Raw genomic sequence first — 144,179 nt, 5'->3', positions numbered from 1 at the left:
ATAAATGCGATATTGTGCACAAGACGGGAAAATATTTGGCGGTTAAATAACTTAATAAGTGTTGCTTGATTACTTCTAGAAAAATACGCAATTGGCCCGTGGGGAAGTTAGGACGTTCGAGCTGGATTCCAACGACGATGCTAGAGTAGCATTTATTTTCAAAATGACATTGAGAAACTTGTTTTTTGTGTAAACATTAAAAAGTGAGGGGGTTATGAACTTAAATGGACGATGATCTTTCAGGGGGACATCTGTGAATGGCGAGGCTGAAATCTAAAATAAGATACTAACACAAAAAGAAACCTATTATCGACTTATGTACGATACAAAATGTACTTACCAGCGAAAATAATGTCCGAAAAACATGAAGAAAGTCAGTGTTTCCTTTTTGTTGACGAAGACAACATTTGTGGAGATTCCAGGGAGAGAGGGGAATTGAGAAAGGAGGGGAAGAGAAGGGCCTGGGAAAGAAGCGTATAGCAAAACATAACTCGAAGCGAAAAATGTAGGTTAAATACGTTCAGCCTACACGTTAAGTGAATAGGTCTCCAGTGATCAGAGCTTTTGACCATTGGTCAGAGGGCATGGGTTCAATTCCCGGGCATGCCCCTCTGGACACCCTCATGTTCCCCCAAGCTAGGCGTTTTTTCGGGCACCAGATCCTCCTGGGAAACCATATCCGGCACAGGGAAAGGAACTGGCCTCCTTACCATGTTGAAGTGTGAATTTCGCAAGGCGTACAGGGCTTAAAGTTGCGTCAACTCTAACATTACCAATAAAACCGAACTTAAGATTGCTCACTGTGGATATATGCCACACAATTATATACCATAAACACAGTAATCAACCCGAAGGTCGGTTTAGTAGGTGATGGTAGAGTTCACCCAGTACTAAGCCCTATACGGCGTGTGACATTCACAATCTTTTTAGAGTCACAACCAATAATGATTCAAATTTTTTCCTTTTGCATCCGGACAAAGCACACCTGTACACTCAGCCAAAGAAGTTCGAGATGGCATCCTGCGTTGCCGTCCTCCCTCTGGGCGCCACGGTGGGTTTTTTTAAAGCTGATCGACCGATTATGCGAGATTACATTTATGTGAAATATAGTGCGGTTTATTTAGCACGGAGAACGAAGTATGGATTGAAAAAAACAGTCTCTGAGCCTCGATGCTCAAAACTTCGATCATTTACCATAATTTCTGACCATTGGAAATGTGGTTTACAGCCACCTACTGCTTCGGGGATTGATGTGAAACTGCGAGAGATTGTATTCTCACGCGTATGTAGTGGATTGCAATAACCTTACAATCAATAGCCAATAACTGCTGCAGCGACTCGATCCTTGGACCATTCGTTGGACCGAGTCACGGCCGGCAAACAGTACTGGGAAGATCATTTGCCCGATTTGGCTACATCGGGGAAAAACCGCCAACAGCTTGTTCGCAGGAGGTCCCGTTGTCCCCGTTTCATCCAATTTTAGCTCGCCGCCTCCGACGACGTCGAACCCAAAACCTCAGCCCGCCCACGGCTACCTCTGAGCTAGATTAGGCACATATCGTATTGGCGCGTTGTGTGGAATTCATTTCCCCATGCTCTGAAGAACCTGTCGCTTCAATCTGCAGCGGGTTCAATGCAGACAGAGCCACAGGCGAATGTCGGTAGAAGGTCCAACATCAATTGTTGCCCTCCACTCTAGAATTTGTGGAGACGGGGTCAAATTGGCTCGACTTCTCTTTGCCTCGATTGACGAATGAGAATTTTGCGTGAGAGGGTGGAGGACATCTTCCACCAGCCGGACCATTTCGGCCTCCCCAAGCATTTTCGTCCTCAGCGCGGATGTTCTCCTCACCGCTGGTCCTCAGAAATTACCGTTTACGGTGACCGAGATTCCAACATTAAAAGGGAGAAAATATTGCCGATGGGAGTTCATCGTTGGCTTTCTGTGATCTATTTGCTGGCCGAGTGTCTCGCGGAATGGCATCAGGGGAATGACGAAGGTTCAAGCAATGATGAAAGAAGAAGCTACTGGTCAGAGTAAAAAATCCCCCAGACAGACCAGCCAGTCTTTTTGATCATATTTCCATGCAAGTACGACTGAGATATACGTGAGATCCTACTCCTAATTGAATTGTTCCCAATTATTACCACCAACAATATGATCACCGTGCCTCTCTGGCTCAGAAATAATCGTCTCCCTGCTTTTGTTTCCACCTTGAGCGGGTAGGTCACTCGGGCTTCGCTGTATATCATCTCGATGTCATGTAATGAAATACACGCCACTGGCAATTGGCGGTACCTACTAATATTTCGCATTTCCTTCCGTGGAGCCACATGCGCATCGTGGGACATTGGTTCGCACATTTTAGGCGTTGTCTTGCGAATTCCGACCGACTGGAGTTGGAGGGGGTAGCAATCAATAAAAACTTTTTCAGGATAATTTTTTGTAATTCATTAATATGTAAACCATTATAAAGAAAGCCCCTTTATTTCTATTCACATGTTCTCAATATGAGCATCCATAACAATATTCGTACAAAGGCGTCATTCTCAACAAGACCACTGTTGGTATCTGGTACTGGTATACATACTATGAATAATATTTTAAATTATATCTTAAATACAAATATTATCATCTTCATAAGGCACGATCTTTGCTGAATGTGAAAATAAAATGGATAAGTTACAAAAGTTTTTAACATATTATGAAGAGCAGTATAGCATTTGTTCTTTGACCCTTCGGTGGGGGCGTGAGTGACAATTTTGAGTTGATTTGTACGTTTCGGGAGAGACCACAGCGGCAGCCCTTTCGAAGCTGCTTCACCCCTGGCGAAGGCGGATGATTGTTCCCCAGGGTCCCGCCACCCCTCACTCCTCTCCCCCGTCGCCTCCAGATGGTCCATGGCAGCCGCTGGTGTTGCTGGATGTAGCCGGTGAGGGGCGGGACGGAGCTCAGGCTGTTTAGAAGCACTTGCGGTGGACGATTCCAGGGCCGGACTCGTCGTATTCCTGCTTGGAGATCCACATCTGCTGGAAGGTGGAGAGGGAGGCCAAGATGGATCCACCGATCCATACGGAGTACTTCCTCTCAGGGGGAGCAATGATCTTGATCTTGATGGTTGATGGAGCAAGGGCGGTGATTTCCTTCTGCATCCTGTCAGCAATACCAGGGTACATGGTGGTGCCACCAGAGAGGACGGTGTTGGCGTACAGGTCCTTCCTGATGTCAACATCGCACTTCATGATGGAGTTGTAGACGGTCTCGTGGATACCGCAGGATTCCATACCCAAGAAGGATGGCTGGAAGAGAGCCTCTGGGCAACGGAAACGCTCGTTGCCAATGGTGATGACCTGTCCGTCAGGCAACTCGTAGGACTTCTCGAGGGAGGTGGAGGCGGCGGCGGTGGCCATTTCCTGCTCGAAGTCCAGGGCGACATAGCACAACTTCTCCTTGATGTCACGGACGATTTCACGCTCGGCTGTAGTGGTGGAAAGAATGAAAATTTGAAGGGAGAGAGTCAGAGCGGGAGGAGACGAGAGGGACGCGACGCGACGCAATCGGGTCGAGGACGTGAAAGGGTGAGCGAGACTCGGTCGCGGAAATGGGCACTTTGAATGAAAAAAGTCCTGAAAAGGACCCGTCGACGTTTAATGGCGCCGAGACCTTTTCCTCTAGCAGCGTTCACCAACGTGCTTTGGAGAGGCACCGGAACAACAGGAGGAGCGGATCTCTTAAGCGATCCGTCCTTTGAGATCGATTTAAACTGGGGAATCTTATCGGGAGCATCGAGTTGTTTTTAACCGTTACAGTCACCGAGGTCTGTATGGCGTCTTTTTTCTTTCGGGTCAGGATTTTCTTACCAGTGGTGGTGAAGCTGTAGCCACGCTCGGTGAGGATCTTCATCAGGTAATCGGTGAGATCGCGACCAGCCAAGTCCAGACGGAGGATGGCGTGGGGAAGGGCATAACCTGTAAGAGGAGGGAATGGTGATCATGGATCGATCTGCTGGAATGCGAATGGCAATGGCTAGTGCAATTTCATATCTATTCCTTTAGAGGTTGTCAAAAAGGAACGAACCTTCATAGATGGGGACGGTGTGAGAGACACCATCTCCGGAGTCGAGGACGATACCGGTGGTACGACCGGAGGCATAGAGGGAAAGCACGGCCTGAATAGCCACATACATGGCTGGGGTGTTGAAGGTCTCAAACATGATCTGGGTCATCTTCTCGCGGTTAGCCTTTGGGTTGAGGGGAGCCTCCGTGAGCAGGATTGGGTGCTCCTCGGGGGCGACTCGCAGCTCATTGTAGAAGGTGTGATGCCAGATCTTCTCCATGTCATCCCAGTTGGTGATGATTCCGTGCTCGATGGGGTACTTGAGGGTGAGGATACCTCTCTTGGACTGGGCTTCATCTCCTACGTAGCTGTCCTTCTGACCCATACCCACCATGACTCCCTATGGTTCGGAAAAGGGAAGAGAGAGAGGCCCAACGGGTCAGAGACGTCGACGAGGTCCATGGCGGAGTTAGTAGACGTGAGGGGGCTGGGGAAAGGGCCGGGCCTTCCGGCCGAGCAGTCAGAATGGGACGGTTTTTTGGTGACGGAGAAAGGCATCGATGTGATCGGACGGAAGAGAGGGCGCGGGGACATGGCTTTTCGGAACGGACCGATGAATGGCTAACCGGATGCATTGTCAACGGCCATGACTACAATCGAATGAGTTAGAGAAAATGAAAGGAGGATTTCCAATGATCCGAACGGCCTGTATTTACGTTGGTTCGTTTCCATCATTGGGGGAGGAATGAGAAATAATGAAAACGCTTGCGAATGGTGCTTGATGGAGGCCGAGACTCCACCAGCGGAAGCAGGGCGGCCGCGGGCCAGCCCGGGACGGCTAAAGGATCGAGTGAGAGATGCCTGGTAAGCGAAGTCATCCCGACTAGGAGGAGTAGAGGAGGAGGATTGCTTAAATGAGAGCGGAGCTTCAATAAAACAATTATGAAAGATCAGTTGAATATAGTTCTCGTAAGATTTTACTATTTTCATCTGATCTGTTGGTTAGCGGGGGTGGGGGTCATGGAATTGTCGAAAGAGAAAAGAGAATGTATGTGTAAGGGTAAATAAGACGTAAGTTTAATAATCAAGGTTGCCCAACTCTGAAAATATTCTCGAGGTCGGCGAAATGCTCGGAAGGGGGCTCGGGGGGAGGGGCCTCTGGGGGAAGGGGGCTAGGGGGGAGGGGCCTGTGGGGGAAGGGGGCTAGGGGGATCGGGCCATGCGGGCTCCTTCGCGTGTTTCTTGGAGAGGGGTGCGGGGGAAGGGGGGAGGATGGAAATAGGGGGACGCGGCTGAGCGCCATGGTCCTCCCCGAGGAAGGCGGAAATAACCGCGGAGAGAGAAGGATGGGAGGTAAGTCTCTGGGGGAGGGAAGTGTGGGGCGGGAGAGGGGGTTGGGGCGAGGAAGGAGCCTTTTGGGGTGCTTTTACGCGGAATGGCTGGCGGGCGCTGTGGAACCACATGCCCGGATTGAATTTTATCCCGTCTGCATCGGGGATATGTAGGAATCTGGGCTCGTTTCATGTTGAATTTGAATTGGGTGCGATGAAACATGGAGAGAGATGGGGTTAAATGAATGAGGAAATCTGATTGAATTGGCTGGGAGATCCTCTCACTGGCAGAGGTTGAGCAGGACGTTAAAGCTTAGAAGAAGCGTCCGATTCAAAGTTTCCTTTGCACCATTAGTGGGTTGGGAGGTTTTGGTAGGCTGTGGAGTAAGGAAGCGGAATCTCACCTGGTGACGGGGTCGGCCGACGATGGATGGGAACACGGCTCGTGGGGCGTCATCTCCGGCGAAACCGGCCTTGCACATGCCGGAGCCATTGTCCACCACCAATGCGGCAACATCGTCGTCACACATGTTGGAAGTTTTGTTGTTGTCTTGTCAAGCTGCGAATGAAAGAGAGCAAAAGGGCTGGAGGTTAGACAACGGGAAAAAAACCTATTACCGTAAATATTAAATAAAGAATGAAATGTGTAAAAGTATCGTGCGAAAACTAAAACGCAGAAAAAAATTAGAAACGGAAATCTAAAGTTGATGCTTTATGAAATTGGCTCAGCTAAAACATGAACTCAATTCTTTTCCACGTTGATGATATTAGAAATGAAACGGAGCGTTACTCCCTATCTCCTTGTTAAGTAACGGCGGAGAATTGCGGTCCGAGTGAAGGAATAACAACGTACCTAAAATTACTTCCCATATTTTCGAATTCTCCAAGTTAAATTTAAACCCGTCCTCGACTCAGGGACTCATCCTACAACTAAGCCTTGTTGGAGTATAATAATTTTAATCGACCCTCCCATTTTACCACGGGAAGTTGAGGTAGATTCCCAAGTGCCTGCGAAGTATAAATAGAGTCCGCCCCTTTGAGAATGATCTAAGCCGGATCGCTGAGAAACCAAGCCATAATGAAATATCCTCCCATGCTTCGTTTCAACTTCATAGAAAGTACATCGCTGTTATATGATGCAATCGGTTCGAAAGTTTAACCAATGAAAATGATTAAATGAATCCTCCAGCCCTTCTCGAAAAGTTCAAAAAATGAAAAGTGCGGCTTCACACACTCAAGCCCCCATTTATTTTTGAAGGGAGGCAACCGAGTGAGTTAATCTCCCCTCCCCCGACTCTCCCCCGTAACCGCTCCCTGGACAAGGTCGATCCGCATAAACTCCAGGATCCCCAACAAAACTTCACCGAAATACTAACGATCCCCCGCAGTAAACCATCACTAGTGCAATCACAGGAGGCCAAAGAGTACGGAAAGCGTTTCGCGAGCGAGAGTCGCGTTCTAATCCAGCGAACCGGCTTCAACTCTCACTTATTCCGAGGGTGAAACAAAACAATCCAAGCGGGCGCAATGGCGATGAGAAGGGGCTCGCTCCGGCAGGAGTCGCGCCTTCGACCCCTCGCCAACTCGAAGGCGTCGAGCAGTGAGATCGCGACTGCGAGTATCCAATAGGGAGAGGCCTTCCTTCCAAAGCACCTTCACTCCGATCGCTCACTTACGAGGCACCCCACTTGGTCGGGAAACCAAAGATTTCCCCGGTCGCACTCCCTCCAACCGCCGCACTTCCCCAGCAAACCCTCTAAAATCGTGCTCGATCCCCGTGCTCCGGATAAAACGGAAAATCGTCCGCCTCTACGTACCCTGGTAGATCCTTGAGCTCCGGCGTGCTCGCTTGCCTTGCTTCGAGTGATCCGCTGAGGGCGGGAGCAATCTATATGTATGCGCGGCCGCCCGTTCCCAAAATACCCCGCGCGCCAAAGATGGGAATCCCACGGGACGAGGGACGGATTCGTCTCGGGGAGCGAGCGCGGCGGCGGCCGCCTTCCCCCCCTCTCCATTGGGGGGCGCCGGGGGGTAAGGGGATGGCGGGGGAGGGAGGCGGGTGGTGGGGAGGGCGCTTATGCCCTTTAATGGGCATTGGTGCCGCCTCGCCTCGCCCCTCGAACGCGCTGTTCCCGCGCGCTAGGTGGGGACCCCGGCCGCGAGCCGCTCGAGTCGCCGATGCCGCCGCCGTGTCAGCGGCTGGTTCAGCGATTGTTCGTTCGGCGTGGAGTAACAACCCCCCCCTTTTGGGGCAATATCGGAGGAATCCCAGCGCTTGCGGGCAGTTATCGATCCGATCGGAAAGAGTCGCTTTCCAACGAGTTAATTTGAAGTTTTTCCATCCTACCTGAGTCAATTTCAAAATTTAATTAATCGGTGATAAACATACCACCCTGAAAGCTGAAAAGGTTAAAATATAATGAATAACATTAATTCAGGGAGCTAAAGTGACAGGTAAAGTTGACATAACGGCTCATTTAATCTATGAAATCAGAGAGAGAAATTTCAGGCTGGGAAACAAGTCAGAAAGGGGTCTCAGTTGATAGTGACACTTATTGAGTTCCAGATTAACAAAAATACGTTTTTCAGGATATAATTTTTGTATGTGTGCATATTTAAATTATCGAGGGATTGGAAAATTAACCTGAAAAAAATTCCTAAAAATTATGTCTTTTTTTAATTTGTGATATTAGAGCTGTTTGTCCATTTATGAATCCTTTCTTCAGTTGTTATAATTGCTCCCTGTGTCGTTGAGTGAAACGAAGGAATATGATGAAGGAAAAATGTTCTCAGTTCTATATATGGCAATAATATCAGCAAATAATAACTCGAAATGATTAAGAAGGCAAATTTCAGGGTCGTCATTCTCTATAAACGGGGAGTGGCGATGCGCCCGTCAATGCACATAGTTTTGCTGATGACGGCAAACAGAAATTTTACTGAATTCTTAATGTGACGTTATTTAGATATATTAAGATTCCACCTCTTTATATTTTTCTCTTTAACCCTGAGACTTTAAATCATAGATTTAAAAATGTATGGCGAGCTGTTGCGGGAGGTTTACCGGTAAACTGTGGACGAACTTCACGAAGATTTGAGTTGTTCTTTTTACCACTCAAAACAAGTGATTGTGTGAAAACGAAAGTGTGTGAAGACGCATTTCTAAAGTTTTAAGCATTAAAATAGTTCTTTTCACTTAAAAAATAGTCCAAAGAATTATTTTAATGGATAAAATTAACACTTGTTTTGAACTAAGTCTTCCGTCAGCATATATATAAATTTAAACGTTATTTGAGGTGTCATAATAAATTTTCTTTCTCTTTCCCTTCTCTCTGACCCACCACACCTGGTACTTGCAACCCCTACCACACCCCTTTTTGGTGGGTCGTTGGGTATTTAGGTAGATATGAACAAATTAAGCTTATAAACTAATCCGATTGATGAGGATTGGGTAAAGATGAGGAAGTGTTCTTTATGAATAAATGAGACAGTTTTACGTGAAAATTCCCTTCATCTAAGGAAGGGAATTGCTTTTGCTACGATTTTGAGTCTTAGGACTTTGTTACATAAAATAATATAATTTCTTTTATGAAGGAGATAAAAGCTATCCTGGGAATTTCAAACTTCCATTCAAAGCTCAGAAGTTTGGAAAACTGCGATCACATAAAATTAATACGACGTATTAAAAATATTAATATATTCAGGCATTTTTTAAGGAAATAAAGCAAATATTCCTTGCCACCTCTTGGTTATAGATAGTCCAAAAGTTTTGTTGGCATCATGAATTGATTAAGGAGACGAAGAATGTTGACTAAATCGACTGATACTATTGTTTTCCCCGCAGCCACATGTACTAAATAGTATTTTATACCAAAGTATTTCCAATGTTCATGTATTACGAAGGTTTCCAGTTCCATATCTCCCGTGCATTGTTCAATCCACGGTCTTGCATGATTTGAATTAGCTACCATTTCCAAGTGACTCTGGGCTTTTAAGTTTATGATGCTGCCGAGGGGAGGCCCCGAGATTCTCGGTGCTACAGTAAATTTCAAAGTACCTGCGATTGATCTGATTTTGTGACTCGCGCCATAAAAGCGTATCAAGCATACGAGCTCGTATGTCGTGGAAGGAAATATCATCCCTGCAATTGTGTTTGGAGATTTCTGTTGTCTTATTCCCACCTGCCCCATCGTGGACATCAACCAACCAGCGCTCATGACAGTATTTTACTAAGCAGATGCCTCAAGTAACTGAAATACTTGGATGTTGCCGGGTAAGCAGCTATAGGCTAGCTAGCAACGTATACTAGCTAGCTAGCATCTGTTTCAAGCAGGCCGTTTTCCGTGTTGTCTTACCTTATTTACGGTTATAAAAACGGTTTTGCCGAATTTATATTTTATACCGGCCACGTAAAATGCACTGGCATGACCGGTAACCTGTTTGAAAAAGGGATAAAGATCGAAAAATGGGAGAAAAGTGCGTCGGGATGGCAATATTATGCCATAAAATCAATTACCAACACAAAAAAGAGTGTATTTTCATGCTATATGTGGAGGTATAACAATTGAACTATAATAATGACGTTTTTTAATATTACGATAACAGCAGTCTGTTTTCTTGAACTTTCCTTTCCTCTGGAAAATGTTCTATCCTGGTCGCCAGCTTCCATATTTTTATCCCTTCTTGTATTTTTACCTGATTGACCTATATTCTCATTTACCACGCATTACGGCCAAAATGCTCACTTAAAGGTGACCTAATTTTAGGCATTTGAGGCATGCTTAATCTCTTTAAAATGCTTTGAACACGAGACTGACAGAAAAAAAGACACTTGTGGCTAAAAGTGAAAACTTCTGTTTGTTAGAGTCGAGCCCGATAAAGTGGGAAAGGTTGAAATCTCAAGTCAATTATGAGACCTAAAACTTGCATTGAAGAGAGGATGTTTAAAATTCATTCACTGAGTCTGCTTTAGTAACTGTTGATGAAAATATTCGATGAAAAAATGGGTATGAAAAATGAATAAAATAGAAAATATTGGACTTTTTTATTTACCTACATAGCATTTGAATAAAATTCCTTGAATCATCCCACATTCTTTGATTGTTCGCGAAAAATTCTATAGCTGTTTAATATTTTTATCGTTTCCGCAAAAATTAGGGGGAACAGTTGCAAACAGTTGAAAATTTTAAGATCTTCATACAGATGTATTCAAACTACAGCAATGACTGTTGGACTATTTAGTAATCCATTATGGCAATTAATAGACAATTCATTTAGAGCAGGTATGAGGGATACTTTAATCACATTTTGATTCAAAGTTTACATTTAAGTATTCAATTTTTTATCAATGCAATTAATAATGACATTTTAAAAAGTGAAGCAATAGCAATACTATATTCATCGCATAATCGATGAATAGGTGCGTTATAAAAATGTTTTGTAGCCACAAAATGAATTAAAGGTAATATATTACTAAAATTAGGCACATTAAAATTAACATTTTCCAGAAGTAACGTGTCCTTACCATGGTGAAGAACATAAAAAAATAATAATTCATGTATTTTTCCTATTACTTACAGCTTAATCATATCGTATGCATCCATTAAGTTGTCATATGCAATATAAATATTTCTTAAATATTTTTTTCTCGATAATAAAGTAGTCTTCCAATCTTTTCTTGATTCTTTCGATGAAATCTTTCAAGAGTTTAAACATTTTTGCGCGCTCATCAAACTTTAAATCAAACTTGAGTGAGAGATAAACTACTGTTTTACACACAAGTGTATTGAAAAGTTGTACGTAGTTCTAAAAATAAATCCTATAATTATACGTATGTACCATTAATTATTAATTTAATATGGTTTTATATTAATTGTGCCTTTTGTATAACTGTGCCTCAAGATCGAGAGCCTCTTTTTTACTAATGCCGCATTCCGTAAGTAACAAAAGTAAAATACTCTTTTTACGGCTAAATGTTCCGATCGCAGTAGTCCGCAAAGGTTTTATTAGCATTCACAATTGTGTTCTTATGCCTTCAATAAGGTACATCATCTATATTGTTTTGCGTGGTAATCTTGGTGGGAGCAGAATTTTTTAACTAGTTTAATATCATATGCATAACGCACTTGATCCAATGTCTTGTTCCCATGTCGAAAATTAGATTCCTTCAGGCTTGCAAAATGCCCGTATACTTCGGCTGTTATTTTTTTGTTTGAAGAAAATCTCCGTTCACAGAGGAAAATTTTGAGCATGGGGAAGAGATGGAAATTTGATGGAGCTAAATCAGGCGAATAAGGCAGGTGTGGCAGCAATTCGTATCTTAGTTCACGTAATTTTTCCATGGCAATGGCACTTATTTGTGGGCCTGCATTGTTTTGATGAAATATGACTTTCTTCCTTGATAAATCTGGACTTATTTCGTGTATCTTCAGCTGAAGTTAGCGTAGAGGTTAGCGTAGTATTGTCCAGTAATTGTTTGACCTGTGGAAAGATAATTTATCAGCAAAATCCCTTTCGCATCCTACGAGGGTCATCCGGAAAGTAGTACCCGTTCGTGCCGCATGAAGTGCTGACGACGCGAGTAGCCGCTGGACGAGGTCAGATAGCTTCAGTGGCTTGTCTGCCTTCTCTGAGCCAAGTTGCGTGACGCTAGCATTGCCTGTGTTGTTTCTGTGATTGTTTACAATGTTTAAAAAAATTGAGAACGCCGCCAGTTGTGAAGTGAGGGCAGTGATTAAATTCCTCAATGCAAGAAACGTTCGCCCATGTGATATTCATCGCCAATTAAAGGAGGTGTATGGAGACAATGTAATGGACGAGTCGTCTGTTCGGCGGTGGTGTCGCAACTTCAACATGGGGAGGGGGAACACACACGACGATGAGCGTTCGGGGAGACCGTCTGTCATTACAGACCAACTGGTGAGCTCAGTTGACGAATTCGTGAGGAACGATCGGCGCGTCACAATTGATGACATCTGTGAGCATTTTCCCAATGTTTCTCGAACAATTGTTCATGAAATTGTTAAACACCATCTGCATTATGCAAACATTTGTGCAAGATGGGTCCCTCGCGTATCTCAATGAGCTGGCGGCGAAGGACTATGCAGCAGGAATACAGAAACTTGTCACACGTTATGACAAATGCCTTAATTTGCTTGGAGATTATGTTGAGAAGTAGTTTAAAGTATCCTCTTTCAAATAAAATTTTTTATGTTTGTTAATATTTACTTTTGTGTCTTTATTTCACGAACGGGTACTACTTTCCGGATGACCCTCGTAGAAAACTGAAGCCATCACCTTTCTGGTCAACCGTATTGCCTTTGCTTTCTTTGGAGTTGGTGAATCGACATGTTTCCATTGAATTGAATACTGTTTTGTCTTTGGGGTATAATAGTGGACCCAAGTTTCATCTGTGGTCACAAACCGGCGCAGAAAATGTTGTTGGTTGCTCTGAAAACGAGTCCAGCACTGTTCAGAAATTACCATTTTAATGTGTTTGTAATCCTACGTCAAGAGTTGCGGCACCCATTTGGCAAATAATTTTCCCCATCCATTTTCACTTTAAAATGTGATATGCCCTTTCAGATGACATCACTAAAGCTTCAATGATTTCTCGCAATTTCATTTCACGATCCCCCATGACCATTTTATACACTTTTGCAATAATTTCTGGGGCAGTGGCACATTTTTGCCACCTACTACGCGGGTCATCATCTAAGCTGTCCCGATCAAACTTAAACTCGTTTGTTCACTTGGTAACAGTTGAATATGAAGAAACGAATGCAAAGAAAAAGAAAAGAATTTGAGGAGCCCCCCAGAGTGTTCTGAAAGTCGGCATGAATTTTCTGTGCTTTCATATCTTCCTTTATGAAATATCATTGCTCGAATTTTTTGGTGAGTCCGAAAACCTTTCTAACTACCCTCGTGTGTGTATTGTATATATGAAATGTATTGATATGAATGTATATATATATTGAAATGTATATATATGATTGTATGCACACATATGTATGTAAACACACACACTATATATATATATATATATATATATATATATATATGTATGTTTGTGTGTGTGTGTGTGTGTGTCTGTGTATGTATGGTCGCGTGTGTGTATGTATGTGTCCGTATGTGTATACACACACACGAGTGCAGCCATATGGGGTAGCATCATTAATATATGCATATAAACTTAAGTGGCATTCCATTTCCTAGGGCATGTGCTTTTTTAATGAAGAGAGTCATAACGTCACTCAAAAGATCCAACAAAATATCTCTATATGCTTTAACAGTATCAGGCCGAGTAATATCAGGGCAAACAATGCTTTTTGGTTTTTCTTCTCTGATTGCTATTAGAATACAAGACACTTACAATATCTCTTAGCTCTCGATTTTGGTAATGTTATAATAATATGATGAAATGTTATTGAAAACCTGATGCAATATTTTGAAGGGTACTCAAAATTATATCCTGAAATTCAATTTTTCTATATATACTCGTATTTTAAAATTTTAATATTTTAAATATTTTATTATTAATATATTTATTATTTTAATATTTTAAAATATGTGAAAAATTAATTTGTATCACCCATTTAATTATGCCGGATATTTACTCTATAAAAATAACATGATAGGATGAGAGCAAATAGGTAGCTATATTACACCCGTGCACATCTTTGCTTGAACGGTACCTTAGGATGATCAGAGCATAGGATAATTGTCAAAAGTTGGCACACAAGCCCAGATGCATCTTAGCTCAGGAAAAGCTAATTTGTTTTTCAACTTAGCCTCTTATAGTTCATGACCATCAACTAATTTAAACTAAATTGACTTCATGCAATTTTGTCGAGGCTGCCTGAATGTACTTAGGATATCATTTCAAATGGTACGTGGGATTTCTTGTCACATTGTAGGTACGCAAATGCATTATAGTTATTAAGAGAATTATTTTTCTCAGTATTTTGGACTTATGTTTTAAGTGCATGTCTAGTTTGGTCGTTGAAAGGGTAGAGATACTTGCATTAGACATTTAATCATAGGACATTGAATGTTTTGGAATTTTGAAATTTTTAATAAATACAATTACTTCGTGCAAAACTCTTGATGAGAAAGTGTAAGCTTTGAATTGAGAAGTTGAGATAAATCATTTTTTTAAGTGTGTAAAAATATTAATTCATTTCATAAATCGCACGGAATATTATGATCCTTTTAAATTTTAGCTTTAGTGAATTAAATACATGTTAAATCATAAGAAATCGAGCGAGAATTGAATATTTTTTCATAACTATGTATTTTACAGCGGATATTGTTATTAAATATTGCAATGGATAGAAACCCAAATAACTAAGCGACTAAATAAAGTGCTGTACCAATTTAGAAAATCCATCCACGTTCTGCATTGCAAAAATTTTGTCACAAGTGGTTTGTAAAATCATGCAACGACTTATTCAAACAGCAAATAAAATAGTACATGGATATTTAGAAAAGCAAACTCTACAACTTCGTTTAAATTCTAATATGCAGATTCCCGATAATCTTGGAATTGACTCGTAAAGTTGGCAACTTAGAAAACAGAAACATAGAAGACTTTGTCGTAGCTCAAAAATTGAGTTCTGGGTAAAATAGCCATCCGGGTAATTATTATTGATCAGGTGATTTATGTTCCAAAGATTCTTCAAGATAAAGTTGGACTATGGTAATCGCATCTTTAAGAAGATACTTATAGGCTATAGGTTATAAAACAAATAAAGCATTGGTACTACAAGTGAGTACTACGGAGGCAAGGAATGGCTTTTGTGCCGAGGTACGGCTTGTGTGCCGTTGATATAGAAGCCACTTCAAAATTCCAGGTTAACACTAAGGATAAATGAATGGACTCCACGATCTTATGCAGAATTGTGCCATTTTTTCCATAGCCAGATAATTGATAAAAATATCTCTTTAATGCATTAAAGACGTAGTTAAAACTATTGTTTCCTCCTGGCAGCTCCGAGTCCAAGAGACTCAATTTTTATCGTTGGTCATCCTCCTTCATCCTGGGTCTAAATTCTGCCCTCGCCCTGACGTCATCAGACGTCAAGAGAGTGATCCTAAGCTGGCTGGCTGGCAGAGAAGCGGCCCACGGTTGGGGAGACGGGGGCCTGCTTGACGGCTAGGCAATTCTCTCACGACCCTCAAGGAGTAGAATAAGTCGCGGAGCACAAGAATGCACCGACGCCAGCACTGTAAGGGGGTCAATAGGCTTCTAACGTGCGGCAATGCTTTCGATGAGCAGTGGCGGGGCGGCCGCGGAAGGTATGACAGCGGTTTAATAATAGGCGACCACTTCACGTAGAGAGAGAGAGAGAGAGCAAAGGATGACGTGGCGTGGCGTGCGGCGAGAGATGAGCCGAATGCTATGAGTCGATTCCCTTTCTTATGCACGACCTAAGCCGTGGCAATCCCTTCAGCATTCCCACAATTCACCGAGTTTCGAAGTGGCCAGATCCACCCCGCTCTTGCGCAAGCGCATTCGAGGGCGTGGGCTTCATAACGGTTGAGGAGCGGAGCGGCGGATCTCAGAGTTCATTGAAGGAAATACCCGCCTCCGTTCTCTTAACCGAATCTCGTTAATTTATCGAGTCAAATTTTGGAAGAAGCGCCTTGGAGGATGCCTGCACATAATCATTAATTATTTTCGTGCCCTCACTCTTAGGTAAAAGTTAGTCGTGTTTTAACTAGAGATGGGTGGAAATATTCTGCTCCCTCGGTTAAAATCACGATTCGAGGCAGACAAATTTCTCGAAACAAAGACGCTGTCATAATAAATCATTAGTTGTCTGTGTAGTTACGAGTAGATGTCCTGCGCTATATACTACTTCAGTTGTTACCTCGCATGCTAAGGAATAGGGTATAATACTTAAATGGGCTGATTCATGTCTTAACGGGAAGTTTTCGTCACAGTCACGTTTTTAATATTAAATGTTATTTTTGAAATTGGAAGTGAAACAATCATTTGAAACCATCAGTGGATTATATTTCAATGGGTATTGAAAATTAAACGCCCAAAAGGAATTTAACCATAAAATATTTAACTGAGAGACTTCAGCAATAATGTTTACGCATAAAACTAATTCAGTTTGTGCATACATGTAAACAAAGTGAAAAAATACAATCCATATATTACTTGAGCGCAAGTCTTTCTTTTTAAATAATCATCGGCCAATTCAGCAGACAACGACAACTGGCAACAATGGGGAAATAAAACAAGGGAATATTAAGAAAAATGCGTAGAAAAATATTTTTAGCGAAGGGGTATGGCTATATGAAATACAATTGCACTCTGGATCCCCTGATTTACTTGACGAGGTAAATTTAAATTCACATTCTCTTTGAGCGAAGAAAATCTTTCCCTTCGATTTGAAAGATTTCAGTCAATTGAAATATCACTCATGCAAGCCGCTGAGATAGTTAAATATAGTTATTTTTGTGAATCGTGACACTAGAAAGACGAACGCTTTAAAAACTGATTGATAAATAAATGCCGAATTTTTTATGCGTATCAATAATATTTTTTTAATTTTCAACAAATTAAAATCAGATAACTGCAACTATAAATTTATTGCAACGTTCTTCCACGCAACACGCGTTGTGGCAAGTGTATTTTCGAGATGATCTCGAAAGTATTCTCTCTCTACATCTTAAAAGGGTCATTTCATCTTCATCGCTCAAGCAAATTGTGTGTCACGCATACGCGGAAAGACCTTTTGAAACGATGTTCGTGACAGTAACTCGTGATATGTGGTGGAACATTTAACGAATACAAGAGACCCATTTGTAGTTAAATAATATTTTATGAAAACTAGTATCCATTTATATCACCGTGTTCATGCATTCAATTTAAAATAGTGTAATACGCACATCGAAACTAATTCTACTGAAATTATTTAAGTGCATATAATGTTATTACTCGACATTGAAAATATGAATAGATTCTTATGAAACGAGAAAATGCGGATTAGGATTTCTGAAAAATGACCGATTGGACTCGACCTTTCGAGGAAAGAAGAATGAATGGAGAGGCGCGCTCTTGGCGGATCGCGAGACGACGAGCTCACCAAATCGGTGTGGAGGTCACCAAATCGATGCTTGGCAGAGATGCGGACATGTGGCAGGCAGCCTTCACGTTTCTTTCGTCCACTTTCCCTTCCGTCGATCAAACATCCACGCATCGCATTCATCACCGCGTGCATTTCCTTGGCCCCAAAGAAGCGTGCACCTTGTTAGCGTGTGAACAGGTCTACGATATGTGATGGCGACAATTGGAAATTTTCTTCTCTTAAATGATTCCATGAAATAAGATGGGGGACAAACTTTTCCAAAGAAATTATTTGGGTTGTTACGGCGCGTTTTATCGTGATACGGCATCATCGTGTGCTCATTTGTAATAAAACAAATGCAGTGTATACACATTGTGGTGGGTGGGAGTTGGTTGGAGCTCAGATAGAATTGGTTATTTCGTGTGAAGCAGTGAGCAATAGGAATTGATATTGTGGTTATTCTGAGGGAGGGGTGGGCGAGGGGGGGAACTAAAATAAATCGTGGCGGGGTGGTAAAATGCGGGAAAGGGGGCTGTGGTCAATGAGAGGTGATGTGAGGGTAGGGGTCGAGCGAGGGGTTCTTTATCGGATCCAAATGTGCAGGGAGTAATGGGGTGGGTGGGAAAAAATTTGTCTCTTGCAGAGTGTTACACTGGTTTGATTTTCCACTCCCTCCCTTTTGTCACCTTTGCCTGATTCTCAATCAACAAATCGTTGGAGTTTAAAATGATTCCCGACGCGTCCAACTATCGCAATTTAAAAAAGCTGTAATGTGAAACCTTGAATGTGAAACCTTGCTTTCTTCCTTTTTTTATTCTAGTTTCCAAGTTATCTGAATGTATATGAATGAAATCACGCAGACCTTTTTTAAGTAACATATTATTTTTATATGACGGTAATGGCAATTGTTCTTTTATATTATCCCAAATTTTTGGTTTATTTTTGCTTGGTTTCATTGTTGCATGTGAGCTCTCACATGTTTTGGCAAAGAAATGAATTGCATTTTTCTCTGGTGTAGTAGGGTATCAATGGTGTATGCACTAGTATTATTGGGCATTCTCAATGCAGTGCGATTGCAGAGTCTGACCATTTTATTTAGCCAGCTTGATATACATTTTGTAGCTAAGCCTGGCTAGGAAGGGGAGGCGTAGCATACGAGTGGCTGTGGGATAATAACTACCGTTATCAAATGGATTTTGGTGCATGTGTGACGCTCGTGGTTTTTCGGTGACGGCATCAGATTCGCACGTGTTTCTTGGGCATTATTTTAACTGCGTGGTTACGTCCTTGGTAAAAGTAAGTTTCTGATCAAGAGTCACTCTCAGGAATATCACTTATTTCCTCCAAGCAACACTTTTGCAATGGATTCAGGTGAATATACTTTTAATTTTCCGCAGGTTCAGTCCAAGTTCCCAACCAACCACAAGCTGGAAACATCGAAATAGAGTAACATACGCACATATAAAGGCAATTATACGAGCTAGAGTACACATATATCATCATACATATATATATATATATATATATATGCATACAGAGTGCGGCAACATAACTTCCTTTTTTCAAACGCAAAACGCTATCAAAAAATGGAGTTATGTTGCCGTACCCTGTATATACCCAGTCATTACTTCTCTATCTTCCGATGAAGACGACGAAATCATCTACATATATATATATATATATATATATATATATATATATATATAACACACTTGGCAGTTAGTTTTTCTCTGTCCAACTTATCTCTTTGTCTTCCTTTTACCAACATATAAATCTCCATATATGTACTGTGTCCATCCTCTCGCCTCAAATACCTTGATGAAAGTTAACAACGATTTTATTTTAGTATGCACTTAACAAAAATTGAAATTCTTTGGCTGTCTGTGTGAGTCATTCTTGATCATCTGTAAGCCTATCTCGTTTAACCAGCGCCCTTACATTCTCGGCCCTCCCATGCCTGCCTTGATATTTCCTCAGCATATAAGTTAAAATAAGATGGAGGTAACGGAAAATCCTGATCCATTCCCCTTACTACGTTCGCCCACCCCAAATTCCCTTCCAATCTTCCTTCTTGTACCACTTGGTTACCTTACCTATATTTAAGGCTGCAGTGGTTTCTACAAGGCTAAATGTCCCTCAAGTCTAATGAAATATTCTGTCCATTTAGTATTTTGTCTGTTCCTATAAAGAATTCAACAACGGGAAAGCAAAAGAAATGGGTTGTTTGAAATTCTTTGCAGTGGCAGGTAGTCATGTTAGGCTAGGCATGAATGAAAAACTGAAGAAAAATTAACAATAACTTGTATAATTTTTTCAACAAAATCTACCAGCTGTTACTTGAAAAACAAAACTATTTGTGCCAATGAATTAGAAATGTTATTTTTCAAGAGGTTTTTAAAAGTTAAATTTAGTTCGAAGAATAATGATGGGTTTCTTTTATGTAATCAAAAAATGGCTGGAAATTTATCCAGTCAAAGCAAGTATGAATAACTTTCACCTCGAAGATCTAAATCGCCAAAGGGCTTTAAAATGATGAGCCCTCACTATGCATGACTAGAAATACGACGGAAAGCGTCCATCACAGTGCATGGGATTTTTAAAGCAAGATGAGTGGGGCAGAAGCAGGGACTATTCCACTGCGAGCCGTCATTTTGGGCTAAGATCCGCATTCCCTCCACTCATAAGCGCAAGCTTCAATTGAGTTGCCCGCACTATCCTTTTGAGCAACGCTTTTTCACATTAAAAACGATGTTAGCAATCAAATTTGAGTGCAATATGATTGTTCTGCCCCTTTATGTTATGAAAGAAATTTGGAAGTAAAACATGTTTGATAACCTATTTGTCAACTTGGGAGTATGTATTACGTACAGAAAGGACTATACAAGTGCAAAGACTACTGTGAAAGGACTAAACTCGTATGTATACCACCGATTGTATGCTTTGAAAATTTTTTAATTAAGCAAGTTTTGGCACGCCTCTGTTTTAAAGTAAGTTAGAAACAATGAAATAAAATATTTTAATATTTTAAGAGCTTAAATATTATGGATCCTTTTAATGTGCCTAAATATGTCCTCCATCAGAAGATTCGCTTCGGTGAAAAATTAAACTGACATCCATTTGAAAATTTGTTTAGCATTTTCATGACATCAAAGTACCTTTCTTTTATTTCCATATAACAATCAACCCTTCATAACCAAGGTTTTGACCAACATCTAACTTTTTTAAGGCCTACAGGCAGTCCAAAATATTCTGTAAGACGAATTACTTTCGAAAGTCGACACCAGAATCGTGTAGTAAAGAATTTGAGGTGGAATTATTATATGGAAGTATTCTTAAATTAGGATGCTACCCCTAGGTCCTAGGCAGGCCCATACATACTCGTATGTCCTTGAGTATGAATAAGGTAAATAGATCTATAAACGTCTTCATTCTGGCAAACATATGGAAAGATGATGATGTTATCACAGCATTTTCCGAATTTTTTGAGCACTTATATAATGCCTCCATTCTCGCGCTTCTGGGAAGACGATTTGAATGACAGAGAGAAATGTAGTAGTAGTTTTCATGGGAGGCGACCGACAGCTAAGGTGATTTGCGCCATTAGGGATGGATGGGAAAGGAAGGGTGGAGAGAAACCCGGCGTCGGTATTAGCCTACTCTTGTCGAAAGGCGCCAAGGGGTCCGAAGTTAAACGTTCCATCCGACTCACTCACTCAAAGTGCTCTTTACAAAGCATCTCAAGTAGAGATCGGGATACTTCTGAAAAATATTTACTGTCTCCAGGATTTCAACCCGGTTCCTCTCGGTGGGAGGCCTGTACTTTAGTCACCGCAATAATCCCCATCCCCTAGAAGAAATGGTACGATATAAAGTGAATAATTGTATACATATAGGCCGTTAAACAGTTTGATTTGTATTTGAAAATGATCAAGTTTTCTAAAATGCATGGAAATTTCATCCTTCAAAAAAGTACCCCCTGACAGTTTTTAAATAGTCAGAAACATAAGCTGATGATACTATAGTTTTCACGTACGTACATGGCTTGATATGAGTCAACTTCAACTTTTGAATAAATCTGAAAAATACGCTCTTGAAAATAAATATTAGCAGTGCAAATGAAAAGTCATATTAAAATAAAGTTGGATTTTCATCAGTCTTGGAAAAATTTATAAACTTCCATCATATTCCTTCGTCTGAAAGAGAGAATATTCACGCTCCCCCGATTGAATGGCATTTGAGAAACATACTTGCGTGACATGTGCAGTGAGATTACAATGACAACGGATATTAGTACAATATTGCGCCCCCTGAGCTTGAATAGGTGGATGAACGCTAATGTTCCCCTGTATCTCATCTTTGATATCCTTTATTATTGAATGCAGGGGATTACAAATTGGGGAAAGGACAGCTCAGAGAGAATTTTACCTAGCATTTCAATTATTTAAATATAATATATCCGCAACATACCTACCGCCGCGGATTCACACTTAGGAGTTCGGTTCCATTCTTCTTTCTATCCGGGAAAATGTCAAAGGGACTGCTTTTGAATTATCTTGTGTAATTCATGTTTATTCGTTCATTGCTGAGTAAATCTTTCCAAAATAACCAAGGGCTTGGGGTACATATTTCCTGGGCTTAGTTACTTTCAAATACCTATTATCTCTCTGGTATAGAGAGAGATTATCTCAAGGAATATTTTGGGTTTTTGTGACGTGTTTAAATTATATAGCGATTCTATTGCAGAATACATGCGTAATCCAACGGTTTATTCCTTTATATAGCTTTCATTACGTTCAAACGTGTATCAAATTAATATTTCAGAAACTTTGGCCCTTAGTACTCGCTGAAGTGAAGCAATGGCCACCTTACGTGACAGAAGAGGGAGGCGGCACTCCTGGGAGTCCTCCGCCATATACGCGTGCTGCTCGAGTCCACCCGCACAGGGGGGGGGGGTTTCCATGCATCCCTCATTCCTCATGCGCCCCTCGGTTCCATACATTGTTCGGACGGGTGGGGGAAATCTTTGCGTGCTGATGAGGAGTGCGTCAACTTCGACGGGAGCGGGAAGCATGCCTTCCTTGGAAAGGGACGCAGTCGGCGGATGTGGAGTGAATGCTGAGGGACAGGGGGAGAGGGGGAGGGGAGGGGATGCGACGTTGCGAAGGGGGCGAGGGTGCCCACTAAAAATAAGGACCTCGAGGCGGCGGCCATGTGGAGCGCGGGGGGGGGGGGGGTGGCGGCGGGAGAGCCTCCGGAGGGACCCCCGAGTCGTCTCCGAGCCTTCTCTCCCTACACACAAGAGTCGCCATCCATGCTTCTTTCTGCCTCGCGTGAGTGCAAACCAGAAGGACGTTAATTCAAACTCAAGCATCGGAGGGGAAATGTTTTCTCTCACTTAACGGTTGTATGAAGATTAAATTTCAGGACAGGGGGGAGGATTTTGTCTTGGAAGTGAGCGGATGAAAAACAGGACAACACTCTTTTTAAGTGGCTGCTATATCGCGGCGGCTGAATTATTGTATATTTCATGAGTTCCGGTGTCAAATAATTTTCCTTCCTCTGAGAAATCAGTTCACTTATCTTACGGTGGATAAACGTTCTCTCTTGCATTCAGTACGCAAGGGAAAATCACGACATAGCGAGTTCATGATTCAAATTTTGAATACTCACCCGTTCCACCGCATTAAAATATACCGGAGGTCGTTCACAATGACGTTATTATGATAGGAAATGATTTTTTAGCAATTCATTTCCAAGATAATGGACCACAAAAATGATGAAATCGATGATACAAAGAATATAACACTCGCGTTGATTATGAGAATCTGAGATCACATACAAATTCATATTCCGAGAAGTTGAAATTGAGAGATAACACCTGGAGGCTGTTCTGATTACTCTGGTTCCTGTGCCAGGGGCATCCAAGTGAGGGTTTCGCCATTGGTTTCCAAATGTTTTTCAGCCAGTGTCATAAATTATTTTTAGTGGAATATTCAATTTAGCATATCTATAAAATTTTATAGAACGAATTCCTCACCCAATGGATTAATAGATGGAACTTCGGATTACCACGTCCTTCATGTTCATTGTTTTTCCATTTGGAATAGCAATTGAAATAAAACCCATAATGCGTCACTTCCGTTGTCTGAATTCATTCCATAATTTTGAGAGACAAAAGAGCAAAACAATAAATGGTTCAAGTGAGCATGCATTTAAGAGTCAATCGCAAGTTAATTTCAATCTTCAAATTTTTTTTCTCCGTACTTCTTCAAACTTACATGTTAACGCATAACGCCCAATGCCTGAAAAATGCTATGAAATATTTTCATAGCTTGAAAATCCTTGCTAAAAGTATTTTGAAATGTTGTAAAATTATTCAAACCATAGAGTAAATGAAGGATATATCACCTCTTCCTCGCATTTTTTAAACACCGTTCTCACATGAAATCTGATTCAAAATGAAAATTTTAAACGTCCTCCAAAGAAGCTGGATTACACACATTTCTTAATTTTAGACGGGTTACGCTCATGGTATGTTGATTAACTACGAACTCAATGCGTGAGTCATCGTCCTCTTAGAGTGCATGTGAACGTGATCACCACGAGTGTGTGGTGTGAGTTCTCTTAAAATTTTCATCTCCCTGACCTTAACCCTCAATACCAATGTGACCCTTGGAAACCGTGGTCATAAAAAGGCACAACATTGATCATATTAATGATTTTAAGTTTAGAGTTTTTTGAAAATTATATGATTTATTTAAGAAAGGATATTGTATTCTCAGGTACACTTATATCTTATGAATAATAATATAGGTATTCAATTGTTCCCGGCTCAACTTTTTTGAAATTCATGATAATTAAATGAAGAATACAATGTATCTTTCCTCTGTCCTTTATTGAGTTGTAAGTGCATAAAGGAGCGTGGAAAGATACATTGTACCTGTATTCTTCATTTAATTAATAATTTAGGTATTAGAAAAGTAATGATGAGTTGTTAATATCTAGCAGTAGGAGGAAATGAAGAAGACATTAATCTGCCACAAGGAGCCATCAGGGTAGAAAGACAGTACGAGTATTAAGGTACCATTTTTTACGAAGCTGGTAGGCGTGAATATGATGGTGTTGAATACAGAGTTCTGAAGGCTCGAGGAGCAATTGAAATGTTATATGGAGTTATATGGAGTTCTATAGAGCAGAGAGAGGTATATCTTAGGAAATAAAGTAACGACTATAGAAAACAATAGTAGAGAGCACACAGATTATGGGGAAGAGAGCTGGGTTTTAATTGAACCTTTGAATAGTAATCTACAAGCTGTAGAGACGTATAGTTGAAAGGGAGAGAAGCGAGAATATCCAAGCAAGAAAGGAAAAAATTAATATGTTAGACAAGTAACGGACATGAAAGAATGAATTGTGCAAGGAATCCGGAGACGAACTCGCCGATGCTTTGGCCATGTTCAAATAGTTAGACGAGGAAAGATGGCCAAGCACTCTGTTGGAATGGTCACCACCAGGAAGGAGGGAACGTGGACGACCGGAAGGAAAACATGGAGAGGGGGAGAGAGCAGAAATAGCCTAAAAGTTGAGGGATAGAGGCTTGGAAGAGGAGGATTATAGCGGCTGAGAAGACTGGGGGATGGGAATGTATGGTAACTACTAAAGAGTGGAAAGGCTCTTAAAAGTAAAAAAATGTGTAACGTCCGAAAATTGAGTCCTAAAGTGGAAAAAATCGATTTTAATGTAATGGTACTTGAATGAAGATCCATAATTTCTGAGTTTATTCTATTGTATGCATCCTAATAACAGAAAAGGCTTTTAAATTGAATCCGATTGAATTGCCAGTATGAAGGCCAAAAACTAAGAGTCTTTGTCTTTTTGAAGTTGCAACAAATGAAATAAGATATTAACAATGGCATTTAATTGAACTATGCGTAAGCCATGGCTGAAAACCATTCTTCAAAATTGCTTTGAAATTCAAGAGTGACGCCGGTGAAAACGATTTTACACGTTTCTAATTTGGTTGCATTACCAAGACAATATCACATCAATATAAATCACTCCTGCGAAAAAAACACCCTTCAAGGACCAAATCACCTTATAGGCAAGTCACTTGTGTGAAAAAAAGTACGGAAAACTGTTTGAGGTCACTCTGATGACCTCAGGCATGACCCCAGGCACAACGTAAATGGCCTCTCGGGGCGAGAGGGCAGGAGCTTCGTCGGAGTGGAGCGAAGGAGAGGAAAGTTGATTAGGAATGCAACGAATATTGGAATGTCAAAATAGTTGTCCACAATTCGCACATTATTCAGTATTTTTATGGCTCAATCGAAACGAAAATCTACTCGGAAAAAACCAGTATTTTCGAATTCCTGCTCAAAGAAAAATAGTATTCTTATTCATTCATAATAGTCTATTTGATTTTTATGGAGCGTCAATATTTTGTAATCTTGCTGAATGTCACTACTTCACCATAGATATGGCGTTTTTCGCATGCCCACTTTTATGCATAAAATAAATTACCAGGTGCAGAGATATGAGCTCTTAGTTTTCTTCAACATGTTCAGACAATTGATTCAAAATAAAATTTATAATTTCAAAAATTGCGTGTACTTCATCTAAGTATAACTTTACACAAACGTAGGTTTCCATAATTTCTGATAATACCTTCAATTTACTCTTAGTCTCAAATAAACCTTATTCATAACATCTGCATTTATGGAAAATAGGCGGGAAGCATGGTGCGGTACATTGAAATAATGGCACGAAATATTATTTGTCAAGCAAAAACATTACAAATTTGCACCGATCGTAGACTTGTCGTGGCACATAAATAAAAATGTGCGCATAGCAATCGTTTCCTTTATCCTTCACCCGTCATTTAGCATGAAAATTATATTTAAAAACATAATCGAAAGTATTTGCTCGCTAATACAAAAGGCGTCGGGAGTAGGCATTGAAATTAAAACGAAAGGGCTCAATATACGGTAATTTGTGACAATTTCACATAAAAATCCGAGTACTGGTTTCATTATCGTCGAAACAATCGATATACTAGCTCAAAGTTTTTTTATTTATTTCACAAAATCTAAAACCACACCTCGGATATGAATATACACTCTGGTCAATGTACCGCTATTGTAGGTAACTGATGCCACTGTACCTTAAAAAATGAAGGACCACTTATTTAACGATATAAACTACTCGGTGTCAAAAAGTGGTAATCTTAATGGAAATTCAATACCATGCAATGCCGTGCATAATTAATGTAATCTTGGGTGTGAAATGAATAAGACAGGCGTAAGTTGCTCAAATGCATTTTCAGCAATCAGGATGAAAAGGTAACGCACATTTTATGGTGTTAGACGTAAATATGGTCCGATTAATAGTGGACGAAAGCCAAATTCTGCTCGTATAAAATTTTTAAATTATTGAAAAACGAATTTAATAGCAAAGTAGTGATACTCATATTAATGTTGGGCGCTGCAATTACTTTAAAACTCAATGGTTTCATATTCTGGTTATCATAAAAACCTTTCGCCAACGCTATTTGAAATACATAGCATTAATTGTGTCCAAAGGAAGAGCCCACCCGACAAACCGAGAGCGTCCTCCCACCTTCATGAAAAAAGCCAGCGTGCCTCACGGAATCGGTTCGGCTGTGATCGAACGTTCAAATTTCATTTGCGGAGGTGAAGAAGCCATGGAAGGTTACAACAAATCTATTCTCCACTTCTAAAAATCCATGTTTTAACTACCACCCTTCATTAAAAATAACGGCCCCATGGCGGTATCGAACGAATCCTATTATGGTATTTACCTCTTCTCATTGCACTAGACGGAACGGACCAACGGTTTCCAACAAAAAAAACGAAGGAGATGTAAACAACTGTTAGATGCCTGGGATGCAAACGATTTTCCCCTGGAGCCTGTTGTAAGTCACGCGATGCATCGCTCTATTCGGCGTTGAAAATGAAGAACACATACCTAACTGCTTTGTCAGCGTCGCTGAACTCCTTAGGCAAAGCTTTCCCTGTGATTATAGGACCCTCGGAACAGATAAGTTATTCCGGTTGTCTGCATTGCAGGATAATGCACATTATATTCTTCGCTTGATGTCCTCCGTGGCTCCGTTGAACAAGGTTTCTGGTGCGTTAGGTTTTTCATATTTTTTTATATTGCATTGAAATTATGAATGTGAAATAGAAATGACATGTCACAGAGTTATTAACAGAGTCGCGCAAAGGTAGTTGCTGTTAGGGAGGCACCCGTGTGCTACTGACAACACCTTTCCAAGCTGTGGTTTCTACCGTACGATATATGCCCCAGGAAAAATAACCGTATGGAACGTTTATTTACCGAAGGGTGCACCAGTCGCCCTGTTCAATCTGGAGGCTCTTGTCCGCCAGCTACCTCGGCCCTTTCTTTTACGGGGCGATTTCAATGCGCATGACCCCTATATGGAAGCTCTACGGCCCAGAGCAACAGAAGGGGACGCATTTTATCAAGTTTTATCGGAGATTTTAGCCTGCTATTGTTCAATAATGGCGAACAACCTCATTTTAATAGCTGTAATGGCGAGTTCTCAGTTATAGATCTTGCAAAGTGTTCGAGCATGGGCCAAAAAAATGGGAATGTCTGCCCTTGGCGATCTTTGTGGGAGTGATCATTTCCCCTTATTTAGCCCAAGGAGAAGTCCTTCTCTTTTTAACCACCAAGAAAACTGGCTTATCCGCCGAGCAAACTAGACATTTTATAAGAGAGCGTTCTATTTTAATTACGATAACAGCTTTGACCCTTAACACTACATCAAAATGATAAAGCGTCATCAATAATCGCAGCAGCTACGGCAAGTGTACCTCGGTCATCCGGAAAATTTACTTTTGCACCCGTCCCATGATAAAACGAGCAATGCAGCTAAGCCATTCGGATGAGAGGTCAGTGCGTATTTTTACAAAAATCTCGAAGGCAACTAAGCCGGCTTCTTTTGGATGGCTGCGCGTGCGAGCCCGGAAAGTTGTAAAGCAGGCCAAGAGGGCTTTCTTGGTTGACTTTCTCTCCAACGTCAATCATAGCATCCCCAATTGCACAATTTTGGAACACAGTGAAGAAAATCTCCGGGTCAAAACACTCGTATGGAATCCCACTTCAACTCGTGGGTGGCAGGGTTGTGATTTCACAAGTAGAAATCAGCGAGATAATTGTCCAGCTATTTGCTGACACCAGTGGAAATGACAGCACATTTTTAAATGCGAAGGAATGAAGCGAGAGGATCTGTCCAAACTTCAAGGAGAATCGACGAATACAGGCTTAGTAAAACGTGCACTTCCTCCTTTGGGAATTCAAGTCAGTAATTTCAGACGCCCACGACAACTCTCCAGGCATAGACCAAATGCACAATACTTTCCTCAGGAATATTCCTGGGACTGTATTGTTGGAGGTCTTGTACACCCTTAATCAATTGTGGCTGGAGAATGACTTCCCCGATTCCTGGAGAGAATCTCTAGTCATTCCAATTCCTAACCTAGGCAAGGTGAACGAGAGAATGGTGTATCGCCGTCTTTTTTGGGGTTTGAAGAGGCAACACCTTTTTTCTGACAATCAGTGTGGTTTCAGACACAGCAGATCCACTACCGAACATTTGGTGCGAACGAACAACTTCCAACTTCAAAGAAATCCAGGAATCTTTCCCATGACTCCAGCACGTCGTTGCCATTTTCTTCGATCTGGAGAAGGCTTTCGATAAAGTGTGGCGACACAAAATATAAAATGCTTTCCACAAATGAGGTTTTAGGGGAAATAAGACCTTTTTTTATTAAAAAAATTTAACGAACCGCGTTTTCAGTGCCAGAATAGGAAAACATCTCAACCATATGTTCATGGGTACCCGAGGGCTCCGCAATGAGTGTAACCCTATTTGTCAATGCAATCAACGACGTGATGGAGTGTAACAAGTAGCCAGTAATGTGGTCGCTCTACGTCAACGATTTCGCTATTTTCTGCGGGACTTCCAGTCTTTCCAGTGCCTTCAGGCATGTCTAGGTGACTCTGAATAAATTGAAATACTGGGCACGTAGTAATGGGTTACGCTTCTCTACTGAGAAAAGCGTAACCCATGGAGGAGGTATTCACCTCCATCGACTTCGCGGACACTATGTCCCACCGACACTACGTGACAATGGTACAAGCATCCTCTTTGAGCAGTCCATCCGTTTCTTAGGAATGATCCTGGGTCACAGACTAAAATAGAGAGGGCATATCCGGGTATTACGGAAAAGTGCCGTCGAACGCAAAATATTGTAAGGTTTTTTTAGCCAAACTGCGTGGGAGTATATCGTTCTACCATGCTTTTACCATACCATGCTTTGGTGCGCTCTAAATTGGATTATGGCTCTATCGTATACGCTTCGGGGAGAGAGTCGTATTAAAGATCTATGATGGGAGTTCACGATGTCGAGCTTCGTATGGCCAGCAGCACTTTCAAGACGAGCCCAGTAAAACGTATACATTCTTCACGGGAACCACTTTTGGCAACGCGCAGAAACTCTCTGATGAGTGCTTGAAATGATGATTCTTGCAAAGTTTTATCCGTAACCGACTATTCATGTTTTAGTATTCTTTTTAATCCGCAGTTCTTATACTTGTTTAACAGACGGAGAAGGGATACTAGGCCCATCGCCGTTCGTTCCTATGCTCTTATTGGCGAAGTGAATTTTACCCTGCCCGAAGTATATTCCGTTTGCTATCCGAAATCTCCAACTTGGGTAATACCACATCCTGAGCTAATGACCTTATCATATCCACTATCACGATCGTGCACCATTGATGCGGAATACCAAAAAATGTTCAGAGTCTTCCCCGGATCCCACACTGACTTCATCCCCGCATTCACGGATGGATCGAAGTCAGAATCAGCGTGTGGTTGCGCAGTTTTCTCATCTCATCAATAGCCTGTGCAGTGTTTACACAGCGAAACTCTTTGCCATCAATATAGCCTTCGAGAATGAAAAGACAATGACTGCTCCTTCTTAATCTGCCCCGACTCTTGGAGGTCACTTAATCCATTTATTTCTTCTCAAAAACAAAGAAACAAAGGTAACAAAGTATGCTTTCTATGAATTCCTGGATAAGTGGGAATTCCTGGAAATTAAAAATCCGATGCAGCGACGAAAGGAGCCCTCAACATGCATGAGACTGATTCTATGTTGGAGCCAAGGGAGCTAAGGCTGCACCGCGCAACTTGGTTCCAAAGCAATGATAGGATTAGTGGCTGAATGTCACGAGTAATAAGCTACGTGGGATAAAGTCAGTGTCATTGGCGTAGCCCTCACCCGTTAGGGAGAGCCGGAGGGAAGATGTGTCGATAGCACGCCTGAGGATAGGCCTGGGCATTGAGGCCTGACACACTCGTACCTATTCACGGAGGAAAAACCTCGCTACAAAGAGTGTGATCAGCCCCTAAAGGTGAACCATATCATGACACATTGTGATAAAACTCCAGAGGGTATGAGATACTTTTAAATTAAGAAGTGATGCAAGTAATATTTTAGGGCATGACCCTAACTCCTTAACGAGAGTTTTAAACTTTTTAAGGGAAAGTGGCCTAATAGGGAAACTATAGTTATGGTAACATTTTTTAAGCTTTTGGTTTTCAATATTTATGCATGTATTTATTAATATATTTAATAATTGGGTATTGAGGTTAAACACCTTTTGGCAGTGATGGAAAATGACCATAGCTATCGATGTACGCTAAAAATAAAACTACTACTACTACAACTAATAGGCATTTTGCTATGACACCGGGAATTCATATTTTCGTGTTCCGAAACTGAGTAATAGGTGAGAAGTCGAATCGAATAGAGTATTAGTGTCCACAAACCGAAACGGAACCCGGCGACTTCTCAGCAAGGTTTATAAGGCTTCAATCACTCCCGTCTTTGTTGATTATACCCATATGGATCGAATGAGATTTCAACCGCTGGAGCCGCTAAAAACGCGTGCAACTTCACCGGCGGTATACACATACTGCACACTCTTCGCCTTCTATCGCCGAGTTCGGCCACCGATGACGAAGACGTTATTTCCGTGGAGCGGAGTTTGGGAGAGGGGCCTGGTTGTCATTTGCCAACGTGAAAGAATGGGCCGGCAGTGTGCGCCCACAAATATCAGGATTCTTTTTACAAGAAAATGATGAAGTGTATGTAAAAAAATAACCCTTTCATTCGGAAAATTTAATGAAATCTTTAAATAGCGGTAAAATGTATGCACACAATTGACTATCCACAATATTTCATCATTAATTTGGGGCGTAATAATGTCATACTGATATATTTTCAAAAAATGTTACTCACTATTTTATGAAAAATTTCATGACTAAATTTGATTCGCTTGCTACGTATTCTCCTTGATACACTATTCACAATTCATCGATCGGTGCCAACCGAAAAAAAATTTAATGTTCATCATTTTTTTAAATGGATTTTTGCAAGATACTTTTATAGTATCAAGAAAAATTAAATGGTTGTGTTTCCTGGTATACTAATATTTTTCCATGCTCGCATTATTCGTAAGTAAGTTACTACAACAGCAATCTTGAAACAAAATCAGTTTTAAAGTCATTTAACTTGTCAAGAATATGTTTCAAAGAAGTACTCCGTACCAAAAATCGTAAACAGTTTCAGTGTTAGATAAGCCGAAATTAGATAATAATATCTTAAGCTAAAAATTAATGAGGTACCTGCACAAATGTTATGGTTTCAACGACCAAGGAGACAATTTATTTTAAAAATAGAATTTAATTGTGTAAAAGTATAATATATGCTGTGGAGCTACTTGGATCAACTCTAAAGTAGTTTATCCTTTCCCTCCTCTTTACTCCATGCTGGGTTTCTTGCCCAGCGAGACGAAGCCTCGGATTCTGCGGGAGCAGTCTGCGCCCGCGGAAACACTCACTATGAATATATATAGTGAGGGGTAGACCAGTAACCTATCGCTCTACTCGACTAATTCAATGGGATAGACCTCTTATACTCTTGAGACTCTTCTACTTTCCACGAAAGTGAGCTATCAAAAAGTTAGTACGTGAATCAAAGAAAAAATCTTAGCTCTGATTGCAAATTTTAAGAGCCATCTAGAGTTATGGACCTGCAAGGTAAAAAAGACTACCACGGCGAGGGTAAAGGTGACAGAGTACATTGCGGAGGATTTAGAAGTGGGAGTAAATCAAGTGACCAAGCAGAAAACGAAAAAAATGCAGGTGCCAAATTAGCACTCAAACATGAAAGTCATGAAAGGGAAAAAAATGGCGATGGAGCAAAGGTGGCGTATCAAGATCCATATGGAAGTTTTGTGATAGCCTTCTTTTCACAGTAGGCCATAGTGAAACAATTTTTGAAACAGCAACATAGTGAAATAATTTTTACAAATTTTTTGAAAGGACATGACGATTTCACGTCAGTTACTCAATTCAGAGATTAAGATTTACCAATGTAACTGAATGAATTGACATCACCACCGATATTTACCCTCCTTAGATACGAAATGTTGCTTGGACAGCTCGGGAACAAGATTTAATACATAGAGTCATTACCATTTTGTGTTGGTGGCAGTGGGAGAAATATTTTTTAGGCATTCCTCCTCGTTAAGCTCGCGCCAAGTTACATGATTTTAATAACCTCCTTGCTCCCAGTAGAATTTCCCAGGTGGTGGATACGAATAAGTTGATTTTTTTAAACACGGTAAAGTATTACGCAACGAATAAAAATTATTAGTTACTTTTTTCTGGATTATCCATCCCAGAGTTCTATTGGCCTCCTTAAAATGAGATAGTTGGCAGATATATCTGACTTGATTTACATAGATGTTATCATGTGTGTCATTTTATAGTTGGCATTAAGAATACCATGGGAATCAAACTAGGATGTTTTTCCTATAAATTAAAAGAATCACTTCCAGACTTACCCTCGATTGGAATGCGCAAAACGTTCTGATGGGATGCGACCCTCATCTTCATTTAGTGGCTTTTCGATGATTCCTCATAGGCACCTCATTCTTTTCTCCCTTCCCCATCCACTTTCTAACCCGGGTGCGTTATTTTTATTCCACATTTCTCTTGGATCAACAATGCAGATGTCGCCGCTTCGTAGTCTGCTGGTAGTGAGCGCGGCTTGAGAGCAATCCGCTACTCATAAGAGACAATCGTACGTTCTTTATGATTGAGACTTTCTCGGATCTTTAAAAACGCGGAGTACGACCAGCATGTACCGCGAGAGATAACGCTCGTGTAATTCCCTCGACAGCGGTTTGAATTATTCATTTACTTGAGTCTCACTGACACATGCTTCACCTGAGACGTACAAGGGTACGATTTACCCTCCTACCTGGAGGGTAAATTTTCGCCCCAGGGTTTAAGCCAGCTACTGACCAAGTCCAGGAGTGACCGTGGACCATAAGAATCTTTTTCATTTCAGTTCAGCAATGAAATTTGCTATGATTATGCAAAACTATCAGTAGATTTGGTAATCATTCATTTTTCTTTGCTAATTAATTGAGTATTTATTCAATCTGGATATGTTAAAACATTACAGCCTGATTAGGAGATCGTTGGCATGACCACATTGCTATTGAAATCTAGCCAAAAATGTGGAAATAATCACGTTTTTAAGTTTAGCTCCTAGATAATTATGTTCGCGTAATGTTTAGTCTTATATCATTGGATATATTTACGAATTATTTATTTACTTGGAAACATATTACTAGTTGCGTCATCTTTCTCATTCAGCTTAGCCAGAAAATCTAGCACCTCAGCATTACGAATCTCAAGGAGAGATGATAGTTACGCCATTCCGTGTAATGCTATATACCAAATTGTGGTATTGTAAAAAAGGGAAATGACGAGTGACGATGGAGAACGTAATCGTCCCCATTTCGGAAAATAAAACGGCTGAAAATTTGAAAACTTCAGAACAATCAGTTTAACAGCTCATGCATGAAAGATTCCGTCAAGAACAATAAGGCGAAGAACGAAGGAGAATGCGCTAGGGACTTTAACTGAGGACTTTGCATTTAAAAGAAGGAGAGGGACAAGAGAAGCTTTAGAATTTCCAGTCAATTCGGGGTCTAGAGTTTAGATGCAAACCACCAACTGAGGAACGCTTTGAGGAAATTGCATGTCTTTGTAAAGCTGGTACGGAGTGACTTCAAGCAAGAATATTTAGAAGCAAGTTATCGATTGGCTATTTGACCATGGCGTTTCGTGCAGCTTTTATTGAAATAAGTTGTGATGAAACTTTACCGATAAAGATATTTATAACATAAAAATCAGGAATTGATGGTCAATTATCGGTTTTAAGGGACTTATGGCATAAGACAACTTGAATTTCGGAATCCAATTATTGGAAATGTATCCAACTCTTGGATGGCTGATTCATTTAAAAAATGAGAGTAATGTTTTTGTTGAAATGTCAACTCAGGGAATCCCCAGGCCAAAAATAGAAAGGTTTATTACCCATTGATCCTCTCCTAATGATAACGTAGGTAAGAAGAAACGCAGAAAGCTTGACGAAGAAAGCGTGATGCTATTTAAAATCCAAGTCATCAATAACTTTCTCTTTTCAGAAGTCGGTAAATACTTGCGAATTTAATTCAGGGGAATTAAAATGCTTTCCCTCAGGATAAATATCACATAGGGGCATGCCTGAACACGCATAATGGAAGAAGAGACTTGATCCTAAAGAAGTTTGGCTATTAAAAACTGGCTCCAGGAAAACTCGATATGCGTACGCATATATCGGAAGGGAAAATCCCGGCCGTGCGGTTGTGAGCGAAGAGCCAGGCAAGGCCGCGGCTGGGCGGGATTTGACGGTCGAACGGTGGCTGTCGACGCTTTCCGATTGCGGAGGGAGAATTCCTCGTTGGTGCATGATAGGCGGGAGACTGAATCACATTGCGTGATTAAGTTAAAAGTTATCTTAAATGACTTGGGTCCACGACCATCCACTCTCTCTGTTTGATGCAAGTGTGATGGCTTAAAGACCCCATTTAAGATTCAGATTCAAATACCCTTTACACCGATTCTTGAACTTTTGCTCTACTTTGTTTAATTTAAAGTACAATGTTCTGTGCGGTGTTCATAAAAACTTAAGTCTTACGGCAAGGTGGATACTCGACCTTAGCTTAATTGTAAATACAGCTCAATGTAGGAAAATGCCCCGCTGAAATCGATCAGTGAGGGATATTACCCGTAACTCCTATTCCAGCCAGATCATCTACACGCTTATGATTATTATTTATTACATGTTGCCAGAATTCATGCTTCACTTAATAAAATACCCAGTTTAATATTAGTAATTTAATCCACTATTCCACTCATTATAATCACGAAAGACCTTTCCAGCAATATCTTCGCTACGCAAGCCGTAAGCATGGTGGGAAGGTTTAAAAATCCGCTCCCCTAGCTACTTTAAAGATGTGCCTCTGTTAAAAGATAATGTAAGGCCAAGCGTATGTTATTATTTCTTTGCTTTCTCATCGAAGGAATCGGGCGAATGAAGCATAAACATTGCGTCGGAGGGGCGGCTTCAGGGTTGGAGGGCAGACGCGCAGTGTCGGTTGACACAAGGGGCGCACGCAAAGGGCCACGCACGCACGGGAGGGAGGTATGGGAGGGAGGGACGGGAGGGAGGGCCGGCCGGCGAGCGCGAGGGAAGCTGCATTTGGAGCGAGAGAGACCCCACAACTGAGCGAACGCGCCGCGGGGCTATTTTCCGCCGCCCGGACAGAAATAAGGTCTCCCGCCCTCGCCATCACCCTTTTCCCGCGCGCCGCCAAATCACGTGACCGAGAGGCCGGAGCGTGGCGCGTGGGATCAGAGCGGGTGCGCTTCCCTCCAAATAAGGAGTGCGCCGCCACCAGGGAGGGGCGCAGTCCGGACCCCGGCCCACCCACCTGTGGGCCGGGGTCGGCGGTGAGGCCGCGTTGGGGGGCATCACTGGGGGGGGCGCGAAGCCCACCACTACACACACGATACTTCAGCTTTGAATCTGAGATAAATTAATCCACGACGGTATGGAAATGATGGACGAGGAGCTAACACAACGCAAACCGAAATACCAAATACGCGGCGATAGACTAATTATGAGCAGTGATCTAACGCCGTTGGGTAGGTTCTCTATGGCGTGGCTGCACTCTCCTTTTCCATGGGTGCGAGACGAGGGCGATGCGGTGCGGCCGAGGGGGCGATTGGATTTTATGGAAGTGTGGTGCCGCAGAAGAGTATGGAATTAAATGGACAGATGTGAGTCGTAAATGAACTAGTACTTCGAAGAATGGGTGAAGGGAGAAGCCAGTGGAGGACACTCACTCGAAGAAGAGAGGAAGTGATTGAGGCATGACATCCCGAGGCTTCCTGTCGAACAAAGTTGGAGGGAGCGGAGAGGGGAGGTATCCGGGAGGAAGACCTACGAGAAGTAGGCAATGGAGCATGTTAGTGCAATGAGCTCTGAAAGGATTGAAGAGGTTACTGAATAAGATCAGAATGTCATTTGGCGAGAGCTGCATGGATGGAAGAATTAACCAAAACCTGTCGAATATTTTCAGAGAGTAATTTATAAAAATGTGGACCGCCACTAATAACGTTGCCTCAGAAATACCTGCATTGACCATAAAAGGCGGCACGTAACGGCAAAAGTAAAGTAGCATCGTTTTGAGGGTCATAGGATGGTGGTAGGGCAAGACCTATGAAATTTTGGAAATTTTACGTAAAATATCGCAGCAATTCGCTAATATTTTGCAATAAAATCAAAGAAAGCGAAATGATATTTCATTGCTGTGGCTTCCGTTGCTTGGAAAGTGTTTTGTCAAGGTTGAGATTCTAATTTCAAACGTCCCCGTGCTTGTCTTGATCCATTGAGACGGCCTTCAATACATATTTAAACTTAAATAGTAACTTAAGCTGGGGAACTACCTTCAAAAATGACATTCAGGCGGGGTTCAGATTATTTCAAAAGTAAAATAAAATGAAAAGCGTGATTGTTGCCTTGCAAAGTTAGGCGATTATGACGCTTTTTTCGCAGTTACTCTGTGGATAATATTTTGCAAATTTCATGAAGAAACATTTTTATCAGAAAAAAATGACAATTTCCCGTTCCCAATCGCTTTCGATACTTTAGAAAGTCCATAATTACAATTGTTTATCATGTTTCCATTTTAATTCAAATCAATTTCATATTCATCTGAAAAAATATCTCCAATAATTTTCATCAGTTAATGCACACCCAATTTTTTATGCGTGATTGCCCCGTAAAGACTCTCTTGCACAATACTTTTCAGTAAAGACACAATGCTGTAGCGATCCATTTTATGACGGAATCCATATTCCTAAAAGCAGACAGCACGGTAATTACGTTACAAAATAACATTGTGAAATAGGTATTTTATAATAATGCCAGGTGGAAACTTGCTTTATATGGAATATATGCCCAATTCTCCAAATACGGGAAATTTATTCCCAAGATATTTTCTAATAGTATCCGATTTGACACTAATATAGGATTACACTTAAAAATTATGTTTTTAAATATTTTATATCATTGTTAACTTAAACACAATTTACAGTTTTTACTAGATGTAAGTCTCAGTTACTTAATGCATGGCAAATGATATCACCCGAACAATTTTCAAAGAAAATTTCGCATTACCTTGTGATGGTGGTGACGCCCGAATAGAGGATTCTTCATCTTATAGGAGGGATATTTACTGAGCGTGTAAAATAATATGTTAAGTTCAGTCAAGCAATAGATGTCAAAGTGAAATGAAATTCTGAAATGGCATTTGTAATTACCATTATCAGGGAAGTCATGTCTTTAAGTAACATAGACCGCTTGACGTATCAAGTTATACATCTCCACATTACGAATTAGAAATGGTGAAAATTAGAACTTTCTTAACAGGAAATTTCATCCTATTCTCAAAAGTTACTTCATTTTTCCTGCTTAAGAAAAACGTTATTCTTCAGACAACCTATTTATAGCCTACTTTTATATTTATCGGATAATTTTTTAGATAAAAAGATGAAGCTCAAGTTTTCTTTTGCACAATTACAAAGTATAATCTTCACAAATAAGGTTATTTAAAAATAATAATGAATAAAGGAGATTCACTAGAATTTTTCTGTGGTGATTAGATAACTTGAATTCAATTAACTGAATAGAGCAATTAACATTAGCTGAAATGTGTTAGCTCAAATAAATAGAATGTAGGGTTTTCGTTCGAATTACAAGGAATTAGGAAGTAAAATGGCTAAAATGGCTGATTGTGACTGTTTTATTTTTTGAAGACGACCGGATATTAATGATGGAACGTTTTACCCAAAGGAGAAATTGAAAAAGCTGTTTACAAAAAGATCCCAGGAGAAATATTACTCCCATTACAGGTAATAATAGCGCACAAAACCGCAAGAAACAGATACAAGATCAGTATATTTTGTAAATAAATTGAATATATATATATATATATATATATATATATATATATATATATAATTTTATTAGAAATATGTCAATATCTATACCTACATAAGTCAATATGTATGCGTGCATAAGTCAATTAATCCATAGCATCCATAAGTCAAGGAAATATAGGGATAAATGGATGCAGAACTAAAGATTCTCAGGAATTAGACTCGGAAATATCGAAGCAACTTATGCATGAAGAGTCACTTGAAAGAAGAATATCTCCTATTCAATTCCATGCCGATAAGGAAACTTCTCATACGTAGGTTAGGAAGAAAATGACGAATATATGAAAGAATCTAAGGAGCGTTTTTAATGGGAGAGAACTAAAGAAAATACCGGGCATGGGAGGCACTGCAGAGGGAAACAAAGAAAAGGGACCACTCATTGGGATAAGAATCTAATGCTATAGGGAATGCTTTTGATGAGGGATCCTGTTTTCCTTCTCCATACACCGTCATTTAAGTCTCATTTCCACTGGTGTTAAAGTCTTATTTCATCATATTTTCACGGAGCTGCCTGTGTAGCGTTGAATGTCGGGAAATTTAAATAAATATTCGGAAAGGATTGAAATTGAATTAATACTTGAAGTGTAAACTAAGTGCACAATAATACTTTAGTAAATGAGGATTGCTGCCGTGTGTATAAATATATGTTATGGTTTCGTAGACGATGTATTAGCATAACCTTAGCGTCCATTAGAGCTGCAGTGTTTCTATATGTTTCCATGAGAAAAACTTGTCCTTTGGGCGAAGAGAAGTTTCAAGTGTAATGGTGGAAGCAATTCTCGAATATTTTCACGCTTTGAATGGGCAGTTTTCAGAGCGCTTCCGGACAATATGATACTGCAGCGGTCCTGAGGTTTCTTACGTGGGCCAAACGGTGCTGCTCCGGTGGATTATGTCGAGAAGGAGAATAGACGAGGAGGTTTTGATTTGTAGGACGAAGGCTAGACGAGAGATTTTGTAGGTTCTGCGGTGGCTCTGGCCGGCTTGCTCGAAGAGCGGTGAGAGGAACAGCGCCGGAAGGGCTTTTGGCGGCAAGCCCTTCGCGTTGGGAAGGGCTTAGATGGCACGTGGCCCGAAGAAAATTACGGCATTTCAGGCAATGTGAACCGAAATATTAAGCGGGCGCTTTGCGATGAATAGAGTCGAGAAGTGCTACTTTTGAAACCGTCGATAAAATCGGTGAAAGAGAGAAAACACGCGCGGAGCATCTGAAAATAAGATGCCTTAAAAGGAGTGGACTTATGTCAAAGCAAGTAAAATTTTCTTTTCCGCTGCAACAATGAAATTTAAAGAAAAGGATGAACTCTGCCTCTGTATAGGTCTATTTTGAATGTCAACCGGTATAAAATAGAAATGCCATTGAAAATTTAACCGCGACCTATAATTTAACCACGACTGTTTATGCCAGCAAAATACGAAAAATGAGTTGTTCCTCCATTTTGATGGTAATGTGTCATGGAATGTAAAATGTTTAAAAGAAAAAATGCTCAGGTCATGGAAAATGCAAAATCACATTGAGAAACTTGCAAATGCTTGTACGAGCTCCTCATATCAGTGAAATATAGAGAATTATTTATAAGCACAGTTAAGTGGTGAGAAAAAATGAGAAGCGCTCTCTCATGTAATCGTTTACAATAAATTTTATGGGAAATCTTGAGCTTCCATAAAGACAATCCACGACTTTTTCCACGACGATTCTGCCAGCTCAGGTGATTATTGTGCACAAGCTTGTGCTTGTTAGATGAACATCGAAAAAATTATTTGGAATTATAAGCTGTGTAACAGAATTCTAAATAATATAGGCTACTAACTGTACTTTATAAGTATGTACATCAGAAATAATTTAGGTTATCGGTTAAGCAAAAGTATTGGCTGTAAAGTGTAATGAAAAGAGATGTTTCAGAAAATACTTGAGGTTCCATAATGCTAAGTAAAATTGATTATGGGGAGTTACAAATCCGTGTTCCTAAAATGCCAATGTTTTCTCAGAATATATCGTAGATACGTGTTTTGGAACATCTCAAGATCGTTTTCAAAGGCGCTTTTGAAAAATGAATTGCTCAAATCTACGATGGCGCTGCCAAAATTTTTAATTGACATGATAAAAATGGCTTCAATGTGATATTTTTTAATGAAATTCCAGAGTGAGCATGAGCGGAGATCCATATGGGCCATAAGCATAGATCGTGTGTAAGACATGAAGGGGTGAAAATAAAGCGTTTCTCTGGAAATGTATAGCTCACATAGTAAGGCTACTTTGTTTATTTATATTAGTGGAAAACTGAGTTCCCCGCGTGGTCTGATTCGTTCACCTTAAGATTGTACTTCATGTATTCGGCCGTGCCTTATCCACCGTACGAGTGATCTTCGCATTTCATGAATATATACATGTTTAATGAATCCATCGTCACCAATCAGATAGGATAACATGCCTGAGACTTGATTAGTGAGGGCAACGGATATCAGCATTACTTATTACTGTAAGAACCTAATAATGTGCAAGGTTTTTTGAGCGAAAGGGGCTTCAAATAGGTGTCAGTCGGACTTGCCCTTAAACGGCTGGCTCCCCGGGGCCTTCCCGCAGGGGCACTTTATATTAATGCCAAAGGCGGGTTCCTCTCCACCTTATACTCCCCGTAAATACTCATTCAGGCCGTCACGAAACATATTTCAGGATAACTCCCTCATCGATAGCAAACTTAGCGCATCAACAGCTCTAGGATCAGGTTGACACTAAAACATCTTGCCACCATTTGAAGTAAAATATGGAGCTGCTGTGTGGGAAATCCTTTACATCAAACAAATCACGGCACCAAACTGATTTCCTGTTACATTTTGCTAGATTACAGTCACCGTATATCGTTTCCTTCTTAGTTTTTAATTTTCCATGACGTGGAACATTTCTTTTCGAATTAGTCTTTGAGAGGGCCGTTATTAAAAAAATAATGCAATTGAATCACATTGGCTCCTAGCGGACCTAAACTGTAACTAAGCATGCTTCCGACAAGTCGAGCATAATAATAGAGCGATTTTATGGAAGTTTAGGCAACAGAAATATATTGGTCGCCCTCAATAGAAATGGGGTCACGGGAACAGGTGAGTTTTAAAAGCAGAGGTTTCAGGGGTGAGCATAATTAAACGCGTTGAAAAAATAACTTTTTTCAAATAATAGATATGTTAGTGAACTAAGAAAAACCAGCGTTCGTAGTAAGTAATTACTCAGAAAGGAGTACAAGGAAGGAAATACGAGGTTATGAAGAGAAATCTCTTGCGTTCTATTTCATTCAAGCAGTCTATCATCATCACGAAGCCTACCTATAGGCACTCTGAAGAAACTTTTATAACCAGATTTATACACATATGACGCTCTTCCTATCAATTTATTTCATAGATCAACAACTCTTGTTATTTGAATAAATATCCGGCAAGTTCCCTTCTTCTTCCATATATTTACAGTTTTATGGAATTTTAATCATAATTTATTCACCAAACTTCATTTCTTCATTTGATTCGTTCATTTGGAATTCCCGCGGATCCAGTCATCCCGGATATTCAGCTGAAAATGTCACACGCATACGCTCTAAAGTGCGTTTTGATAAGTGTTTGATTAAGCATGGAATCACTTTTTTACTTTTAGCACTTGCTCATTCCGCTTAGGAGTCACTTGAAGAGTTATATATTTTCAAATAACACTGTGAAATATAATCCATTTCCAAAATCCAAAAGTCATAACAGCATTCACTTTATGAAACCCTCACTTCTTCATTATTTCCTCACACATCAAGAGATTTTATGCATTAGAAGTAGTCTCTTCCATCATTGACATCTTGAGCTTAGCCCGATGGGAACAGATTTATGTCTTAATTAATACTGGCATGAAATGCTCGAACCTCATCGAATTCATTCATGTATCCATCCTAAAAACTCACAAGTATTTCAGATTAAACACTTTGAGAATGACCACATATCAGAGGCCGGAGATGTCTATAGCAACATAAATTAAAACGGGTTAAGGTATTACGTTATCAGTCAAAATCAGTGAGAGGAATCACTTTCCCAGCAAAACTACTATTTGAACTTAAAATAATTCGCTTCCAGAGTTCCGTGCGTAAGAATTCAGAGTTACAAATAGGACCCCAGCTGACACAGAAAGTATTATGTGGCGAGGAAATTACATTTTAAGCCCGTAAAGTCACATTTTAATATGCCGTCACACAGTTTAACTCAATAAAAATATTAACTTAATAAGAATTGCAAATCTAAACATCTGACTAGGCCTAGCCGTTGAATTAGGCACATTGGAGGTACACTAGGCCTTACATCATTAGGTTATCAAATCGAGGGTTAGTATGCAGTGCCTTCTCTTCACCCGCTCTTTTAGTATTCTTCTGCAGCACTACATTGCCAACGCCTCCAATCCTCTTTTGTTCTGCGGCTCCTATCGTCCGAATCATACAACCGTGGATTAGTGGACTCAACAACATATATCATAAACTGTACAATATAGCGTGGGTCACGGTAGTCCAGGGGGTAGAGCGTTGGACTACTGACCTGAGAGTCCCGGGCTCGATTCCTGGGCAAGACACTCTGGGCACCCAAGCTTTGTGATTTTTCGGGTACCAGATCTTCCTAGGAAACCATAACCGGCACAGGGAAAGGAACTCCTACCCTGATCTGTGAATTTCACACGCTGTCGTACTTAAACTGGGTGAACTCTACCATCACCTACCAAACCGACCTTCGAGTTATTACTGGTTTTATACGATATAGCAAAGCATATAACATATATCTCTTAAGGAATCGCTTCCTTAAGTCTTTGCCAGTACTCTTTGCTGTTATTAGATGCTTCTTCTGAAAGAAAGCCTGCTTCACCGTTCATGTTATGCCTACTATACACTTCTCACTTCTTTCATGATTATTAACCCTTTTTTTCCAAATATTCAAACACCTCTACTTGCTCTGTTGTATCTTTCAGTAGTCATACTTTGTGAGTTTCTTCCCTACCAAGCCCTTAATAACTCAGAGTTAATTCCGTTTACCTTGAAGTTGACCATTATCATTCCATTCTCCACATTTTGTCTCCGGCATCCCCATAAGATCTTCTTCATTTCATTCAATCAAGGCTCTATGATATTTGTCAATTGGTAGTCTCTTCTCGACGAGTCTGAGAGTGATATTAGCTTCTCTCGTTCGTCTACTTCTTCAAAATTTGGTCGTTGGACTGATTTTTCGGAAGTATTCACATTTTCCTGCCTTATTCTTTTTTGGTAATGGAGAGATTACATTTTCTTAATGTCCATGGGTATTTCTCCTCTCATGCACATAAGAGATTGCATAGATTTAAAATTCGTATATCTAATTATTTTACTAGCCCCAAGGATATATCGCCGATCCTTGGAGACTTGTTCGCCCTCGCCTTTGCTACAGCGTCAAATTAAAAAAAAGGTCATTTCAAAACCATCATTTCTTTTCAATCATAAATGTTCACCAAATACACTTTCCATCTCTTTACTATTTCCTCAGCTCCAGTAAGAATTTCGCCATTGTCATCTCGAATGCTCTTGTCATTTTCTCTGAATTCATTCAAATGATCTTTCACGGTTCTGTAAGCTGGCTGACATTTCCCCCGAGCACAGTGCTGCACAAGGTTACCCTGCACTTATTCCAGTCTCTACTCTATCTCCTCTCCCTTATTACTTTTCGGTTAATTTCATTCCTAGCATATCTGTCCTTCTTCAGTCCGAGAATTTTTCACGTTTATCTTCCCTCCATTAAGTCCAGTATTTAGTAAGGCACCCATAAGTTCCTTTTCAAAGGCTTCCTTTGGCCTAAAGTTTTCCTCGAGCCTCTTAAAAATCTAGAATTTCCTCCAGACTCCTCCCTTCCTCCTGACTCGAACTTCAATTGATCCTGAGTTGCCACATCTTTCCAATTTCTGCCGGAAAACCAACCGCGTCTCAGTGTTCTTCAAACAGTCTAACACCGATTGAGTGTTCGCTCTCATTTTCAGCTTCTTTAATTATAGATCTCAATTCATTAGCACTACATTGTGGCCTCTTGCAGCTCTTTTAGCCTTTATTTGATCCCTAAACCCTTCACGAATATTAATGTAAGGTTGATATTTTCATACATGCTTTGGGATCTTCCACTTGTATTGTCTTGATGGTTGCAAGAGCGTGTTTCCTACAACTACTTTGCATTGTTCGCAGAACTCCAAGAGCCTTTCTCCTCTTTCATATATTTGCTTCCCATGGCCTAAATATCTTATTGCTTTTCCCTTCCGGGCCTTCTTCGAATGCACTCCAGCCTGAGAGTGTAATTATATATTATTTAACTTTAAAATTTTTTCTTTCTTCGATGATAAGGCTACACACTACCTCCACTTAGTCATCATCGTAGTTTACTGTTGACATGTAAACTTGAGCCACTACGATAGCTGTGAATTTGTTGCTGTCCCCACCACAATGACTGTTTCATTATACTTACTATTGGAAGCTCTTCACTTCCACTGCAGGATTTTACCACGATACTATACCCACTTCAGCATTACCATTCATGGAGCCTTTGTGAAAAATCCCATGTTTGCGGCGCCAATAGTCCCATTCTTCGGGTAACATTTCATTTAAAAGAGTATCTACCAAAATATAATGTCAAAGTTGGAAAAATACAATTATTCCAGATCTAGAGCATTTTAAGTACCTTCCCGAGGATCAAAACAAGGTTTGAAATAATAACGAAAAATAAATCCACACCTAGAATATAATCGTATCTGACATGTGCCTTTCCTTTGATACAGCTTTACCATGACCCAATCAACTGAGTTATGCTTATCTTTTGTCAGCAGATCCATTTCCTGGCTATTCTGCAATCCGAGGCTACACATAACATCGGCTAAATTTAAGTGAGCTTTGTCTCACAGAAAACTAGTCAACACACAACAAACACCGATTCTGAATATTGGAGGCCGTACGTGAAGGTCTGGCCTTTAACTAAACCACAGTTTCATGGGTACAGACGAGATTATTTTCAGAACAGCTGGTAAAAATTTCTTTTGGTTCTATGGTATTGCAATCGTTGCATTTACACGTACCAAAACTCAAGACATTCAACCGAAGGCACGGAGGGCCAAGATGATAATTCGTCGCTTAAAGTATCAGCGGAGTAAAATAAATGAAAATGGAGATAATCGGCTATGACACCTATCGGAAATGTTATAGTACCAAAGTTTTCATTAAATTTAATGTATTATAATGTAGTTTATCAATTAAAATATATTTGAACATCGAACCGGCTTTCTGGGTCATCGCTGATTTGCATATTTTCTGGGGAAAAAACAAAAAGAGCTCACAAGGTGGACGAACGTCAGGTTAATGTGATGATTAATCATTTTTGTGAGCACAAGGATTTTCTTGCGGACAGTTTTAGGATCCAAAGCTGCAATTATACGAGGAGCTGGAACTGTTGTTGAGGCAAGCGCCACGTAAAAATATCATCCACTTGAAAAAGGCGAGGAACTCACGATAAATCGCCGTAATTTTATTTTAAGCATACGTACATTCAAAGTGAAGCGAAAAGACTTTTGTTTCATTTATTACGAGCAAAAACCATTCTTATTTATTCAAAGTGTACGTATTTATGTCCAGACGGAGAATCAGGATTGTGCGGTAGCTAACGTGCTCGTTTCCCACCCAGAGAGCCCGGGTTCGAGTTCTGAAGGTGGCAGATATTTTTCAGTGGTATCCCAATCCTTAATTGAGGTGCTTAGGGGCGAGGACTTTGAGTGAGCACGCCGCCCGTCTGATGGGACGATAAGCTGCCCTTGGTGCCTTTCGTTAAAAGTAGGCTAATACCGACGTCGGGTTTCTCTCCACCCTTCCTCCTTTCGTGTCCATCTCTAACGGCGCAAATGACCTCAGCTGTTGGTCGCCTCCCCCAAAAACTACTACTTATGTCGAGACAAAATTGAAGTGGAATCTTTCTCCTCCTATGTGTTTATACTATATATCCAGCATATACGTACTCATATTGACTATTTTAAAGTTACTATTCTTCATGAGATAATTTACAAAATTAAGAAGGTGCAGAAGACTGCATTTCTATTACTGATGATATTAAAATGGATATAAATTAACTCCGTGAAACTCTACTAAACCATTCGACTATTTTTGAAATGCTGAGACTTCGTGATAGTTTAAACTGCTTCTTTTCAATAATTTTCTTCAGCTTCAGCTCCAAAACTTCGCACGGGTATGAAAAGGCGGCTTTAGATGCTCGGAAATACGACTGCCCCCCCGCCACCGAGGCCGGCTGATGAGATTTAAGAGTTGCAGATTGACAGCCATCAAGTTTAACCAATTGGTGGCGATCATCCAAATATGACTTCATTAGTTTCAGTACAACACCCTTAACACCATAATATTCTAGCTTTGATAGTAATATTGAATGATTAACACAGTCGAAAGCCTTACTAAGATCACAGTGTCACAGGGACTGATTCCTTCTCTCCAAATGCTTTGATGACATAATTAACTATGGACGGCCAAAATTGTAGATGTCCCAGATCGAAAGCCATACTGTGATTTGGAAAAGTTTATTTGACTAAAAAAATCACACATTTGATCATTCATTATAGCTTCAAAAATTTTACCAAAAACATGTTTAACATGGAAATGGAGTGGTAATTGGTTAAATCATCTTCATCACCTCCATATATGATTGATGAAGCCACATGATTTATGAAGATGAAGCCATATTTCTTTAGCTCTGTATATAATTCAATCAAAAGAGGTGAATTTTAAAATGTCTCATTCCACATGCACATATCGAAATTCTCAGAAGTTTAAACGAGGGCATTCATTCTACGCAGACAGTCAACATAAGATAACTCCACCATTCATCTTAACAAAATTGCTTAATTATCACCTGATGAAATACATGCTTCAATCAAGTTCGGCAACAGTAATATTGATTAATTCCAAAGAAACTGCGGGAGATGCCGCAACAGTAACTTTTAACGGAGTCATCCGCTAATGTGCATTGAGGGATCTGGGTTCGAATCCCAGTCAAGGCGAATGATTTTTTTACGCTCTGAAATTGTTGCAGTAATATTGATATTTAAACATCCCTTAAACACCTTTTACATTCATAACTCATGCTTGACAATTCCTAATTACTCGAGGGGCTGTTACGATCATCTCACTAGTGGCATCATTCTGGCTAAAACAAGCCTCGCTGCCAAAAGCGATTAACGCTGACTCCTCCAGCAAGGGACGTAACACTAGAATTAAGTCTCACCACCTGAAGCAATTAGGAAAGATTTTCAGATGGATTTATACCACGCTAAGTGGTCTGAGTCCTGTGGGCCTCCTGATCCACCTTTAAAACTTCGTTCGGTCATATTTTCAATGTAGCAGCAGCTTTTCCACATCTTGGCTGGCATGTTGAAAGCATTAAATTTGAGGTTGGGTTATTTAAGTTATTATTTTGCAAAAACATATGATTGGCATGGTTAGTAATTACGGGTGAAGGAAAAGTGACAATATCCATTCTCCAAAACTATCTTGTAATAACTATGCAGACCTATTGTATTGCGACGATTAAATATGTGCATAGTTGATTCACATTATTTTATGCAGCATATATTTCTTAACTTTCAATACTAAACCTTTTCATTATTAATGGTTCATACTGTCTTAGCAATGAAATATTACTATAAGGGTACCTTTAAATGCTGAACAAGAATTAAAATAATATGGAACCAATGATAATCCAAATTACTTTAACAACTGTGGTGGTTATAGAATGACTGTAATGATACCCAAGTTATGTAATGGCAAAACACCTGTGGGTGACCTTAAGTGAGATATTAAAAATATAAGAATGATCCCCAGGGAAAATAAGGCTATCACTAGCAACAATGTGTCCATGAGTTTAACCAAAACATTCATAGCATAGATAAAAATTTTACTGCAATGTGAAAAGGATACTAAGTCAAAGAGTCTGATATATTTCAAAAGGAGTTCGTTGGTCACATGTTTCATCTCCTTCTAAGGGGTTCTCTGTTCCACCCTCTCTCTTTTATGGTTATTTATATTCTTCCTTCAATCACTTTTTAAGTTGATGATCCTGTAGCTAATATGGATTGTTTGAGGAACTCTATACTGATATTTTGGTTTACTTGACACCAGAGAAGATAACACTAAAAATGTACTGCCTGTGGCCAAGTCTGACTTTGCCACTTGAATATGGTCAGACCTTCAATACTCTTAGTCTTCTCCGGTGTCAAGTTCTCACTCCTGTTGATGTTCAAAATATCAGTTTAGAGTTTCAGAAAAAATCAATAATGGCTGTAAAACCATCACTTGAAAAACTCACAGTCAATAGATCATGCCATCTTTTTTCCCTCAGTCAGATTTACACAACAATCTCATACCTCCTCAGATGTTCTCCTAGCCTGCATCTGCTAATTCCTAAAGCTTCAGTTAACGTATACTTTTCTGCCACTTGCTCTATAACCTTTTAGCTTACCTATCCAGAGTATCTTTAACATTAGTTTGCAGCACATTTCAAAACCTCTAATTTTTTCTTTTTCCACCATGACCCTGATGAATGTTATTACCTATGCATAGGTTTTTAATAACATACTATATAATATCTGCGCTGATTCCTTTACATATTAACATTTAGCTTTTCACATGAAGTGCTTCTTTGTCCCGAGTAGTTTCCTTCTGTTTTAGATCCAGCCCTGGAGCTATACTATGTTTTTCCTACTTGGGGAAATTCTATTGTCTACCATTTATCCCATTTCTTCATCTGGAACTCTTTGTTCTATTTTCAGAATATTATTTCATACTTGTCCTTAACAATTATTTTTTAAATGCTGACCTACATTGTCTTTTATTCTTTCCATCTCAATTGTAACTCCTCTTCACCAATTACTATTTTTCCAGTAGTCTTGCTAAAAATATTTTTTTAATTCTCTTTTCACCTTGGATTGCCTTTGAATGAATAAAATTTTCCAGGGTTTTTCTTAGCTACATTTTCCTCGTTATCTCTAACTTTGTCTTCAGTCCATTTTAGTTTGTTTGTTTCATTTTGTATTTTATTTAATTGACAGAGACAGAAATTTATAGCTATTTCCTGCATTCTTTTATGAGATCTATCATCTCCTTCATGTGGACTCTTTGTGTACTTATTCCTTATCCAATGAACTGAGTACAGTAATGACTGATAAGCAACACCATTGTGAAAGACACAACCATTCCTCCGATTGGAATGCTGAAATACAGATATCCTTTCCTAGGCTCACCAAAACTTTCTATTTATCTGTCAAAATAAGTATAGAAGCCTACAACATATGGCCTCTCCCAAAGATAAAACATAATAGCTATAATTTTTACCTGCAGCACTGGCAGATACAATATAGTTAATTTTTCCATCCTCCTCTCATATTGACATGGAAATTTTTGCTATATTTAAAAACTAATACATCAGATGACAAACATACATTGTGTATGCTAATTTGTCATAAACAATATAAGAACTTTTCATTGTTTTCTTCGTAGATCTATGCATTTCAGTGGGCTGAAGGGGATCGAGATGGGGTGGGGGCTAACGTACTGGCTTCCCACCCAGAGGGCCCGGGTTCAAATCCCGGCAATGTTGAATATTTTTCAGTGGTATCTCGATCCCTACTTGAGGTGATTTGTGGAGGGCACTGTGAGTGAGTACGCCGTCCGTCGGATGGGACATTAAGCTGCGGACCCCTTGGCACCTTTTGTAAAGAGTAGGCTAATGCCGACGTCGGGTTTCTCTCCACCCTTCATCCTTTCCTGTCCATCCCCTATGGCGCAAATGACCTTAGCTGTCGGTCGCCTCCCCTGAAAACTACTACTAGTGGGCTGTGGCCATCAAGAATCATACCCTAGTTCCCCAAATACCCACAAAATGTCCTTTAAGTTAAATTTATATGATCAACCATATAAATGGCATTTAATTCTGTCCGATTATAGTTAATTTTACCTGATTTGCTCTTTCTGAAAATGAATGTTGACCTACATTTTCTCTTCTGAGAAGGTATCTTTATTCCTTACTCTACCCATTACTAAATGATTTCAAACATGATAACTTGGTACTAAGTAAACAACTTTTACTGAATTAATAATAATTAAATATACATATATTTTCCTATTTCTGATAAATTTATGCATACTTTTTTGACTGCTATTTGTCAGCTCACCATTGGCCAATGCCATTTTCAGAGCAAATGAACGTGAAAATTTTCATATACAAGAAACTTCTGGTAACGGATAAAGCTGCAACCCCTAAAATTATCACACCAATTCTCAGGCTCATAATCACATCGTATGTGAAACTAGCATAAAACTACACCAGGCAAAGTGAATCCCCCAGTTCATAGTAGCCCCCTGGTGTGCTCTGACTAAGATTCACTACAATACTCTTCTTTTCAGCCATAGTCCTTTTTAAGACTAATTACAGTAAAAACTATATTAACATAACTAGAATTGCTTCACACACTTCAGGTTGGGTCAAATTCCTATGGTTCCCAACATTTCCATAGGATCAATATAAACACTGTTATCATCCACAAGACCAGAAAATGAGAAATTTATCTTGAGAATTTTTGCTGGCAGAATAATGTGTACTTGTGACATTTACATTCATCCATTGTGACAAAGTTAACTCTTAGTACTACCTTGCCTTCATACATGTTAAAAACCTGAACAAAAGTTTTACAGTACATGATATCTAAAGGAAGTAACTCAATGCAATACTATGGGATCAAAATTATAAAATAAATTATCCCTATACTGATAAATACAAAACCAAAAAAGGGTAATTGCCAAGAAAGAAAATTCATAAAATATTTCCTGATCTTAGGGGTAATTAGATACTACAATTAAAATTCAGGATGTAGACTATCTAGTTTGAAATACCAACATCCTTAGATTCTGATTTGATGAATATCTTCAAGAAAATTTTGTTAAAATATTCGTAGTAAAATTTGTATGATGTTCACAAAATTAAATAAAATTGAACAAAATATAATGTTAGCAGAGAAATATTTTATATTTCAGGGGAAAATACCACTGGCAAGAATCCCAACGAAATGACAAGTGTTTATTTATTTTTTAAATCAATGTCCATTCTGATAATTCATAAAAAGGAATTAAATGTATAAATATGGTATTGGTGACTTTATTTAAGTTGATGCAATTTCAAGAGGAGCTATGAAGTACTTTCATGATGTGACAAAGGATATACAAATGATTCTTTCAAATGAAAAATTCATCATCTGATTTTTCCATTATTTCTTCGTTTCCCATCCCTTAAAATTACCCATGTTAAAGTACTTACATATGTATGTCCCAAAACTACCTATCTTAACTAAATTCCATGAACTTCTTCCATTGTAGTTCACTCAACAAATTTGCTCGCTTTGGAGTGTTACTCCCATCATTTGTTCATTCTGTGTGACTGCCACCTCACTTCTACCCTCCCCTACCACAGTTCCTTCCATATGCCTTCCTCCCAAATGAACTCATCAAGAAAACCTATAAGTTCACCTGATAAGAATGATGCTTTCCATGATTAACAGTATCACCTAAAATCTCTCACTCCGGTATAAGAGTAAGATACAAATTTAATGAGAAATGGAATTAAAGGTGAGTCAAGTCACTTGTCCAGCTGCTAATACAAAACCCAATTTGAGTTAGAACAATTATTATTTCAACTCATCATTTGCATGAACTCAGACTGCATTATCTGCATAAGGACGGATAGAGCTAGTTAATTACTCTGATACTCCAAAATGGCATTAATTTCTTTGCAACAAGGTAATAAAAAATAATATGCACATTAACATAAGAAGGTGCATATAACGTTTAAAATAAAAATAGCACATCAGAATATTTGCACTTTGTTTACATAATTAGTCCAAAGTAACAATAATTGAAAATATTTACGTTTAATTAACTAGGGAATTCAGAAGTGGATAGTGTGATGTCGAAAGCATCTAATGTACTCTATCCTGGAGTACATTGGATGCTTGTTTATGTTCACTCTATCCTGGAGTACTAATCCAAAATATTGGACCCACTCGAGGTGCGACACATTTAAAAGATAGAAAAAGTGCAACAAAAGGCAGCAAGATATGTACTCAGTAGGCATTGAAGTTCAGATAGCATCACAGACATGTTGGGTATTCTGAAATCAGAGTTTGCAGAATAGAAGAAAGAGGAGTAAGTTAGGAGTGATGCATAGAATACTAAAAAATTACTCTTAGGAAGATTTAAGGATGCAAGTCCAAAAACCATCACTGGGTTGACTGTGCGACAATGGCCTGCAAGTGATAAGGACAGCATGAGAAGTTCATTCTAAGAAAGTTTATCAGACTATGAATATTTTATGACAATTATTTTGGACGGCGCAATGCTGGGTCATATATGATGTTAGTGCTGACTTCAAATTTGCTTTGATTCTTTGCTTGAATTCCATTAGGTTTGCATCGAAATGGGATTTGTTTTGAATTTTGTTTTTCATTGTAATAAACATAAGCTGAAGCAGACCTAACAACACCTCTAAACCTAAAATGCTTTAAGTAAAGCTGAGCATACCATCATAATTGTTATCAGCTACAACCGAACAAATTTGAAGATCGCACACATTACAGCATGGAACAGTTTCCTATGCCAATGGATGACTTCCAATTTGGTAAGTATCAATAGAAATCACATAACATAGTTTTTTAAAATGTCCAGATTCATTTGAATTTGAACCTGGAACCATCCATTCACCAGCCAACTGCTATTCCCATTAACCACTTGGTTATTACCCTCTTAGATCATCTTTCCCCTTATCATTAAATCATTTATGTATCCCAAAGAATGTGTAAACACAAGGGCAAGAAAAAAATGTAAAAAACTTGTAAAAGATCATAAGAGGGTGATTTAACCCCAATCAAGATGACACTTGAATCAAAATGTCCATGAGTTTGCAACATACTTTGCACATAGACTTGAGCAAATCTCAGGTTTGGTGAAATGCCTTTCTCAGGGCTTTTCCATCAACTACTTTCATTAGCAAGAGTGAAATTGAGAAAAAGAGAGACTGTTTCAGGTGGCTAATCTTCTTCCTGTTCATAAAACTTGACTGATCACTTGTACCAGCATAGATGTCAAGCAGATGCCTGTCCCTATTAATGTTCTGACTCGTACAATTTTCTACAAATACCCTTGGAGTGTAAGATTAAGAAAAAGTGAGTAAGATAAAGTAAGCCAAAAAAGATCTTTGACTATAAAATAAAATATGTATAAACCTGGGTTAGAGATTGCTTGTAATAATAAAATACAAAGCAATTAAAATTACCTCAGTCATGAAAGTGATGTGGTGATTTATATCTGCAGACTTCCAAGAAACATTAGAAAAGTGACTAAAATATATACCATACCAGAGGCAACAGAGGTATTGAACATAGGTTTTAATGTAATCTCAATAATCAGTTTAAATATTATCCATTGACTTAATTTAAATGTAATCCCAGTTCACTGCTATAACGCTCTAATTCCATATCTAGTAACAACATATTCCTTGGAGGGTCTTCTAACTATACCCATATGTTGGCATTTTAGTCCATTTCAAATTGGGGAATTTGACAAAAATCAGGAATGCAGAGGCTCAAATTTACAATCAAAATAGATGTAAAATAGATTATGGCAGTTTTATGGTAATTCCTTCGCTAACTTTCCTAAGTGGTGTCACTTAGAGATATATTGAATGGAGAGAATGATAGCTTCCCATAAAAGGTCTTTATCACTTTATCACAATCATTAAATTGCCCCCATACTGCAGCAAGGAAGATCAAGGAACATTGAAATAAGGTAAAGCCATTTGTGAATGTCAATAGGAATAAAGCTTTATGACTCAATGATATAAGCTCTGTTTAGGTGACAACTTTTTTTCCAATTCACTCATATTCCCTTATTCAAGTTCATACATTTTTATCTCAATAACTCAGTCTTTAATAGCGTGCTATTCAAAGGCATAAAAACACACAAATTTATCAGCTTTCCATTTTCCAAATTAAATTGCAATAAAAATTACAACAGAATTATTCCATAGAAAGCTACCACAGACTAATAAACATGCTTAAGGTGTGACAAAATATAATTACTCTATGCATTGCTGTCATTTTTAATATTGTCTCATCATTTTAATTTATTTTAAGAATTAATTTAATAACATGAGTTTTATTTAATTAACAAAGACACTTGAAGAGAAAATACTGGACCAAAGTAGACTTTATGAAAGACATACAATAATTTAAATATAAAAAATATCAATTACAACTGCTGTAATTTAATAACTGAAGAAAAAATTTAAATTATATAACTAAATGATTTGACAAACTGACACAGTATCTAATAAATGCCGCCTGCTGGTTAGCATCTGTACTGTATTTCCAACTAAAATGTGGATATTTCATCATAATAATTGAAATTATCATCCGAATTGTGCTTCAGAAATGTTTAAATTTCTTCATACCTTTGCTGTCAGGCCTTTACTGAACAACGAAACAATACAATACAAACATATTCAAACCTAGATGTGAATAGATGAAGGTGCATCATATTTAATTGTGCGCAAAATGAAATCCTTCATCTTATTCACAATAAATGAATCTTTGCATTCAGGAATGCAAAAAAGAAAAAATAAATTTCAATTATTAAAATTATCATATGACTCCAATATGTGGTCAAAATAACCAACCAAATGGTCCATACAATTTAACAAATGGTCCAGTTTCAAATCCATTTATATAAAAAAACCCAGATACTGCCATACTGAATTCAAAACATTGCAAAGATCAAATATAACAACAGCATTGGTGATAAAACAATAACTCAGAAGAGATGAAAAGTTATTCTAGCCAATTCCACATAAGCATTAGTGAAGATGAAAATACTTTCTGAGAAATAACAATGAGGAAAGGATTACTCATCAAAAAGACAAGAAAATGTATGCATGCACCATTAAATATGTGTTAATATCAAGGAATTACTCAACAAGACGACAAATATATCCTTCAGGCCTCACTGGAGGCACTCTGCCTTAGCAATTAACTCCCTCGTGCTTAATTGAAGGATATTTTCTTAGTCAATATTGTTGGACAGTTGTCAGCACCATATAGAAAGTCATACTTAAGGTACACACAAAACCATTTTTAAAAAATAGCATTTATTTTGTCAATGTACATGATTGATTTATATTCCAACCAATTACCATTTCTGTACGCCTTGCTGAACTCCACATGGATACACTGTTTGTGTTAGTTCCAATCTATCGTGAACCAAAATATGTATACCTGAATGGAATTTCTAGGTGGGCATGATCAGAAAATACATTGAAATACATAATTCACCCAACATACATCAACATAAAAATAACTAATAACATTGGTGACATCAGCGCAAATTAATTGCTTCTTAGATGTTCTCAACCAACAGTTAAAGAAACTGGGGGTTATCATATTTTGTACTCATATTTCATGTATTGATAAATTTGATGCCTCTTCCTCTCCAAAAGAAAGAAGTTCTCCATTATCTGTCTGAGTGGTAGAGAACGATTTTATCAGATTTCAATTGCGACTCTTACTAGCTGTCAGTGCAACTTTAATGTGAACCTTGAATAATCATCAGTCATTTCATCTGTATGGTTAGCTCAAAATGTGGAAGACCTGAATACCAAGACAGTACAAAAGCATTCTCAAGGCTGTGTGAATTTCCAATTTTCCATAACAAAGGAAAGTTCAAAATATGGACTCTTATCCATAATATTATAGAACATAACATAATAATATCCATAAAAAAATAGAACATAAAAAATAGAACATAAAAAAATAGAATAATATCAATTGTTTAGTAGAACACATCCTACATTTAAGGAACATAAAAAAATTGAGATATTACAAACTTCATATTATCAACAAACATAAATGGAATAAAAAGTACTTAAGTCAAGGCCATTAACACAAGCTGCAACTTTAGCTTCAGTGTTCATCAGAATGAAAAAAATCCTAATTTCTTAAATGCGATATAATTTTAAGGCAGAAATCCAAATAATATAACATTAGTAATTGCTCACTATTTGAATTACTTGCCCCATCATCTTAATGTTAAACAGCTCCAGGTGGACAATTGGTGGTGCATGTGCCTAAGTAATAGTGAATATTTTGGCAGTGTTACTCACCCTTGTTTGAGACACGAAAGAGGGAAATTTGGCTACATTAAATGAGGACTTAATTGCTCAATCATATAAGAGTATCCCAAGCCAATGACCTTATTTATCTCTTTGTATACTTACGAAATACTTTTTTTTTCATTTGAAAACTGCAAACAAAAGTAGCAATTATATGCAACAGCATGGTCAGAAGTGGATATTTTCACTAGAAATACATGAATTCATAATATCAGAGACATTTCATTCCATTGTGTTCATGAACACAAAGGGATGAAATATCTCTGATATTATAGAGATCCCGAAATGAGCTGTTCACAACAGCCCATGTTCCAATCTCCATGACACCATCACATGCCCAACTCAAATCTGTGGACCTTATTACTTTATTCAACAGCGTCATCTGAGATATTTTAATATTCCTTGTCATTTATCTATTTCATAAAAACCTCCACACCTCCGCCCCTAATGACTAAATTCTTCTAGGATAACAGCCTTACCAGTCAAACATTCTCTTACAATGCTTGATACCATCAATTTACCATTCTTAACCACTCTTTCTTTACTTGGCACATTATCGAACTTGGCCATCACCAATGCCTTTAGCAACACATGACATTTCATCTTCAATGTGTGTCTATCTATGATCCCCAACCTTATTTCCACAGATCCCAGAGGGTTTATTTTTTCATCTGCATACTGTATGAACAAGAAACAAGAATTAGTCTTGAGGGGAGCATTCATAAGAGTCTTCGGCTTCTCGAGTCCAACAAGAGGAACTCCTCTCCAAGACACCGCTCTTCCTCCTCTTCCCCCTCTTTTTAACTGCTGGTCGATGCAAGAGGAGAAACTGGTGACATTGGAGACCTTGACCTTGATCCTGGTTGTGACCCCAAACACCCATTGATGGTGACCACCAGCTTCCTCGACCCTGCACGGTCCCGGTGTTCACACAACCAGACACCCTGCCATGTGCCTAAATTCAATTTCCCTTCTGAGATGGGGATGGTGAGGGAGGAGCCCAGGAAGCAGGCCTTCACATGGGCAGGCTGCAAAGGAAAGCTGCCATTAGAGAACACACACCCCTTCACTCACTCCAATGAGAACCTATATGCTACAACTATTTCACTTACCCACATCTCAGGGTTAAAAAAATTTCACAAACAATCCAAAATATTCAACTAAACATTTGCTCCTAAAGAAATGCACATTAGACAAAGTGACAGAGTAAGCACACCGTTCGTCGAATGGGCCATTAAGCTTGGTGCCTTTTGCTAAGAGTAGACTTAAGCCAATGCTGGGTTTCTCTTCACCCAATGTCCTTTCCTGTCCATCCCTAATGGTGCAAATGACCTCAGCTGTCGGTCACCTCCCCTAAAACTAATACTATGGCTGCATTTGCATACAAAATATGAGGATACTCCCCTGAAGCACAGATACTCATTGGTATATGACTGATTGATAAAAATAGTCGTACAAATGTACCCGCTGACCTATATAAAATTCCTACTTAAGGCAGAGAGACAACCTTGCGAACAGTTTTGAAGTCCTACATTGGAGATTTGGACTTTTTTAACCACTCAGATGATTGTTAACCATACCATTGGCACCCTTGGGCGTATATTCTCACTATCATTCAGGAAATGCAGTTACATAAATGACTATTGATTCAACCTCATTATAGCTTTGAATTGGAAGTCACCTTCCACTACCACCACCCACCCTGGTCACCAACACATTTGCCACCAAGAGACCACTATGTTGGCTGCAATATTTATGGAATCCAGAAGTTCTCTAAGATCCAAGTTAACTGTGTGCATCCTTTTACTAGAAGGGAACTATAATATAACTAGAGAGAATATGATTAAATAGTGATTCAAATACCTTCTAACATATAAGTAAGTATTTACACCACAATGATCATCTCATAATTAATCATATTCCTTCTTCTCTACTCCCTTATTGATATATTAGGTTCAATCTATTTTGCATGGAAAATCAAACTTTATTGTCCTCACATATGACTGGCTGCCTTAACCTACTCTGGAATGGGATGTATGTTTCCTTCCATATTTTCTGTAAACCTTGAATAATTCATCAAGGATATTTTCTACATGCCTGCAGCCTTGCCCATTACAACTTTCTCCAAGTTTCAGTCAAGTCTACTGGAATTTCATCTTAGTTTACCTCATCAACTTCACATTCTCTTTCTATAAATAAACTCATTGCCCTGATAGATTTTTTATTTATTTATTAAAATCTTATTTTCAATAAACTCTCATCAATAATGTCTATTTTGGTAACAATTCAAATGACTTTTTTCATGTACAGCAGGCATCCTAGTCAAGTGCATAAATCTCAAAAAAATTGTTTTAACTCTGGTTTGATACAGAGCCCTTTCTCATAATAATCAGAATGAGCCATTACTGACTAGCAACAAACGGTGACTCTTCAGAATCCAATTTGTCAGGGTGCTAAGTAAAACTTCCCGCTGTTATTTCTAGGAAATTTTCAGTTCAACCTAGATTTTTTTAAAGAATTCTCCTGACATAACTTGACAGATTCAGGAGCTCTTGTCTCACGCCCCCTGCTTGAGGGAGGCTCTAAACATACCTTCAATCCATCTCTTTGCCTGCTTGAGACTTTCCTAAAAGCCAAATTGAATGACGATTCAAATTAAATTGAAGCAAAATTTAAAATAGGGAAACGGTACTATTGGAGATGCAATCTCTATTGTTCCACAATATACTCATCAATTCTATCTTGGTTACTACTACAGTGATAAGAGTTTTTAGAACAATTAATCCCAGTTTAGCACTAATATCACAATAACATCATACGCATACATTTGAATTTTAAACCACTCCACATGGGTTTATCCTGGGTACTGCTCTACCAATTCAGTTCAGCACGTAGCAGCGATTATATTACATCACTATTCTGTATCAGCAAAGAACGAACTGACTTTCACATTTTATACACTCAGGTATCCACCATCACATGGCTAACTACATAATATGGATTGATTTTTGTTCTTTTTACTGGCTAAATGTTCGTGAGAGCTCAGAAACACCTTTGATATGACTTTTGCACTTTCCATTTCTTTCCTCTCCTGGGATTAATATTTTTGTTTACAAAAAGATCCCATCAGAACCCAACTGTGCACATAAACACATAATATTAACCAACATTTTTTATCACTGCTCAGGTCCACGTTTAGAAAATGTGATGCTATATGCCAGTTCGGAGATTATATGGACTCAATCAAACTAACAAATCACTCACTATTTCATCTTAAAATTACTATTATCATGGACTTCAAACGAAAAGAAAAGTTACTTTCAAATAACATATAGTTTAAAAAAAAACAAACGGCAAGAATGAAGATAATAAATGTACATGATTATGTAATCAGTCTGGTTGGCATAGTACTACCAATTATTCAATCAGCTAAAAAACTTAATAAGATTTAAAATGAGAGCAAATGATTTCATATAATAGACCTAGAGGAACTGGCCCAGGCCCCATCAAGCCACTGAGAGCTGGTCATCACATCAACATTAATCCAGCACGGTATAATTTTGAGTGGTACTGTTACACCGCAATGATCATGCAAAATTTCACTTCACATTTATTTGACAAGATATTCTAAAATTCCTGAGCAGCACAGAAATTCCTGTTTTTCCCAGGGAAATTGAAATTCCCATTCAATTCCCAGTTTTCCTGGACACTAGACACCCTGATATGCATTTGGTCACTCAGAATTTCAAGAGAAATGAAGTTATAACATTGTATTTATGTGCACTATGAAAGTGAAGCTTGGAATTAATCTGATCCCAAATTTAAATAATCAAACCTGATGAAAATCAACACAGAGAGAAAAGTCTTGAATGCGAAGTCTATTGAAGTATTTAATCTTCGCTTTGGAATTGGTTGTTTTTACTAATCAATAGTTAACGACATGTAATGTTTTACTCTGAGCATGCATGGAATTCATCCCCTTACTGCTCCTTAATTCTTTGCAGTGATGAACCAGAGTTACATGAAAAGATATGGTGACAAAGTAAATTTTGATTGTAGACATACAGAATAATTACCTTTTGAAGGGGCTCAGGACAAAATATCCCTTCAGTGGTACTTAAAAGAGGGTAGGAGTGGGTACTTCACCTGAAGGGACTTGGTAATGTACATGGGCAATTGGTCATACTGTGCTTCACACTTTCGTAAGCACTTCTTAATTGCACATAGAAATCAGATTGGCCAATCACTTCCTATGTCTATTAAAAGTCCCATTCAAAGAATCCAATTAAAATATGACTGCATAAGTCTAATATGTGTATCAGTATGCATAATCAGTCCTCCTGATCCTAATATGCTGATGCTGCATAAGACTTGACTCGCACTCCAATCAGACTCCACTTAAAAACAAGTATAAACTCACCATGTCATCAGGCCCCTCACATGAGTGTCTATAAGGCAAACCCTGCAAGGAAAATGAAAGACAGGTAAGTAAAAATCAAAACACCATGCCAATCCTCAAACACCTAAAAATGAAATGCTCCATTTGTACCAACACCACTAAGTGTTACTAATTTAAACCTTTTATGCCACTTGTACTGCCATTTGCATACTAGGGAAAATAGATTAGAAGACTGTACTGAACACAATGGAGATCAGAATGAACACTGAAAGAATGAAATATAAGAAAGAAGCTGAAAGATGAAATTAAACACAAGTAACTGTTTACCCCGATGATTACCCAGAGAGGCACTTATTTATAAAAACTGTATGGTATAGCTGCATGCAAGAAATGTGAAATTTCACACAGCAGAGCAGGAAAAATATTAGAAGACTCCAATGCATCATCACAAATTTTTCACAGCACTTTCTTCAATTTTTTCCTGGGTAGCCCAATGCCAAGGTTTTCTGCTAATTCCCTCAATTGGTGGACATCCTGGACACATACTTCACCAATAAACGCAAACTACTTAACCTTTATTGGATGAAAGGGAACTTTTGTTCACACCAAAATGTGGGCCCTGTTGGCCAAATGGGAACTTTAGGGAAATTTGGTCTTTTCTTATCACATGCTTCTTCTTTGAGGATGCCCAATGATTTATAGGCTGTTTACTTTTCATTGCTTGGCATCTTCAAGGTGCTGACAGGCATTCCTTACCTTGAAGTCACTATTGTATGAACATTGCTGTTCCTCTCATTCTGAGCATTTTCCCCGCAAGGTCAAGAGTTTCTTGGAAAAGGACAACAAAGTTATAGAAGTTATTCTTCTACCTTCTTGATTTGGCAGCCTTGAACTCATGGAAAGCCTTGCTATCATCAAGAATAAATTGAATCATAGAGAATTTTGTTTGACTCTTGTTAGAAATCATATGGAGGAGGAGGAGGACCAAGGAGGAGTCACTTGATTCATCGCCCTCAATGTTGACCCTCTCCTGCCTTAACAAATACCATTTGCCTTAAGGTGAGAGATCATGAACATTGGCTGGGCAGGGGGTAAAGCCAGATGCTGCTTATGCTCCTTTGAGGAAAAGAAATGTGTACTGTTTTTGTTGCTCAAAGTACAACGTAAGCCTCTAGGTTAGGTTAAAATTTGCAGTAAAATGGAAACTTAAAAACAAAATACTGTATTATATAGAAATTTTTAGCCAAATTTTCTTGATTTTTTTACACTTTTTAAAAATTTTGGGTAATATAAAAACTAAAATGTAATAACAGCACCAATATTTTACGCTACTATGCCTATTGTTTTCACAAAATATCTCAAAATTTAAGTCTAAAAAGTAAGTGCCTGCATGTATAAAATTAAACGTTTGTACAAGATCCGGCCCAGCAAATTCAAATACTGGGTTCCAAAGGTTAAATTACTTTAGTGAGCATTCATAGCATCCGGGAGTGTAAAAACAGGAATACTGACCCTTAAAAGCAGTTCTGAGTTTCATCAGTTGATTGGTAATTTTTCACGTCTTTGTTTATTCAAGGCTTGCATAAAATGAGTGAGTCTACCTTTGGAAATAAGTTAAATAGATCTTTTAAGAATTATTACATTACTCTAGTTTTTAAAAGACTGTGTGAACCCTAAAAATAAGACATTGATCCCTTGGGCTAATATATGGTAGTCAATTTCACATTCCTCATAAGACAGACCAGTTGGCTAAATCTTATTCTAAAAAGGTAATGAAAGATCAGAAATGACGTACATTAAAATATTTTAATTGCAGATTCATGGAATGATGATGCCAAAGGAACATTGACATAAGGAAGTATAATACGAGTTTACCTTAGTAGTTCATAAAGGCATGCAAAAGCTGCCCCTGTATGAGACCATCCAAATTCTAATTAGCCTGAACATTCTAATGAGTCCTCATTTAAAATAACACAAACCCAATTTTGTACAAATGTCACACTTCATGGCCATGAATTCACTCTACCAAGAGAAGGCAGCACTGGAGGACAGTGGACCACATAGCATCAAAGGGTTGCCGAAGACAAGCAATCACATTGCAACTCTTGAAACATTAGCGAAGCTATATGCTATTGACATGGACATAAATACTCCATGATCCATCAAAAAGGTGTGTAGCAAAGGGTGCAAGCACGAGGTAGGAAGGGTAGTGATAAGGGAGGATATGGAAGAGGAAAGGGAAAAATATTTAGCAAAAATCTATCAAACAACGTGCAAATTTCCATACATGCTGGAGTAAGACTCAATTCAAAAAATGGGTTAACTCACCTAATAAATTAGTTATTTGTTATACAAAAAGAGGGAATAAAAAAGAACCACAACCATTTACACGACAGGCCTCCTCCATAACAAGACAGGTCATGCAGAACTGAAAAGTAAGAGGGGGAAATCTGCTTTGGCATCTATGGGCATGGCTGATGAGTGGTAAAGAAGCAAAAAAGAAAATTGCACAAATTCCACTATCAAATAATATAATTTACGACCAGATTCGAGAATTCAGTGAAGGTGTATGCGTACTGATAGCGGAAGTAATTAAAACAAGTCCAGCAATAATTAGTTTACAGTTGATTTAAGTCAACCAATGTTTCCAGCCATGCAAAATTTCTCGTTTTTTGCTGGAGATATAAACACCAGAATAAAAGTGAAGCTTCTCTTTGGTACTCTTTGGAACTATTCCTAGAAACAACTCACAACTGGATATTGTGAACACAACAAATGATACGTTTGATTGAAATGGTCTTTCATAGGAATTAGTAGATATTTGTGCTGGTGGTGCTCCCACTATCTTGGGTAGAAAATCAGGTTTAGCCACTCAAGGGAAAGAAATTCACCTAAATATATATTTTCCATCAGACATCATCCTTCATCACTATGCCATAGCATCTAAGATGATTCCAAAACATTTAAAAGAATTTTTGGATATTATTGCTCAAATTGTAAATTATGTCAAAACAAAAGCACTGAAACTACCTTCGTGTGATCGCATCACACACATTGCTACTTAATACAGAAGTGCAAATGGTTAACCAGGGAAATTCCTTTGGCAGGAGTTTGAGTTTTTAAATTTGATACATTTTTTAGCCAAGGAAAGTTTTTAATTCATATTTACAAGATCTTAAATTTAGATACATCTGACTTATGCTTGTAACATAATTGTAAACACCATTCAGTTAAAATTTCACTGCGATATTTCACTGCCATTCACACAGAGGCTAAAAAAGGGATTAAATAGTCTAAAAAAGTTGGCTCTCTAGGAAGTTTATCAACACTTACAAGTTAAAATCTCTTGGTGAAATCACTCCAGATCCAGCATTTGAATTAGAAAACTTTGAAATAAGTAGTAGGAAAAATTATTCCCATTAACCAAATGAATGAAGTTTGGATAAGACCCTTTTCATAATGATTTAGGAGCTCAAATTACAACAAATCAATGAAAGACAAACCAATTAATCTCCGTAATAACCAGAAACAATGAATAAATGATTTCCAATTAATAAAGATACTTAGTTTCAGGCATGGGCCTAATTCCTAGGCTAGGTTGAAATACACACTGATCCGCAATCAGCCGCCATTCAAATTCAGAACCTTAGCTGAAATGCTGCATTTTTAGGGGTTGAAAGTCTTTAACATTAATTTTTAAATATTTCTAAAAAGTAAGCATAAAAAACAAAATTTTTATTTCGATGTTGAGTTTTCAATACAAAATGACAACTAATGGTATTCCATATAAAATATATATTGGAAACATGTAAACAATGAATATTAAATAAGAGTATGACATGCACAGGAGTATATATAGGTAAAAACAAGTAAGCATAAATATGTAAAAACAAGCACGCTTTAATAATGCACCGCAATGATTAACATGTAACTTCACATAAATTACATAAGAAAATTAAGTTATAGGAAAAAATTATGGCAATATCAATCTCTTCTTTTAGACAGTCTCCATTCATCTAATAAGTTTTTAAGTGCAAATAAAGGCTCTTCCTACATTATCCCAATGATCAGAAGTGGTATTATAATATCTTTATCTAGTTTTATTTAATACCCTGCAAGCCACTACTAGGGTATGTGATAGGATGTGATTCCACACCAGACTAATTTTGAGCCAATATTCTTTCATCTCTACCGCGGTCAACCAACGTTATTCTGATCCCTTATCATTCATGGGAAAATTGACACCTTAAATCTAACAGTTCTACACTTAAATCTATTGAATTTTATTGACATGACCTCCTACTGTAGTATGGTGGGGCTAATAATGCATTTTCAAATGTATCCTTTCAAATAATCAGCATGCTACAATGGTGAATGGCTAATTAAGGGTTTATAATTGTTGGAAAATAACTTTGGTAAAATTACAATTAAGGAAAAAGAGTAATAGTCTTTGGAACGTCTACTAAATCAAAAACACTGAAATTGGAAGAGTAGACTCGATTAAACACTTAGGCATTACCCTCACTCGTGACCTCTCCTCAGTGAAACATACACACGGAATTAGTGGACAAGGTAACACAAAATTAGGATTAATTAGAAGAGTACCGGGTAAATGTGATGCGAAGGTTGAGGAGAAATTTTGTCTTTTGCTGGTTAGGCCACATTTAGAAGATGCTGCCACTAGATGGGGTCCAGATGAAGTTAGATTAATGGTTGAATTGAAATGCATGCAGCGTAAAGGAGTCAAATTTGTAAAATGTTGTTACGATAAAATGAGTAGTGTATCACAAATATTAGAGGGTCTAGGCTTGGAGTCACTCATGAAGCAAAGCTTAAATTACAGATTTGAATCTCTAGCATAGATTGGAAGGAAGTCTTTAGCAATGAGGTTGATACTGTATTAATTACCCCATCATATTATTCATGTCAATAAAATTAGAAAGATTAAGTGCAGAACAAATGGATTTAAAATGTCATTTTTCCCACAAACAATAAGGGATCTGAATAATGTTGTCTAATCTAGCTAAGAGGGAAAATTATTTTATGAAAAGTTGTCTAGTGTGTAATCACCCCCTGCCACACACCCTAACGGTGGTATACAGGGTACCATGTACCCATGTATGTATCAAATCCCTCACATGTGTATGCCACAGCTCTGTACCCAACTGTTCACCCAATGCAAAGTGATGTGTTCCTGCTTCAACTTAAATGACCTTTTCCTATCAACGTCTTCAGCTAGCTTATATTCAATGAGATGTTTAAAGGAATCTCGGCCGGTGGGTTCCACCAAGCATGTTGGCTAGCCTTTGCTCTGTATTAATTTGTGGAATACCTCTGGGCATTTCACAAATGTCAGAACTAAAATCTAGTGAGAAAATTTTCAGTCTGAATTAAGGCTGATCATTATGTTAGATGAAACATTATTAGCATAAGAAATAAATTTCCTGACTTCAGCACTTCAAAGAATTTAACAGATGTACAAAATATCTGACAAAAATGGAAAAATTTTAGTATTGCTGATATTTAATGTTAAATTGGGAAAGAAAAAGGAATTAATTAAAATTTATATTTCCACAGATGCATCAAAATTCGTCTATAATATTCACAAAGAATCCATGTCAAAAATATTTCTCCAGTCTTTGGAATACATATTTGGAAGACATTAGTCGATTTAACTTAGGCTAAGTTCAAACTGCAGTGAGAAATGAAAATGTCTGCTCATTGGTTGATTGAGATGTGAACTCAGAGGCCATCTCTTGAATACAGAAAATGTGTCAAGGGGTTATAGTAAACAAACATTGAAATTGAACTGATATTTCATCTATTACCTGCATTCATAGGTTCATTGATTGATGGAAGATGATGAATATTGACAGCATGAAATGTGAGTCTGATAATTTCACATGTTGGACAGAATGGAAGGAGGTAATTTGTGAAGGAGGAAACATTTTGTACAAAGGGTTGATACCTACCAAGTAAACTCAATGAATTTATTACAAAATTTTTAATAATATCCTGATTTTCTATCAACATTTGAATCAATGACTGAATAAAAAATGGCTAATATTAGAGAATCTTAGCATACTATAATCCATGTTCTGATTCACATTTCACACTAGTTCTAATCACTTAAAACTTCAACTTAAAAGAGTCAATTTATTTTTACTAACAATTAGGAATCAAAAATTCAAACAAAGAATATTACATACCAGGAGTCTTCTTTCATCCGAGTCTCACAGTAACTACGATCAAATCATTAAAACACACAGCATTCTGCATTCCTTAAGCCCAAAGTTTTTTTTTGTTTTAACTAGCTCTTTTTTTAATGCTAAGCATCACTGATGCTTTCACTACCTCTTCCCAGCTCTTCTCACAGCTCCACATCTTTCAAAGCTCCTTAGAATTATTATCTGGTTCCATTCATTCCATAATGATTTATCCAACAAAACAGCATCACCAATATTCACTTCAGCTTGTTTCAATATGCACCAGAAAACTTGTGATATTCCAATTTGAAAGGCTGTGTGATACCTTGACTTGGCAATTGAAATTGTGCCAGAGAGTTTGTTGGGAGGAAAACCAACTTCACATTCAATGGCTTAACTATATGGCAAAGATGTCAAGTCAAATTACCTGGAGTAATCTCAAGTTACCTAGAGTAATCCCACATTCCTTCTCCAATTAATCATCTTGATCCTGAAATCTTTGAGGTAAGATTCAAAAATCAAAGGTGTTAACTAGGCCTTTCGATCTGCGCAACACTTGACACTGCTAAGGTTCAAGTTCAAATTTTTGAAACACAAAGGTTTCAGTGACTTTCCAACAACCAACACATATTCTTTCCCTTCTATTGGATTGCAGCAAGACAACTGTTTACTGATCTTTGGCCACCCTCTTACCTTTAAAGACACTTTTTTTAAATGACAGATATAGTCAACTCTAGGTATTCTCAACTGAAGGGGATGGGTGGGGGGAAGGGAGAAGCAGGACATCTGGATTAGGTGAAATATGGACTACCCAGGAATTGATGTTCCTATCCCCAAAAATATTTTCCCTTAAATCTTGTGCTTCGTATTTCCATTGACTTCTACTGGCCACATATGGTGCATTAGAGCCCAAAGCAAGAGAATATCCCATTAAAGAGGAAATAAAACTTACTTGAATAGAGTATATAGCCAATGTTCCCCTATAATTAAACTAGAAGTAAATCATCAGTGTCTTCGAAAAAGCAATGGTAATGAGTGCTTATTTCAATTATCTCAACAAAGGAGAGTTCAGTCTTCCGAAAAATGGCACTAGTTTTCCTTTGTTTTCATCAGTAGTGACGCAACATATGGTCGTCGCTATTTGCTGGCATACTTAAATTTTACCATACACCATCAAAATACATTCACTTGCATAATTGGATTTGGATAACAGGAATTGAATGCCATTAGATTTTAGTGAAACTTCAATGGATGAATGTTGTTAACAGAGTTAATCAACTGATGACCGTTGCTGCTAGAGCATTTTTTTGTATTTTTCCATGACATATTATTTTGATGGAAAAGAATGATAAGGGGTTTTTACTTGATGCTGGTTGTAATAAAAAAACTTTCTTATTTCGTCCTTAGAGAATTCCCGATTAGGTAGAGAGATATCATTCATTAACCTCTTCAGTGTTTGAGTGAGGTTTTTGATACTGTCCTATAGCAACACTCTCAAACTTGAGTCTATTATCAGCATTGAAGCATGTGTCCTTTCTGCCTTAGCTCTTATTTCATTTCTAGCAACCTATTTCATTTGTATTATAGGTTTAAAATTACTGGCAAACATATTCAGTCATCAGTGCTCGCAAAATTTACATCAATGGTTCAATACCATCACTCTAGGCACTCGTGATGTAGCTTTATCATAAATAATACGCCTCTTAAACATCCATAGCTTTTCATTGCAATTCTCCGCAACTCTCAAGTATTTGAAAAGTTTTCTATGATGCTCCTCCCACCATGCTTAACAATCCTCAGTCCAGCGAATCGTATGCTCATAATTGCAATCCTTTACAGTTGTTTCCAAATCACCATTTTTCATCTAATTTCCAACCTTGGCAAGTTCATCAAAATCAGTCCCGATTCTAGTAGAAGAGAGCAATGATAGATATTCACTCCACAATCTCCAAAAATGCTTTAAGATTCTTAGAAATGTAAAGCTTTGTATGACTATAAGCTTTGGCAATCCTTTTCCACTACCATTATTCACCCTTTAACTACCAGCGGGTCGATATATCGGCCCTCGTTGGTCCTGCGAAAACTGCCACAGGCCGATATATCAGCCCAATGTTTTTGGCTATTTTACTTCATGATATGCAGCCCAGTCAATGGCACCTATCACTTACTATGGCTTGTGCTCTACCTCTACAGCTTACTAAGATGGTTTACTGTTATCCTCAAGATATATGTTGACTGTGCACATTATGTTTGCCTCAAAAGTCCTCCCGTGTTTTTTGGTTACCCTTGGGTCAGTAGCATACCATCTTTAAGGCTAGTGAGAGCTTGGGCTGGACTGTTTGTTTTCTGTGACTCTTTGTATTTATTTTACAGTGTCAGTTTACATCAAGATTAGCTAATATTGAGTATGTAATTGTTGGCAAATAAGATATCTTAAAATTTTGCATTACAATCAAATATGAAGTTTTCCGTGTTTTTATATCTTTCATTATATTTTCATGGATTCTCAATGCTTGTATTTTGGTGAAATTTATGTTAATTGCATTTGGCCGTATTCATTATTTTGCTAAACCTTTCCTGCTGCCTAAGTTTTCTAAGAATCGGTGAAAATCCTGTGGTGTTCAATTCTTATAGAACTGTGTCTTATTGGAGAATTTATTATGTTTCCAAAATTCAAGTAAATATATTTCCTGAATTATGCTCCCCTCTTTCTCCATGTTGTTTACTGTTGGACAAGTAGATGTGTATTGTTTATGATGTGTAGAGTGTACAGTCGCATAAAATATTTATATCTCTTGCAAAAATTAATTGATCATCATGAAAATGCAACACTGGAGACAAAGCTTAATTTTATCAATAAACAATACTATTTCATTGGTTGGAAATAATATTTTCCCAGTAATAATATAAAAGAACAAAAGTTTGATTTTTTTATGCATGTTGTAATTAATTGTTATTTTTCATTTCTAAAAATGAAAGTCCTCATAATTCTTTCATGATTCTAAACCCCAAATATATCTTGAAAATAGCCTTAGCAGCCTTCGAACATCCCACCTAAAATGGGCTGGCAGTAAAAGGGTTAATGGTTAACTATGCAAAAATACCAACCCATAATGTGCTCTAGCAGAGTGTTTCAATTATATACATTGGATATCTTGTAAATACTATACATTTGTAAATTGCAAGTTATTAAAATTAAATTTTTTAAATTACTCATCCGCACCCATTTATTTAGTTTCCCCGATGTACACAGTCAATTATTTCAACCTTTGCAGCACCCATGCACATTCCTAGATTAAATGACCAAACTGCCAAGAAACCATCATATTCTGAAGACAAAGACCATTATGTCCATAAAATACAAAATTGAGTAGCCCTCACAAATTCACCTCATTGGTGGTAGGGAAGTAGTTGCCTTCTTAAAGGTGATTCAGGTTTCACAATGGTAGATTTGTCCACCAATGTGATGTAATGCAATTAAAGGTCAAAAGACAGCATTGCAATTGTCATCTGACACCAAAGCTGGCAAGAAACGACTTAATCAACATACTGCTCTACAGCCTTCAATATCCTTCAATTAGCCTTTGTTAAATTCTGTTATAAATTGTAAAAATTCAAGGGAAAATTACAACCCAAGTAGACTTTCTTAAAAAGCTTTTGCTATGCCTCTTAATATGCATGTACCTCATTTTAATTTCTTTGATTCTTAAAATTCACCTTGTTTTCTCAAATTGAAGTTAGTTTTCGCACATGTTGGAAGGGGGCATGCACCAGATACCAGTTCCTGAAAGATTTAACTGATACTGACAGAGGAGTTAGCTCTTCTTCTTGAGAAAGAGATAAATACTTTTTCTGGAATTTCACAATTGTTCAATTTATTTTTACGTTACCAAAATTCACTAAAATTATAGGATTGATTAAAATAACTGGTAATCCATTTCAACTTGAAAATCCAGAATGTACTCAATGCAATTCTCTATATTGAACTGCAATTGTCTAGGTAACACAGCCCCATGACAACAGCAAAAGCATACATACATACATACTAAATGAATTTACAGATTTAAAGTAAACTAACATTATAACACCAACAAAATCCCTTGTACCATTATGATCCTCCACTACTCTCATCAACCTTTATACATGAAGCAACTCGTCGAGGGAACACACATTGGCATTCAACAACCCACAATTAAAAGCTACTTTAATAGTCTAGAGAATTGCTGAAGAAAATCTTTTAAACCTGATTTTAAACCATAGAAATATTTCATGCATTCATAATTAATACTATAAAATGCAAGTCTAACAAAAATTTTATTTACAAGTCTGCATTCTCTAATTAATGCAGATCAATAAAAAAATATAAATGTTATATTGATTCTCACCTCAGGTATTATTCTGTTCAACATCATCTCCATGTCATCCCTGGAAATAAAGAAACTTCATAGTAATATGTGACGAAAAACTTATCAGCAGCAGGCTAAATTTAATGTGCTAAAGGAAATTATGACTATTCAATTGTTCCCGGCTCAACCTTGTGGAAATTCATTTTAATAAAATTAAGAATACAAAGTAACTTTCCACTGTCCTTCATTAGCGTACAACCGGTTTCAACGCTCAAGCATCATCATAAGCATTCAGAATGTGGGTATTTCATCTACTGAGGTTTCCAAACCATCTGGATGATTGTCATTCTTGCACAATTTTATTTTACAACTCTTCAGATATCATTTTCCCAACAAAATTTTTTAATATCCACTTAAGTATTGGTAAATTATTTTTTGTGATTATCCAAAGCCACTTAAAGGGATTATCTCAATAAATTAACTTCTTAACATAATGACAAAACCTCATATTTTGACTCTTGCTTAAGGCATGACAAAAATATCAATTACTCAACTGGCCAATAATGGGCAGTATTTTCAAAAATTTCTCAATGTGTGACCAAACAAAAACCCATATTGTCTTTAAAACTGGAATTCATAGTTTATTTTTTCAAACCAAGAAAGCCTTTTATTCATCCATATTTTTCAAAGAACTAAGTACCTTCATCAATATAAACCAATGAATGCAAATTAGGATTGGACACTATGCATTAAAGTTCTTTTTTTGATTTCATACTAATAGATGCAAAATGCCAACAAAAATTTGGATAAAATATTACAATAAAAAATTAATAATTGGATAATAAATGATTCCATATACAATTTTTCACTGACAATTATGTCCAAATTTATTGTTTTCCCCATGTTTGATAGTAGTAGTTTTCAGGGGAGGCGACCGACAGCTAAGGTCATTTGCGCCATAGGGGATGGACAGGAAAGGATGAAGGGTGGAGAGAAACCCGACGTCGGCATTAGCCTACTCTTTACGAAAAGCGCCAAGGGGTCCGCAGTTTAACATCCCATCCGACGGACGGCGTACTTACTCAAAGTGCCCTCCACAAAGCACCTCAAAGATCGAGATACCTCTGAAAAATATTCAACACCGCCGGGATTTGAACCCGCACCCTCAGGGTGGGAAGCGAGTACGTTAGCCCCCGCACCATCTCGATCCCCCCCGTGTTTGATCTAACGCAATGATTACCAGCTCTTTACCTTATTTCCTATTAATTACAAGAAAGAGCAACAAGAATTGAGAAAGGGTGATGCAGGAAACAAAAACTGAGGAATGATCCTAATTTAAAAACAAGACCCGCGTTGTCATGAAAATGCAAAAGATCTAACAAGATAATTTCAAAAAATTTGACAAAAACAATTTCTAGGAAGAACTCCTTGGAATGACAATTTTCCACCAAAAATGTCCTAAATTCACATAAGTGATGCCAACGATGGAAAGCGGTGAATCACTGGCACTAAATACAGGTCTGAGTGGTATTAAAAAACAACCAAACAGTGGCATCAGCTGCACAGTCCTCAAATAGCACAATACAAACAAACGTATTCTACTCAGCCAACCATTTCTATACAACGCGAGCAAAATTGAGTTTAATTCAAACTTCTTTCCCCCTTTTCATGTCAGCATGAAAAATACAGGACACACCTTGGAAATGTGAATATTTTTTGGAATTCAAACAACTAAACTGTGGCTTAAGGTCAGGTCTGCTATGGTTTATGCCATTATATCAGTGTGATACTGTCATCGGCGTAAGTTCCACATCCTCAATGGAGAGCAGCACATGTTGTACTAGAGATACAATTAAATCAACCCCTACCAGCCAAGTATAAAATATTTGGCCTCAGATTACACTGAATAAATAATAAGGTTAAAATATTCAATTTAGTAATGGAAATTTTTACTGCTTTTCATTAATTATTCTGCCATGTGATAGGAAAAGTAATAGATACAATAGTTTCTCACTATGAATGACTCAAAATGAACTGACTGCATTCTAAATGGCAGCAGTTTGTATTTTAATGGCATAAAGAACACGGGTATATATATTAACTGTGAAGTAACACAAACAAATTGAAATTACCAAAATTAACAAAGGAGTACATGCTATTTCCTTTATAATATTGATTACTTCAATAAATACTCCGATCATACAAATGTTGTCACTATGTTTTGTTGCCATTCACCTTGTATCTACTTCTACTCTCCTCTGATAGAAAATTTATATATCATTTGTGGCAAATTAAACAGCAATGTCACAAAAAGGAGAAAGCTCAAAGTGAAGAATTTATTCATGAATTTTAGGTTCTTCTGAATGTGACAACGGATGCAAACCTTCCCAGTTGGCCAGCATCACCCTTGAACTCTATACAGTACTTTCCCAACATTGTTTACCATAAACGGTAATGAAATAATCATCCACCAACAAATTTACGCCTCAGAAAAGTCTTATTGCCAGGACTGCAACATAAAGGAAAGCAATTGATATTACTTTTCATTCTAATTGATTCTTATAATTTTGATAGCTTACATATATACTATTAAAACAGTGTTATAAATATTGACTAAAATTTGAGGAAGTATGTCATTGATTGAATGCTTTTATTCTAACGTTGCCAATGGCATATTTATATGCTCCAACAATTCATGCAATGGCCAGAATTGTAACTCATCTGATGAACTGCAAAACAAAAAATGAAGTGTTTCTAGTTAATTACACTTCAGGTGATTAAAAAGCGAAAGCAAAACTCATTTTCAAAGAGCAGCGCACTCATTACAACATTGTTTGCACAAGTTGATTTGCAGAGAGCCCATTTCTATCCTAGAATATCTCATTTTTCACTCAATCCCAGTAAAATTATTAATTATATTGCATTGGAGTTTTCCGTATACATGGCTGGAATGCATCAGCGAAGACTACACAAAATTTTGCTTGACAAATTTTTCAAAAACTTTTTGTGAGTTACATTTTTGCGCAATATATTACAAACAGTTAAATTCTCTGCAATATCTACTGACATAGCAAAGAGTGCCTCATATCCCACGTCAGCCCACTTGCCTAGCAAATAACTATACTAATAATACCTAACTCATCTCAATGAGGGGCCTAAGGGGTCTGCTCACCATTTTTAACTGCAAATAACTCAGCTCTCAAGCCATTTTAATTTCCCCTTATGAATTTTCCAACCATGAACTCTGAGCAAGCCACTCCTGAATCAAATAAGGTGATTAAGTGTCAATTAATTACTCTTAATTAAAATTGATACTAGTTTTGCCAAATTTAAAAGTTTAAAATAGTTGATCCCTAAATTGCTTTGGAAGCAATTGGCATATCAAAGAGTGAAAAGAGAAAAGTTAGGCGTAAAAACTACAATGGTGGATTGTCCTGCTGTATTTAAATTTTGACCCAAGAAAATGACTTCCATGCAATAGGACTTAGTTAACAAAGTAAATCGATGAAATGTAATCACATTTTCAGGGGAACCAGCATCACTGTCATTCAAAGACTAACTATTAAACAATTAGAGTGTACTTCCTTCTTGAGGAATGATCTTCTCAAGATGTAATGACAAGATTAACAAGCATTTCAACAACATTCCATTCCAAAAAAAGTTATGTATGCAGTAGAAAGTTCATTTCAAAGGAAAAGTGTTTCACTACAAACTCTGAATTTATACAATTCACTATAGTTAATGAAAATCCTGCACGTAATAACACAAAGTGGCATCTTATGAGTTAAGTAGCCTGATAGCAGGATATTTAAAGACAAAAAACTAGGCACAATGAAACTACAAAAATAAGTCTTTTACACAATGCCATTAAGTTCTGTGATGCCTGCCTTTACACTCTCCAAGCTCACATTGCTGCATATAGGATAAGAGTAAGTACAGCGTAAACTGGCAGACACAAAACGTATAGGATTAATCCAAGAGTTACATGTTAACTAAACTTCATGCTATCAGAATTCCATCCTAATTTTTTTTGCCACCTAGAGTTTCATATGTATATACACATGTTTCATATGAGGTGTGACCCAAAAATAACTGGAATGAAAGCATGCAGCTGTTTCTAGGTGTAGTAAATAATTTTACTGCTGTAGTAGAGACCTTCCCAAATCAGTTGCCCAAGTGGCATCTGTGTAGGAGGTTAAAATTTGATCGTAGTGTCATATGATCAACTGCTCTCATTTGCCACCCGTTTGTTGTTATGGCAGATTTAAAAGAGCAAAGAGTGATTGGAATTTTGCTTCCTTCTTGAAAAATCGGCAACAGAAGCCCATGAAATGCTTTAAAAGGCTTTTAAGAAGGATGCTATGAGCCATACACAGGTTTTTCAGTGGTTTGGAGGCAAATCAATGAGGATTGCCATTTCATGATCGAAGAAATTTCAGACCTTACAGGGGTGAGTTAGAGTTCAGTAACTCAAATTGCATATCCCCCAATACCAACAGTCTTTGTGCTCTTCATTGAACATGCGGAAACAAACAATTGGATTCAGCACAAAAATGGAGAAATATGAATCTGTCAAAATACCCTGCCGCAGATTTAGGTCTCAAGAGTCTAAGCCAAAGGATTTTCCTGAGATTACAAATGAGACTTGAATGGATAGAAAAACTAAGATGATCCAATGACACCTTTTGGACCAAACCAGGTGTATATCGAAAAGTATGCAATTTCTTCAATTCTATACTTGTCAACTGGGTAGGTTATGCAACAACATAAAGCTCTGGAATATGAGTTTCACTTCCCCAGACCTATGGACCATCAATTTCCCTCCAAATGAATAAACACCACGTGACCTCAATATGTTCCAAGCTGTATGATTCATGTGCTCCTGGAATGCCATGGATAGAGCCACAAGATTTTTTGGTGACGATTACACTGTTTTTCAAATGTGGTCAGTCATCAGATTGTTTGTATTGCATGGTTTGATTGCCACGTGGATATACAATAATTGTGCAAATGTTTCACTCTTTTTTTAAGCCTAAAGATTTATTTACGATTAAACATTGAATTGAATTGCATTTGGCTGTTTTTTTACACATTTTTTTATGTAGCGTTTTTGTACCCACCCAATTACTTTTAAATGTGCTGACTTCAAGAAGGGGTTTGTTGGCTAGCATTGAAAAATTTGCAAGCATGCTTCGATGCAATTAAATAAATTATACAATCCAGTGGCCTTGCATTTTTGGCAAATAAAATTATTATATAATTATAATACATTTGAAATCTAAATAAACTGTCTATATTATTGACGGGGATTGGTAGTCCAGGGGTAGAGTGTTTGACTGACGACTTGAGGGCTTGGGTTCAATTCCTAGCAAGCCTCTCTGGGCATCCTCAGCTCTACCAAAGCTGTTTGATTTTTTGAGTACCAGATCTTCCTGGGAAACCATAACCAGCTAGGGAAAAGGAACTGCCCCCCTACCCTGATAATGTGTGAATTACACATGCCATTTAGGGATTAGTATTGGGTGAACTCAACCGTCACCTACCAAAACAACCTATGGGTTGCTTGCTGAGCTTATGGTTTCTTTTAATAGTCTTGACATTTTTATTTGCCAAACCTCAGTTAATTTACAAAACTTAAGAATACATTTAATTTATGTATTCCATAATCTGTGAATTTACAAAACCTGAATTCTAACCCTCCCTTAACCCTCAACCCCATTACTGATCCACCGCAAGAGCCAATTTTTATGCAAATATTCCTATATGAATGTAATTTCTTTGCCTGATGATGCTGTATTGTAGTGACCCCTAGGTCCCATTAGCTTATTTTGCACGTGGAATTACAAAGTTTGATTTTGACATTATTCATCATGCAAAAATTCCACAAAGTTAAGCCTGAAATTATCAACTGAATTTTAATTGTCTGATTACTAAGATATTAAAATTTACATTTTTATTTATATAGAATTTAACTATGGAAATCACTGGAAGAAAAGATCAGTTAGGGGTTACACTCGCGTGTGTTACTGCCTGGAAATATTTGATAGTGATGGGGGATTGAAATGCGACAGTAGGCAAAGGAAGAGATGATGATGAGGTGGGAAATTATGGTTTAGGTCCAAGGAATGACCGCGGGGAGAAAGCGATTCAGTTCTGCAAACGACAAGAGTTAGTCATCACCAACACTTAATTTAAGCACCACAATAGGTGTAGGTAAACATCAGAAAATTCTGGATATTACAAAAGATATCAATCAGTTAAGACTCTAGCATGGTTAGGCACAGGTTTCCTGGGAGCGTATGCAGACTCTGATCACAATTTAGTACTCATGGAGTGTAGCATCCGATTCTAAAAGTTAAGGCAGGGGAGGTGGGTTTGGTAATGGAAAGTAGAAGTGTTAACTGGAATGACAATGAAGACTGCATAGAAAATCATGAGTTGGGGAGAGGACCTGAGTACAATCAAAGAAAAATGGGAACATATGAAAAATTGAATTCCGAAAGCTACAAAAGAACATGAACTTGGAAGTGTTTTGGACCAAAATGGCCACAGTAGTAGGGACAAAAGGGGAAGAATGGCAATAGGCAAAAAAGCTTCCACATGGAGGAAAGAATTGATGACAGGGATGTTGAATTAGGACATTAAAAAAAGGCTCATTGAATCTTTGATATGGAGTATGGTCATGAACAGCAGGGAACAATTTTCATTGAAGCAAGAAGGAAGGCTTTTGAAATGTGGCTGTGGAAAAGGATGGAGAGGGTTAAGTGGCTCGAAAGGAAAACAAATGAGGAAGTGCTAGGTATGGTAGAGGAGATTCCTTGGAGAAATTCAAAAGAGGCATGCAAGAAAGGGGCAGAAATATAATATGGATGTCGGACGGGATGAAGGGAGGAAGGAAGTATACCGAGATGAAAAGGAGCTTTTGGTAGAGTAGGATGTCAGGTTGTGTTTTGTTAGAAGATACAAGATACAAACTATTTGGTAGTTTGTGTCCATCCAAAACAGACTTTAACTGGTAGATAACCTATAATTATAATAACAGCATTCCGAACAATCAGAACCTTTCCCCTTCGAAGTAGTACAGGTGCTTGATAAACCATTGAGATCACTAACAAGGAAACTACAGTCCTAAATATACATCATTCTTCAGGCAGGGGCAGAAGAAAATGCATCAGAACGTATATACACCAGTTCTATCTATACCACTGAAGCTATGGTTAAAATGTATTGGTACATATGCACATGCAACTACGGGAGAAAACGTTTTGTATATTAGATTATCGCTCATTCCCAGGGTCCCTTATTATCTTTACGGACAGAACTCTTTCTTTCCCAAAAATTGGCGCTTGCATTCCACAGTCGCAAGATGCGACGGCTCGTTCCAACTGCTCACCATTTTCAGTAGGTTGTCAGAGTAAGGTCCTTCAACAGGAACCCTGGGCACTTGGCCCATTCTGCCAACCTATGTGTACCCTGCCTGCCATATTAGTACAGGGGACTAAAGCACCATGGGAGAGGTATGGTGGTCACCCATCTAGCTACTGCCCAGTTCCAACTTTTTTTAACTTCAATGATCTAGTGGGAACTGGCGTTTCAATGTGGCTGGACACTTCCCTACCATTTGTAGTATATAAACATGAATTGGTTGAAAATCTGAGGATTTACATGTGGTTTTGTGTCAAATTGATCATATTATCAATAGAAAAAAAATTATTTGGTGCATTATAGACACATGAGAAATATTTTAAAATTAATTTCAAGAACTTAAAGATCCACTATTCAGTCAGCAAGTGTGCTCTGTGGTGCCTGACTCTCAGGATGTCAATAACACAAACATACCAAAATTGATCTTCCCTGTTTTACCTTGGCCAGTGAAAGAGAGGAATATTGTCCTTTCCTCCATGCAGATGAATGAGAAAACAATCACGCTGAAGGTTAACACTGCCATTAAATTATTTCTCTTTCAACAACAAAAAAGCATTAAGCATATACTTAACACCCTTTAGTGATATTTTATGGGCAAGAGATTTAAATGATTTACACAGATATATATACATATATAAATACACATAAATTTAAAACATAGATATATGTATTGTTTATACACACACACAGATATTATTGTTATTATTGGCTCTAAATAGTTTGCCTACCTCACATCAGGGTCCCAACATTCATTCAGGGCTAAGCTTGCCGAGGTGTGAAGAACTATAAAAAAATAAACACATATTAGTTCAATAAAAAGCAAACTCTACTGTTATTAGAAATCTGTTTTGATGAGTTAGAGAATCTAGTTTTACCAAAATTATCTAAAACATCAAAGATTGAAAAATACTAATCAAATAAAAATCTAAGTATTAATCAAAGTTCAACAGGTATCATGCATAGAAGAAAAACTGGACACCAAATATACATCAGTGGTGTGGTGGAAAACATTTTTAGAGCAACTAAAGTGACTAGTTCAATTATACTTCACATATTTGTGATCATACACCATAAAATATTTTGATCAAGATATTGGCCACCACTGCCAAATTTCCATGCCTTACATGAAATTTTTAATGGCTGCAATAATAAGCTCAATTATAAAATACCCTTTGAGTAAGAATGTGAATTACCAAAGAAACTGTGTCTTCTAAAACTTCTAAAATCCACACTGGGCAGGATTAGATAAAAAGCGATAATATATGAAAGTAATGTCCACAAATGTTTTAAGATTTGACAAACCACAAAATGATATATTAATATTACCATAACAATTAATATGTATGCTACTTATAAGGCTTATTCATAAGAGACATGCTGTCAAAATAATAAGGCAGAAAGCATGTTTTTTTCAAGTGGTGCATAATAAATGCATTGCTGCCTTATAAAATATGTTCGTGAAATTAAAATCCATCACAGTGGTCTCCAAACCTTAAAAACAAACTAAATGGATGTCATCAATACAATAAATATAAATGATATGAGTATTTGCCACACTTCACAAATAGCTCTCACCAAAACCTTAGCCTTTTATGAAATAACCTATTTAATTTATATGCACTTCATTAAATTGAATGATACACACCAATCTCATAAATTAAAAAGATTAAATGCTAGCCTCAGTATCAATGAGAGGGACAGCCTAAATAATGCCCTTCGTTCACTCTGCAGAATCAAGTCTTCAAATGGTAAAATTGAATATCTAAATGCTAAACTGCAATGACCTTCAAATATGTGACTCTCCAAGACAAAGATTTTTTATGACTAACAAGGAAGTGAAACGTTTAGATGAAACAATAGCATACTTAAATATACATTAACTTTCATTTAATGATGACATTATTTTAAAACAAAAGAAGTGAATGATTTGCAATCAAACTAAATCAGGAAAATATTTTGCAACAGTTAAATTAAATTACACAAAGCATACACTTAAAATCCCTATCTCTTCCCCACTATGGTTCGTAATAAACTTAAAACAAATATGCATCAAGTAGCTAAATAAACTTACTAAAACAGCCACTTGAAATAAGCTTTCTTTTTTTTGGTATTTTAAGGGTTTTGTTAGAGTTTACAAAGATTATCTTTCATCTCATAACTACTCAAACCCATATTAAAATACCACACCTCCCGTGGAATTTTCATTTTATGCACCCAATCTAGAATTTAATATTTTGTCAGAATAGTCAAATTGGTTTGAATTTCCTTATTCCTTGAGAATTCCAGTGGCCTACTTGAAAAACTGGCAAAATACACGTCTAATATCAATGACTCTAAAGAGAGCTAGACTCAAAGAGATTTACATACTTGGGGATTTTAAGTAAATAACTGACAAATTATAATATTTTTACCACTACTCTACCTATCACAACCACACATTAACCAAAACAACTATTAATGTTAAAAGAAACAATGAGATTTAATCTTCTGTCTCAGAGTGCTGTTACTTATTATACTATTACCAACTATCTTTCATAAAGCATATCATAAAGGTCCATCAAAATAAATGATTGAATAATACATTCCACTATGGTTTACTACTAGCAACAATAACAACATCACAGCTTACCATGTCAAATATTTGTGATAAATCACAAAGCCACATTTCAATCCACCAAAGTAGAGTATTCTTTTCCATTATTCCTGCATTATATTTCAATACTATTTTGACATTCAATTGAGTGACACCATCACATTCTTCTATCCTAACTATGTCCCCCTACATGAATTAGGTAAACTTATTAGGATAAGGAGGGACTTAAAATGATGAATGAATTCCATAATACAAGTGCATGCATAATGATCAAAGGCTAGGGTAGGGATATTGAATGGCAAAATGTAAAGCCTAAAAGAAAAAAATAAAAATACAATGAAAATATAGATGCACACTCCCACGTGATACAAAAAGCTTGATAAACACAGAAATAAAACAACTATTGTAAAAATTAAGTATGCCCAAACCTACATTAGGGATTCAGGTGTCTGGTGAGGGGTTCGTTCCATAATGACAGAAGCAGAGAAAAACACTTGAAATTTTCCACTTTATAGATTCTTCAACACTGACTAGCTTAAGTATAATACACAATTTTTAAGTGAAGCTTTTGTTTTAAGTTGGTATATATTTGTATCTGGCAAAAAGGGGTGAAGAATGGAAGGACTGAACACCTTGAGTGGGATAGGGGTGTTGGAAAATTCCAATGGCTAGGGACAGGGAAATAGTGGGATGGATAGAGGATGGGGGTGTGGGGGAGGAGGTAAGGAAAGGGAAAGAATCGACAACACAATGTGGTATGTCCAGGGGATTTTAAATAACATCATCTAGATAATAAGACTTCTTTCAGTTTCGGGGTGCAATTATGGTCATCCTCCCTCTTTGCTGGGACATACGCCACTGACTGGACGTTATCCCCTCCGCTTCATGGAGAAAGGGATTTTGTGTTGCCTGATTCGGCTTCAGGTGTGAGGAGAATTACCCAGGGAAGGGTAATTCTCCACCCTTTCCTCCACACAGGAGAGGGTAGAGGAGATGGGGATGGGGACTGTTTCCACATTCAGGGTAAAAGACACTGTGCTTTTATGTGGGAGTTTAGTTGATAATGATGAGAGAAGGCAGGGAGAAGGCAATGTTGGCTGGCAGAGAGGTGATCAGAAAATGCAGAAGGGTGAAGATGGTCAAGGGGCATGAGCCTCTGTGTATTGGTGATCCAGGAAGAAGGTCGGACTGGTGAGAAAGACAAGTGGAATGGCAAGGAAAGTACTATGGAGTGTGAATGAAATAAGTTTTCCTCGAGCAGCTGGGGGCCTCAGTTTCTGTTTCGGATAATCTCTAGTTGCTCTAGAGTGGTTAACTTATTCCCTTTCTTCCTGATGTGTAATATTTTTTTGGTGAAGCAGCTTCAGTAGTGTGATTCAAATACACACATGGTGACCATGGATGTGTCCTCTGGTTTCCTTAGACACCTTCTGTGTTCATGTAACCCTGGTGTAGAAGTCCCTCCCTGTTTACCCCACATGATTACCATGGCAGGAGTCACATGCTAGTTTGTATACTCCACTTCTATGCATTTCCTCCGATTTGTCATTAGGTTTGCACAAAAGCTTTGAGAGATTCATGTGAGTGCTAAATGAGACTGTATTTTTCTATGGGGATAACATTGGCTATTTGGTTTGACACATGGCCCATGAAAGGGAATTCTGCCCCAACACTTTGAGGTCCAGATGGAAGGGGATGTTTCCAATACAAAAGTGGTCATCTCACCCATTGCCATTGTTTTCCATTTCTGGCATAATACATTGTCTATTAGGTCCATGTTGTAGCAGACACCCCAAGATGCCTTTCTGCAACAAGCAGAGATGATAATGGACTGTCGGAGGTAAACAGCCCAGTAATGAGGAAGGACGACCATTGATGCATCCAGGGGCACAACTTATTTTTATTATCCTGACCATGTTTCTCAAAACCCCTGGACCTTCCACATTGTTTCGTCTATTCCATCCATTACCCTAATTCTTCCCTCTCCCCAATTGTTCCCACTATTGCCCCATTCCCCATCCTCAGGATTTTCTATAACCCTTATTCCACTTAACCAGATTGATCCCTTTGTCCTCCTCCCCCCTTTTTTACCAGATACATAAATATGCCAATGTGACATAAAACCTTCACTTAAAAATGGTGTAGTACACTTAAACTAGTCGATATTAAAGAATCTATTGAGTGGAAAATTGGAATTTTTTTCTCTGTTTCTGTCATTATGGAGCAATTACACCACAACACACCTGAATGTCTAATGTAAATTTGTATTCCTAGCGTTGCATATCAGGTGAAATTATTTCTGAAGTTTTCCATCAAGTGCCGAATCGCCACTCTTAACATTCACTTCAACGACCATGGCTTAAAATGTGAAATTACACTGAAGTATGCCCTCATCAAGACCAACAGCAATTCTTCAGCTGTCAAGTTCACCTTGAATGCCAAGAAACATCTGTAGATAAGGAGGGAATTTAAAGCTATCTGTAGGAAAAGGCCATCCATGTCCTACTCTTTAATTATTCTGCATTCCGTGCTTACATACCATCTGCATCACATTGAATTCCTGGGTTTGGATAACCGAGTGAGATCCCTAGTATATGATATCGCGGAGAAGAAACTCGAAATGATAAAATATAAACTAGACAACTTAACTAAAGAGTCTAAACTATCAAGAATTAGTTCAGGAAGTGAATCTAATTTCCACCCCAGGAAAACCAACTTATGCAAACACAAATTTGGACCATCTGAACTAACCCTTCTAAAAAAAGGACTTAAATTTTACCCTCTGTCCCCCTCAAACGTCCTTCAGAAAGCTAAAATGTGACTGTGAAGTGGCACTTATAAAGGAACCTCCTGGCATTAGACATCGTGTTGCAGACATCATCTCCATCCATGATGGAAAGGGGGAAGACCAACAGCCTAAGAGGAACAGACATCAACCACCAACCATCTATCCTCAACAACCGAAAGGCTGTAACCTAGCACAATCTAGTCATTGCCCAAAGTGATATAGGGAATAGAGCAGTCAAAATGGGCCGGGAAGACTACCCCCAAAAGTGCGAAACTTGCATTAAACATAACAAGTGCAACAGTCTCACTAAAGACCCCACAGTAACATCAATTCATGGGTCAGTGCACCAATCAACTCAAATCTAAGCAAAACACTCTTCCAATTAGTTTCGATGAACCCAAAAACTCGCCACATTTTATGGGCTGCAGAACCTCCAAAAACTCAACATACCTATCAGACCAGCAGCATTTAACGAAACAAATCCCCAACACACAAACTCGCTGCTGAATTAAACTGTATTTTCTGACAATTACCAATTTCAGAGCCAAATACACAACAGAGAATTCCGTTACACTAACCAGGAAACTGAAGACCCAAATCATACCCACCAATTTCAAAATAGTCTCTTTTGAGGCTCGGAACTTATTCACTTCCATCCCTGCCTTGGAAGCCACTCAACTGGAGAAAGACATGTTATCACTCACAGACACCCACATAGAAAGAGTCAATGAAATTTTCTATGTAATGAATCCGTGCTGAGCAGTTTATTTTATTTTTAAAAGCAACATTTACAACCAACTGGAAGGCCTGGCGATTGGGACACCACTTTTACTCTTTCAGTCAAAATATTTATGGATGATTTGGAAAATAAAATTTTAAATCTGGTAGACACCCCACTGAAAAGGTAATCTACTGTTTTTGCTATGCAAATCACATCCTCTGCTAAGTAACCAACAAACAATCAGATTCCTTCCTTTCTTTTTTAATTTCAATACACATAAAATTAACATTCACAATAGAACCAGAGAATAATAATTCAATATTCTGTTGTTTACCATAAAAAGGAAGGCTCACAACATGCATTTTCAATTTATAGAAAACCCACATTAACTAACCATATTATACCGCACAACTCTCTACACGACACCACACACAAATTAGCTAGCTTCCCCTCAATGATACGCAGGCTTCTCAATATCTCTCAACAATGAAACTGAATCAAATACCACTAAAACCATTGCCTCTAATAAAGGTTCCGACATGACTCTAATAGACAACCTATTATGCAAGATACTGAAAAAAATAGCAATACATGAGATGACCATTTTAACACTGGAAATATTCCCATCCACCCAACCCCCGAAGTGTATGTGCAGAATCCCAATCATGGGCCAAGTGTCAAACCAAAACGCCAACGTTATGCCAAAAGAAAAAGTCTTATTTAACACTCACAGGGACCCTTGGAATTCTACCACCCCTTTCCGCCATCCAATGCCCTCTCCCCTTGCCTTCCCTCATCATCCTCTCTTCAATACCCGAATTAAAGGATAGTGTCGTTTACCCATAACAGCCTTACCCCCTCCCATGTGCAAACCCTTCCCTGGGTAATCCCCCCCTTTCTCCACATGCCTGAAGCCAAATAGAAAACCAAAGGATGCCTTTGTTTGGCACACAGAGAGGATAACGGCCGGTCGGCAGCATACATCCCAGCATCGTTGGGGGACAAACATTAATGCATCCAGCGGCTCAACAGATTCTTATCATCCGGGCCATGTGTTTGAAAAACCCCTGGACCTTCCACATTGCTTTCCTCATCCTCCAATCCCTTCCAGTAATTCCCCGACTACTCCTTTCCTCAACCGCTCCCATTCCCCACCATTGGGATTTTCCAATACCCCTAACCCACTCACCCTGATTGGTCCCTCTGTCCTCCCCTTTTTATCCAGATACATATATATGCCAAGGTAAAACGATAGCTTCACTTAAAAATGGAGTAGTACACTTAAACTAGTAGGTATTAAAGAATCTATAGAGTGGAAAATTGGAAGTGTTTTTCCATCTGTTTCTCTCATAATGCTCAAAACTGCTCCACAGTTAATACTAAATTATGTTATCATCCATGAATGATTTGTATACACACTCAGCGTTTCTTTATAAGAGACTAATTCACAAACTTATAAATATTGCTAAAACTACAATTTTAATTGAGAAACTTTGAGGGGCTGATTGCAATAATAATTTTAGTACATTTTTGGTGATTTTTATAAGGTGAAAAACACATGATATTAGTTTTGTGCAACAACGGCTTTACTTTACAATGTCTTCAATAAAATTTGCTGAGATTGGACTATCAACTAAATTATCTTCAAGTTTCCCACAGTAAAGATAAATTTGTGGATTTTCACTGAAAAATTAGAATTTTGAACCTTCCCAGTTCTTGCCGTCAGCCCTTCATACTGTTGAGATCTGATCTATTAAATGTTGAAAAACTTGATAATCAAAACTAAGAGTGTTACATTCATAATATTGCATAGTTAAATTTCAAATGTTTTGTAACACCTTTTACACTGGTTCCTATTTGTAATTATGCATAAAAAACAATTTCAAGTGCTCAAATATGAATAAGCAAGTTCCTCTAAATAATATGAAAACATATCTTATGAATTAAATGTTCACAAATCAGGTTATTTAGATTCAAGAGAAAAGGTGCATTTAACTATGCATTACTCCCCCTGTTACAACAAGCAATATAGTGGCAAAAATAACATGTCTGGAAAGTCACTACTATAAAGTGCAGATACCTAGGGGCAATATGTTTACACAAAAAACTCCTAAAATCTAAATGTTCCTATTTTTATGTTCACTGACTTATTAGCAAACCCTTAAAATGTTAACATGCACTGGAAACAACGTTAGTAATTATTAAAAAAAAACTAATATAATTTTGACTAAATTAAGGCCGAAAAAACAAAGGATGTTTACTTTATGAAAATATAATAAGTAGATATTATCGTGTACGTATGTATTAGGTACACCATTCCATTTAAATCGTCCTAGTATTCGCTATTACCTAACAACAGGCCTCCATCAGCAACTCATGGCAGTCGTTGAAATTGGCTCCTCAGCCAGGATAAGTAATTGAAACGAATTGAAATGACTTGGTTATGTTAAGATATAAACTTTTATTCACAAAGCAACAATAAGAATCACATCTTCGACTAACTCAGCGAAAAATAAATACAAACAGCGCTCGTTATTACAACACTCGAACGCCTAAACATTTCACAAATATCCTAAAAGTGGCAGGAAATTTGACAGCTAAGTTCTCATTACGTGTGTTTACCACGATACAAAACTCACCACAGAACATCCTTACAATTTCATAGCTAGAAAACTAATCGACAGCTTTGAATTTGTCATACGGGTCACCTGTTTCTTCATATGAACGCTATAATTTTCATGAACATACTAATAAATCAAACCCCAAGAAAATTTCCAATGCACGATTGAAAATATGCATCATCACTCAAATAAATGGGTATTGTTAACATTTCTGATGGACGGACAAAATTAGCCTAGTCCATTGTATTGTTTACATTCCACAGCGTCTTCTCCTTAGTAGTTGTTGCGAGTTAAGTTTAAAATCCTAAATATTTTTAAAAATATTTACAAAAATTGGTTTAGAACAGTAATTATACTTTACTGGAGCTAATGAGTGAATGCATAATTAGCAATATTTGTCCAAAACCAAATTATTGAAATAATTGGCGTACCCTTACAATAGCATGCTTACTTACCCAGACTATTATAATGGTTCAAAACTTCAATAACCTTACTGATCATCGTTTATACCAATATTTAAACATGAAGGCTTTCATGGTGAATAACGAAATAAGTTTCATGATAAAAGGCAATAATGCGCACTATATAACTGCAAAAAGGCAAAGTTTGAGTACGGACGTTCCTGAGACAAGTATGCACATAATGAATACACTATTAATATTCCTAAGTGACATATATAGTCTAAATACGAAACTCCAAGCTCTGGGTTCAGCGGGCTCTAATAAGTAACGTTGAACCGACCAAATTTTCACAGTAAGCACTCTATGTCTATTTACAGTCAAATAAATTTTCAAGGTAACTACACAGCAATATAAAGATGATGCCATCACATACCCTTAGAATGCTTGAATGCTCTTCCAACTTAGCTGTCAATTGTAGATATTACACAGACATATAATATTAATCAATTCAGAAGACAAATATTGAAACACACCTATAGCTACCAAAAGAACCAATTGGTATCAAAAATGCAACCAAGGAAATCACATCGTTGCTAATTTCATGCAACAATAAATATCGGTGTTATGCACTTATTTATCACGAATATTAATTAGCATTACTGTGTAAAAACTTGTAAAACAAATTTCAGAGAACTGCTCTTTCCCTTTCTCGACTCCTAGAGCAGTCTCAAAATATCATAATTAGGACAATTTGCAGTCCCGCCACGTCATCACTAATTATACCAGCACTTAATAATTATGTAAATAAATCGTGGAAATTCGAATCCTCCACCATTCAATGCTCAACTCGTATGGAAAATGACAGTATTACGTCGAAATGACTCATAATAAGTGAGACTATAAATACAAAGAAATCCTTAACTAATCCTAGAAGCATATCCATGACACTTACTTTGTACGTGAAAAAAACCGACTGAGAACTGGCAGATTTCAGGCATTTGTTTAAGTATTTCCTCGGTTACTAGATGAACTCCTCTATGTTGCGGCCTTAAATTCACTTTCCGTTGAAACCATGCAGACCCCATCTGTATTCCCCTGTTCGAAGAAGCCATGTTGGAATAATACCGCTCTTCTGTTCACTGAAATTCGCCCACGAGATGGCTAGCCCACGACTCATTTAATCGCGGAACCGGAACACACAATATACCCGCAGGGGCACCAATGCACACCACTTAGAATATGTAAAAAAATGTTCAGTGACTGGTTCTTCCCCTTCCTTCCCTTGCGGAGCAGTCTCGCATCATCAGGACACAATCCGCAGTCCCGTCTCATCATCATTTCACTGATCAAGGCTATGTCCATGATCTAGTTTTAAAACCAAATTTTTAACTAATTTTTTAGATTCCGGGTCAAGTTTTGATCAGGATTAAATTATCATTAATTATTTATCATGCTTATTTCACATAGGTATTTGATCACCCGATGGAAGCAAAATACCTCGGCATAATAGTAGAATCCCCATTAAGATTAAAAATAATGACAATTATATAGGTATAACATTTTATAAATTATTGCAAAATTATCCAAAGTCATTTTTAATTAATGTCGCCAATGCTCGTGGTAGAAAAATTGATAATAGCCCCTCACTTTCATTAATAGATGAATTTCTTTTGAGATTAACAATGAAAGTATTTAAAAAACTGAACTCGATTAATAAAGGGTTACGCGGATACACTATACCACGATAATCAACCCTCAGATAGTCACAGAGACAGTTGGGCAGATAGCTGAAGATCTAACTCACCTAGTAATAAATCCATCGTTTCCTTCAAATTTTTAATAGCAAACGTCATCCAGGACGGGGAAAATTAATATTAACCAGGGAAAGAGGAAAGGAAAAATTCGGTAATCGCCGATTTTCAATTCAAAAACACATATATAAGAAGTCGGAATTTTTTGCGTGGGTATATTTCTTATTTTGTATATGCCCTCTTAAACGTTTTTATTGACGTCGACGATCACCAAATTTCAAACGCCGCCACCTTCTGGCTACCTCTAATTTCACGCACGAAGTTTAGATGCGAACATTGTTTTGGGAACGAAGAGCAGGCTTACGGAGGATTCAAGGTCAAGAAAAGAGTGAAGTTTTTCCTTTAGATTATAGTGCATACCAACGAGACGGGTTACAGAAGCGGAGGAGGAGTATTCATTGCCATAAAAAAAAACAATTAAAAAGCTATGCGCAAAAATTTGATGGCCAGATTAAGAGCATTTGGTTCGCAATAGAGAGAAATAACCAGAAAAAATATTAGTATGTTCATTTTACCGGCCGCCCGATTCTACTTCAGATGCGATAGAGGCTTCAAATAACGCATTTTATCCGCAAGAAAACGGAAAGCGATATTATAGTTGGGGTGATTTCAATTTTCCTTCAATAGACTGGGATAAATACTGCATTAATACAGCTGCGAAAAACCGTGATTCGTGCGAGGCTACCCTAAATATCCTCACCGCCTGCACGATGAACCAAATAATAGGAGCACAAACCAGGGGCAAAAACATTCTAGATCTTAGCTTCATTAACCATCCCGAAATTGTCGCACATTCATGTGTAACGGAAGGAATGAAGCACCACGAAGCATTTGTAATAGAATTGTCTCGGTAAACAAAATCGTTCAACCGAGAATAAAGGTTTTTTCGATTAAGTTTATTTATTTAGGTTTCACGAAAGTTTCGCTGTTAGAGAAGGGTAATTTCAAGAATTTTACCGCGATTTGGAACGTATAAAATACGTACGAATGATTAGTGTCTGAATTGCATGTGTGTCTGCCCTATTTTAACGTATTTTCTTATTCTCTTTGTGTAGACATAGGAATAGCTGCTAACCATGTAATAGTCGTAATATGTGTAGGCATGTCGAATGATTGATGTTCCTTCACCCCCTTTCCACGCGGTTTCTGGTGGATCGCGGGGTACCATGTGCATGCGAAAATAGAGGAATGTATGCTGAATAGCTAGTGACCTACCACCCCCTGCCACACGCCCTTGCGACGGCTTGTGTAGTATTTTGTAGGTGTAGATGATGCGTATTAACCTTTGAGCGGACGGCTCACAGAAAGTGTCATTCAACGATCAGTTTTATTTAAGTACCCCCAGTTATAATGAAGAAGGGAACAATCTATGCCATCAAAAATAAGTTGTAGTGATATGCAGAAAATAACTGTCGTCAGGTCCGTCCAAAATCTCCTCTCAGTCGGTGGAAAGCATTGAGCATAAAAACAAATCGGGAAAGGATTAAGATGATTGATCGACTTGTTTTCGCTAAAAAAAACACTTATTTGATTCACAATGTTGGCGCTGATTTAGTAAAAGTTTAACTTTCACTACTTGGCATATTAAATTGCAAATTTTATGTTAATATGCTACCCCATATTCGTTCCTGTCATTTTCCATAGACATTGCAATAATAACAATTTATTTCCTCCGCTACTCTGTCAAAACCTGTCCGTCTCATTTGGCAATCTGCGCTCAGAATGGTTCAAACATGCACTTAAGTGAGGTTTGAACCATTGAACTGGTTTAAAATTGTCAGAAAATGCTTAGTAAAAATAGGAAACGGGGAAATTCTATCACATCTAATGGCCAGAAAGTGTGAACTTTCGTAATTCACACGCAATGTTTTACTAAGATCAACTGGAACCAAGATGAATTTTTAGACCACCTCTTTTGAGATAATGTAATATTTATCCTTATTTTGATAGTAAACTATAAGTTTTAAAGGTGGTGCCAAAATCTGAGGATTTCATTGAAGCCTTAACTACTACATATAAAATATAATAAATCCGGATTTCTTATTTTCTCCGCATGCTGATTACTCTGCCATAGAAGAGTGGCCAAAATATTTTGAACTTGTACCTCAAAGCATATTACCATTCCAAGGTTCCTTATTCTTTAAATAACTTAACATCTATATAATGCATTACGTTCATCCTTGACATATACAATTAACTGCAATGTTATTTTGCTACCAAACCAATAACAGAAATTCTTTGATGAATTTGATAAATTACTAGCTGGTTAAATGATTTCATCACATTTTTTAAAATGTATGTAATTATTACATTGGGATTCGATATGCAAGCATTCTCATGACCACTTCTCCGGCTGGAGAATCAAACAAAAAAACCGTAGAATTAGTATTTTTAGGGGAGGCGACCGACAGCTGAGGTCATATGCGCTATACGGGATGGACAGGAAACGATGAGGCTGGAGAGAAACCTGGCGTCGGCATTAGCCTACTCATTACGAAAGGCGCCAAGGGGTCTGCAATTTAACGTCCCATCCGACGGACGGCATACTCACTCAAAGTGCCCTCCACAAAGCACCTCAAGTAGGGATCGAGATACCTCTAAAAAATATTCAACATCGCCGGGATTTGAACCCGCACCCTCAGGGTGGGAAGCCAGTACGTTAGCCCCCGCACCGTCTTCTCCCCAGGGAAAAAAAACCGTATGCGTCAAGAATGAAAGTTTTAAGATTTAACGATAGTATGAAACATTCCATTACTACCATGCTACAATCTCAAAGTGTAAAAATCATTCGCATTGGCTGGTATTCTGGCAAGGCCAATGATTTTTACGCTTAAAATTATTGTATTTTAATGCATATTTAGCGAATGATGCCATTAAAAGTTACTGTTGTGGCATTTCCCGCAGTTACTTAGGTCCCAGAATTAATGAATGTGTGATAAACGATTCCAATCTCTGGCAGTATTATTTTATTATTGAAATATTCAAAGAATCTGCGGGGGATAACGCGAAAATAACTTTCAACGGATGGATGCAGATTTCAATGCAAGAATTTCAAAGAATAAAATTATTTTTGATGAAAATTTAGAATTGATTTTCAGGTGAAGGAAAGATTTATTTCATAATATGATATTATAAGGGTTATGGCAATGAAATGGTATTCAGTAAACATGTCTGATTAGAAAAAAATGAAGGGAGATTTGTGAATTGATAAAAATTGATATGGATCTAATCGAATTCAAATACTAATAGATTAAATCAATGCCTGATTAGTCAAAAAATGAAGGGAGATTAGTAATTTGATAAAAAATGATAGGACTCGAAGATACCGTGGGCGATGAAAAAGTGAATCATGGAATGGTCAAAATACCTGGCCAAAATCCTGGATTGGTCAAAAATTGGTGGGTAAATCAACCCAAAAAGGTAGAGGATTGTAGAAGAGATGGACAAAATACAAATTTTTATCTGTATGAAAATATATTTACATTGTAAAATACAGTGGAATCTCGCTTAACGAGCACACCACACAGGGAATAATTCGCATACCAAACAAAAGTATTGGTCCCGAAAAAAACTAGCTTAACGAGCTACGGTACTTTTCGGATAGGGGTGACGAGGAGAGGTAAATTTTTGTATTCATTCCGCGCCTGCTACTGCAGTGTCTCTAGCACCTGTTCTGCCAGTACCTTAGCGTTGCTATTGATCACACGCTCTTCAAACTTTGTGTTCAAATACATTAGAGGTCATTTTTTTACATATTTTAGCAATATTTTGTGCGTAGTTCTGCAATTGACCCCGAAGAAAAATCCGTACGAAGAAAGCCATGAGAGAATAAAAATAAAAAAATAAAAATAGAAAAGAAAAGTTAAATCATTGAAAATCTGGAACAAGATGTGTGCGAGGCTGATCAAGTACTTGCATCAGCAATTGGTCGAAATCAACAATTGGCCTTTTCCTGAAGAGTACAAACAATACTTAGGAGATAGATGTTTCAAATACAGTGACAAGGGTATTTACGCAACGGTTACGTATTCCTAACAATGTGAAAGGTCTCTTCTCATATGCATAAGCAAAAAGCAACTGCAATTCGAAAACATTAACGAGACCATGATTTGTTAGAAGGAGAACATAATTTTCACCGAACTCATTAATAAGATGTCAGGATCATAATTGGCCAAACAAGTAATTTAGGGGAGTCGTGCATGGTTAGAGAAGTTAACAAGAAGAACCGTTGTCCACGGTGTTCTTAGGCACGGTGAAGCAGCAAGCTCTGAGTCAAAGGCAGCAGAGAAATTCATCAGTGACTTCAAAACTCTTGTAGATTCTGAGGGTTCCCTACCACGGCCTGTTTTTAATTGTAACGAGAGAGTTTTCTTCGGAAGAAGATGCGTAAGCGAACCTATATTTGTGCACATAACAGTGGAAGAGAATGTTCTCCCGACCGCAAGGCAATTAAAGGTCATCTCACGCTGCTTTTTTTGCAAAAATGTGAGGGGCGACTTGTAAATCGAACCCCTTCTTGTTAACCGTTCAAAACCTCCATGAACTTTAGATAAGTGTTATGTCCAAAACGGCAGACTAAATGACATGTGTAGGTCACGGGAAACTCTTCCATCATACCATGAGTACGAGGCATCGTCCTAACAAGGCAGTGGCAGCGCGTGCCATAAATTTATTTAATTATCATTCTGAGTCACATTTTTACTGAATTTTAAAGCGTGGGTGAAAAAAAATGCCTGTAGGTGGCTTTCTAGCAAAAAGCAATCAGGTATGTATCATTAATATTAAAAATTTATCACAATCCTTTTTTTGCTTCTACAAATTGAGTTCGCATTCTTGGTTGCTTCATTCTGCGATAGAAGAAAAGTTGAATGTAATCCGCAATCTTAAATGATGTATACATAATTTTATTAGAATTAATCTTTTAGATAACTTATTTTTATCAGTTTTGAATGCATTATTATATTTTACATCAATTTATAGGTGAAAAGTTGTTTCCCTAAACGGTTGTTTCGCTTTACGAGAAAGATCGCGGAACTAATTAGGCTCGAATTATGAGTTTCCTTCTTGATGTACAATGGAACTTTTAACTCTCTTTAATTTTAGCGACAATATTTGTACAGGCATAAAAACCAATGAACGGTGACATATATTTTCCACGAGTAGATTGCCGTGTTGATGAACTTCTGAATGGTGATTATGCATGATTTGAAGCATGGAAGAAAAGCCTGTTAAGTGTCCTTGTTGATGTAAGTTTTATATACAAAGACCATTTTTTGTAGGATTATGGTTATCTCAATCATATGTGGGTCGTTCAATAAGGGAAAAATGGAGGAGTAAATTATTTTGGTGGCTTGCTTTAATTTTTCAATATATTCTCCTTCTGGCTCGACATACTTTTTCTAACTTTTTCAAGTCTGGCGAAGAATGTGATATTGGACGGTCCTCAAAGTAAGCATCTTTATTGGTAGACCTCTTCGCTTGACATGAATCATTTTCCACCGGGCCATTTATTCAAGGGTAGAAATTTAAAAAAGTAACTGTGGGCAAAAGCTGGTGAATATGGTGGCTTTTGAAATAAATCGAGCATTAATTCAATGCTTTTTGCCATTGAAACTAAACAGGTCCCTTGCATTGTGTTGATGGAAGAGAATTTTTTTGAGAACATATATTCTTGATTTCTTTTCTCAACCGGTGCAACAATGAAGCATAATAGTCTCCATTTTTCGTATTCCTATTTTAGAAATAGTCGGCATAGATGATTCCGCGTGCATTCCAAAAAACCGTGGCCATCACCTTGTCGGCCGATTTCACCGTCTACGAAACCGAATTTTCTTTTCAAATGCACTGTTTCGACCATTTATTTGTCTCGTTATATATCCCTGCCTCGTCCATAGTTATGTATCGAAGCAGAAATTCATCAGGACTGTGATGGAAAAGTGCCAAACCCGCCTCCAAATCAATGGCACGATTGCCTTTATTCTCCACTGAGAGCAAACACGACACCCCTCGAACAGAGATTTTCTTCCCGTCCAATTTTTCATGCAAAATTGAAAACACTGCATGCACCTTGTGATGTGCCTATTGCCTCAAATATTTATGGCAAACTTTGATTTGTCGATGACCCAAAACCATATTGTGGATTTGGTCAATCTTTTCGAAAGAAGTCCCTTCTAGTTTACACTTTGAATGATGTTCATAATTTATGGGCGTACAGCCACGTTCAGGCTCATTCACCAAATTGTATATAGTCGCAAACACAGGAGAAGAGGTAGGATAAACTTCATTGAAGTTCATGAGTCTCATATCTTGGATTTGTTTAAGGAGTTATTGAACAACCCACATATGTGTGGACACAATCACATATTTGATATATGCATAAAAAACCATTAACACAGTAATCAACTCAAAGATCGGTTTGGTGGGTGATTGAAGAGTTCACTCAGTCCCTGGCCCGACGGCATGTAAAAAAGATAAGTCAGGGTAGTGGGGCCACTTCCTTTTTCTGCACCGGCTATGGTTTCCCAGAAGATCTGGTACCTGAAAAATCATAACTTGGGTGGAGCTGCAGGTGCCCAGAGAGGCTTGCCCGGGAAACAAACCTGGGCCCTCCGGTCAGTAGTCCAACCTGGACTACTGACCGGAGGGCCCCGGTTTACCTTTAGGCCCAGGTTTAGGTTTAGGGCTCTACCCCTGGACTACCGTGACCCACATAATTTAGGGTAGGCTACAGGACAAAAGTCCAAAATATTGAACACATACCTAATAAATTAGGTGAGTGAGAGATAGGTAATTTTAGTAATTCTTGGGTCTCTTCTGGTGGCCAGTCTGCTCCAGTTGATTATTAATAAGATACTGTGATGTTATGAGTACAAAGGGTAGCAGCAGCTAATGGGGCATTTAAAATATTGATGTGTGCGATGAGTGGTTTGCAAGATTAAGCATCTTAATGAGGCCCAAGAGATTAATATTTCTTTACTGGTTGCAGGCATTGTCAATTTTGTGCACAAAATATCTTTCAGTACTGCTTTTCTAAGAAGCAATTATGCCCTCAGATTCCATTATTATTCCTAGAAAAGTCAGCAAAATGTGGATTAATCTATCTCTGGAAACAATTACTCTTAGCTTTCCCCAGGAGAAGGAGAAGCAAGAGGATTTTTCAATGAAAAGTTCTGCTTGCCGAATCCTGCATACAAATGGAAAGCATGCCTTAACCATCCACTCAAAATAATTGAAGCATTGACAGATACATGTATGCATCAAGTCATTTGAGCATAAGAGTCAGGCTAAGCCAAAGTTCACATTCAGAAATTGAAATAAAATGAGCACTTAAGGAAATTTGACGGGAAAAGAACTAGTGAACAAGAAATGTGATAACAAATGAATACAGGATAAACATGTTAATAATAAGTTTACGTTTAATACAGTCTTAGAGAAAGGGAAAAAATATGGAGTGGTAAAAAATCAAAAATGCTATGATGACACAAATCCAGAGAAAAGAGTGACATATAGGTAATTCCTAAATGAAACTTTTGAGCTAATTATTGCAGAAAAGAGAAAATACCATGAATAAACTATTGACAGAACAAAAGTTTATAGACAATACTTGAATCACCAGTTTCCAGTTGCTAAGGCTTCTACCAAATATATAATAACAAAATTGTATGCAATGATATCCATAAGATAGGGCATGCCATGGAAATTGGAACAACAATGAATAAATACAAAATGGAGGAGGCAGAAGACATTGAGAAAAGCATTTTACAAACACTAAGGAGAATAATTTTGATAATGATAAAATGATACGCAATGAAAATAAAAAGGTATTTGAATTCCAAATAGAAGTAATAAACCTCAGCATGATAGCAGAGTCCCTATCAAGTTTAAAAACAATACCAATTATATATGTATAAAATTTTCAAAATTATTGCAAAATTATCCAAAGTAATTTTTAATCAATGTCGCCAATGCTCGTCGTAGAAAAATTGATAACAAGCCTCACTTTCATAAATAAATGAATTTCTTTATAGATTAACAATGAAAGCATTTAAAAACACTGAACTCGATTAATAAAGGGTTAATTTAATAATATTAGAGTTAATTTAATACTTTATACACTAAAACACGGTAATCAACCCGTAGGTTGGTTTGACGATGATAGATGAAAATAGAACTCACCTAGTACTAAACCCAGCGCATCTTTCAAATATAAATTTGAATAGCAATTGCCATCCAGGACGGGGAAAATAATATTAACCAGAGAAAGAGTAAAGTAAAAATACGATAATCGCCGATTTTAAACTAAAAAACATATATAAGAGTCGCTATTTTTTGTATGGGCATATTTCTTATCTCGTCCCTAAAACGTTTTAATTGACGTCGACGATTTCCAAATTTCAAACGCCGCCACTTTTTGCCTACCTATCATATCACGCACGATGCACATCAACTTTTGAGCAGACGGCTCTGAGAAAGTGTCAATCAACGATCTCATTCGTTCAGGTACCCCCAGTTTTAATGAAGAAGGAAACAATTTAGGCCAATAAAAATAAGTTATTTTGACATGCAGAAAATAATTGTCTTTAGGTCCGTCCAATTCATCCTATCTGTCGGTGGAATGCTTGGAACATACAAAGAAATTGGAAAACAAATGGAATAATCGATTGACTTGGTTCCGCTCTAAAAAAATCCAGTCATTTTATTCACTCAGTTGGTACTGATTAGCTGTTGCCAGACTCGTTAATTAGGCGCCTAACTCGCTCGGTTTAAGGTCGATCTTGAAGGGTGTCTAAACTCGTTAGGCAGCGGGAGGGCGCAAATTTAGGACGCAAGAATACGCCATATTGCTACCCCATTATTTCAAGTGCTAGAAATGAAACGACTAGCAGAAGAAAAATCGCTATGGCGGGAGTGTACAATCATTGGTCAATCTAACATTGGCTATGTTTTTGAGAGAGTACACTTTTACTCGTTGAAAAAACGAATACTTCATTAAAGCGAGGTGGGGGAAGACAGAGCTAGAGGCAAGATAAATTGGGCGTGTTCCGCTTGAATGTAGTTTGATTCTTGTAATAATTTCATCTGAACGCGTTGTTGGATACATAAATTTGAAATATAAAGGTAAGAACACATTTCCTCGTTTTGTGCTTCATCTCATGACTAATTACATCGTATTTGTAACCATGCCTCGTTTGTGTACTTGCTAATTCTTATTATGGTAAATAAACATCACGGAAGATAATCTTCAGCCGTAATGTTGCGTTTGGGGAGTAACATGTATCCAACGGGCAATTATAGATCGTCAGCCAAACTTTTGCGAGAGGAGTCAACGTCTCACTACGTAAGGCCTCAAAGTAATAAAATCATAATCATGAAAATTGCTGACAAATACTAATTTTAGGATAAATATTTGATAGTAAAAATGAAAAATTTTGCCAGGGAAGTGCGCATAAATATAAATGAACTACACACGACACAAAGCATATCTTAAAACAATTACTGACAAGGGTCAATGACCGAAAGATCACCCTGGAGTAAAATCCCATATATAATATGATAAAAAATTTTTAATTGATGACTGATATACTACCTGAGCTGGCAAGGAAAGCAAAATATAAAAAATGGATAATTAATAGTTAAATATAGTCCAATAAGATAAAATGAATCTGAAACTAGTACCTAAAATCAGCCAAGTGACTAAATTGAAAGAAATGGAAAAACTTAAATAAAAAACCGCCGAGTGAATTGTAAAGTTAACTCAGGATTACGCGGTTTTGCAACTATGCCCTAAGATACTCCAATATTAAGTAATACCAATTTACAATCGGGGCGATAAAAACATAACTGCCCCATCTCCATCATTCCTGTGATTGGCAAAGTCATTGACGTTATCAATAGTGCCCAAATACTTACGTATATAGAAATAACTCATTTAGGTCCTCACAATGTCTTTAAATCTTGGAATTCTACTGAGCAAGCTTTAGAATATGCCTAAAAACAAAGATGATGTGCTTTTGAAGGTAGACTGAGCATGTGTCTTTGTTTGATCACGCCTCAGCTTGACTGTGACGACCACCAAATCCTCATTCAAACACTGCAAATTATGGTATACAGGACTCTCAACTAAAATTCACGAGCTCATATTTCAAAAACCGTAAACAAATGGCAGAAGTTGATGGCTGTAAGTCATAAATGTGTGTGCCTCTGGGGTTTTGGTCCTGTTATTTCTGCTGATGAGCAATCACTTACAAAGCAACATACCCGCTAATGATATCCTGTAAGCTGATGACCCTACTAATATAAATGAATTAAGAAATCCTGAACAGGCAGATGAAAAACTGAAATACGTGCAACAACAGGTTATCGATTGGTTCTCAGCTAATCAACTATTTCTAAATAGTGAAAAAAACACAATTTCTTCTGCGCGACCTTATAGCGCTGTTAAAGCTCAAACCTCTGCCATACTCCTAAGGTTTTATAATGTCTAATTTTTCCGGGAAAAGTCATATAACAACAATCTCCAATAACTTTCCAAGACACTCTTCCTAATCAGACTTAAAAGATTTGTTCCTCAGGAACATTTGAGACTTGCCCATTTTGCCTTCTTCCAATGTCACCTAATTTATGGCCCAAGGGTTTTGGAACATGCAACTGACACAAAATGTCTGCATATGTTACAAAAGAAAGCAGTCATGATTATAACCAGCTCTGGCCATGATGATCACTGTCGTCCAGTAGGCTAAGAGAGATAGTCTTAAACGTATAGATTTACCAGTGCTTAATTCAAGTAAATCATAATGTAAATAATTATGTATTAAGAGGCAGCATACTATAGCCACGATTCAAGGTCAATAAATACACAAGACATTACCCAATCCAGCTGGCCACAACCTAACCTTCGGACAACCTTACCTTAAATTCTAAACAAACTTCCTCATATTGCAAGGCAGACTATCTATAAAAAAAAGTTCAAAAACGTAGTTGAGGATTGGTTGATTTCTAATCCCTTGTATTCTATAAGTAAATATTTTGAACTTGACTCCTCAAGAGTGAAATTATTATGCATGAGTATCTCTTCGCCACGATAATGAATGCAAGTATTTATACGTTTTTCTTTGAACAACATTATAATGGCAAGTGCCTCTATTTGATGACAAGCGGTTGATTAATAAAGTATTACACACAAATTATTGCGGAAGCAACATCAAGCAAAGACTGTCGGACGAAAGTTGCCTGCTCGCGAGTATGGACCATATACCTCTTTCACGCTTTCGGACATCATATGTTTATTTGTTATCCTTTACATACTATATAGATGGCAGTACTACTGAGTAAGGTATCCAAATCCGAACTCCAGCTGATTTTCTCAAGGCGCCTAACCTATTGGCTACAAAATTCATGCTCCCAAAGCCCAATGATTCTGGACGAAGCTGTAATCTTAATAATAGTGCCATTGAACAAAATAGCAATCGTTTTTTGCGAATTGATCATGAATGATCTGACAAATTACTCAAAAATCGAGTAGCGCACCCCGAGTGGAAATTTTGTGAACCTATAGTTAATTGGGAAATGTGTTGAATTTTGTATCGAAAGGCTGAAGCGATCTCGTCAATCTTTAATGAGATAAGTCAACAATAAAATGCCAGCCATGCTCATTAAAGTGTTCAGTACCACACAATTTTCTCGCTGTATATCGACCACAGTATGTAAAATACTATTTATGAAGCTGAAAAATTAAGCAAAAGAAATTGTTTGCAGTAAAATTCCTGGGTTATGTGCCGCCATCAGAATAGATTTTCTGTCATTTCAGATTCGGAGGCAGGTAAATCCTTTTGGATTACTCTTCGATATAGACGGCGTACTTGTACGGTCCAGCCGGGTTTTGCCTTCAGTTCGAGAGGCATTTGCAAGGCTCGTGGACCCTGAGGGGAACTTTCGTGTACCAACAGTGTTTGTTACAAATGCTGGAAATACACTTAGGCGGGTCAAGGCAGCTCAGCTCACTAATTGGTTAGGTGTTCAGGTAACTTCTCTCTAATTTGCCTCAAATATCTGATCTCATCTGGTAGTATTAGTTTTTAATGTCAATTGCTAGTTGTGCCATCTACTTATTTGCTGAAATTTCGTTTCCAGGTGAAGGAGCATCAAGTTGTGATGGCCCATACACCCTTGACGCTGTTTAAAAATTTCCATCACAAACACGCTTTATTATCAGGTCAGGGGCCGCTAGTAGATATTGCCAAAAATTTAGGGTTTACGAGTGTAACTACAGTAGAAAGATTGTCGGATACTTTTCCTGCTCTGGATGCCTCCGACCACGGAAATTACAGTCAAGTAGTAAGTATGATTATGTCTGCATAGACTAGAATTGCCAAGATTAAATTGCTGCTGAAAATTTCTCGGTTTACATGTAGTAGAATTTTTATATGATTTTGAATCGTTTTATATGTCTATCCTTTAATGTGATTTTGTGCTTTGATAGTTATTTAACGATGCTAGATTCCATCAACACACTTATGGAGAGTTTGTAATCATTAATTTTTGAATGTTAATGCACCCACCTTTGATGGTCATATATATCTCATTGTTAAACGTGTTGTATATCTATAAAGGATTCAGCAGATTAGTGAAATTTCCCTATTTGTTCTGTGTATTGAGATGTACTGTCTGCGAAAAGACTGTCTCAACACACTGTGTGGTGCGGGCCCCTGGCCAGTGTCACCATCAATTTATTATAGCATAAAATCTACCAGTTAAGGTAGGTTTTGGATGGACACAAGCTACGCAACAGTACAATGACAATGCCCTTGCCTCTTCTAGCTGAACACAAACTGACATCCAACACATACTTCCTTTATTCCATCCAGCATCTGTATCATATTCCTGCCCCTTCCTCGTTTGCCTAACATCCTCCACTCTATCACAGTCTTCATTATTCCATTGCCATTCAATATGCTCCGAATCCATCTTTCCTGCCTCCTTATGATTTCTCCCAACATTCTCCTCTCCTCCCCTGCCGTACTCAGCACTTCCTCATATTCTTTCTGTCCACTTCACCTTCTCCACACTCACATTTCAAAAATCTCCAATCTACGCCTATCATCCTGTTTCAATGGCAATATTTCCTCGCCAGGCATAATGATGCTCCATATCAAACTTTTAGTGAGCCTTTTCTTAGCATCCTTACTCAACATACCAGTCATCAATTCCCTCCTCCGTGTGAAAGCTTCATTGCCTTATGCAATTCTACTTCTTTTGTCCCTATTGTTTGGAAATAGAACACTTCCAAGGTAGGTTAACTGTTCAACATGCACTAGTTTCTACCCTCCTCTAATTAAACGTATAACATAGCCTTTCTGTTTCTGGAAAACCACAATCTTTTCCTGTTAACATTTATTCTTATCCCATACCTATCACACTGACCTTCCAGTGTGCTCAGCCTTGTTTGCTACCCCTTGGCTGACTTACAAACTAAAGCTTGGTTATCATCAAATCAAACTGATTTTATGAATTCCCCACCAACTTTCATTCCCATCTCAAGTTCTTCCCATGTCTCTTTAATCATTTCCTCCTCCTATATGTAAGCATGTTGAACTGCACTGGTGGTAATAAACCCCCAGCATTACTCCTCTTCCCAACATTGCCCACCTGGACTCTCAGTCCCCCACTCTTACCTGGGTAGTCTAAGACATTCATTGGTTGCATATAGGCCTTATATCCTTCAAATATGCCCTTATATCCTGCAATAATATCATTCATTATGTCTAATTCTCTCTATCAAATGCTTTCTTGAATTCTATGAAACAGACAAATACATCTTGATGGTATTCTATGCTCCTCTGTATTAGTGACCTCATTATTCCTGTGGCATCACGCGTGCCTCTCCCCTTCCTGGACCCAAACTGATCATCCTCTTAAGTAATCATTTGCCCTGGTCTCCATCCTCTTGTTCGTGATCCTGAGTACCACCTTAGCTATTTGGGAAATCAAACTGATTGTTCATATCTGTCCTTTCATATGACTGCCTTGGTTTTTTATAATTAAAGCTAAGACTGATCAGGAAAAATCTTCCGGCCAAATACCTCCTTGGTATACTTGTATTCCTTGAGTTATTCTGTAAAAATGTCTGGCCATTGAGTAAGCCTGGAACCTAAGCTATCTTCATCTATATCATATTCTCTGTATATGTATTGTCTTTCTAAAGTAATTCCTATGCCCAGTAGTTCATCTGTAAATTCCTTCCATCCTTCTTATATCTTCTCTGGTTCTAATAATATTTTTCCTGTCTTATCTTTGATTTATTACATGGAATTTCTTATTTTACATCCTGACAGTGATATCACCTACCTGAACAGTGTCAGCAATTTCACCATTTTTTTTGTAAACTTTTGCTCTCCTCACACTGTGTCTTCCACCACATTTGCTTTGCACTTATAGTTTCCCACCTCAGTAATTTATTCATTTCATTATACTTCTATCTGCCTAACTTGGTGTTTACATATACCATTTTCTTCTCTCATCTATCTTTCTAATCATCTCACCAGTAACCCATGGCTTCCTTATCCTTTTCTTATCTTGTCCAAGTCTTATAGTTTCTTTTGTGGTTTTGATATCCATTTTTTTATGTATTTCCAGTTGCCCTCTGTAGTTCTCTGCTCCTTTCCCTCACTCATGATTTCCTCCAGCCTGCTGATACTCCTTCCTTGTAGATCCAGTTAATGCATCTACATTCCATTTCCTCAACCATTTTCCCTGTTATATCCTCTTGACTTTGAAATTTCACCTTATTACGACTAATTTATGATCTGAATCCAAATCTGCTTCTGGGATTCTGTAAAAATTGATTATGCTGCTCCAAAATCTGTGGCTGAGCATAGTATAATCTATCTTTCTCAATCCCCAGGCTTTATCACTGTACTGTTCTGTGTACACATATGCCTATTGTGGTGCTTAAACCTAGTATGAGGCCTCATCTCCTGCAGAACTATTATTGCTTTTTCTGTGTGGTCATTCCTGGTTCATAAGCGCTAATCCCTTCCTCACTACCATCTCTCCCTTTGCCTTTATTGCATTACAACCCCCATCACTATCAATAGTTTCCATTTAGGATTACCTGCAATTATGTCCTCTCTCAGATTGTATACCCTGTTGACTTATTTCTCCCTATCATTGCTTAGTTGCATGTAGACCTGATAATGACTAAGTCTGTCTGTTCAACTTTTATTTTTACCAATAATTTTATATCAATCGCTTGCTCGATGTTTACTACACTGCTTCCTAACTTTTTGTTCAATATTATTGCCACCCCTCGCAGAATCTCTATTCTTTGTTGTTTTTTACTCTGTAAATATCGCTTCAGTAATCCCTGCTATTCTTCCATCTTACCTCACTCAGCCCTAAAATATCTGTTCTTCCTCTCTCCATTTCATGCTGTATGTTTGCTGATATCCCTGGCCGCAACATCACCCTAACATTCCGAGCCCATATTTTTACTGGTTCAGTTCTTGGTACTTTTTATAATTTTGCAAGGCTTGGTCCGTTCAAAATTTGTGTCCAAATAGTGTAACACAATCCGACACTAATCTCAACTTCATTAACAATCTTTTGGCATTTAACCTATAGTTTTCTTGCATTAAATCATTCACATTGTTGGTGTGGGCATTGAGTGTTGTCATTGATGGTCATCCACTGCTCGGTTCTTCATCAGTCGAGGTTTGTCCAGGCTGGAAGTGATTGTACCAACAAAAACACTGTGTCCGACTCATAGATTCATTGCCAAAAGCCTCTTGAATCTTTTCACAAGTTTCAGTTTCACTTTTCCCGAGGTAAAACAAAATTCAACAACAGCAAAATTCACGCACACTGTTTCTTTAACACCTTCATTCTCGCCATCACAAGAATTAATAGAGCTAGCTCAGACAAGAATCACTGTTGTGCAGAGACAAGTCGAGATAGGGCCACAAGGAAGACAGTCTTTTGCTTCTCACAGATGGGACTTAGGTGTTATAATATATTCTTCAGGAAGAGAGTCTTATTTGAGACCCCTGACAGGTGTTCACAATGCTTCACATGGCCACTGGGACATTAAGGACCAGCCCAGTCCCAAGCCTATATGCTGACTCAAGGGAGCCTCTGTTGACAACCCGCAGGAGCTAGCTGATGGGCAATTGTGCTTGCGAAGTTTTATCCATGGCTAATCACCCATTTTTTAACTTCCTTTTTAATCCACGGTTTTTAGAATAATTTAACAGGCGGGGAAGGGCCACAAGACCACTAGCTGTTCGTTTCAATGATTTTATTCACGAACTCAATTTTACCTTTCCCGAAGTATACCCTGTTTTCTATGCTGAATCTCCACTTTGGTTAATACCAAAGCCTGATGTTATGACCATGTTACACGTTCACCCTAAAGCATTCACAACTGAGTCGGAATACCAGCAACTTTTTAGTGTGTTCCTTGAATCGCACTTTGACTTCGTTCCTGTTTATACCAATGGGTCAAAGTCAGAATCTGCATGTGCCTGTGTGGAGGTCTCGCGCTACCATGTAGTCCTGAGGGAAAAGCTAAATAAATATTGCAGTGTTTTTACAGTCAAACTGATAGCACTTAGGATAGCTTGAAGCGAAATAAAAGGGAAATAACGGTTCTTCCTTAATTTGCTGGTACTCTTTGAGCTTGTTACAATATATATCGGTACTCTCATGCACTTGTTAGCTCAATAAATCCATTCCACCCTCCTATCCCTTCATAAAAAGGGGAACAGGGTATCCTTCCTATGGACTCCTGGCCATATAGGAATTACTGGCAATGAGAAAGCCAGCAAAGCAGCAAAGGAAGCCTTAGAGAAGCTCGAGACTGATTCCACGTTGGTTCCTGTGGAGGACCTGAACTACAAAGTGTGCATGTAGTTTTAAAGTTCAAAATGATACAATTTTGGTTGGCACAAATTTAATGGTATCAAAAGTAAATATGTCTTTCTTAATTTTTTGGCAGCACTATGATTCCAACTATTCCTTTAAGCCAGTGGAAGTAGTGGTTCTTTTTGGTGAGCCTGTGAGGTGGGAAAGGTCTCTTCAATTACTTATTGATATCCTTGTGACAAACGGTGATCCACGTAATCCATCTAATGTGATAGTACATCCACATATCCCCATCCTCGCCTGTAATATGGATTTCCAGTGGATGGCTGAAGCTTGCATGCCCAGGTAGAGTGGAAAGCATTGATATAGTTTTGCTTTTGTATTGTTTTAGATTAGCAGGATTTTTGTTTTTTTTTATGCCTAATATTCTAGATTTATGTTCTCACGATGTAAATATATTATGAATTTCCCTGTTAGGAAAATATTCCCATGAGTAAATTTCTTCAATAGAAAGATAAAAGTTTCTTGGGACATGCATTCTCAAAAGCTTGAATTCTTCCTTGTCCACATTTTTGCAGTGTGGTTTATTTAACTAGCTGAATGAACCTTTAGTTTTGTTTTTTGTTGTTGGCCTTAAAATATTTGCATGTGGTTCCAAAGTAGTTGCTAGTTTATGGAAGGTTTTCTGCAATTCATGGAGAGTATTTACCTCTCGTATGATGTTTAAGGATTGGAATATTTGGAAGCCACAAAAATAGTTCAGCCATCAAGACATGCATTTGTGCCCAGGGGAAAAGTGGGAATTGTGCTTGAGTTTAATGGTAACAACTAAGGTTTATGAATGCATTGCAAAATTTATTGTAAATGCGATAACCTCCTTGTTTGATGAAAATCGCTCTCCGCCAAGCAAAACTTGAACCCTTCAACCCAGTTTAGGAATTTAAATGCTTGGGCCCTACTCGCACTATTTAATTTTTTTTAATCTCTCTGTATGCAGCATCGCTGAAAATAATTTATATCTTTTTAAATATTTATTCTAAAATTTTTAAACAAAGTAACCCTATGTTAAGTTGCTTATTTTATGCGGTAAATATTTTATCCTACATATTACTTCATATTTTCACTTCTTCATTCGCCTTTAAGTTTGGAGCCTCCGTTCTAAAAGTTCAGTTTTGTGTGATATACGAGGGTAATCCCAGAAGTACTCCATCCAACAAAGGAAAATGCAAAAATTTTGGAAAAAAATTTATTTATTTTTCAACATAATCTACTTTCAGCTCTATACACTTTTCCCAGCGATGTTCAATAAGTTCAATACCCTTTTTATAATAAGAACTGTATTGCTCCTCAAAATAGCCATTAACTGCCGACATCACTTCTTCATGGCTGGAAAACTTTGACCACGGAGCCATTTTTTCAAGTTTGCGAGCAGAAAATAATCAGAGGGGCCTAAATCTGGCAAATAGGGTGCATGAGGTAGCAATTCAAACTTTAATTCATGAATGTTGGCCATTGCAATAACGGATTTGTGAGCTGGTGCATTGTCTTGATGAAGCAACACTTTCTTCTTAGCCGCTTTTGCTTGATTTCTTCGCTGAAACTTTGCAATAAGTTCACATAATACCTGCCATCGATAGTTTTTCCTTTTTCAAGATAGTCAATGAAAATTATCCCACGTGCTCCCAAAAAACAGATGCCATGACCTTGCCTGCAGATGAAACTGTATTTTTCAAACGACTACCGCCTTCGCCTTCTTTGGAGTCTGTTCTCCTTTTTGAATCCATTGTTTTGATTGTTTTTTGTCTCGGTTGTGAAGTAATGGACCCATGTTTCATCCATGGTTATGAAACGGCACAAACTTCTGCTTTGTTGCTGTGAAACTTTGCTAAACACTCAATTCAAACATCTTCACGACACTGGTTTTGCTGGAGTGGGAGGGAACGCGGCTCACATCTTGCACTCAGCTTTCTCATGTCCAAAATTTCTATTAAGATGTGATATACCACACTTTTTGAAATTCCTACTACATCTGCTATCTTGGGCACTTTCAGTCGACGATCATCTAGTATCACTTTGTGGATTTTCTTTATTGTTTCTGGAGTCGTCACCTTATTTGGTCAGCCAATGCGATGCTTGTCTTGACAGTTTATACGGTCTCATTTAAACTCCGATACCCAATATTTTACTGTTGTAAAAGGAGGAGGATTCTACTCACCCTGAGTAGAATCCAGTTCAGCTTTTATATTGGTTGAGCTGAGGCCTTTCAACTAAAAGTATTGTATCAAATAACGATGACCAATTTCCTCCATTTTCACAAAGTCGCTCGCTATTGATGATAGAGAGTGGTGAGGCCTTTTGCCATCACAACTGTTATGATGAAACAAAAAGAAAGAATGATGCACGAATGTTTCCAGAGAAATGTGATAGGGAGATCATATCAAGCAATAAAGACAAACGTAACCTGAGGACAATGCATAAATGCAAAGAAATCGCTTATCTCATAAAGACGGACTTGTTAGATGTATCTTCCTTATAAAGTGCCTTTTCATGTAGTCAAAACAGAACAATTAAGAAGACTTATTATCTAAGAGGCCAAGGGCAACCATAGATATTAAAAAAATTAGATGGCATTTCAGGAAAAAGTCATAACCGAGAGAGTGGAGTAGGACATACTGCGCACGTCGATCCGCAAATGAGGCCTGCCGACTGCGTGCATGTACCATGTACTGAGAATCGTGCAGAGGAGTTTAGGTTAGGAAACAGGAAAATTTGCTGGAGGCCAGGTTGGGTGAATACTAATAGTTAGTGGTCAACCAACTCGAAGTGAAATTCATGAATTTTAGCTGTGGCGACCACCAAAGTGTGAGCAGGTGCATTGTCTTGGTGGAAAGGCACTTTTTTCTATTTCTTCTTTAAATCTGGTTGTTTTTTGTAATTTCTACCTTCAGCTTGTCAAGTACGTGTAATACTCTACTATTATTATTTGACCTTTTAGAAGATAATCAATGAACGAAATTCCTCGACTATTTCAAAAAACAGTCGCCATGACCTTCCCATCTCTGCCTTTTTCGTAGCAGGTCAAGAGATGCAGAGTGCAAGAGATGAGCCACATTGGCCAAATACACATTCAAACACGAAATCCCGCCAAACGGCGAATAAATACTCATATATACAGAAACATATATAAGTTCTCTTTCTTCTGGCTATGCGTGCCACGAAACGCACTGTTCCTTTCCTGTATGATGTTGTATGAATTCTAACCCACTGTCCTTTCCTTTCCTTGTGTATTGTCTATTTCTCCTTTGGTGGGTGAAACAGCCCCCTGACGCCATCTCTTGGCTGAAAGAATCGGGGCGCTTGGCGACATATTAGACCCACGGATCTCAGGGTAAATTGACTATCCTCGATAGCTCAAGTGGTTAAGAGCATCCGCCCGGCAAGTGGAAAGATCCGGTGTTCGAGTCCCGGTTGAGGAAATATTTTTACTCTTGTGATCCGTTCGATTCCGCCTTCCCCACCTCTATTGTGTTCGTCCTTTATACGTGTTCCTATCCCTTTTCCTTATATATGTTTCTGTATATATGAGTATTTATTCGCCGTTTGGCGGGATTTCGTGTTTGAATGTGTATTTGGCCAATGTGGCTCATCTCTTTCTTCTGGCTATGCGTGCCACGAAACGCACTGTTCCTTTCCTGTATGATGTTGTATGAATTCTAACCCACTGTCCTTTCCTTTCCTTGTGTATTGTCTATTTCTCCTTTGGTGGGTGAAACAGCCCCCTGACGCCATCTCTTGGCTGAAAGAATCGGGGCGCTTGGCGACATATTAGACCCACGGATCTCAGGGTAAATTGACTATCCTCGATAGCTCAAGTGGTTAAGAGCATCCGCCCGGCAAGTGGAAAGATCCGGTGTTCGAGTCCCGGTTGAGGAAATATTTTTACTCTTGTGATCCGTTCGATTCCGCCTTCCCCACCTCTATTGTGTTCGTCCTTTATACGTGTTCCTATCCCTTTTCCTTATATATGTTTCTGTATATATGAATATATATATATATATATATATGTATAGTGTATATATGTATGTATATATATATATATATATATATATATATATATATATATATATATATGCACATAAAAATTGTATAGTGCGTGTAAAAATACGTCTGTATCGGATGTGTGTGTGTGTAAAAATACATCTATGTTTGGATTTTTACAATTTTCATTACATAATGCGCATTGTAATTTTTGCGATCATCTGAACATTTTTGTATAGTAAGGTATGCGTTATCGATGGGAAAATATAGTAATTATGGGAAGTAATGTGGGTCTATGATACATATTCTCTATAATTATGAAATGATGAAAGAGATGTTTATTTCACATTTAATTTAGTATAGTGACTATGGTTTCAACACACTGTGTCATTATCAAGGTTTGTTTCTTATATTATAATGAAAATTTGGTTTTTCTTTTATTATAATGGAAATTAGAAAGTGATATCTGAGGTGCTGTCCTGTAAATGTAGATGTTAAACTGGACAATGTATTGAAAGAGGGTTGCCGGAGGAGAGCGCATGCCTGTGTTGTCCTCCAGCATTCCCCTGAAAGTGATTGGGATGTAATGACAACTAAGAGGAGTGAGGGATGGGAATGAGGTTCAAGGGTATGACCTAGGAATGAGGGATGACCGCTGAGAGGCAATAATCGAGTTTTACCCAAATAATTTCATAAATAACTCCTGACTCAAACAGAGTAGTGGATTTAGGTGAAAGTGGGCTAGTGTTCTGAAAGGAGAAGCTCCACAATGCTCCTGGTTATAGCAACCCCGGGTCACAATTTTAGGATTATTATGACCATGCCACTATTTGCGCTACTCTCAATTATTAAATAGCACCCAGAAGTCATAATAATATAGCAAGAGCACCATTTTTTTAACATTATAGAAATTGTTGTTTAGAGTGACATTCAGTAATCCCAAGGGCTAGAATATATTTGAGCTTAGGTCTGAGAATTTGGGTATTTTTATAGTGACTGTTCTTAGTGATGTAACTAAAAACATGCTCTGTTTTGGTATGGAAAGACATCTCGTTTCTCACATTTTTCGTAGTTTTTCATATACCTTGGGAAAATTGGCAAGACCAATGTGCTTACATTTATTTGAGGTGATTTTTATTAGCTATTTATTTTTATCCTTAAATATGTAAGGAAGAGGTGGAAGATCTATGAAAGGTGATTTCTTGCTTTGATTTATGATGTTTTTAATTGTGGCATTGCTATAATAAGCAAGATGAATGAATATATTCAGTGTTCATGGAGGAGGAGATGAGGGACCATTTCTGTCCGAGGTCATTCAAGAAAGCCTGCCCATGTTAGGGTATGCCCTTATATTTTCTCTCATCTTCAGTGAAGATTAAAAATAGGGTATGGGTACATAATGCTGCTACCTTTCCATGTATTGAAAGAAGTATCATCCTTAATGCCAAATTTCTTACACTGCATGGCCTTTGTTCTTAATATTTTGCTGTGTTGGCTTGAATGCTTTCCGTTTGGCAACTGTATAATCTCCTGTCTCTTAACTCCAATCCTGCCAGTCTTCATGGCAGAGCAGCTGGATATTCAATGAATTTATGAAAACTGAGATTATCTCTTTTATTAGGAGGGATCTTGCTTATTGCATGATTGTCTTTCTTGGGCATTTGCATTACAGCTCTGTGAATGTGTGTATGCATGTATGTTGTCTTGAGAGCCTCAAGGCATGACAATGTACTATGCTCTGCATTCCCTTGCTATCTCTATTCCCTTGCCATCTGCATTCCATACTGTCCCAGGATGAGAGAAAGGAGGATTGAGTGATAGTTTGCTTGTGATGGAAGCAGTGTAAGCTTCACTGAAACGAAGAACTTGGCACCAGGGGGAATTAGCTCGTGAATACCTCAAAGGGCTAGCTTTCAATTTCAATGTTAGAATTTTGGAATATTGAGATGATGTGTTTCCATCTGCTAGAATTTTTCCTGCTGTGCTGTGTGATAATTCTCATTTCTTATATGCAGTTAGTTATAAGTGTATTTTCAATAAAGAAATAGATTTATCATGGATTCAAACCACTCTCTTTGCTCCGACCTCTGCACTTGCAATAAGGAGAACATCATGTTGCATATGCTGGTTGCCAATTGTATCAAGCCCAAAAATCTTATTCGAGCATGTAATTAGAATGCTTGGCTGTCATTGTAGTAATTAAAAAATTTAGAGTGAACTTGTTGGGTCATCATTTTACCCTTTGTACTGGTCATAAGCTGCTGAATGGTTATTATTGCTTAAGGAACTAAAGCCGTGCCTTGCAAGATGGGCCATGCCATGAAGTAAGTATTCCTTGGACGTTAAATACCCCCATGGAAAAGACATTTGTCTCAGTGATGCCCTTTTAAGAATTCCCTTGATGAACAAATCTCTAATATAATTTAGAATATAGTTAAAGGAGCATGCCAATTGTCCAGCGCTCAAGCCCCTTGACACTCTTTCATGTCGGAACAATCTTAATTTTTTCTGCAACAAATGTGGTGAATATGAAAGCCATTAGCCACTCCAGTTGTTTGTGAAGTCAATGAGGTCACATACATTAAACTCTTAGTTTTCCATTTTTTTGGTTTATCTGTGCTATTCTCTCTTCTCAGCACCTCAAAATTTTAATAAAATTACAATCACAAAGATTATTAAATGCTATGGAACTCAGGACACATTTTTTGTAATACAAGCGTTGAACACCTCGGCTTTTTTAAAAGCTTTTAATTTCACCAAATTAAAAAGTTGCCAGTATCTAGTTTTTTGATTTAAAAGTTTTCTTTTACTGTGTGTATTTTCACATTATTTCTTCGATTGCATTCATTAGCTCTTAGGATTCCACATTCTCCTTTAAGGCAAGAGCAAGTACAGACCTAGTTTCACTCTGCAACAGATAAGTTATTTATTATCTAACACTGCATTATTTTATTCTGTTTATTATGTTACGAATATGAATTTATATCAGCAATCCTTTTCCTGTCCTTTGTTTTTTCCTGACTACAAGATTGTTTCTGCTTCTGAGGAAAATACATTCCGCTGTTCACTTCATCAGATAGTTCTGTGTCCTTGTTTAACTATTGCGTCACCCTCACACAAATGGCTGGAACATGGAAAAAATTGCTCTTTCTATTGCTAACAAAATACAAATTAATCTCGAGGAATGAAAAAGGAGTGTGTCCATGTATATCCATTTATATATCACGGCCATATCATCTGCATATTTTGGTACTCTTTGTATTTCGATTATCCATGGTTCATCATGCATCCATTAGCAGAGGTAATTGATAGTTTACTGAATTTTAGGGTGATGTCACAAATCCCCATCAGCAGGTCACTGTAGCTAGGATAAAACATTAGACCTCATGCAAAGATACTTCCACTGGGAAACTTATTATTCTGACAAATATATCTTTGTAAAAAATTGCTTAGAATATGAAAATATAAAGTTCCCATCCATATACCCCTGCAACGGACTATGGAAGCCACTCAAGGCAGTAGGTCCTGGCTGGCAAAATCCCGATGAAGGAACGGGTACATTTTAACATGCCAGGACCATTTCACTCGCCATGCGGAAGCAATAGCATTCCCTAACCGATATGACATGGCCATTGCCCGAGCATTTATAGAAAACATAATTTGTTGCCCAGGCATTCCTCAGTACTTCCTAACAGACATAGGAGCAGATTTCACTTCAAAATTAATAGAAAACATTTGCTAGGTTCTCAGCATAACCTCCATTTTCACTTCCGCGTATAATCTATCAGCGAAAGGGAGATTGAAGAGAGAGCTTCAGTCGTTTTCAAGTCTAATTTTTCGTTATATGATGCAGGCCCACAGCTGATTGGAATGAGCATTTGGATTTTGCTCTTATTGTCTGTCAAAACAAGAAAAATAGAATGACTTGATATTCTGCGACATGCTTGCTATACGGCCACTGTTTAACATTGCCCAGGAAAGCTGGCTCTAGACCATCCCCAATCTGAGTTTGATTACATAAATGGATTACTTTACCACTTGAAAAATGTTACATGGGCAAGCAGTGGATTTTCATTCCTGAAATAAGGACAAATTTGCTTATGGTTAGCACAAGCCACCACTTTGTAAAATAGGCTCATGCGCTATCACTGCATTTCCTTTTGGCTCAGCACTCACTTTATGCAATATGTCATTGAATCACTGTCGCATTCAAACCAAATTATTTATGAAATTGCCATTACTCCAATGGAGTAGCTTGTCTCCATCCATCTTAAACCAACCAGTAACTTGTGAAAAATATGATCAAGGACATTTACCACACACATCATTACTATTATGTCACAACCTTGTATTATAACAATGCCTTAACTTTTAACAAAAACAATGTATGGGTGTAATTTCACCAGAACCATCCATTCCATGGCGTGACATGGTCTATGGTACAATATTAAGTGGTAGTTGCACTTACTTCAATGTCCCAGGTCTTCCTCAGTACTAAAGCATAAGTAGTACTGGCTTCACTACATCATAAGGACAAATTAATTAAATTTAACAACCCTTGGATATGCTACTCTTGATAGCTGAGGGTCGTCCCATCTGTAATAAGGTAAGAATGTGTGGATGGGGCATTTGCCAGCCCAAAGCTCATGGGATTACGTTGGAACCATCAGATGTGCAGAAGGCAGTGTACTCCCTACTCTGCTTGTCCATTTCTATTTGGCTGTAACCACCACAGAAATCCAGAATAGAAAATTATCGTGCACCTCCTAAATGGTCAAATATTTCTTCAAAGTTTGGCAGTGGGAATACTTCTTTTTTAGTTACACCATTTTGCACGCGATATTCTATTCATGAACAATATTAGATGGTTTCTTCTGGCGGCGACCTCTTTTTCACTAGAAAAATTGGAGAGGGTCAAGGGCTCGTTGACAGTGAAATTATGCCCTGATTAAGCATTTCTGAAGTGCAGTTATTCAGAGTAGTTTGCAGAGAATGCGGAATGCAGTATAGTTGTTCCTTAATAGGTTTTGCATCTCCCACCTCGATCACATGCTCAACCATATTTGTACATCTTAGAGGATTTCGACTATGAACAAAAATATCAGAATAATCCATTAAGAGCATTTTCAATGGGTGTTAAGGCTTCTGGAGGCACATTACTAAAATCAAACAATGACAAAAACGGTTCCTCTGTTAGTTCTTTGGACCAGACTTCATTCCTTTCATTGTGAAGCTCATTTATAGCCGGTATTGTTCCTCCTTCCATAATGGTTCTACTTGAATATATGTCCCTTTCTGATGGACCTTACCATACTATAACTCGGGATTAAAATGTAATATGGCATGCAATCATTCTCACTTTTCCTTCAAAGGAGATTGTTTGCACTGATCAGACTTCCATTTTTCATGCAGTACAGGACAACTGACACAGGGTTAATCTTAGCACTTTCATCAATAACAAATATTTCAAAGCCACTTTCAGCACGAGGAAAGTCTTTCTTGATAAATGAGACTGCAGTGTGCCGAGAGTCTAAAACAAAGCCCAAACACACAGACTTGAGAGTCTTTAATGGCCTGGCATCATTATCACCTCTCCTCACCCTCTTCTCACTTTCTTTTCTGATTGCATCTTTTCTCACCTTTGTTATCTTGAGCTATAATGTGCTTGTCTAGTAATCCAATCTCTTTGAATCTTACAATATTCCTCAATATTCTAATCTATGCGATTGCAACTCATGTACCTCCTCTTTATCTTTCTGTGACAAATTGTCTAAGCAGCCTAACTGATACTCTAAATTGTTTATTCTGAAGGGTACTGTATTCTCTGAGGAATCAATCTTGGAGTTACTATTAATACAATCATTATCGAAAGAAATCAAGTCAATGTTGACTGGTTTAGTGATGCTGTAATTGAATGGTATTTGGTGGGCACCGTTAGCAATTAATGTTGAATGGCCTACATGTGTCATTAGCTATAAATTTTCATGAAATCTAGTCCAAAAATTCCATGATAGGGGGTCTCATCTAAATCTGTTACCAGCACATCATGAGGTTATGCTTTACTGTCAATGAAAAAAGGAATAAGGCACTGACCTGTCAATATTGTCTAGTATTTGTGGAAGAGGGTTGGAGAGTGTGCCCTGAAGCACTTTTAATAGGAGTATAAATTGGAAGAAGTTATAATTGGTTGGTGCAAAATTCTGACTGTGAAAAAATAATGATTGCTGCACCGGTGTCGACAAGAAATGTATACATCTGTCCAGAGAACTTTATTTCTACTGTTACACCAGCCTGCGGTGTAGATTAATGACTCCCCAACCCCGTAGTCAGGGTCGGCAAGTTTCCCTAATTCCTTTTGGTTTGGCAATTAATTGAACGGTGCCCTGAGAGGTGACACAAAGGAGTAGTGGCCATTCCCTTGCAAGGAAATAAATTTTGCCATGAGTCTCTCCTGTAGCTCATATATTTCACCCTTACTACCTCTGAAAATTAAAAATTTCAGCATAAAATATGATCCATTTTATTCAGGTACAATTATTTCATACTTAAGTGAGGTGTTTAATGACTCATATGGAGTAATTATAAGTTGTCTGTGATCAAAGGCATGCAAGAGCCTTGGGGCATGTGGATACTCTCTGGGCTCAATCATGTAATATCCCAGATTAGTCCAACCTACCCCTTAGCCCATATGGGTCCAATCAGTGAGGTTTATTGTAATAATTTGGGGAGACTTCTTTTCTCTAATTTTTTTCATATTTTTCATTTGCATGCTAATATGATTTGCTCATGAGCGTTGGTAGTTTTTGGACTTAGTACTCCCTAAGAGAAAAATTATAACATGTGTTACTTTTTCATTAGAACCAATAATTTTAAAAATATATTCAGCAATATTTTCATAGTAACAGCGCACATTATTTGCTATAATTCCTCAGCCATCTTTTTTCATACCAGTGAGTCTCTTTTAAGTCCCAGCCATCTTGAATATTTTTTTTAATCAGTAACTACTCATTATGATAACAATCCTCAATATAAACGTGCATCTAAGGGTGCTAACCAGTCCTGAAACTGATTGCTACTGGTTGCTCTCAATAGACCTGTTACAATTGGCCAAAATTATACCTTAAAGTCATATATTGGTGTATAGAATCAGTTTTGTGTAATGTTGGTTTAAATTTCATGCCTTGTATTTTACTTTTTGATTCCAGGCTGGCCCATGGAGCATTCCTTAAATGCCTGGAAAGTTTATATAAGAAAACTTGTAATAGAGACTTAATATATACTGCCATTATTGGCAAACCTAGTGAAATTACTTATCATCATGCTCATATGATGATAATGAGGCAAGCCAAGGAGATAGGCATTAAGGAAAATATAGAAATATTATATGCAATAGGGTAAGTAATTTGTTGTAATATTCTTCTCCTACCAATTTTCTCTGAGCATAACTACTGCTGTGGCTTTGAATCCAATGACATGGCTCATTGAGCCAAGCAAACCTGCTCGGGACTCAAGGGAAACATTTTTGGTGTGAGAGTAACATGCTTGCTAGTTGAAGATTGAGGTTTACACCTAGTTAACATTTTTGCATCCACCCTTTTGTGTGTTTCTTGAACTCACAAAAGTTTGGATTCAACTCAATGGGTGGTGAACTCATTAAACCATCTCTATCATTCAAAAATACGGTAATTCTTCATTAAATATTTGCCATAAGACTATTGTAATAGCATGAAAGTTTCACTTACACTATATGACAATTTTCTCACAAAATTAAATTTTAATATGCTACTCTTGTCTGTCATTTTCCATTGACAGTGCAATGTTTACATTTTATTTTCTGGGCTACTCTGCCTATACCAAGTCAACCTGACTGTTGAGTTGTCAAGCTGTGTTCAGAATAAGTTCAAACCTCCCCTCAAGTGAGTGCAGGTTTGACATTGTCAGAACATGCTCGGTAAAAATAGCTGTTTGATTCACCAACCCCAGTGCTAATTAACAATGCTCATCCTGAGAATCAAATTGTCTCATCTCGTATGTGTCAGTGTCAGGGTATCTCTAATTAATTCAAGTATTTGGCAATATGATGTCTATATTTGAACAATAAAAGCAAAATTCTCCAGCACCAGAGGTAAATGAACACATTTCCTAGCGGGGCCTTCCCCACGTTTCAAATGGTGATTTCTATAACAATTTCACTCCCATCTTTTAACCTGACTGCTCTTGATTCCTCTTTTATCACCTCACTTATTTGTGTCAGTATGAGATACCCTGATTTAGATGATCAAATGTATAATTTGTGCATACTTGTGTAGGTACTTGAAATACGTATAACTTTCAGTTTTTAAATATAATCTTCAAAAACATTTTTTGCTGATGCCAAAGTGAAATTGTATTCTGGCTATTTAATAAAATTGGTTGCTTGGTACCTTACAGTCGTATCCTCCATAAATGTTTTAAATATTGCATAAAATGGAGAAGTTATACATATAGCATATAATGGCCAGAAAGTGTTAACTTTCTTAAAACGTTAGTAATAGACATTATATGTAATACTAATCAACTGATCCAGTTGATCCATTGATCTTGGTTCCAGTCGATCAATTGTTCAATAGGGACCAAGTTCATTTTTTGGACTACTCTTCTGAGATAATGCAAGGTTTATCCTTACCTTGATAGTAAACCATAAGTTTTAAAGGTGGGGCTAAGATCTGAGGAGTTCATAGAAGCCTTAATCTCTAAACATAAAGTATAATAAATCCATATTTTTTATTTTGTCTGCATGCTTATGACTTGGCTATGGAATAGTGGTATAAGTTATACCTTAAAGCTTATTAACATTCCATGGTTCCTAATTCTTCAAATAATTGTGCATCTATATATTACATGACACTCATCCTTAACATATTTAATTAACTGCAATGATATTTTGTTACCCAACCAATAATAGCAATTGTTTGATAAATTTGATGACCTACTAGCTGGTTAAATGATTTCATCATATTTTTTTAAATTTATGTAATTATTACATTGGGATTCGACATGTAAGCATGCTCATGACCACTTCTCCAGGTGGATAATCAAGCAAAAAAACCATATGCATCAAGAATGAAAGTTTTCAGATTTAACGATAATGTAAAACATTCCATTACTACCATGCTACAATCTGAAAAAGTAAAAATCATTCGCATTGACTGGTATCCTGGTAAGGCCAATGATTTTTATGCTTAAAATTATTGTATTTTAATGCATATTTAGCGGATGATTCCATTAAAAGCTACTGTTGTGGAATTGCCTGCAGTTACTAAGGATTCCAGAATTAATGAATGTGTGATAAACGATTCCAATCTCTGGTAGTATTATTTTCTTATTGAAAAATTCAAAGAAACTGTGGGGGATGCCACGAAAGCAACTTTCCATGGATAAATGCACATTTAAATGCAAGAATTTCAAAGTTTAAAAATATTATTTATGAAAGTTAAGAATTTATTTTAAGGAGAAGGAGAGATTTATTTCATATTATGATATTATAGGGGTTATGGCACTGAAATTGTATTTATTTAACATGTCTGATTAGAAAAAAATGAAGGAAGATTTGTGAATTGATGAAAAATGATATGACTCAAATTGCATTCAAATACAATAAGATTAAATCAAACCAAATATGCAGAGAGTTGTGGAAAAAATGGACAAAATACAAATTTTTTCTGTATGAATATGTATGTGCATTGTAAAATACAGTTTAACCTCACTTAACGAGCACATCGCACAGGGAGTAATTCCTATGACAAACAAAAATATTGGTCCCAAAAATGACTAGCTCAACGAGCTACGGTACTTTCCACATAATGAGTGATGAGGAGTGGGACATTTCCAGATTCATTGTGTGCCTGTTTCTGCAGTTTGTGTCTAGCACTCATTCTACTAGCATCTTAGCTTTGCTAGTGATCATACATTTTTCCAAGCTTGTGGTCAAGCATATACTCGGTCATTTTTTGTACAAAGTTTAATAATATTTTGTGCATAGTTCTGAAATTGACCCAGAAAAGAAATCTGTAAGAAGAAAGCCATGAGAGAATAAAAGTAAAAAAATAACAGTATAAATGGAAAGTAAAATCAGAAACAAGGCGTGTGTGTGGGCTGATCTATCCTAAAGAATATGTACAAGACAGAGGAGATAACTGTTTCAAATAGAGTGACAAGAGTATCTACCCAGCAGTTACGTATTCTGGGCAATGTGAAAGGTTGCTTCTCATATGCATAAGCGAAAAGCAACTGCAATTTGACACCCTTAACAAGAACATAATTTGTAAGAAGGGGAAAATAATTTTCACCGAACTCGTAATAAAGATGTCAGGATCATAAACAGCCAAACAAGTAATTTAGGAGGGCCATGCGCCATGGTTTGAGGAGTTAACCAGAAGAACCGTTGTCCATGGTGTTGTGAAGCAAGGTGAAGCAGCAAGGTCTGAGTCAAAGGCAGCAGAGAAATTCATCAGTGACTTCAAAAAGCTTGTAGATTCTGAGGGTTCCCTACCACGACCTGTTTTTAATTGTAATGAGACAGTTTTATTCAGGAAGAAGATGCGTAAGTGAACCTATATTTGTGCACATAAGTGGAAGAGAATGTACTCCCGACCACGAGGCAGTTTAAGGCCATCTCATGCTGCTTTTTTGCAGAAATGGGATGTAAACCTCCTTCTTGTTAACCATTCTAAAACTCCATGAACTTTCAAGAAAAGTCCGAACAAGAAGCCCAAAGTCCAAAACAGCAGGATAAATGAGATGTGAAGGTCATGGGAAACTGTTGCATCATACCATGAGTGTGAGGCGTCGCCCTAATAAGGCAGTGGCAGTGCATGCTGTAAATTTATTTAATGATCATTCTGTGACACATTTTTACCAAATTTTGAAGCGTCAGCGGAAACAAATGCCTCTAAATAGCTTTCTAGTGAAAAGCAATTAGGTATCTATCATTAATATATAACAATTTATTTCACTTCTTTTTTTGCTTTTACAAATTTAATTTCTATGATTCTTGGTTGCTTCATTCTTTAATAGAAGAAAAGTGGAATGTGATCTGCAATCTTAAATGATGTATACATAATTTTCTTAGAATTAATCTTTTAGATAATTTATTTTTTTCAGGTTTGAACGCATTATTATATTTTACATCAATTTTTAGGTGAAAAGTTGTTTCCCCAAACGAGTGTTTCGCTTTAAGAGAAAGATCGTGGAACTGATTAGGCTCAAATTATGAGGTTCCACTGTTTTAATGACTGTCTAGAATATGAATTCTTCTTGATTTACAATGGAACTTTTTGCTCTCTTTCATTTGCAGTGACAATATTTGTACAGACATATTTGGTGCCAATTTATATAATCAGTATTTGGCAAGAAAACCAGTGAACGGTGACATATATTTTCCACGAGTAAATTGCAGTGTTGATGAATTTTTAAATGGTGATGATATGCACGATTTGAAGCATGGAGCTAGAGCCTGTGTAAGTGTCCTTGTTGAGGTAAGTTTTATTGACAAATACCATTTTTCGTAGGATTATGGTTATCACAATCATATGTGGGTCGTTCAATGAGGGAAAAAATGGAGGAGTAAATTGTTTTGGTGGCTTGTTTTAATTTGTCAATATATTCTCCTTTTAGCTCGGCACACTTTTTTTAAGCCAGGCTAAGAATATGATTTTGGACGGTCCTCAAAATAAGCATATTTGTTGGTAATGATCTCTTCGCTTTACATGAATCATTTTCCACCAAGCCATTTATTCAAGTTTAGAAATTTAAAAAAGTAAATGTGGGCAAAACTGGTGAATATGATGGTTTTTGTAATAATTCGAAAATTAATTCAATACTTTTGCCATTGAAACTATGCTGGTCTTGTGCATAGTGTTGATGGAAGAAAATTTTTTTTGCCCAATGAATACATATATTCTTGATTTCTTTGCTCAATCGGTGCACCAATGAAGCATAATAGTCTCCATTTATCGTTTTCCTATTTTAGAAGTAGTCAACATGAATGTTTCCACATGCTCCCCAAAAAACCATGGCCATCACCTTGTTAGTGGATTTCAATGTCCATAAATTGAAGAATACAATATATTTTTCCTTTCTTATTAATTTGGTTCTAATAGTTTCAATGCTTAAGCATCATCATGCATATGCATTTATGGGAAGGAGAAGAGGGGTGTTAAGCATCAGCAAAGGCGATTGTTCACAGTGGGGGGGAGGATGGGTAGTTAGGTCTTTCCATGAAGGAAAGGGATGCTTCCAGGATTGGGGATTGGTATTTAAACAATAAATCGTTGACCAAATGACCCTTTTTCAAATTTTCTCTGATTTTCAGCTCTTCCCTCTTGTCCATTCTCCTTCCTTTGTCCATTTGGTGCATCAGTTGCAGGTTGAGATGGCTCCCATGATTTTCTTCCCACAGATGCTTTGTGAAGTGAGATTGCCTGAGGTCACATTTCCTAAAACATCATTTATGTTCCTCCAATTGTCTTTTTAATGATCTCCGTGTTTGGCCTATGTAGATAGTACTAGTCCCTACAAATTAGCTTATAACTGTCACTTTTATTTTTTTCCACTTTGTCTTTGTAGTATTCATGAATGATTTTAAGTTGTTCGCATTGTTGAAAGGTATCTGAAATTGTTCCGTAGGGTAAAGGTTGGCCATCTTTTGTGAAATCAGTCCTTAATAAGGGACTCTACGCAATTTATAATCTTTTAAATCCATATTAACTGTAGTTTAGACAAAATATTGTTTGTTCCAAGGGAATGTTTTCTGTGTAGTATTTTTTCTATTAAATCTTCTTTGTACCAATTTTTCACTGCAATATCTGCGTCTTTAGTTCTAGAACAAAATTACTTTTAAAGATAGGTATGTCTAGCAGTCAATTTAGCAGAACATGAAAAGTGGATAACATTTAAAATAGATAATGTCGGGAGTTGAAGGTGATGATTCTCTTTTTCTTCTCCCCCCTTCACCCTCCTCTCTTCCTCCCTCCCTACCCCCTCTCTCACCTACTCCTTCCCCCACAAGAATGGTATATGAATGGACCACAACTTGACTAATTTGTGCCTGATGATGACACCTAAGCGTTGAAACTAGTAGTACCAAAATAAAGAACAGTGAAAAAATACATTGTGTCCTTCATTTCATGAACATGAACTTCCCAAAGTTGAGCCAGAAAACAGGGAATACAATTTCTCTGTTTTAGCAGCCGAATTGCCTTTAGAAAGCCGCTGTTTCGGCCATTTCTTTGTCTCGTGGTGTATCCATGCTTCATCCACAGATGTATCAACGCAGAAACTCATCAGGATTGTGATGGAAAAGTGTCAATCCGGCCTCAAAATCAATGGCGTGAATGCGATCATTCCCCACTGAGAGCAAACACAACACCCCTCGTGCTGAGATTTTTTCATGTCCAATTTTCCATGCAAAATTGAAAACACTGCATGCAACTTGTGATGTGCCAGTTGCCTCAAATATTTATTGCAAACTTTGATTTGTCGACAACTGAAAACCATATCGCGGTTTTGGTCAATATTTTCAGAAGTCCCTTCTAGTGGACATCTTGAATGATGTTCATAGTTAATGGCTGTACGGCCACGTTTAATATCATTTACCAAAATGTAAATTATCACAAACACAGGAGCCAATGTGTGATGAACTTCATTGAACCTGGCTTTCATCTCTTTTAATGTTAAGACTTTTATGTAGAAGTGTTTAACCACCCCCCCCCCCCCCCCAAATTCATTTTTTTTCAATTTTCTAAATGAACAAAAGTATGTTGCTTTAATGAAAATGTAACCATGTGATGAGTACAGTCGAAAATTTAACAGCAGTATAGTGAGAGAGGTAAGGCTTACTAAGAGCAAACCTTTTCCAATACTAGGAGTGTCATTTCTTGAATCTGTTTAAGGAGTTATTGAACAACCCACATATGCTTGTACTCAATCATGTGTATATGCATATAAACAGTCATAAATAAGGGAAAAGCAAAGAATAAATAAACAATCAAAGTAGTGTCATTGTATTTCTTTTTAGAATCCTGTACAGAAAATGCTTGCGTGTGTAATTTTTTATCAGCTGTTGGTTTAGAATTTTTTTAGAAAATGCAAATAACACAAAAAGTGATTATTTTCATATTAATAAAAAGGTGTTTTATAAAATGTGCATGAGTGAATTTGTGTTCAATTGTTTCAATATGAATTTATAATATAGTTTTTACAATTATGTATGTAAATATAATTTTTACAATTATGTATGTAAATATAATTTTTACAAGTCACTAGGTTATTGCAGTGATTACTGTACTTTTATACGGCCTGAAATGTTATTACCAAACCATTTTTCACTCCCTTTGGATGGTGGTATCTTTATCATTGGCAGACTATTGTTTAACCCTCTGGAAACCCTGGAAACATTTAATGATATTTTGCAGACAGTGGGTTTATGAGAACCCACAGTTATCTCTGTAATTTTGGCTCAATGTTGGTAATGGACATGTGGTTGGCATGTGAAAAAATTTGCTCCGTATTGGTGCACAATCTTCACCTATTATTCATAAGGTGGAGTGATATAGTTGATAACATCATAATTGAGTGTAAATTCCCAAGATCGCTAGCCTTATTTAAGATAAAATCTAGTGATATGAAGTCAGTAGTTTATTTCTATAAATACTAAACATGAATTCACATTTGGTGTTCAGAAAGTTTTACATTACCTGAGTCAACATCAAAGCACACATGCAGTGATATTTTATCTTTCCTAGACACCAAAAGTGAAGGGCTCTCAATCAATTTTTAATATAATTGTAAAATATTTTTTCCATCATCCAAAGGTTGGCATCACTGGGGGAATCAGGATAAAACTGGGCTTAAAAAACTTCTACCCTGAGACTATCTTTGGCTAAGCTATTAAGAACCGTAATCATTAAATAATCATGAATGGTAAGCGTGGGATAAATGGCCTTGGCGCATGATTCAGGGTATCAATGTTGAATTTTGGTGCATCAAATGACAACTTCAACAAGTATTAAGGTGATGTTAGCGCCGGTAATTAAAATTCAACTGCCTGAACATTTTGACCTTTCGCATCCTTCAGATTTGGAATGAGTTATCATCAACCAGGATGGAAAGAGGTTATTTCGAAAATGTACATGGGGAAAATAGACTTTCTGTGATGCATTTTAGTCAGTTAGGCGGATAATATATGGTAACAGTTCCATATCAAGCTCGTGAGGTATGAGTATGGGTTGAAGTCTTTTGAGGATCACATAATTCCCCAGGAAAATGTAATTTTTGAACATTTAACTCTCCACTCGAGGGTTCATTATCTAAGGATGGATCTTCGGATTATTACCCATGTTAACTGACTCTTGTGGCTATGTGGCTTTGAAAGATGATTAGGTATGGGACAGAATTTCAAGATGTGAAAACAGATGCAGCTGCGTTCCTCCTATACTGTGCCATATCTGAAACAATTTTCATTTTTCAACGCTTGCTTTTTCAGGGGTATCCATTCACCAATATGGCAAATCACATTTTATACTCACATAGTCTTTAACGTAGCTTAATAATCGCAAAAATCATAAGAGCTAGAAACCTGATTAAAACCCATTTCGTAGCTTTTGAAGTGAACCTTCTAAGATGTAATAGTAACTTTACCTCAAAGTTGAGGTATTTTAAAGGCCAATTTTTTTACATGCAAATGATGCGGGATGAATTTTTGTGACAATCTTCACCACATTTAAGAATTTATATATTAAGTAATATTTATATTAACAACATTTAATATCGTTGTACTTATCAAAATTAATTTAGTATATTATTATAAATGGTTTTAGTCTAAGGCTTCAAACCAGCCTTCAGGTTGACAATGTTTTTTTTAAATATAGCATTGTTTATACAAGGCATTTGTGCATAAAACATACTTCTTTATTTTTGGCAAGGACTCAAACATGTCTATTTGTGCCATTTTGATGGCTTTTGTTCTCATACATATCTATCTGGGTGGGATGGGTTCCCACAATTAAGAATAAAGCAAAGAAATTTAGCATAAAGGAAGCTTTACATGTAAAGCTTACAACCAAACTATTTCACATTTGTAGCAAAAAATAATGCCTTTACAGCTAATTTAACACATTTACGGGACATTCCCTTACATTTATCTTATTAAAGACAAAAGAATTTATACAAAATATGGTCTCGTACGCAACAAGGTCTGTCATAACCTTCTCATAGCCTCTAATAGTGCCGCTCATTCACTGTTTGATCTTTTGGTGACATACTATATTCATAATGAATAATCCTTTCCCCAATCAAAAAAAATGATCAACATTACCTTCATGTTCAATCGCGACATCCAAGTATTTTTGGGTCAAGGGAAAGATGGCCCCTTCCACTTTGAAGACTGGGCTTTGGTTTCTATATCACAACTATAAACACAGGTTTTGTCGCCTGTGACAATTGTTTTTAAGAAGTTTTGGTTGTCGCATGAACGATGGAGCAGTTCCTGGCTGATGTCCAGATGTTTTTACTACTGTTCATCCATTAGCACTTGCGACACAAATTTGGATATGCTGCATGCCCAAAATTTCTGTCCAAATGGTGTAACATAATCCAACACTAATGTCAACTTCATTGGCAATCTCCCTGACAGTTAGCTAATGGTTTGCACGTGCTAAATCATTCACACTCTTGACGTGGATGTCGTTTGTTGATGTCGATGTTCATCCACTATAGCAAGCATTTGTGGGCTCAGACAAGAGTCGCTGTTGTGAGGAGACAAGTTGAGATAGAGCATCGAGCAAGGTGATGTTTTACTTCTCACAGACCCTGCTAGAAGGCAACACCTCGCTGATGGTGATCCATCAAGCAGTTTGCGTGTAGAAAGACCAGCCAATAAAACTAATATTTTTCACCTCTGTTGCTTAAAAGTTTCATGTCATGCTATACATTTCTGGTATCACAGACCTGGAAAAGGTTTGCCTACGTAAAATTTGTGGCTCAAAATGCATGATCGATTAAATGAAACCTAAAAATGAAGCAAGTTAGCATCATATTTTGTCGAAGTTTTTGTGTGATAAAATACATGCTCCCAAATGATTGTAAAATTCTTATAATCTTGAGAGAATCCAATATTCAACAAACATTATGTACACTATGCAAACATTGCAAAAATATGAAGAACCAAAGTTCGGAAAGAAACCATTGCACCTGCTCATTCTTACTTCCAATGAATTTGAATGGCTGAATATTTTCAATCAACATCAGACCAATCAGCTTCACTATCTCATTGTGATGAAGTCATTTTTTGGTCAGTGGTTTCCTCCAGCATTTGCTGAGGGTTGTTTGAAGTCTCTACTTTTTTGCTTCCATGTTAGGAAGTGATATAGTCATTGATTCTTCGGTATTGCTGCCCAAAGTTGATGAGGAGGCTTGAAGGTTATCTAATAGTTGTTCATTTGAGTGCAAAGAAATATATGGTGGTTATAGCAGTCTAAATTGCAATATTAGTCCTCAAAGATTGGATTGACTGATCCTAAGTTCCTCAAGGTCTTTGGAATAAAAATTTATAAGATTACTGTTCAAACTAGCTTTTGAATGTGGAAAACTGGTCCCACCACTATGCACGAGCATATTTACCGCATATTTGGTCAGCAGCATGAAGAGAGTTGAGCGGGTTGTTTTTAGAATGTGGTTCCAAACATTTGGCATAATGCTCTATTCTTCAAAGCAATCACTTAATGAGCAAATTATAACCTCCAAATTATTTCCTCTCTCATTTGTAGCCAAATATGCACATTCATTCACTCATGATCGCACTATGGGGAACTAATTTTATACCATCACATGCTTCACTAGAAATTTATGAGGGCAAAAATCATGGAGAAAAATTTGAAAAAAAAAAGTAAAGTGCAAAAGGTACCGTTATTGGTAACTTCTTCCAACTGATTCTGGCACTCTAATATGATAGCTAATAGCTGATATGGATATCATTTATCAGTACCCTTGTTTGTTATTCATTTCATTCACATGCATGATTTTTTTTCTTCTTCAGACAGGAGTGTTCTCACCAAATGAAGATAAATTCTTGGTGAATCATATGTCACGTGATTTCCTGCCTGTTGAAGAAGATATGCTGAAGCCAGATATTCAAGCCAAAGATGTTTCAGATGCGATTGATATAATATTTTCTAGGCAAAATGCAAATGAATAACGAAGCCATTATAAAAGTGATATATTTTACAATAAATTAAGAGTGGTGCTAATAAAATGTGCAAGCATAAATTTTTCTATATTATTTGTGTCATGGAGTAAATTTTATTTTTTTATATTTCTTTGAGCGTTGAGTGTGATTCAAGTGATCCTTAGAAAAAGCAGGATTAATTATACCTGTATCACAATTAATTTGCTTTATTTAGTAGCCTATTACCTATATACCTAAGAATCATCTACTAACAACAAATAGTACTAGCATAGACATAGGGAACCAATGCATTAAGAGTAATGTGTAGGGCAATTTTTTATGAATGTGAGGCTTGGACACATAGAAAGGAAGATTTGAGTAGATGGAAGTGCATTGCTACTGAAGTGTGATGGGAATTAAATGGACAGATGAAAGTAACAATTGAACAAGTACTTCAAAGAGCTGGAAGGGATTTCTATGCAGGACACTAGTAGGAAGAAGAGGTAAATTGGAGGGCATATTCTGGGACCAGATATTTAACCGAAGGCCCGGTTGATGGAAACAGGAAGGCTTCATGGAGGATGAACTATGAGAAGCAAGTAATGGGAAATGTTGAGCAAGGCATAAAGGAATGAAGAGATTGGCAGGGCACAGGATATTTTGAATTTACTTGCTCTAAAGTAATCCTTGGATTCATAACCTATGCTGATGATTTTAACATTTTACAGGTAATTTCTTATTATACCTGTTAGATTTTGCATTTTTCACCACTTTGGCCCAAAAATTCTGAGATTTGCTATCAGCCAGATGGAAATGACAAGAGTTCCTTTTTCTTTGTAAGTTATCCTATTTGCCTTCATATCTTTCCAAAGTATTTGGCAGAAGTAGAGTGAGCCGTGCATGTAGGAAAGAGAAAATGAACTGAAGTTGTAATTGAGGCAGTGAATCATTTTCCTGGGATGGGCTGTCTCTCCCTTATTTCAATTAAGCATAGTTGACATTGTGTGTTGGGATTTAAAGGTTTTCTTATGCATGTATGCAATCGATATTTCCCAGGGTATGTTTGTGCTAAAGAACCATACACGTGGAAAACCATGGACACTTGCATAAACAATAGAGTTTCATATGTTTTTGCATAAAGCCTGACATGTATTGTAATCATTAGATTATGACAGAAAGCAAGAATCAATTAAGAAGGAAGTATAATAGAATATTATCATGAATGATGAATAAAATCTTTCGAGTTAAGCTGACCTGTTACAGAACTTAAAAATGATAGGAGGTGTGAAGAGTAGAGACTTTTCATTTACTGGTCATGCTCCACGTACAAAGTACCCTTGAACTGTGGATTGACTCACATTTGGCATCTGCAGTAAGAACATGACTAAGCACACCAACATCACTTTTACTTGCAGACTACCAACACAAAGATGTATAACATCAAAAATTTTGTTTAAACTATACTTAAGCATGAAATTCTATTCCTATAATATCTATTCATGAGATTAGAAATGGCCATTATTTCGTGCTTTGATTGGAAAAAGTCCAGATGCTTTCAGAACCAAACTTAAAGTTTGGGATCAGTGATTGAATTGAGTGAGCTATTCATAATCTCACATGGCTTTAATATTATTGGTATACTATAGACCGTTAAAACACTCAAAAAAAACAAGAAAAAGAAAGTTTATTTTTCATTGAAATGGAAATAAGTGCTTTATAATGCTTTTGAAATCACTTTTAAAAAACCTTTACACAGTTGCCAAGAATGGTTCGAGCAATATTTATGTGTATGCTTACACATACCCCTTTGCATTCTTGGAGCTGAAATCCTTCAAATCTTTACCTGTACTTAGATAAATAAAGGAAAAAAATCACATGAATGTAGGAACTTTTTATGAGTGACATCACAAATATTCCATTGATGATTAAACAATCAGAAGAATGGCAATCTACATTTCCATCAATGTGTATAACCAGTAATTTGAAGCAACAGTCACTGCTCTCGAAGCTTGAGACTCAGAATGTGCAACTGCAAACTGTGCTAACTAGCTTCAATTCTATTCATGACATTTTATTTTTGAGGCTGATAACTTCAATAGTTGGAATATACAGAATGTATTATCTCTCTATTAAGAGTAATATATGCAAATAAAACATTTCAGAGGCACTATTAATTTTAAATTCACAACTAACTACAATTTGTATTTAACTTTTTTATGTCATGCTATACAGTGGACACCGCCCACAATGCTTCCATACTGTGGCGATTCTTGCTGTGTGGTGTGAATCTCTTGACTATGGTAATTATGAACCACATTTCCACAGTGAAAGGCATTAAGAATGCCTGCAATAGGTTTCCTGGAAGTGTTCTTTGAAATGTTTTCCCCAAACAGAAAATATAAAGAAGTTTAACTCCATTATTGAAGTTTATTTCTGAAATTTATTAAGTTTATGGCAGCCATTCAGCATCTGCATCTGGTGAATTTCTAGTTTGGTCACTTGTAGAACTTGCTAGAGTGTGATAAACCTTCTTGGCTCCATGTGCTGCTGCTTCAACACCATCCCCAATGGCATCTCCAGCTCTACGTATAACTCCTGCAACACTACCAGGAGTTAAAGTGTCTTCGTCAATGTTAATTTTAACTCCATCCCCAGTGGTATTAACTCTGCAGTTAGTTTGGTCTATGATACTCAAGTCATGAGGGTCCACCCCAATGGTGTTAAGGCGGGAGCGTGCCTAAAAGAATGTCACAACGATAAGATAACTTATTCTACAGACACAGTAATTACACATTTTTTCGACACTAATAACAGTGAAACAGTGAAAAGAAGAGATTTTTACATTAAAGTGGAATTGCTCAAGTTAAAAGTTACTACTGAAGTATAATTTTTTATTTACATCATCTTACAATAATGTGAGAGGATCCATGAAATAACTGTATATTCTGGCTGTATGACAACCAGGAAGAATGGGAATGATATATTATTTTGTTCTGGACTGGAGATGCTACATGATAATTACATTGTTTTTCAAATGCAAGGATTCTTTTCATTTGGAAGTTCACTTTTATACACTAAATTTTTATACTGTTAATTGTTACTAGTTTGCTCATAATGTTTGCCTTCTGCCCAGGATATGTCATTTTTTGACCATCCATTAATTGTTCATATCACCATAAAGCTAAAATTATAGTCATTTAAGATGGATATACAGCTATGTGAATGACTTATGATGTGCCATATATTTAGGTAGAGCAGTGAAGCGGAGGAAGAGTGGAGGAGGCTTGAAGTTGTCAACAAAATTTCTTTGGATCAATCCTTGATACTCCATCAATAGTATAGTGCACAGCAAATGAGATTTTTATTGGTAGTTTACCATTTAAGATAAGTTTTGGTTGGGCACAAACTTATCAACCATGCATTTCTTAGTGTCACCTATGATACAACCTGACCCCACACCAAAATAAATACTTCTTCAATTTTATGTGCTTCCTCCCTCCATTCCATTCAACATACCAGTCCTTTTCCTACCCCCAACTAGTTCGCATAACATCCTCCCATTAATTCCATTCATCAACATCCCACTACTAATCAAAATGCTCTGATTCCACCTCTGCTGTCTCCTTTGATTTATCTCAACAGCCCTCTTTCCTCTCCCTGCATTCCTAGTACCCAGTTTTCCTTTCCTAGTGCCTTTATTTCCTTTCCATCCATTTTACTTTTGCCATCCTTTTCTAAGCCTACATCTCAAAAGCCTTCAATTCAATAATCAAATCCATATATGGTTCTAAATCTACGAGTCCAATATGTATGGTAAAATCTGAAGACTAAAAGTTCTAGGATCAAATAATGACTACTAGCTCAGGTTTTGGACTTACAGCTTTAGGATTAAATTCATTCTATTGCAAATAATTTTTATTATGACACACACGTCCAGAATGGTGATTTTTTTAATATTGAAAAGAGCTTAAGTAGGTAACTCTTCCAGTTGCATTTACAGAGAAGAATAAAGAAAATTTGCCTTTTCCCTTAATCAGGAGGCACAAAAACATGAATTTCTACCATTATTGAATTTAAAAGATGCACTGTGTGCGAATTTTATACAAATTTTGGGGAAAACAAGAGAACCTTCTCAGTACTTTCATTTTACACTGTATTTAAGTTGTGGACCCATTCTTTATTATGTAATAAGAATACAGAATGTTATAATATTTCAATATCATATGGAAGACAGCAGAATTTTTCAACTGCTTATAGCTTTTTTAAATTCTAATTTTCTAGTAAGTGCTGAATTAAAGTATTTACAAACTCACCTTGTCAATGTACATTTTATCTAGGATTGGTGTTCTAGACAAAATGGAAGCAGACTGTCGATTAGCAAAAGCCAGTTTTTGACAAGTAAATATTGTAGCAAAATTATCGTAATCTGTGACAACCACTTTGTATGATGCAGTCCCTGCTACACCTGAAATTTAAAATGTAAAGATTTATACTCTTCAATGTAGAAATTGGAATAATAATAGTATTTCAGTAAAATACCAAACTTACTCAATGGGAACCTCACAATCATGTCGGCTGGATTACTATGATTCTTCATGCGAAGAGCACCAGTATAAACATATGCATGGTCAACATTTGTCAAGCCAAGTAGAAAGTGTTCACTTGCTTGGACGATGCGATATTCACCAGGTTCTTCTCCAAGTGTGAAGTTATAAAATATACATTTACTTGCGGTTGAAGTTTTTTGAATTACATACCACTTTCCTAAAAACTAAATCAGAACATTTCAATAATTTACTAAACAAGAAAATATGTACAAGCATCAACACAGTGAATTTTTTAAAGTTGAAATGGCTGGTGAAAATACAATGATAATATTTCATATGCGCAATTAATTACCTGTCACAATGCAACAATTTCAAATTGTAGTAATCTTTCACCTTGACCAGGGATGACCTTCTTTAATTACCCCTCATTGATCATGCCACGTCTGAGAACCCGCAGTATAAAGACCTGGTCTGAATGCACAATTGTTTGGTAGTTTTGCATTTACAACTACATGATTCACTTTTTCAGTGGTTTCCAGGAGTAGTAAGGGGGAGAACAGTGACTAAGGTACCCTGCTTTGCCCTCTTACTGCTATTAATACACATTCAGAATGCTCGACCCAAATTGCCACCTGTTTTTGCTGTTTTGTACAGGTTTCTCATTTTCCTGGCTCAAAGACTCTTCTCTATAGTACCTTATTTGCCAGTCTTTCCTTGTTTCTTAAGAGAGGTCTCTTGGTTTTACATTTGATTTAACCACGTGATGGAAGTCCTCATTTGGTGTGTCCCGTGTGCTGTCTCATCCCAGTGTTATTAGTGCATACTTTGCATACATAATTTGGCATTTTAAATTGATGTATAACAAGCGTAATCCACCCCCCACCAGGGAGCCATATAGCTTCCATGATTATTAATTTTTATGCAAAGTATGTTCTAATATCATGGGTATGAGACAAGATGTGGAGGCAAGTCTTTCTGAAGGATGCGTGACCACCCAAAATGTGGATTTTCATCTTGGGGTTAAATCAACCAAACAAATAGTGGGTCTCTTGAAAAGACTTTGAAGCACAAAAATACCAGAAACCCACACGAAACAGTGCAAAAGAGGTGGTGAAATTGAGAGGTGGAAATGAATGTCTCAAGAGTTAAAAGCCAGGTATAAGAATTAGTGAGATGTATACTATGAAGAAAGTCAAACACTGGTTCAGACGGACCTGTTCACCTCTTTGTAATTTCTGCAGAAAAGAATTTAACGTTACATAATTGGGTTCGAAGAGAAAACTTAGAATGGGAGGCCATCATAAATATACAGAAAAATTGACTTTTTTAGAGGGTGTATAATAGGAAATTAAAACCTTTCAAACTTGAATTTAAAGCTCTACTCAAAGCATTAGAATGACTTTATTTTAATCATAGTCAAGGACTTTTTAGAGTTGAGGCTTAGAAACAATGATACCTCAAGATGAATACTAAATGTGTTACAATATGATGAAAGCAACTATGTGTTGATATTGAAGGGATAGTGTTGTACCATGTTGAATTTTTCACACATATTTTTCTTGTTTTACAATAGAATCATAAAATAATAGAACTTGCAATGCATTTGAATATATATATAATTATTTCATAATGCATATTTAGAGAAATAAGCAGTGTAAAAACTAATTGGTTAAGCACTTGGTCAGAAATCAAGTGATTTTTTTGAGTCTTGGTTAATGTGAATGATTGAAGCCCAATGAAATGTATGCATTTCCCTGGTACGAACTGCTAAAGTAGAAATGAAATAATTTTTCCTCCATATGTCACATTTTCCAGCCATACATTATATATTTATGAAGGAAGGCATTGCTTCTTTTTTATCATTATTTTAAAGGATGAGATTTCCGAAAATTAAGAAGGCTGGGAGAATGCATCAACTCAAATATTTACCTTATTCATCTGAAAGTTCTGCATAGCTTCAGCTTGAGGACAAGATCCTAGGTGATATGTATGACCCCAAGCTGAGTGGAATACAGCAAAAAGTGCTACAAGTATTATCATCTTTGAAATCATTGTGGCCTGAAAATTAAAGGAAACATCAGTAATTATTATATTGATAATAGCAGAAAACACTACAAAACTATGGCAATGACACAGCAGCAGAAAATATTTTGCTTGATACCTCTTCACAGCAGTCAATCTACTGATGAATTATGTCATATCCATTTTTACCAATCGAAATCATGAAAGTTGGAATTAATAAGTGTTTATCAATGGCATTAAATGTAATTCAGCATGACCTAAATTTTTGTTATTATTTATTTAATTTTGAAACACAAAATGTTGATGCAGGGAGAACTGTGACACTAGCAGCAGAAATATATGAAAGGTATCTCCTACAAGGTAAACACTGTTCAGCATTTTATATTGGCCATTGCACCATGCCCCTCAATATTAGTTTTAACAATCACAGAGCACCCTGTAATCCATCTGCCCTCCCTCCCAGTTCCTGGACTTGCAGCTACCCACATTAAAAATTTTGATTATTGTTATGAAGTATCCATTATTTCCTCCCTCCCATCAACAGCCACATCAGTCCAATTAAGGACCCTAGAATTAGCTTTCACCTGGCTTTTTAAATCCTGCCAATTCCCAGATTAATCCTTTCCTGTCTTCCTCTGCTGTTCTCTAAACAGCCAATCATCCAAAATGCATGCCCTTCTTTTAATCCTTACCCATCCCCGCAGTATCCCCTCTTCCCCTAATCTTCCCATTTGCACTCCTTATACAATGATAAAAATGCCTGGGACCACCAAAATATTATTTTCATTGAGCACGTTTTTGTTATTAAATTTAGTTGTTATATTTTTCCACAAAAGTGATCTATATTTGTGCGAGCATTTCCCAGCATCTTGTGCCTAATTCACAAAATGGTCTACTTTCTTTGAACAATTTTTCTGTGTTTTACAACTTCTGTCTCAACTAGTCTTTGAGCTGCGCCTTCAGTCAATGTACCATAAGTTACAGCTACTTTTTTCATTGTTCTATCCCTCCTTTCATTGACTCTTCATTTTCTGTCCATCATCCATTTGCAGATAAATTGATGATATCTTCCTTCTTTAGCCAAACAGACATTAAAATCAATCCTCTATCACTATAAACCTCAGTTTTTCCCCTTATAACTTTTACATCTTCCATCTTGGACTCCTCTGCAACATTCTTAGACATTGATATTTTCCTTCTACATAATACATTAATCTTCTCTTCCCTTAAAAAACTAATGAACTACCAACAACAACTCTAAGCCACAGTTGTCATCCATCCCAAACTAAATGCTCCATACCATTTTTCCTCACCATTCATGGCTACCGAAGCAATAATGCACCCGCCCCACAGCATTATAAAACAGGTCTTGACTACTCCCTTAACAAATGGGTACTCTGACAAATCACCAAAAAGCAAAATCTTAGCCCACGCTACCATGGTGCTGTGGCTAATGTACTGGTTTTATACCCCAAGGTCCCGAGTTTGAATCCTGGTTCGGACCAGAACTTTCAGTGGTATCCTGATCCCTACTTGGAGTGGTATGTGGAGAGCACTTTTAATGAGTGTTGGATCTGGGTCCAGAGTCTGGGTATGGAGGTCTGTTGGATGGGACATTAAATTCTGGACCCCTTGGCATATTTTGCTAAGACCACCCTTCCTCCATTTCCATAACATCCTACCCCTTCTAGATTGCCCACCTATCCCATCTGGCACAAACGACCTCTGCTGTCAGTTGCCTCCCCAAATAACCATTACTACTACTGCAAATTTGTGTGATATTCTCAAATTCACAAGATCCCCACTTCAGTCCCCTCATATGAGTTCCTAACCCAGCAACCACCTAAAATGTAAAGCTAGACTCTTTTCCACTTCACAGTTTCTTTGTCCAAAAAAATCTCAACGGCTACTAATACTTCAAAAAAGTCAAATACCACCTCCAGTGTGACTTCTGCCCTTCTTTCTTTCTGCTCTAGTTTTTGCCTTCTCATTTTAAATTAACTAAAAGCTAAGTTTAGCCTTTATCTTTCCGAAAAATTGCATGACCTTTGTTTTATTTATACGTTTATTATATATATATATATATATATATATATATATATATATATATATATATAAATTATAAACGTCAATTTCACTTGAGAAACTGATCAAAAACGAATCATGCGTTAACTCATTTAACTAATATTAAATTAATTGGTTATGTGGGTGCGATTTGAAATCAAGCTTCATATATTTTAGTCGCTTATTGAGTGAATTTGGAACCTTTAGCGTAACATAATTGCGATTAAAAACAATATGAAACGTTAATTATCATAGTCTATCATCATTCTTAAATATTTAGCTCGGTACTTAAACTATTAGTCTATTAAACATCTCGTTTTTCCCATGTGTTTTTGTCGGTTCAATTTTTATCTTAAAACCACATTGCTTGGTTTGAAAAAACATAGCTAGCAGAACATATAAAGGCTTAGCATATTGAGCACATGCCGTCACGCGGAAGACTCAACGGGACTCTCGCTCAATAGCCTTCCGCGCTCGCCACCTTGCGGCGCCTGACATCCGATTAACTAGAGAATAACACAGAGTCATGACTGGGAGACACCTCGTATATCGATACACTCTGGACAAATACAACGGAATCACAGTTTTGATTAGATTAAAAGAGGCATGATTATATAATGATGAACCACCGGTAGGCGTAAATATACCGCCAAATGCATAAATCATTCTCAAACTACGAATTCCGATTGGCCTGCATCTTTAATCAATTATCGTTCGTCATCGTTTTGGTCATCGAAGCTGTGAATAGTAAGTGCGATTTCTAAGAGCTATAACTTACCTTGTGTCTGAAACGAAGTTTGCCCGACCAAATGTCCTCTCCAAATGAACTGTTGGTCCGGAATGCTTCTATTCTAGGGGAGAGGGGGGCACAGTGAGACAGCGGGTACAGTGAGACAAAATTCATAATATCGTTTTGAAATACGTGCCGAAGAAGTAATTCTGACTGCCGATAGATGTCCTAAGGACCTACATCTTCGCGGGATTTTGAATCTCTGCGGCCATTGTAGGTGTCGTTGGATTCAGAAGTTTATTTTGGTTCAGTAAGATATAATTATTCGGTCAAATACTTTAAAGTATTTTGTTTTCTGCAATAGGAATATTACAAAAATCCTTTAGTTGTGACCAAATGGAAACATTCAGAAATAATTCAGGTATATATTTTCCGATTAGCATTCTTAGGTGTTTGGATATTACTGTCAATGAAATTTTTGGGCATTCGGGGCACAGTGAGACAAAAACTTAGGGGGTACAGTGAGACACTGTCTCAGTGTGCCCCATGTGAATTGCTTCATCACATCATGTAAGTATTCTAACATCCATGTGCTTTTACGTTTTTAGTGTTTCAGTATGGTACGTAATAGAAATAGAAATACAACATTTGGGTTGTTCACAGAAGAAGAAATGTCTGGTGCAGTAAATTTAGTAATAAATGAAGGGTATTCAATTCGTTCTGCAGCAAAAATTAAAGGAGTGAAATTCCAAACACTACAAAGGTTAATTTATACACTACAACACTACAAAGGTTATTTAAATCTTTCAAACACTTTTATTATTCTGCCATAGATTCTTATATGATGTCTCATCCAGGTAAAACATTAACAATTTATGGCATTGCAGAGTGTGTAGGAAAAGCGTTTGACAAATCTATGACCATTACCAATATCAAGAAAGGTTTCTCAAGTACTGGTATATACCCTTTTGATAGTAATCTTTTCACTGATGATGACTTTATGTCCTCATCAGTAACAGATCGACTGTTGAATCAGCAAGATAGATCCTCAAATGGAGTAATGTCCCCAGTTAGTAATCATATGCCCATTTTGGCTAATTTGGGAGGCATTACCGCAGCAAATGATACAGATATTGGCGGTGCTACAGATGGTGATAACTCAACATACATTAGCCCTAGAGAATTCAGAGGTTTTCCCAAAGCACCACCTAGGAAAACTGATAGTAGACGGAGACGGCTAGGTAAAACCTCCATTGCTACGGACACGCCCATTAAAAATGCAATTGCAGAGGAAGAAAGGGCCAGAGAAGAAAGAAAAAGGAAGAAGGATGCGAGGAAAAAGCTCATCATCGACTTCAACCTTAAATCTCAACCTGAAATCTCAATGGAATCAAGGAAAAGATTCAAAAATAGGGATCCTGTAAATTCATGTTTTGAAAAAAACTATATTGATCACAAGGAAGTATCAGATTCAGCCACTGATATTGATTGCCTCCCACAGGTTGGTCCTTGTTTTGAAGAGTTAGATCAGGAGCCAGTGGAAGGTGACTATGTTCTTATTGGGTTTAGACATAAAAACACTAAGGTATTCTATGTAGGGAAAATTTTGAAGAATAAGGATGAAGATGGTGACTATGAAGTTTGTTTCCTACGTAAAAGCAACAAAATTGCAAATGCATTTGTTTATCCTCTTTTAGAAGATGCAGCATCAGTGTCAGGAAGTTCAGTAAAAATGATATTGCCTCCACCTTTCAAGAGTGGTTTAACTAAACGACAACTTGGTCATATAAAATTTCACATTGACTTCAGCATGATTAACATCCGTTAACAAGATGTTAAAGTTACTAATATTGTATTTAATATTTTTTACTTTTCATATATATGTAAAAAAATAAATTCACCTTTAAAGAAATAATTCAATGTAATCATTTGAAGATTTATATATCTTGTCTCAGAGTACCCCATACTATGTCTCACTGTACCCCTCATTGGGGCACAGTGAGACATATATTTTAACTTTAGTCTTTGAAGAAAATTTATGCCAATTGCTGAATTTTGGCATTCGAAAAAATTCTATATTAATCCTTAATATGTGCTTCATTCATACGTAAAAAAAGATTTTTACATTCAGCGATAAGCTTGCTCATAAAAAATATAATAGCCAAAACTGTCTCACTGTGCCCCCCTCTCCCCTACTGCGCGAGATTTATAACTGTGCCTCTCTTTAAAGCACCGCAACAGGCAGAGGCAGACAAACCGAATTTACAACCACTTGTTGCGACACGTCTGCCCCGTCTACCGCCACGAACGGAAAATGACTCATTTCCTCGACCCTGGCTCAACCATGCTTATCCGATGAAAGACGATGTAGGTCACCGAAGGTCATTAGCTACGTATTTATATTCGATTGACGCGTTTATGCCTTCAGGATCTGCAGAGATACATTGTAATCTCATGAAATCAACATGGTCTGGCTCTATGTTTTTTCAATTGCAAGAATTGGAGACTAAATATGAATTGGTACCAACGAATATATTGCTACAGATGATATGCTAGCGAGTTCACAGATATTAAATTTAAATAATTGAAATAGGAAATGTATAAGCACGTAATTGGAATCATATTTGGGGCAATAAAACAATAATTTGTGAAAATATGAAGTTGAAAAAAGTGCTTGCCCGCAAACTATCGCGGTAGGCAAATGATATCTGCTGTTGCGTCTGCAACAGAAGATTTGCAATGGTTGGTAATGTTATCCTCTGTACTTATTATTGTAGTAATATTTTCTGAACGTCGCGGAAGCCACTAAACTGTTCCTCCTTTCTTCCGTTTAATTAATGGTTGTCCTCATCTTCACTTATCAAAGGTCAGATGTCTAAGTGCTGCGTTGACCTTGACGTGAAATGAACTTCATAGGAACGCGTGACGTCAGATAGCTGGAATTCCCATGACCAGCATCGCTTCCTTTCAAGGTAAAGCAAAATATTTCCTGAAGCACCAAAATGAGATTGACGCTGGGTGACTCAGAAAACTGGGAATCTCTCCGGAACTTCTGTGAATTCTGATTCAATTCTCCTAAGGCGCTGAATGGGATTACAAGACTCTCATTTGCCAGTATTTTGCCTTAGTCTCGTTATGGCCGTTCTCAGCCTAGGACTCTCAGAAGTCAGATGGCTTCCATAGAAGGATTTCTTTAACTCTGTGAGGAATAAGCGAAAGCAATGTCACATCGATTTAATTTTATTTTTCCGAGTGAGAAATGCACAGAATGCTTTGGATCTATCCAGGAAAATTGCTCAGACACCAGAGGCTGTTTGTTCTTAAAATCCCTGGATTCATCACCAAATAAATAATCTTCGTGGGGATTTAGTTAATAAAATACGCAATTTCGCCACTTGATATCAGCAAATTTGAGAATGACCATTACATAAAGGCAGGCGAACGAGTCGTTAGTTAGCATCATCTCATTTACCGAATGATATTGACGGTAAAAGTAAGAAACTCCCTTCTTTAAATCCACAATTCAATTCATCTCTTGATAGATATCCTTTTAATAAATGTTCACTCATAAAACTAAAAATTTCTAATTTTCTGAAGATACGTTAAATGGCAATGTACGTATACAACCATATTTTAATCATTAATGCATGAACAATTTTGTCGTACAGTAAGAAAAACCATTTTAAATCATTTGAAAAGCCAATAAAATTGTTATTGCAAACATAATGCTAAATTGTTGTAAAATATACTTTACCGGGATAAACAACATTGCGTTATCTAAACTCTGATGGTCGGCATTTTTTCATATTCTTTAAAATAAAAAAATATCAATCGTACTCATACATGTAATCATTGGTAGAAAACCACGCCATAGCATCAATTCATTTTTCAACTGCGAGCATGGATGAACGAAGTTTGGAGCATATGAGTTAATCCCATTGGAGATATTTAAAGGAATGAATGATGCAGTAGAAGAAGATGGAGAATAAATATCTCTGTAAATGCGACATCGTCATGAAATGACGGTACAGTAGTGCACTTCTATGCAGGCAAAAATATTTTTGCGAATTTCTGTCGGCATGCCTCTTCAAATTGTTCCATTTGGCAAAAAAAATAAATCCCTAAAGTTTTAGCTCTCTGCTCACGCATCGGGGTTGAACATTTTTGCTACTCTTGCATTCCGCCACGAGGCGAAAAACCTCCCTGAAAAACGACATCTCAAGGAGTGTCGAGTTATCCGGTAAAATTTGCACAACGGAGGTGTAATTTCGCCAAGCGCTCTAAGTAAGAGTCAATGCTCCCATGCTTTGTAAGCGCCCACACAATTGTGTAATTGCCTACACGATTTCCTCTCGACACCACTGGTGCGCCAATATGTATTCGCCAGGTGCCGAAAGGTAAAATAACTATTAAAAATTACAAGAGAAAAGCAAATATTCTAAAATAATGCACCTCAAAATTAAAATCAATCTTCAGTCGCTTATATGCTTTCATGATATTCCCAATTGATTACACATTAATAAAAGAACCGAAATGTAATTATCATCGGGAATTTTTTAATTGACGGTTTGCTTACGATCTGAATATGGGAATTTTTCCAGTGCATTCACTCTTGGGGATGTTTCGGTGACGTCTTTAGAAAGGACCGGCGAAGAAGAAGAAACAATGAGCAGAAGTCGCAATGTGCGCGAGGCCGTTGGAGGGGAGGGGGTGTCCGCCCTCGGCCGTTCTCAAGTGCCCGGGCGTGAAGGGAGGAATAGGTTGTTGTCGATGGCGTCGTTGCTGCCACGGAACTCGGCGAAGCAACTGACAAATGCAAAGTGAAGTGAGTGACAGGGCGCAGTTAATGTTTTGAAAGCAGTAGTCGAAGCGCTCATTGAAAATGTCGATGCTTGAGTATTAATCGTTAATCGATACTCTCCCGTTGTGGCCATGAGCGATTGCGGGCGGAGCATGCCGCTCGCTTCCGAGTAGCAGGGTCATTAACCCATCTGGACACAGTTACCAGAAACTGGGAAATGGGGAAACATTGATACGAACTCTTTGTAGAATGATGGTTGCTGCTGCCGTTAGGGGTAGGTTGATCATTTTCTTTAATTTCCCAGTACATCTTTTGGGAATGACTGAGATCATTCTATTGCTGTACA

At 37.5% G+C, this 144,179-nt stretch overlaps 4 protein-coding genes across 5 annotated transcripts; 1 reads left to right on the top strand and 3 right to left on the bottom strand.

The window, feature by feature from the left end:
- Nucleotides 1-2,469: 2,469 nt before the first annotated feature.
- LOC139695607 (actin, muscle) lies at nucleotides 2,470-7,317 on the bottom strand. The gene is made up of 5 exons (XM_071594407.1): nucleotides 7,206-7,317; nucleotides 5,793-5,947; nucleotides 4,079-4,457; nucleotides 3,862-3,969; nucleotides 2,470-3,479 (listed from the first exon to the last, which is right to left on the bottom strand). Exons 2-5 carry the CDS (start codon nucleotides 5,916-5,918, stop codon nucleotides 2,962-2,964), a joined length of 1,131 nt encoding a protein of 376 aa, XP_071450508.1. The 5' UTR covers nucleotides 5,919-5,947; nucleotides 7,206-7,317; the 3' UTR covers nucleotides 2,470-2,961.
- A 47,626-nt stretch (nucleotides 7,318-54,943) lies between these two features.
- On the bottom strand, nucleotides 54,944-89,873 carry LOC139695614 (UPF0047 protein YjbQ-like). The gene is made up of 5 exons (XM_071594416.1): nucleotides 89,714-89,873; nucleotides 80,366-80,420; nucleotides 72,252-72,291; nucleotides 61,682-61,723; nucleotides 54,944-58,289 (listed from the first exon to the last, which is right to left on the bottom strand). The coding sequence occupies exons 1-5, from the start codon at nucleotides 89,871-89,873 to the stop codon at nucleotides 58,062-58,064; spliced, it is 525 nt and encodes a 174-aa protein (XP_071450517.1). The 3' UTR covers nucleotides 54,944-58,061.
- A 12,040-nt stretch (nucleotides 89,874-101,913) lies between these two features.
- On the top strand, nucleotides 101,914-129,778 carry LOC139695625 (haloacid dehalogenase-like hydrolase domain-containing 5). Of its 2 annotated transcripts, none has more exons than XM_071594432.1 (7): nucleotides 101,914-102,270; nucleotides 102,379-102,591; nucleotides 102,702-102,905; nucleotides 107,563-107,774; nucleotides 118,673-118,861; nucleotides 122,803-122,965; nucleotides 129,541-129,778. In XM_071594432.1, exons 1-7 carry the CDS (start codon nucleotides 102,208-102,210, stop codon nucleotides 129,697-129,699), a joined length of 1,203 nt encoding a protein of 400 aa, XP_071450533.1. In that variant the 5' UTR covers nucleotides 101,914-102,207; the 3' UTR covers nucleotides 129,700-129,778. The 2 variants fall into 2 exon arrangements, with proteins under 2 accessions (XP_071450533.1, XP_071450532.1); XM_071594431.1 differs by having other exon boundaries at nucleotides 122,803-122,983; nucleotides 129,541-129,777.
- Nucleotides 129,779-131,333: 1,555 nt separating this feature from the next.
- Nucleotides 131,334-141,297, bottom strand: LOC139695626 (apolipoprotein D-like). Its single transcript, XM_071594433.1, has 6 exons — nucleotides 141,228-141,297; nucleotides 139,081-139,156; nucleotides 136,146-136,274; nucleotides 134,218-134,440; nucleotides 133,983-134,134; nucleotides 131,334-132,406 (listed from the first exon to the last, which is right to left on the bottom strand). The coding sequence occupies exons 3-6, from the start codon at nucleotides 136,266-136,268 to the stop codon at nucleotides 132,119-132,121; spliced, it is 786 nt and encodes a 261-aa protein (XP_071450534.1). The 5' UTR covers nucleotides 136,269-136,274; nucleotides 139,081-139,156; nucleotides 141,228-141,297; the 3' UTR covers nucleotides 131,334-132,118.
- Between the last annotated feature and the right edge of the window lie 2,882 nt (nucleotides 141,298-144,179).

This window comes from Hetaerina americana, unplaced genomic scaffold (genome assembly GCF_022747635.1).
Source record: "Hetaerina americana unplaced genomic scaffold, ioHetAmer1.1.p SCAF_60, whole genome shotgun sequence".
Lineage (NCBI taxonomy): Eukaryota > Metazoa > Arthropoda > Insecta > Odonata > Calopterygidae > Hetaerina > Hetaerina americana.
Note: the sequence above shows the minus strand (reverse complement) of the source record. Positions and strands in the feature narration are given on the sequence as shown.

Coding starts and splice junctions, on each gene's coding strand:
- LOC139695625 (XM_071594431.1), top strand. CDS start 102,208: ATGCCAGCCATGCTCATTAAAGTGTTCAGTACCACACAATTTTCTCGC. Junction 102,592..102,701: donor CTAATTGGTTAGGTGTTCAG/GTAACTTCTCTC, acceptor TTTCGTTTCCAG/GTGAAGGAGCATCAAGTTGT. Junction 107,775..118,672: donor GCTGAAGCTTGCATGCCCAG/GTAGAGTGGAAA, acceptor TTTTGATTCCAG/GCTGGCCCATGGAGCATTCC.
- LOC139695614 (XM_071594416.1), bottom strand. CDS start 89,873: ATGGCTTCTTCGAACAGGGGAATACAGATGGGGTCTGCATGGTTTCAA. Junction 80,421..89,713: donor CGGTTTTTTTCACGTACAAA/GTAAGTGTCATG, acceptor ATTTTTTTATAG/TTCTTCACACCTCGGCAAGC. Junction 58,290..61,681: donor GTGAGGGGCCTGATGACATG/GTGAGTTTATAC, acceptor TTTCCTTTGCAG/CCTGCCCATGTGAAGGCCTG.
- LOC139695626 (XM_071594433.1), bottom strand. CDS start 136,268: ATGATTTCAAAGATGATAATACTTGTAGCACTTTTTGCTGTATTCCAC. Junction 134,135..134,217: donor GATTGTGAGGTTCCCATTGA/GTAAGTTTGGTA, acceptor TTTAAATTTCAG/GTGTAGCAGGGACTGCATCA. Junction 132,407..133,982: donor ATAAAATGTACATTGACAAG/GTGAGTTTGTAA, acceptor ACATTCTTTTAG/GCACGCTCCCGCCTTAACAC.
- LOC139695607 (XM_071594407.1), bottom strand. CDS start 5,918: ATGTGTGACGACGATGTTGCCGCATTGGTGGTGGACAATGGCTCCGGC. Junction 4,458..5,792: donor TCGGCCGACCCCGTCACCAG/GTGAGATTCCGC, acceptor TCCGAACCATAG/GGAGTCATGGTGGGTATGGG. Junction 3,480..3,861: donor CTACAGCTTCACCACCACTG/GTAAGAAAATCC, acceptor CCACCACTACAG/CCGAGCGTGAAATCGTCCGT.